Source organism: Lactuca sativa, chromosome 5 (genome assembly GCF_002870075.4).
Source record: "Lactuca sativa cultivar Salinas chromosome 5, Lsat_Salinas_v11, whole genome shotgun sequence".
NCBI lineage: Eukaryota > Viridiplantae > Streptophyta > Magnoliopsida > Asterales > Asteraceae > Lactuca > Lactuca sativa.
The window spans coordinates 22,682,697-22,826,875 of NC_056627.2; positions in this window are offsets into that span (position 1 = coordinate 22,682,697).

Here is a 144,179-nt window from a genome sequence, read left to right on the forward strand (position 1 = left end):
AGCCTTAATTTAAAATTTTGGGTTAATAATTCATGATTAAAAAACAACTAACTTGAATTCTTTTCTCCCTTTACAGATGTCGAGTCAAGACAATTATGGTCTTCCTAGAAATAGTTTTCCTTCTCTTTCTGAAGATGATCTTCCACAAGTTGATTAAGGTGAAAGAATCTTCCTTTCTTCAAATGGTGGAACTAGAAATTGTACTTCTCCAACTTTCCTCCACCACCTCCAGTGATTCTCCCCGAACCACGTTTTTGTTAAATTGAAAAGTTCAAGGTTACTCATGCCCTGTTGACATGCAAACACCCAGATGGAAATTTTGTGTGTGCACATGTTCTAAACATGAAGTCGCACATTGACAGATTGGGAATGTAGGGTGTCGTTTTCCCAAAGGAGTTGGCTGTTGACTTGGTTCTTTACTCACTTCCTGAGTCACATAGTTAGTTTTTTAAGGACTACTATATGACTGAAAACAACGTTGCCCTTATTGATCTGACATATTTGCTAATTGCTGCTAAAGCAGAAATGCTAAAGTGCGCTAGTCAAGAAAATGTGTTTGAAAGATCAATCTCCAAGTTTTCTTGGACAATGACAATGGGAACATTGGTAGTCCAGAAAAGGTTTCTCTTCCCAATGGAAAGGGATCGGCCAAGGTTAAACCGTTTGACCATATGGTAAAGTGAAAGGCCAATTCTGAGATAGTCCCATGTGCCATTCATTAAGAGTCCATATGTTTCTTTTGCCAATTGAAGGGAAATTGGATGTGTTGAGAGAAAAAACTTGAGTAACACACTTGAACAGAAGTTAGAACAAGAAATAATACGGAATGAAGTTTAACTCAGTGGATCATAAAGCTCAACAATAATAATCTAAAGTTAGATAGTTAGATAATTAGGTGCAGAAATAAAAGGAAATGTAAATGACAACAAGTATTATATCAAGAAGACACTATAAGCTGATTCTTAACAAGGATTGTAGAAAATCCAAGTTAGTAAATGAGATCAAGCTTAGTGATTAAGTCAATATGAATTACTCCGAAGAGATAACGATCTTAATATTAGATTCTGAAGATCTTTTAAGATGAGAGAATGAGAGAGAATGCGATATTTCAAGATGGAGATAGAATGATCGATTGAGAGGTATTCAATCAGAATAAAAGAGCTCTATTTATAGAGACTCGGAGATTACAAAGTTAAATCTGTCTAGGGGTTGCCATGCAAGGCACACTGGACAAATAAGTGTAAAGACATAAAAAAGATAAAACTAAAACTAAGGTTGATGACTTCAACTGCGGATGCAATTCTTGATTGCGGTGTGGAGCTTCACTGCGGATCTAGTTGATAGCTTCGGATCTCTTTAAGTTTAAGAGGGTCACTTTTATGTTTCAACAATTTCCCCTAAGTGACCTCTTCAACTTTCGTTTCATTTGTCAAGGCTAAGGAATTTGATGAGAATCCACCAAAATTTCCTAACTTCCCTGAGCCAAACAATTCTCCTTGAGATTTCAAACTTTACTTCAGTAATTTTGTGTTTGGACCTGTTGAATGCAGTTTTTGAGTGATCTCTAATTGCTTCTGGATCATACGTTTCATGGCAGTCATTGGAATGAAATATTTGGTTTCATCATTTAAACGTTTGAAAATGACTCCAAGATCTAGGAAGTTAGTTACTACAAGGGATCTTTCTTGAAAACCTCCGGTCAAGACCGGAGCTGGTTCAAGAGGAGGGAAGTTGAACTTCTGAGCAAGTGATGGGTGGATGTCCGCGTCAATTCTTGCAAAGTCTCTTTTAGAAAGATACAGGCCCTTTCATATGTAATTTTCATCTTTGGATTCTTCTAACACTTGTTCTGGAACACCTTAGTGATCAGGAAGATTTCCTCCGGGTTCATGCAAGGAAAATCAACTTGGGTTCGGATGTAGTCTGAATCTCTTTTGGTGAGAGTATACTGGATGAATTCTGCTTTCATAAATTTTCTGGGATTGTAGCTCTTGACTGCAGTGGGTCTGTCATTCGACCGGATTTTCTCGATTGCAGATCCATGCTTGGCATGGAATCTGGTGAGTCTTTCAAATTCCAATGGCAACCTCTGATCATCTGGAAGGTTGTAGTCAAACGATTCAAAGACGGTAAAGAACTTTGCATCGGGAGAGATAGGAATGTCCCAATAGCCGTCTGATGGAGGTTCCGCAAAGGTGAGATAGGGTTTGTAGTCATCATCGAGTAGTCTTCGGATAGGATTAGCCCAGGAATTGATAAGGGATTCATCCATAGTGATGTCGAAACCATGATCACTCCAAATCATTTCTGCTAGCTTAGCTGCTCTCCAGCCAACATTCTTTTTTTTGGTTTTGGGAATCATAGGATTTTTCAGATGACGTTTCATGGGCTAAAATTTTGAGATGAGGAGGAGTCTCCGGATGCTGGGAAGAAGGGTGTTCAACATCTTGGACTTGTTGAACTGGAGACTGATGAGGATATTGAATTAGACGTTTCTAAGGAGAGGGCGTAATATTTTTACTTTATGGAGATGGATGCGGGGAAGGTTGCGGGGTAGGAACCTTTTGTTGAGTGATGAAATTTTAAAAGATTGGATGCTGACCGAACTGGATGGGAGTTTGTAAGTGTTGATGCAGATGTGAATGTTGAGGTGAGATGTGGTCCGCACCATGGTCTTCACTTCCCTTTCTTGAGGAAGGAACATCGGGTTCCTCCTCAAGCCATTGCTTAAGACCATCATTTTTGGTACAAACTTCAGTGAACTGAGCTTTGATAGCCTCACTAAGTTGCTGATTGGTGGGATTTGCAGTGTTGAAAAGCAATTTGTGAATCTCCTTTGTGAATCTGAGAATCTCCTGGCCATGGAAGTTGGAGGATAAGGAGTGTCTGAGGTTGTTTATGGTTGATTGTAAGACTGAAATAGCGGACTCATAAGCGTTGTGAGTTTCCTCAAAAAGATTCTTTGAATGAGCATCATGACCCGTAATGACAGATTGAAGCTCAACTTTGATTGCGGTCACTTGAGTAATGAGTCGCTCCGCAGTGGTGATAAATTTTTGGTGATCCGCCTTCCGGCTTCTATCCAAGGCTCGGATACCCATTTGAACCTTGAGAGAGATTCTCTCAGGAGCAAGTCATTCTCTTTCTTCCAAACGTTTAATCCTGTCCAATAAGGATTGCGGTCCAGGCATATATTCCGGTTGTGGTTGCCTAGATTTTACTACGGCTAAGATCTGATCAATCTTGTTTTGCAAGTTTAGAAACTCTTTCCTGGAAACAACCATTTTCTTCTTCTTCTTATTTTCCTCTAGCTTTGAAGTAGAGTGTCGGCATCCACTTGATTCTTCTTCTTCGTTGAAGATCATCATCATATCATCTGATCGTTCCAGTTGGGTGACTTCATTCATATCAAAGTCATCAAGGCCAAATGTAGGCCCAGAACAGACTTCGATTGCAGTTCCATCATCTTGAGAGTCATGAACTGCAGTTGTTGGAGGGGCTGGGATGGACCTGCACCATTAGAATAGACTTAACCTTATGGATGGTCTCTGCCATTGCGGTAATCCATTCTTGAACCTTGAGAATATTGATTGTAGTGTTGGTGTTGTTGATTGCATCTGCCCAGTCCTTGGCAACCATTTTAATCTCTTTTTCTTTTTGTTGAAACTGTTGTGTTTGCCTATCTTTTTGAGCCTAAAAAGCCCTGTGAAAAGCTTCATATTTCTTGATACTAGACTCAGTAGTGGGACGGTCCCGAGGAAGGTATCATCAGATTCATAACCATCAAAACCTTGATTTTGCACCGAGGTGTCCCTCTGGTTCACGCATCCTTGCACGTTTGTGCTCACTGTGCCTAAACATCCTGTATGTAAGGTAATCAGAGTAGGATTTCCTGAGCTTCCTCGGTCTCCTTGACCCGTAGTCAAGTTTGGCCTCGACTCAGTTCCAGCAAGGACTGAAGAATTGTCTTGTGGTTGGGACGGTGTATCAAGTGTTTGGAGTACAAAGTCAAGTATGGAGCGCAACTCCTATTCCTGAAAGAAATTAAGTTTGGAAGCCCTGGAAACCTTAGGGTGAGAAGAACCAATTAAATCCTCTTGGGATTTAGCTGGGGGAGAGTCTCCACATTTGGATGAAGTAGACACACTTACTGTGTCTGAGTGGCTAGGAAGGGTTGAAGCAAATGGGTCTACGGGGACCCCAAGGATTAATGGAGTATGTTGAGAGACTTCAGTATTAGTCCGGTCACACATTTGGCTAGAATATTGGTTGGTTTTGCGTTTCGTGAGAATAAGGATGGGGACTGAGTCATCATCAGACTCATCTTTAACATTGACAACATTGGTTTGAACTGGATCAGAGTCTTCATCTGAAGAGACAATGTGTTTGAGTTTACGTTTTTTGGATGGTTCAACTTCTTTGGATGGAGTGTTTTTCTTCGACTTCCCTCGTGAGGTTTTTTCTTGCAGAAAGCTTCTTGAGTCTTTGGGCTAAAGGTAGGTTAGAGAGAGTAGTAGAAGATGGAGCTGCGGTATGTTCAGGATCATGAGGTGCGGTAGAGGCAAGTATATTTTGACTGGGTAGAGGCAGGGTAGAAAGGTATGGGTCAATACCTTCTGTACCCTCAATGTGATTAGTGACTTCTTTTGTCTCAAGTCCAATAGCAGCTAAGATATGTATGGTTGAATGTCTTAAAGGTCGAAATACAGATTGATCTTTAGAGGGCGGGTACATTTTGAGATCAAGAGTGAGAAAAAAGTTGATGTCACTGCCCATGCTGATCTTCGCATCGCGATGAAGTTCTGAAATGCACAAGGACCAAAACCGTGCAAAGGTTAGCTCTGTAGGATTTGCCCTCAATGTCTCCTTAGGGATGTACTGAAGGAAGTCATTCCATAAGATCTAACCATAGTTGACGTTGTGGCCTGTGAAGATACTCCAGACGAGCTCCAGCAGTTTGAGGCTCATATATCAGTTCCTCCGGTTCTTCCTGATAGACTGTGGATCACATAGTGACAGATGAACTGCCAGACCATAGGGAGTTGGTTTTTCATGAACTCGTCTATCCCTTTAATCTTCTTTAGGTAGCCCATTTGATAGAGTGAAGAGATGATGTCTGTCACGCTGGGAGAGATGAACTTGGTAGAGGGATGAACCAGTAGATTGATTGCATTTAGAAACTTGTCTTTGGTCAAGATGACCAGGGAATCATCACTATAGTTGCTTTAGGTAATGGATGGAGATTGGTTCCTTGTGGCGGAATCAGATTCAGTGGGTTGAGCGGAACCTGAAGCTTTGGATTGCTTCTTTGAGATGCCAAACTTCATCATTTTTTAAAAGAGATTGTAGAACTTGCAGAAAACTTGAGTACAAGAAGTTGAAGAAGATGAAGATCGTCTAAGAGGGTTCAGAAAGCGTAAAGCTTTCTTGGATGAGAGAAAAAAGGTTTTATAGGGGCGGATTTCAAAAGTCTATTGTTTTTACCCTATATGTGGCGGTTAAAGATAAAAACGCTTGCATTTTTTATTTTTATGAAAAGGTTAATTTCAGCCACAAAAACAATTGAAAATAGAAAAGGTTAAATATTTTAATTTTCCACAAATGTAGCATTTAATGAAGTGTCAGGCCCATTATCACACGTTTGAGGATCGTGTGGTGAGGGGCTTAAGTCCGTTGAATAAAGGTGGAATTTGAACGGATTTGGCAGCTTGAGGCAAGGTGGATAAGACAATTCAATGAAAAAGATTTCTTAAAGATTTGTTTTATTGGAAAACTGTTTTATTTGGTTTCAAACCCAAAATAGGTCTTACAAAGGATCATTTGAAAAAGGAGAACTAAAAGACCCTCACTTTCGTATTTCTGAAAGACCCAAACTTTCCTACTTGACAATATAGTTACTTCAAAACATGCTACTTGCATATTCATAAAATCAATAGTTTACATTGATAAAGAGATTACAAATGACAGGATACAAACCGTCTATTACCAAGTGTTATACATTACACAACTACACAGGATACTATACATTTATACATACATGATCCCTAAATACAAAAGTAATATTACAACTATTCTAAACCTTCCGACAGTATATGACTATACTGGTTATTTATCACCTGCAAATTTGTTATACATTGAGAGGGTAAGCGGTGACGCTTAGTGAGTTCAATAATAGACACAATATAATGTTATGCCATATATATACTTCAATATAGTAGAAGCAAAGAGGAACAAGGAACAACAAGGGCATATGTGAATCATGTGTCAAAATTTTCATATGAATCATTGATTTGATTCAAAGATATACAATCAATGAGACATAACGATTTCCATACTTGATATACATCAACAAAGCTTCGACCCAAAAGGCATAGAAGACATACAACTTCGGATTAACATTTTGGTAGATTTCAGACTTTCAGCCCTGTCTAACCTACTGCCAATACCATTCAATAGAAATCATTCTCTTACGGAGACATGTTCTATATGGCTAGAGGCTACATACCAATACCAACGTGAATCTAAGTCCTTTCACTGATCACATTGTCAAAGGTATTTCTTTGCTATTAAAAATTGTGAATAAAAATAACACGGGAAAATAATCCGGAATAATAACACTCAAAAGCACATAGCACATATAACACATAACATACAATTTTTACTATATATTAAACTCACCTTGAAATAACCGGGGGTTAAAAAAGTAATGTGAGCAGCATTTCGGCTCCAAATCTGACTTTATTCGTTGAAAACCGGGACATTTATTGAAAATCGGGCTCTGCGAAGGTAGAACTTCAAAACCGAAAAGATAAACTTTTCGGGCTTCCCGGGAACTTGGGGACGTATTTTGGGTGCTAAAATTGATATCGGGGCTTTGGGGGATCTCAAAATAATAAAAATATAGAAAAGGGTTGAAAATGGCTACTTTCCAAAATTACACGGGAAGGCTCGCAGCCTTCTATTTATAGGGGTGAGAGGGTTCAGATCCGAGGGCTGAGAAGGCTACACGCGGTAGTAGATGCGAGGGCCAGGTGGCTCGTGCGAGGCTCGAACACGCGAAGGGGGGCAGCTGGCGCTTCGGACTCCGGACCAAACACATGTGGGATGCGAGACTACATGCGTCGGACGCTCGGACACACACTGTATGTATCAGACATGAGGATCGACGACATCGGAGACAAGGTGGACACGGGTCAGACATGCGCAGATGTAACAAATGAAAATTTTAAACAATTTTTTTCATCCAAAACAAGGCATAATATCCAACGTATCATGTCATAATACAAATCATATGAATCCCAAGATCATAAATCATCCATCAGTGTGTACAGATCACGCCGACGCCTTCCCACGGTCCTCGCTAGTACCTGAAACACATACACGACAACTGTAAGCATAAATGCTTAGTGAGTTCCCCCAAAATACAACTTACGCACATACGCCTTTCCAGGCCCTGACCTTCCGGTCCATGTGTCTTAAGGGACTTCCGTCCCTGCTGGGTAAACCTTCCGGTCCTACCCACGCCAACCCTTCGGTCCACAATACAACGCCTTCCGGCCCATAACATATTCGCCTTCCGGCCCATAACGTAATGCCTTCCGGCCCACATTAAACATATCATACATAGCACATATAACAATTAACTTATCACATATAACACATATGTCTCATATCATATCCGACCTTCCGGTCACACAATCAAACCCTTCCGGGTACAGTATAGTGAGGAGACTCACCTCGTGAATATCGATAGCTAGCAAATCCCGAAATCACTTGTGCACGATCCTCCGAGCTACAATCTCCCTATAACATCATATATCCCTTATTAACACTTTATATCTCTAAGGTTGACTATCCATAAGAAGTCACCACAGGTCAACTCTGGTCAACGGTCAACGGTCAATTTTGACCGGACTCGGCGAGTGCACAAGGGCAACTCGGCGAGTCTAGACGCTTTCACCAAATTTCTAGGATTCCCTTCTTACACGTCGAGTACCCCCCCTGACTCGACGAGTTCCACCTGGAAGAATCGTGGGGCCACCCCGACTCAACTCGCCGAGTCTCAAGAACAACTCGGCGAGTCCCAGCTCGACTCAGACCACTTGACCACCCTTCCCTAACTCGCCCTGACACACTGAGTCAACCCATGACTCGACTGGACCACTCACTGGCCGATCCAAGGCAATCTTCAAGCTACTCGCCGAGTCTGCTCATCGGACTCGGCGAGTCCATGCCATGCAATCACTCAAACTCACTTCTAAGGTCAGATCTGTTCCATCAATTCATAGATCTGGACTTCCTAGACCGATTCACCACGTAAAGCCCCAAACTTGGTGTACATACAACCTCTATATGTCCATATATGAAGAATTATAAACAAATATCACAACTCAAGGTCATAACCTCCATTGTTCTTCATAAAGCTTGATGAATGAGGCTCTCTGGACCTCTATGGATCCAGATCCAAAGCCTCATCACTAGCAAGGGACTATTTGGCCATCAAATCAACCCAACAAAGGCCACAAGAAACCCTAAATCCAAATATACTTCACAAAACAGAAGATGAGCCGAAATCATCCTTTAAGATCGATGATCTATGCTTCAAATCCATAGAATAGCAACCTCCTTTGCTTCCTCTTGGCTAGGACTTCCCTCTTCTTTGCTAAATAACACACAAAGGACAAGAAATGCTTCCTTTCTCTCTCTCAAATCGCTAAAGCACTCAAGGGTTTCTCTCTATGGACTGTTGGGTACAAATGACGTCCCAAACCCGAGAAATTAGGATTTCATTAAACAGCACGGACTCGCCGAGTCCATATCCTGGAGTCGCCGAGTCCAGGCGAATCCCGCGTCCAGAATCGCGTCCCTACTCGGCGAGTCTGAGCTCCGACTCGCCGAGTCTCCTCTCAAAACACCAAAATCATAAGCAATAAAGATACCTGGAGATCCGGGCTGTTACAGCAGATCCAGCGACGTGGCTGAAGCTGAGCCATGCGATTTTCTCAGATTTTGTAATTAATTTCGATTTTTGTGCCCCGAACTTCTAAAATCCATAACCTTCGCATACGGGCTCCGTTTTTGACATTCTTTTTATGCACGCGTAGGTAAAATTATGCTGTACAATTTTCGTTTAGACTTCATCGACTAATTTTGACTTTATTTGTAATATTATTATTTTTAACAGACCGGGTCTGGTAAATCCGTTAAAAACTCATAACATCTTCATCCGACATCCGTTTTCGTCAGACTTTTTACCGTTGTACTACTATTGACGAGATCTTCAATTCTTGTTTAGGTTGTGTCGGCTAAAAATCACTCGATCTAAAATTCGAGTTTTTAGTTGTCTACTGCTAAGCTGAAACTTAGAAAAATCATAACTTCCTCATACGAAGTCAAATTTTGGCGTTCTTTTTATCAAACTTCTTGGTTTAATGAATACTACGACTTTCATTTATATCACTAACGCTAAAAAGTAGTTTATCAAAAACTCACTTTTTAAGTCATTCGGCACCGCGCCAGTTTGTCATGGATCTTCGATTGGTCATAACTCGTTCGTTATGACTCGGATTTCGATGATGTTTTCGCCTACAAGTTTCTAACGAGATTCTTTACAACTTTCAATAATAAAATTTTACTTATTTCAAGTTTTATATTTTCGCTAAATTTCACTATTTGGCTTTGAATTGGAAAACTATCCGTTAGAACTCAACACTCAATTTCACATAATATTTCATAATATTATTCTCTTTTATAATTTACAATACACGATTTCAAAACGTGTATGTTACTAATACCTCCTCCTTTTGAGGATTTCGTCCCCGAAATCATAACGATTAAAATAAATGAGGATATTTCACTCTTATCTCATTCTTATTTTCCCAAATATAATTTGGGCCTCGATGGTGCTTCCACTTGACAAGCACCAACTTCATTTCTTTATTACGTAGATTAGTCGTTCATTCATTTACGATCTTTTCAGGTTTTTCTACATATCTTAACTTATTATCCAATTTCTATTAGGATAATGGAATCGTTTCATCCTATACGCTCAAGCATTTGCACAGATAACTCACATTAAAAACATCATGAATACCTGCCAAATATTCAGGCAATTCCAAGCGGTATGCTTGTTTGCCAATTTTCTGGATGATTTTGAAAAGACCAACAAATCTAGGACTTAGTTTTCCTTTCTTTCTAAATCATACAGTTCCTTTCCATGTGGATACCTTCAGTATTACAAATTCACTCTCCTAGAATTGTATAGGTCATCTTCTATTTTCTGCATAGAACTTTTGTCGATCCTGGGCCACTTTCATTTCTTCTCATACCAATTGAATCTTATCAGTGGTATCTCGAATCATTTCAGGGCCTCCAAGGATCTTTTGTCCTATATATCGCCAACATAATGGCGTACGACATTTATGACCATATAATGCTTCATGGTGGCATTTTGATTGAAGCATGGTAACTTTATTATACAAAAATTCTATAAGATCAAGTACTTGTCCCAGTTACAACCGAATTCCAAGACACATGCACGAAGCATATCTTCTACTGTTTGGATAGTTCTCTCTGTCGGACCATCTATCTAGGGATGATAAACTGTATTGAGAGCAACTCGAGATCCCAATTCACGTTTCATACTCACCCAAAAGTGAGAAGTGAAGCGAGTATCAGGATCAGAAATAATCTTTAGTGGCACACCATGTCTCACAATGATTTCGTCTAAGTAAACTTGTGCATATTTCTCCATTAGAACCGTTGTGCGTATGGTGATAAAATATGCACTCTTAGTCAGCTGGTCGACAATTACCCAAATGCTATTATTCTATATAACAGTCTCTGACAATTAGAGTAGCACCAGGCATAAGGTCAATTCAGAATTCTACTTGCCTATTCGGGTAGTCCAGGCAATTCGTCGGGAAGATCGTCAAGATTTTCATTAATAATGGAAACATCATTTACAATTTTCTTCCCTTCTCTTGAGATATCAACTGCATTAGCCGGATAAGTAGAATATCCCTTCGACATAAATTTACGAGTTTTTTTTTTTTTTGAAAAAGAAGTTTTTATTTTCAATGTATACATAAATAGAATCCTCTTCTTCGATAGGGATGCATACTATCTCTTCGTAGCACAAGAGTTCTACATGGTTCTTAGACAACCAATCCATGCTGAGAATAATATCAAAGTTGAGCAAGGAGATAGGAATTAGCTTAGCAAGAAGATTATGACCTTGAATTCCTATGACACTATCCCTATAGACTTTATCATCAAGTAAAGATATACTTCCTATGTTATCCATATGACATAATTGGACATTTGTGTAACAAGAAATTTGAAAAAGAACATGCGAATTTATAAGGCATGAAAGAATCTGAGGCATCGAAATCAAATAAGATGTGAGTGGATCTAGAGTTTACAAGAAAATTACTAGTCACAACATTCGAGTCCTAACTTACCTCCTTTGTGGTAATCTAAAATATACGATATTTAACTTTTGGTTTGCCAAATGATTGTCAAACTCTTCAAACTTTTTAGTTACTAGCGGTGCTCAAACTTGCACTCACTCATCATTCTCTATTGGACCTTCGATCCTAATCTTTGAGTTAAACTCAATTCTCCTTGCAGAATCCTTCTCCTTCTTGGTTTAGAGACTAAACCCAAGATAAGGTCTTTAATTTTGCTATAAAAACTCGAATGGTCATATTCTATTGACCTTTGATTTTATAACGCACAAGACACATAACGAACCAAGCTCTTGTATTAGAATCAGATCGAACAAATTGAGCTGACAGAATAGAGAAAACAAAAAAGAGTTTGATCAACATGTGGATGCTTCGAAACAGAAAGAATAGCACCACGTATCTCTAATTCATGCTTTCGGACATACACATCAATTTTGTCAAATGACAGGATATTTCGATTAATTACGAAATCACGGATTTCATACTGTAATCCTTCCATGAATAACTAAATTCTTCATCGCCTTCATAACAAGTAACATCTCTAGTTAATGGTTGCTCAATTCTTTAATGAAGATCGTTATATTTCTATCGACCATCTCCTTCTTGAATAAAATTTCGTCATTACTTAATTCATGGCTTTCTAAACTAATCAACTTTATCTTTGTAGATTTATATTAATCGGACTCCACTCTTTATGACATTAAGATTTGAACGATAGTTATCTTCTTAGTCATTACCGAAACGAAGGTAACGACACACATGAATAAAACGAAATCATTTACTAGCTTCTTAATAACCTTGTGACATTCCCTGATCCAAGCGTGAGTCATGTGCTTCCGATAGTATAGGCCTCTACTACCATTCACACCTACTGATACTCGTCCCAAGTATTGTGTCGCAATTTTTTTTTCAAGTCACCATTCGAAATCACAAAACAACTTATCACACATGAATGTGTTCAAACAAATACATACAACAACTTCTCCTAGACTCAAGTAGGGTTTTCGCATTTCTATCAAACATATCTTCGATTACTTATACTCGCCTTCTAAGATTCTTCTCACGCATATGCTTATTCTAGGATATTCTAATACTCTTTCATAGGTCGATAAAATTTTACTTCCAATTCTTCATATAAATTCTTTCTCGGGCAGTGTCTACTCTGCAAGACATTCTTTCTCGGGAAGTGAGCGCTCTTCGTCAACCTATCCACAATCTCCCAAATTGCATCAACTCCTCTGGCAGTCCTCGGCAATTTGGTGATGAAATCCATGATGATCTGTTCCCACTTCCACTCGGGAACCTCCAATGGCTGCAACTTGCCATGCGGTCTCTGGTGTTCGGCCTTGACCCTGCGGCAGGTCAAGCACCTCTCAACAAACCAGGTGACGTCCCTCTTCATACAGGGCCACCAATACTCTTTCCTCAAATCCAAATACATCTTCGTGGCCCCCGGATGGATCGAAAATTTCGACCGATGAGCCTCTTCAATCAAAGTAATACGGGTACCGCCCACAAACGGTACCCAAATCCGAACCTGAAAGGTCATCAGCCCTCGTCCATCCGTAACGAACTCCGAAACCAACCCAACGACCCGCTCCTTCTTCTGCATCTCCGGTTGCACAACCTCGACCTGTGCCCCATGAATGGCATCCATTACCGGAGCTATCATGGTCAATCTCAAACATACATCCCGCAGTGGAGTGCTCTCCGCCCTGCGGCTCAACGCATCGGCTACCACATTAGCCTTGCCTGGGTGGTACAGGATCTCACAATCATAATCCTTGACCACATCCAACCACCTCCTCTGCTGCATATTTAGGTTGGGCTGATCCATCAAGTACTTCAAACTCTTATGGTCCATGTATATCGTACACCGAACCCCATACAAGTAGTGACGCCAAATCTTGAGGGCGAACACTACTACCCCCAACTCTAGATCATGTGTGGGATATCTCATCTCATGAGGCTTCAGCTGCCTCGATGCATATGCTATCACATGACCCCTCTGCATCAACACCACACCCAGCCCCAAAATCGATGCATCACAATATACTACAAAATCCTCCATCCCTTCCGGGAGAGCTAATACCGGGGCTTCGCACAACCTTTGGCGAAGTGTCTCAAAGGAGGTCTGCTGCTTGGGACCCCATGAGAATGCAACACCCTTCCGGGTCAATCTGGTGAGTGGCACTGCGATCTTGGAGAAATCCTTGATAAATCTCCGATAATACCCTGCCAACCCAAGGAAACTCCTGATCTCAGATGGTGACTTCGGCACCTCCCAACTCATCACCGCCTCAACCTTTGCCAGATCGACCAGAATCCCTTCCTGGTTAACAAGATGTCCTAGGAACTGGACCTCCCGCAACCAGAAATCACACTTGGAGAACTTTGCATAAAGCTTCTCCGATCTCAAAACCCCAAGGACCTCCCTCAAATGCTCCTCATGCTGCTCTCTAGATCTCGAATATACCAGAATATCATCGATAAATACAATCACCGACCGATCCAACATCGGCCTGCATACCCTGTTCATGCGATCCATGAACACAGCCGGGGCATTGGTGAGCCCAAAAGGCATCACCACAAACTCATAATGCCCATATCGCGTCCTGAACGCTGTCTTCTGGACGTCCTCATCCCGCACTCTCACCTGATGATATCCCGACCTCAAATCGATCTTGGAAAACCAAGATGCTCCCTGCAACTGATCGAATAAATCGTCGATCCTCGGTAACGGGTAACGGTTCTTGACCGTCAGCTTGTTCAACTCCTGGTAATCAATGCACATCCGGTGTGAACCATCCTTCTTCTTGACGAACAAGATAGGTGCTCCCCATGGCGAGCTGCTCGGCCAAATAAACCCCTTCCCCAGCAACTCCTGGAGCTGCGAGGACAACTCTTGCATCTCTGGAGGTGCAAGGCGATAAGGCACCTTAGCGATAGGCGCGGCCCCCGGAACCAAATCAATACTGAACTCCACTTGCCTCATAGGAGGCACACCCGATAACTCCTCAGGAAAAACATCTGGAAACTCACGCACCACCGGAACCTCCTCAACTGAACTCGGTCTCTCAGAAGCCACCCGCGTATCCATCACATACGCCACAAAACCCTTACAGGTCTGCTGTAGACACAGCCTCGCCCTAGCGGCCGAACAAAAAACTGATCCTGAACGTGTACCCTTGCCGTACACTGAAAGAACTCCCCCACTAGGGTCTCGTATGGTCACCAGCTGACGCTCATAGTCGATGACTGCACCAAATCGGCTCAACCAGTCCATGCCCACAATGACACAAACATCACCCATCGCAATAGGAATCAGATCAATCGGAAACTCAACCCTGAAAATGTCTAACACACATCTCTGGAGAACCTCCGTGGCACAAATCACTCTCTCATCAGCTATAGAAACTCTCAGAGGCCGACTCAACGGCTCACGAATAACACCGATGTTCTGACTAAAGGCCAAAGATACGAAAGACCGACTCGCACCCGAGTCAAATAACACTAAAGCAGGTACAGAGTTCACAAGGAAAGTACCTGCCACAACATCGGGCGCAGCGCGGACCTCCTCCGCAGTCAGCTGAAAGGCTCTCCCACGAGCCCTCGGGGCCTCGGCCTTCACTGTTCGAGTCTCAGTAGCCCTGGCAACAGGTGTAGATCCCTGAAGAAGCTGAGGGCACTCGGCCTTCCGATGGCCGGTCTGGTTGCAATGAAAGCAAACCATAAATCCCTTGGGGCAATTCCTAGCGATGTGCCCCTCCTTACCACACTTGTAGCAAGCACCTGATCGACATGTCCCCTCGTGACCCTTGCCGCACTTTCCGCAAGTGCGGCCCTTCGGACCTCCTGTCCTTGAATCGGCGGACTTAGTCCGCTTGGCTGCCGGCTGAGACTGAGTCGGCCGCCGATCCACCCGTTGAGACTCGGCCTCCTCCCTGGCCTGGGTCTCCAACTCGATCTCGCGCTTCCTGGCATTCGCCTGAAGCTCAGCAAAGGTATGATATGTGGACTTCGACACGAACTCCTGGATATCCCTCCTCAATACACCCAAATACCGGCTCATCCGAGCCTGTTCTGAGGACACCTACTCGGGGCAGAACATCGCCCTCGCATGAAACTTCCGCGTGATCACCGTAACCGAATCAGTACCCTACTTGAGGGTCAAGAACTCCTGAACCAACCGTTCGCTCTCCATCGGGGGAACGTACTCGTCTCTGAACATAGAGGTAAACCTCTCCCACGTCACAGCTGAAATCTCTGCCAAAGTGAAGTTCGCCGTCACGAACTTCCACCAATCCTTCGCTCCCAGACGGAGCTGGTTCAAGGCGAACCGTACCCTCAGATGCTCCGGACATGAAAAAGTGTAGAAGCATCCCTCGATATCAGCAATCCACCTCATCGCAGCGATCGGATCCTGCATCCCATCAAATTCAAGTGGCTTCGTGTTGCTGAACTCCCGAAACAGCAATGAGTCACCTACCTATGGCCTGGCAGCGGCCACAGCTGCGGTAGCTGCAGCGGCTGCAGCCTCAGTCAACGCCGCGTACCGCTCATCAAAGGTCTCAATCAAAGTGGTCTTAATAGACCCAAACATCTCCGGAATCTTGGCCCGGATCGCCGCAGCCACCTCCTCATGAATCATCTGACGAATCTCCTCGTCACTCACATTGCTCGTACTCGGTCTGTGACGTGGTCCAACCATGATGCCTCTGAAATACAACATAGAACTTATCAGAGACTCTATCGAGCATAAACGTACTCAATAACGTATCCCTACTCAGTCTCCGATACCTAGGGATTCTTACTTGGGTTGCCCACTGACCCGGTGTCTTCGGTAGTACGGGCCCAATACTACCGACCACACCGCATCAGCATTCATCCCAAGTCCTCCTCCCCAAACCCCGGATCGTGAGTACTCTACTCTTTTTATGCACTAACTACCCGCTCGCTATCAAAGCATCTCATAGCAATAGACTTCCCTAGACTAAGGCATCACAAATTAGGCCACTCTAGTCCTATCATGAATACCTAGTCTTCTAGCATGCATATCAATTCATATCATATCATATCTCTTAACACAACATTGTAAGGGTATTTTGGGGATCTTTACTGTTCGGGCGCTGGCTGATCGTACACACTGCTTCATTCTTGTTTACCACAAATACTTTATAAAAGTTTTATGCCTTTATTTTAAAAGTTCTCCTCAAATCCTCGGTTTGAGTTCAGTTACGCCCGAAGGTGTACCCGAATCCCTCAAACCAAGGCTCTGATACCAATTTGTAACAAATGAAATTTTTTAACAATTTTTTTCATTTCTAAAAAAAGTATTTTCATCCAAAACAAGGCATAATATCCAACGTATCATGTCATAATACAAATCATATGAATCCCAAGATCATAAATCATCCATCAGTGTGTACAGATCACGCGGGCGCCTTCCCACGGTCCTCGCTAGTACCTGAAACACATACACGACAACTGTAAGCATAAATGCTTAGTGAGTTGCCCCAAAATACAACTTACGCACATACACCTTTCCAGGCCATGACCTTCCGGTCCATGTGTCTCAGGGGACTTCCGTCCCTGCTGGGTAAACCTTCCGGTCCTACCCACGCCAACCCTTCGGTCCACATTACAACGCCTTCCGGCCCATAACATATTCGCCTTCCGGCCCATAACGTAATGCCTTCCGGCCCACATTAAACATATCATACATAGCACATATAACAATTAACTTATCACATATAACACATATGTCTCATATCATATCCGACCTTCCGGTCACAAAATCAAACCCTTCCGGGTACAATATAGTGAGGAGACTCACCTCGTGAATATCGATAGCTAGCAAATCCCGAAATCACTCGTGCTCGATCCTCCGAGCTACAATCTCCCTATAACATCATACATCCCTTATTAACACTTTATATCTCTAAGGTTGACTATCTATAAGAAGTCACCACAGGTCAACTCTGGTCAACGGTCAACGGTCAATTTTGACCGGACTCGGCGAGTGCACAAGGGCAACTCGGCGTGTGTAGACGTTTTCACCAACTTTCTAGGATTCCCTTCTTACATGTCGAGTACCCCCTGGCTCGACGAGTTCCACCTGGAAGAATTGCGGGGCCACCCCGACTCAACTCGCCGAGTCTCAAGAACGACTCGGCGAGTCCCAGCTCGACTCAGACCACTTGACCACCCTTCCCTAACTCGCCCTGACTCACTAAGTCAACCCATGACTCGACTGGACCACTCACTGGCCGATCCAAGGCAATCTTCAAGCTACTCGCCGAGTCTGCTCATCGGACTCGGCGAGTCCATGCCATGCAATCACTCAAACTCACTTCTAATGTCAGATCTGTTCCATCAATTCATAGATCTGGCCTTCCTAGACTGATTCACCACGTAAAGCCCCAAACTTGGTGTACATACAACCTCTATATGTCCATATATGAAGAATTATCAACAAATATCACAACTCAAGGTCATAACCTCCATTGTTCTTCATAAAGCTTGATGAATGAGGCTCTCTGGACCTCTATGGATCCAGATCCAAAGCCTCATCACTAGCAAGGGACTATTTGGCCATCAAATCAACCCAACAAAGGCCACAAGAAACCCTAAATCCAAATATACTTCACAAAACAGAAGATGAGCCGAAATCATACCTTAAGATCGATGATCTAAGCTTCAAATCCACAGAATAGCAACCTCCTTTGCTTCCTCTTGGCTAGGACTTCCCTCTTCTTTGCTAAACAACACACAAAGGTCAAGAAATGCTTCCTTTCTCTCTCTCTCAAATCGCTAAAGCACTCTAGGGTATCTCTCTATGGACTGTTGGGTACAAATGACGGCCATTAGGCCCTTTAAATAGGTCCCAAACCCGAGAAATTAGGATTTCATTAAACAGCGCGGACTCGCCGAGTCTATATCCTGGACTCGCCGAGTCCAGCCGAATCCCGCGTCCAGAATCGCGTCCCTACTCGGCGAGTCTGAGCTCCGACTCGCCGAGTCTCCTCTCAAAACACCAAAATCATAAACAATAAAGATACCTGGAGATCCGGGCTGTTACAGCAGATCCAGCGATGTGGCTGAAGCTGAGCCATGCGATTTTCTCAGATTTTGTAAATAATTTCGATTTTTGTGCCCCGAACTTCTAAAATCCATAACCTTTGCATACGGGCTCCGTTTTTGACATTCTTTTTATGCACGCGTAGGTAAAATTATGCTATACAATTTTCGTTTAGACTTCATCGGCTAATTTTGACTTTATTTGTAATATTATTATTTTTAACAGACCGGGTCTGGTAAATCCGTTAAAAACTCATAACATCTTCATCCGACATCCGTTTTCGTCAGACTTTTTACCGTTGTACTACTATTGACGAGATCTTCAATTCTTCTTTAGGTTGTGTCGGCTAAAAATCACTCGATCTAAAATTCGAGTTTTTAGTTGTCTACTGCTAAGCTGAAACTAAGAAAAATCATAACTTCCTCATACGAAGTCAGATTTCGGCGTTCTTTTTATCTAACTTCTTGGTTTAATGAATACTACGACTTTCATTTATATCACTAACGCTAAAAAGTAGTTTATCAAAAACTCACTTTTTAAGTCATTCGGCACCGCGCCAGTTTGTCATGGATCTTCGATTGGTCATAACTCGTTCGTTATGACTCGGATTTCGATGATGTTTTCGCCTACAAGTTTCTAACGAGATTATTTACAACTTTCAATAATAAAATTTTACTTATTTCAAGTTTTATATTTTCGCTAAATTTCACTATTTGGCTTTGAATTGGAAAACTATCCGTTAGAACTCAACACTCAATTTCACATAATATTTCATAATATTATTCTCTTTTATAATTTACAATACACGATTTCAAAACGTGTATGTTACTAATACCTCCTCCTTTCGAGGATTTCGTCCCCGAAATCATAACGATTAAAATAAATGAGGATATTTCACTCTTATCTCATTCTTATTTTCCCAAATATAATTTGGGCCTCGATGGTGCTTCCACTTGACAAGCACCAACTTCATTTCTTTATTACGTAGATTAGTCGTTCATTCATTTACGATATTTTCAGGTTTTTCTACATATCTTAACTTATTATCCAATTTCTCTTAGGATAATGGAATCGTTTCATCCTATACGCTCAAGCATTTGCACAGATAACTCACATTAAATACATCATGAATACCTGTCAAATATTCAGGCAATTCCAAGCGGTATGCTTGTTTGCCAATTTTCTGGATGATTTTGAAAAGACCAACAAATCTAGGACTTAGTTTTCCTTTCTTTCTAAATCATACAATTCCTTTCCATGTGGATACCTTCAGTATTACAAATTCACTCTCCTAGAATTGTATAGGTCATCTTCTATTTTCTGCATAGAACATTTGTCGATCCTGGGCCACTTTCATTTCTTCTCATACCAATTGAATCTTATCAGTGGTATCTCGAATCATTTCAGGGCCTCCAAGGATCTTTTGTCCTATATATCGCCAACATAATGGCGTACGACATTTATGACCATATAATGCTTCATGGTGGCATTTTGATTGAAGCATTGTAACTTTATTATACAAAAATTCTACAAGATCAAGTACTCGTCCCAGTTACAACCGAATTCCAAGACATATGCACGAAGCATATCTTCTACTGTTTGGATAGTTCTCTCTGTCGGACCATCTATCTAGGAATGATAAACTGTATTGAGAGCAACTCGAGATCCCAATTCACGTTTCATACTCACCCAAAAGTGAGAAGTGAAGCGAGTATCAGGATCAGAAATAATCTTTAGTGGCACACCATGTCTCACAATGATTTCGTCTAAGTAAACTTGTGCATATTTCTCCATTAGAACTGTTGTGCGTATGGTGAGAAAATATGCACTCTTAGTCAGCTGGTCGACAATTACCCAAATGCTATTATTCTATATAACAGTCTCTGACAATTAGAGTAGCACCAGGCATAAGGTCAATTCAGAATTCTACTTGCCTATTCAGGTAGTCCAGGCAATTCGTCGGGAAGATCATCAAGATTTTCATTAATAATGGAAACATCATTTACAATTTTCTTCCCTTCTCTTGAGATATCAACTGCATTAGCCGGATAAGTAGAATATCCCTTCGACATAAATTTACGAGTTTTTTTTTTTGAAAAAGAAGTTTTTATTTTCAATGTATACATCAATAGAATCCTCTTCTTCGATAGGGATGCACACTATCTCTTCGTAGCACAAGAGTTCTACATGGTTCTTAGACAACCAATCCATGCTGAGAATAATATCAATGTTGAGCAAGGAGATAGGAATTAGCTTAGCAAGAAGATTATAACCTTCTATTCCTATGACACTTTCCCTATAGACTTTATCATCAAGTAAATATATACTTCCTATGTTATCCATATGACATGATTGGACATTTGTGTAACAAGCAATTTGAAAAGAACGTGCGAATTTATAAGGCATGAAAGAATCTGAGGCATCGAAATCAAATAAGATGTGAGTGGATCTAGAGTTTACAAGAAAATTACTAGTCACAACATTCGAGTCCTAACTTACCTCCTTTGTGGTAATCTAAAATGTACGATATTTAACTTTTGGTTTGCCAAACGATTATCAAACTCTTAAAACTTTTTAGTTACTAGCGGTGCTCAAACTTACACTCACTCATCAATCTCTATTGGACCTTCGATCCTAATCTTTGAGTTAAACTCAATTCTCCTTGCAGAATCCTTTTCCTTCTTGGTTTAGAGACTAAACCCAAGATAAGGTCTTTAATTTTGCTATAAAAACTCGAATGGTCATATTCTAATGACCTTTGATTTTATAACGCACAAGACACATAACGAACCAAGCTCTTGTATTAGAATCAGATCGAACAAATTGAGCTGACAGAATAGAGAAAACAAAAAAGAGTTTGATCAACATGTGGATGCTTCGGAACAGAAAGAATAGCACCACGTATCTCTAATTCATGCTTTCGGACATACACATCAATTTTGTCAAATGACAGGATATTTCGATTAATTACGTAATCACGGATTTCATACTGTAATCCTTCCATGAATAACTAAATTCTTCATCTCCTTCATAACAAGTAACATCTCTAGTTAATGGTTGCTCAATTCTTTAATGAAGATCGTTATATTTCTATCGACCATCTCCTTCTTGAATAAAATTTCGTCATTACTTAATTCATGGCTTTCTAAACTAATCAACTTTATCTTTGTAGATTTATATTAATCGGACTCCACTCTTTATGACATTAAGATTTGAACGATAGTTATCTTCTTAGTCATTACCGAAACGAAGGTAACGACACACATGAATAAAACGAAATCATTTACTAGCTTCTTAATAACCTTGTGACATTCCCTGATCCAAGCGTGAGTCATGTGCTTCCGATAGTATAGGCCTCTACTACCATTCACACCTACTGATACTCGTCCCAAGTATTGTCTCGCAATTTTTTTTTCAAGTCACCATTCGAAATCACAAAACAACTTATCACACATGAATGTGTTCAAAAAAATACATACAACAACTTCTCCTAGACTCAAGTAGGGTTTTCGCATTTCTATCAAACATATCTTCGATTACTTATACTCGCCTTCTAAGATTCTTCTCACGCATATGCTTGTTCTAGGATATTCTAATACTCTTTCATAGGTCGATAAAATTTTACTTCCAATTCTTCATATAAATTCTTTCTCGGGCAGTGTCTACTCTGCAAGACATACTACACCCAAAATTTACTCTAGCCGTGTAAAGACAAATGGTTTTCAACTACTTGCATCATCTTTTAACTTATGTAATTCACCATGCACCTTTGTTCATTTCATAACCTTCCATGACATCGTTATTCTTGTATCCGAGTAAGTCTTCTTCTTATGATTGTATCTTTTAAGTCTATTTCATAGGAGTCTATCCTAAGAAATTTGCATCTCAGCAAGCTCTACTAGCTTCAACTTGGTTCTCTATCATTCCTAACTACAACATTTCTTCTCATACAATACTTTGGGTGTATTGATTCTTCAACTAAGCATTCTACCTTACTTGAACAAGTAAGTTACTTAACCTTTTATTACTAAATGACTTCATTCACCATCCTAATCATGTATGTTAAAGTCGGCTTAACACACAATGTAACTTCCATAAGGATGTGATAGAAGTTAATCATCACTCAGTATTATTAAATACTAAGTCAGAGCATCCTGTATAAACTTACTAGTTGAACTATGTACTATATCACAAAGTCTTAGCTTATTGAGTCTGAAAAACTTCATTAGCCTTTCCTTTGATCTTCATTTAATTCTTCTAAATCTTGTACCACATTAATTTCAATATTGTTGAAGTATTTATCACCATCTTTGGTTCTTCGGATTCTATAAACAGTCACTTCTTCAATCTGGACGGCGATGGAACAACTTCATGGATTTGTATCAACACATTTATCTCGCCTAAATGTGTTTCAAACGTACATCATTCTTCTAAAGATGTTATTATTTCATCAAATTTATACTTTGAATGTACACCACCAGTCTATTGGTATTAATACACTATTTACGATTACACTTGGTAAATATTATTTTACGATATCACTCGATCGTTTATCTACAGACTTATTGATGTCGACTATCATAAGTCTGTTTATCACTTCGAAAAATTTCATGTAAATTCTAATATAGAAATTCTTAGAATTCTAAACATAAAATTTTCTCTTCTAAATCAAGGTTGGCAACAAATCATAAACTTTCTTAAATAATAGCAATAAGGCAAGCAACACAAGGCATGCTATATTCATTTATCATTTAGCACATATTAGAATATAAGGCATATTTCCTCTTAATATTCTAGTGCTTGTTTCCATTTAGGTATTCAACCTAAGTATACCGGATAAACATCATATCATCTTCAGTGAACAATTTTTGTTTAAGTCTAGAAATTCTCAAAATTCCTAGTTCACTTAAACTAAATCCACAAAAATTTTGAAGTAACTTAATATCTTAGAATACTAGGGTTTATCACTACCCAATACCCCACTTAAGTATCTCATATGGTTTGTATCCATATACTCCTAATGAATCCATTCATATATTGAACTTCCAAGAGTTTAACTCTAAATACCAATATGTGGTATTTAGTTCACTTAAACCATTGCTTTGATACCATGATTGAAAGACCCTCACTTTCGTATTTCTGAAAGACCCAAACTTTCATACTTGACAATATAGTTACTTCAAAACATGCTACTTGCATATTCATAAAAACAATATTTTACATTGATAAAGAGATTACAAATGACTGGATACAAACCGACTATTACAAAGTGTTATATATTACACAACTACCCAGGATACTATACATTTATACATACATGATCCCTAAATACAAAAGTAATATTACAACTATTCTAAACCTTCCAACAGTATATGACTATACTGGTTATTTATCTCCTGCAAATTTGTTAAACAATGAGAGGGTAAGCGGTGACACTTAGTGAGTTCAATAATAGATACAATATAACGTTATGCCATATATATACTTCAATATGGCAGAAGCAAAGAGGAACAAGGAACAACAAGGGCATATGTGAATCATGTGTCAAACTTTTCATATCAATCAATGAGACATAATGATTTCCATACTTGATATACATCAACAAAGCTTCGGCCCAAATGGCACAAAAGACATAGAACTAAAAGACCCTCACTTTCGTATTTCTGAAAGACCCAAACTTTCCTACTTGACAATATAGTTACTTCAAAACATGCTACTTGCATATTCATAAAAACAATAGTTTACATTGATAAAGAGATTACAAATGACAGGATACAAACCGTCTATTACCAAGTGTTATACATTACACAACTACACAGGATACTATACATTTATACATACATGATCCCTAAATACAAAAGTAATATTACAACTATTCTAAACCTTCCGACAGTATATGACTATACTGGTTATTTATCACCTGCAAATTTGTTATACATTGAGAGGGTAAGCGGTGACGCTTAGTGAGTTCAATAATAGACACAATATAATGTTATGCCATATATATACTTCAATATAGTAGAAGTAAAGAGGAACAAGGAACAACAAGGGCATATGTGAATCATGTGTCAAAATTTTCATATGAATCATTGATTTGATTCAAAGATATACAATCAATGAGACATAACGATTTCCATACTTGATATACATCAACAAAGCTTCTACCCAAAAGGCATAGAAGACATACAACTTCGGATTAACATTTTGGTAGATTTCAGGCTTTCAGCCCTGTCTAACCTACTGCCAATACCATTCAATAGAAATCATTCTCTTACGGAGACATGTTCTATATGGCTAGAGGCTACATACCAATACCAACGTGAATCCAGGTCCTTTCACTGATCACATTGTCAAAGGTATTTCTTTGCTATTAAAAATTGTGAATAAAAATAACACGGGAAAATAATCCGGAATAATAACACTGAAAAGAACATAGCACATATAACACATAACATACAATTGTTCCTGTATATTAAACTCACCTTCAAATAACTGGGGTTAAAATAGTAATTTGAACAGCATTTCGGCTCCAAATATGACTTTATTCGTTGAAAACTGGGGGATTTATTGAAAACCGGGCTCTGCGAAGGTAGAGCTTCAAAACTGAAAAGATAATTTTTTCGGGCTTCTCGGGAACTTCGGGACGTATTTTGGCTGCTAAAATTGATATCGGGGCTTCAGGGGATGTCAAAATAATAAAAATATAAAAAAGGGGGTGAAAATGGCTAATTTTCAAAATTACTCGGGAAGGCTCACAACTTTCTATTTATAGGGGTGAGAGGGTTCAGATGCGAGGGCAAGGTGGCTCGTACGACGCTCGGACACGAGAAGGGGGGCAGCTGGCGCTTCGGACTTTGGACCAAACACGCGTCGGATGCGAGACTACACGCGTCGGACGCTCGGACGCACAGCGCATGCATCGGACATGAGGATCGACGACGTCGGAGACGAGGCGGACACAGGTCGGACATGCGCGGATCCGGCAACGTGGCTGAAGCTGAGCCATGCGATTTTCTCGAATTTCGTAATTAATTTCGATTTTTGTGCCCCGAACTTCTAAAATCCATAACTTTCGCATACATTATTTATATGCACACGTAGGTAAAATTATGCTCTACAATTTTCGTTTAGACTTCGTTAGCTAATTTTGACTTTATTTTTAATATTATTATTTTTAACAGACCAGGACTGGTAAATCCAACAAAAATTCATAACTTTTTCATCTGAAATCTATTTTCGTCAGACTTTTTACCGTTGTACTACTGTTGACGAGATCTTCAATTCTCGTTTAGGTTGTGTTGGCTAAAAATCACTTGATCTAAAATTCGAGTTTTTAGTTGTCTACTGCTAAGCTGAAAATTAGAAAAATCATAACTTCGTCATACGAAGTCAGATTTTGACGTTCTTTTTATCGAACTTCTCGATTTAACGAATACTAAGACTTTTATTTAGATCACTAAGGCTAAAACATAGTTTATCAAAAACTGACTTTTTACGTCATTCGGCACTGCGCCGATTTGTCGCGGATCTTCGATTTGTCATAACTCCTTCGTTATAACTCGGATTTCGATGAGGTTTTCGCGTACAAGTTTCTAACGAGATTATTTACAACTTTCAATAATAAAATTTTACTTATTTAAAATTTTATATTTTTAACAGACCGGGACTGGTAAATCCAACAAAAATTCATAACTTTTTCATCTGAAATCTATTTTCGTCAGACTTTTTACCGTTGTACTACTGTTGACGAGATCTTCAATTCTCGTTTAGGTTGTGTTGGCTAAAAATCACTTGATCTAAAATTCGAGTTTTTAGTTGTCTACTGCTAAGCTGAAAATTAGAAAAATCATAACTTCGTCATACGAAGTCAGATTTTGACGTTCTTTTTATCGAACTTCTCGATTTAACGAATACTAAGACTTTTATTTAGATCACTAAGGCTAAAACGTAGTTTATCAAAAGCTCACTTTTTACGTCATTCGGCACTACGCCGATTTGTCGCGGATCTTCGATTTGTCATAACTCCTTTGTTATAACTCGGATTTCGATGAGGTTTTCGCCTACAAGTTTCTAACGAGATTATTTACAACTTTCAATAATAAAATTTTACTTATTTAAAATTTTATATTTTCGCTAAATTTCACTATTTGACTTTTAATTGGAATCTCATAAGACTTCCAATATATTCTGTGTGATTCTAAACATAGTTTTACTTCATTTCTAGTAAAAACTATCCATTATAACTCAACACTTAATTTCGCATAATATTTCCTAATATTATTTCCTATTATAATTTACAATACACGATTTCAAAACGTGTATGTTACAAGAACTTAAACGGTGATGTGCTATACAATAAATGCTTTTGAGAATTTTTTTTCTAATTTAATGAAAAATCATTAAATAACACACAACGTCCTTTGGAATTTATGAAGTAGTTGAAAATTTTATTCAATGTGACCGTGGATTGGTCAGTTATTGCGGATTGATACATCAATGCTGAGAGATTTTTCATTGCGGTGGATGATTATAAGATTGCGGTAGAAGAAACTGAGATAAACACTTCAACAAGGTCAGAAATAACAAACAATAAGGACCTTAGAAATATAGGTATGATATATGGTTGTGGTACACTAGGTATACTGAGGTACACAAAGTTTACTGAAACCATGTATGATAGATATATTTTGTTAGCACCGCATTGGGGACCAGAGATGGTTTGCGATACCTATCAGTTCAAAAAGAACTGCGGGTCCGGATTCAGCATTCCTAACATTTGTTAGAAAGGTATGTATTCTATCTATATTATTACCCAAGTATCTATGATTGTATGCTAGATAGGGTAATACCTTGGAATATTAGCATTTTCATGTATATTAGAGAAAAAATAGATCCAAGGTATTTATGGTTGCACGTACACCATTTGAGTATTAGAATGCTCAAAACCCGACAGTGGTATCAGAGCCTAGGCTTGTTTTTAATTATACTTGATGCAAATTGCTGAAAAATGCTGAAAAAATCAATTTTCTAGCTTTCTGGGCACTGGACTTGCCGAGTCCACTGATGAACTCGCCGAGTCCAAGGCAAAACTCATCCTACTCGTCGAGTATGTTAATACACTCGACGAGTAGGAGCCCCAGGCAACATATTTTTGAGTTTTTTTGGCTAGAAATGGACTAGGAACATCACCCTAAGCTGCTTTTGATCTTATAAACTTGTTTTTGATGTGGTAATGTTCTTACTAATCCAATTCCAAAGATAATTGTCAATAGATTCATGTTCTTTATTAGTTTAAAAGTTATGCTAATTACATGAAAAAGTTTGATGTCTATTGTATTTGTTCATATGAGTTGCTTAGATTAATAGATAAGTTAACTGATTATGTGTTTTCAATCCATTTTAATCTAAGAGATGATTCTAAAATGTGTTTGTGTAACTTGTCCTCAAGTTACATGAAAGGTCACATTTAAGTTTTTTAAAACTCATAAAAGATGGCAAAGGTTACAAAAATGAAGAGACTTGTTGTCATTAAATGGTTTTATGACTCCATAACTTGTCCTCAAGTTATGGAGGTTCAAGAGTCACTTCATTAAGTAAAAAAGAAAAAAGAAAAAAAATGTGTAACCTTAATTAGTTCCATAAGTTACAAAATAAAGAAACGTTACATTCTTTTATTAGTTTAAAGTCTTCTATAACTTGTCCTCAAGTTATGGAACTTGAAGAGTCTTTTAATTAAAACTACTTTAAACACATAATTTATGGAATTAATTAGTTTTGAATACTTTCAAAACTTGCCCTCAAGTTTTGGAATATGAAAAGTTTTCACTTATGAATACTTTAATTCCAAGTTTGCCCTTAGAATTTTAAAAGTTAAAACTCAACCCTTATACTTTATAGTATTATAAGTTAATAATATGTATATATATATATATATATATATATATATATATATATATATATATATATATATATATATATATATATATATATATATATGTATAAGAGTAAAGTTAGTCTTACCGTTAGTAAGCCTCATTCATGAAGTTGGTCTATAAGGGGGGTATAAGTTTACTGCCTATAAAATGGCAGTTTAATGGGTGTCTAGTCTCACCCACCGCTTCCTTGACTGGTGGAGGGTCGTTAGCCGAACGGGTAGAACAAAGACTATAATTCTCCCCTCATTAAAAGTATTAATGATAAATACTAAGTAAATAAACACTTATAAATTCCCAATCTTAGTTACTTAGGAAAATGTGAATAAGGTGCTAATCCATGAAATTACACTTTGCACTTTGTTTAAGCCATTAGTGGAGTGTGTGTGGTTAACTGGCACACTAACCTGGACTTAACAAGGTAGGCAGAGGGTAACTTAATGTTTATCATAGTATCAATGGAGTGTGTGTGGTTAACCGGCACATCGATTGTGGGGTAAACACTTAAGGGTACCAAGTAAGTTGCATGGTTACTTCACACCTTGTTTTGTGATCCTCGGCATCCCAGTCACAAAACCTGAAGGGAACACTCGAGATTGAAACATGTCATTGAAAAGTTCAATGAATCTCAAAAGATCTAGGAGTTTGAAATCCAATTAAAACCTAATAATACATTTCATTTATCTTGGTGGAAATTAGTGAATCGTCATTCGCCTACCTTCAAATATTTTATAGCCTGGATTACGACATCCCTCTTCTAAGTTATAAAATAATTTGTTGGGTCCTAGCCTTAATATATAATATTGGGTGTCATATTAAGGACTTTTGATCAACTATCTTGAATATCTCCCAAAAGATGTCTAAGTTCAAACATCTATGATCTTCCCAAATCTCTTGGAACTTTACTTCTTTCACCTCCTGCAGTTATTCTCCCTAACCCACAAGTTCTTGAAAAGTTTAAGGCCACTCAATCCCTATTGGCAAGCAAGGTCTATGTGTGATCACATCTTGGATATGAAGTTAATTATTCACAAGCCGGGAGAGTTGGGTGTCAAAGTCTAGAGGAAGTGAATGTTGAATCACTTTCTAAGTCACATAGTGAATTCCTTTGGGACTCCTATGAAATAGACTATGACAAGACCCTTAATGATCTTAACTATTTGTTTGGTGTTGCTAAATCAAAAATGATTTGGTGTACTAGTAATGAAAATTTTATTAGGAGATCAACTTCCCAAAACTTTATGGACAGGGACAATAGTGACACAGGAAATCCATAAAAGAATTCTCTTCCCAATGGAAAGGGATTGGCCATAGTCAACTTGGTTGACCAAATGGTAAAGAGAAAGGCTAAGTCTGAGATAGTCCCATGTACTATTAACTAAGGGTCCATATGTTTCTATTGCCAAAGGAAGGGGCTTTGGTTACGAAGCTGCCAAACTTACCTAAGGATGGTAAAGTCAATAAGTTTGACTTTATTTCAGGTAAAGTCCATTGTCTAACTCTATTAAGTTCCTACTTGGAGATTCTTATTGCATGATGTGACTGGATCACATGTTGATGTTTTAAGAATCAAAGAAAAGTAAAGAAACTTAAAGGAAGTATATTTTGATTCTGATTGCGAAGATGGATTTCGATCGCATGGTTCGGTGATCAGAATTTTTGAGCTGATGCTTAAGAGTTATGATATATTTCTTAGGTATAGATAACAATAAGGTTTTCATGTGGATTGTAAGGATAAGGTTTTCTACAAAGTTTTAAAACAAAAGGAAAATTTTTATTTCATTTATTTTAAGTATCGTTACAATGGCATTTGTGGAAAAATTGTTGCTTATAAGATTTCATTGATAGCAATATTGAATATGGATTTGATTCTTTCGTCTGTGGTAGTGTCTAATTTTACCAAATAAGGAAAGATTCTCATCACCCAAGTTTAAATTGCACCGAAACTTGGAATCATGCAAGTTGTATAGTATGATGAATGTGAACTTTCAACTTTGGAAAATTAAGACTAATTCCTTGTTCACATGTATATATTAGTCAAGGGAAGGACAAAGGGATCGGGTACACTTGGGTGTGTGCTGGTTAGGTCCACCACAAAGAATATTCGTCATGATTTACTAAAGCTTAGTAAATATGGTTATACTTACAAGTGTAAGTATAATTCTGAAAACAATGAAAATACTTCAATGTATGGCAGAATGAATGAGAAGAATCAAATTTGGCAGAAAGATAAAAGTTTCTTAAATCTGAAAAGATGGGAGAGTACTTTAGTATCATGCTTATGATCATCTTAATGATTAAGATACCATATCACAATTGATCCTCTATGTTCATCTTAGTGCAGTTTTATGACTCAGAAGAGGAGTCATGAATTGTTGAAATGGTTAAATAAAAAAGATGAGTCATACTTCGTTCCAAAACAATTCTTAGAGTCATACTCCAAGATTGTAACTTGAGTGACATATCTTAAAGAAGGTTTATTAACACTATTCAAATGTAAGAGTAAAAGGTTATCTACTCTTGTACATTTGAAATTGGTAAGTTGTGATGTTTTGGATAAAACAAAGACCAACTTAGACCAATTGGGTGAAGTGTTTCTCTTGATAAAGAATCTGCACTATCTCTTGTATATTTGGCAAGTGAGTCTTATATGTTAAGAGGACAGTGGGAGTCCTAAAGCTCTTGAAAGTTTCAAGACCTAATCAAGAATAAAACCTGGAATTCTTCACTAGCACACAACTTGAGGTGTATAACCTATCGTGTTTACATTTATGTGCCTATTCAAGTTGACTTTGCATAGTAGTTCTGAGAGTTCTCAATTGGTTGCACAGCTACTTGGAAGCTATGGCAGGCCTTTGTGTTGCCAGGTGGCAAGAACTTAAGATTGCACAAGTTCAATCCATATGAGTTTGGATTTGTCACTAACCTTGTATTGTGATTATGGTTTTGACAAATTCATATGGGTAGGAACTCATACACCATAAAAATCTAAGTGTCATAAGGTTTCTCTCCGATTCATGAAAATGATGGTGAGGAAACAGTTTCACTAAGTAGATTTTTAAGTAGATAGTAATCTTTGCATTCTCAAAGTCGTTAGTAGAGCACACTAACATGGACTTATGAGAAATAGCAAAGGTCTAACCAATTGAGACTATGATTATGAAATCCCTTTTCATAGTTCTTAAATTGTTTAGACACACTAGTGAGCTATTTACAATAAGGTGTATGATTTTGATAAAGTCTTATCAAAGCAATCTAGTATCAGAAATTTGAACTTTGGTAAGAAAGTCAATAAAGTATTGATTTCTAGAAGTCCAATAATTTCTGAATACATGTCAAAGTTAGTGGGAGCATAAGTATTATGTTGATAATCATCATGTTAGTGGGAGCATGATAATTATGATAAGTATTTCAAGTTAGCAATGTTAATTATAGAAAACAAAAGTTCAACTCGTGAGGTTGCAAGGGTTGAAAAAGTTGTTTTGCTATAATTAAGGGAGAGGAAATTATACTTCATTTCAATTCTAAAAGGCTTAGATTGAGATTTTAATCATTTTAGTCAAGAATATATATATATATATATATATATATATATATATATATATATATATATATATATATATATATATATATATATATATATATATATGAATTTCATGTTGGATTGGTTCAACTTAAGGAAATTCTATATATTGCATTCTCAAATTTCGGTTATGATTATGGCATCCCTCTTCATAGTCAAATTTTGAAAACATGGAAAACAAAAATTATTGTAGCAAAAGACTAGTCTAGAATCATGACTTTATGTGAGACATCATGAATCGTGTCCCGTTTGTTTTGCGTACAATATCGATTGCATGTGCTATAATATTTATCCTTTCTAAATTTTCCAAATGCCTTGGGGCATTAAAGGGAAAAAAGGTCTAGAATTAGATATGACTAAAGTGATCAAGCAATTGTCGAGGACAATCTAAGGTTTTACCAAAGATTGGTTGCTCAAGGACAGTTGGAAGTATACTTTTAATATTGGAAGGACTATATTGACATTTTCTGGAAAAGAGACAACTCTTGTTCAGAAGTAGTAGTCAAAATAGGAATACGGAGTTGTCTCCATAGGTGGAAGTTATATGTGTAAGATTAGAAAACTTAATGCAATAGGGATATTCAAAGCAATGTGCTTTGAGACTTCGTCTCCATAGGAATTGATCTCCATTGGAATAACCTTTAATGACTCATGACAAGTCTTTGTGACTTTGTACATATTCATTACAAGAGGATCTGTGCATATAAGTTTAAAATCTAAACAAATTTTGGTAAATGTTAGGAATTTGGAATTCTTACATTTTTTGATAAGGATTTGGGAGTGTGAAAAGAGAATCATTGAAAGTACGTTCAATCGATCTATTTCACAAAGTAAGGATCATAGACAAACATAGAGTGCATACTTGATGTATTGCAAAGCTATTGCTTAGAAAACATAGTGTACATGCTTGGAGCATGGGACACCTAGTGTTTTCTAAATTCAATTATAAAGTTGATAAAACCGAAACAATGAATAACGAGTAATCAGTATGGTGATAAATAAAAAGTGTTTTATTTATATTCATAGTTTGATACCATATTAGATTCATTTATTCTTGTGTTTCATTTTGCATGTATTGACTTCCAGAATAAACTACGTTATTCTTCCTGAATGACTAAGTTATTCAAACCATCCACAGTCGGTCATATGTTGGAAGTAGATATGAATCAAGACTGTCATGGGTTGGCTTGTAGAGGCCCAAGTTGGTGGACAAAGTGGTGCTACAATAATCATGAGTGCTCATAAGTTCTGAGTATTGGATTCAACCCGCGCTCATTTGAATCACTTCATGGATTTTATCACGAGTGATCATGAGACAATAATATCGTATATTGTTCAAACCTAGAGATATGAGTTCTTACTTTGAGTTGATAGTACATTGATTGCATGAAAATGCATTGGTAACTCGATGTTATAAAACGTGCCTTTGTGTATGACTCAACAAGTGGTAGAACAAGCCATATGAGTCGAAGTTTATCCATTCCTTTTACCTTCGGGATAAAATAGATATCTGTGGGCCCCTCGATGATTTAGTGATGAAACATGTGAGTGCTTGGCCAAGCCAGGACTGATGTGATTTTTTCAATCAGTCAGTCGTCATAAATCGAAAATCGGGAAAGAACAAATGGACATAAAGAATGATTATTAATCCATGTCTCAGTCCATATGATATCTAGAGTGGAGGAATATATGATCCCTTATCTAATGGACAATTCATTGACAAGGTCAGAGTTCAGTTACAAGGTCAGAGTTCGACAGTGGCTTTTGTGAGCTACGATTGCTAGTTGGGTTTCAAAGTCATACGCAATAATAGTTTTAGACTTATCCAAGTGGGAGACTGTTGGATTAATGTCTAAGTCCATAACTATATTTGGTATGTACTTGACCCGACCAGGCATGGTCCATTTGGGTTGCATGGCATCATGCACTTGGACAGACTAAATGAGAGAAATAAGACACTTATGGTTATTAATATATTATAAGTTCTAATATATTAATAATAAGAATAATAATATTTAATTATTATTGATCAATAATTAATTTAGAATTAATTATGTGATCAAAAGAAGACTAATTAAATATATGGGTTGATTGTGTAAATCATCCATAACTTATATAGTGGGCCAAAGCTCCATGGATAATCTAGTTGGGTTAAACCCATAGGATGCTCCATGGATGCTCCATGGAGGTTACATAACCCATGGGTAATGGAAATGAAAGTTCATGACAATTAGGGTTTACATGGTGTAACCATAATTGTAACATACTATATAAGCATCATATTATTCACGAAAATCGGCCACTAGTGTGTGAAAAAGAAGGGCTAGCCGATTTCTTGAAGTGTGGATTTCTCTCTATGCTATTCCAAGAGCATTTGATGTTGTGTGAGCCATTTGAGGTGTCACATTTGAGGCACTAGTCACTCAAGCCCCATGGAGTCAAGCTAGACTACAAAATGTATGTATTCTATCTATATTATTACCCAAGTATCTATGATTGTATGCTAGATAGGGTAATACCTTGGAATATTAGCATTTGCATGTATATTAGAGAAAACATAGATCCAAGGTATTTAGGTTTGCATGTACACCATAGGAGTGTTAGAATGCTCAAAACCCAACAGATAATGAGACACAGTTTTGTTTCCTTGATGACCAGCTGATGAGTCTTCCACCAAGAAATTGACAGCCACCGGAAGTGCTTTTTCTATCCAATCTACATCTAGCATGATCCGCATAGGTGAAAGCTTGTAGGCTAAAGTCATTCCCTGCTGGATACCAGAAGCCTAGAGCCTTGATGCCCTTTAAGTATCTGAGAATTTGCATAACTGTAGTCATGTGAGATACTTTCGGATCGGTTTGGTATCTTGGGCATATACCTGTTGCGAAGAGAATATATGGTCGGCTTGTGGTGAGGTACATCAAAGATCCAATTATTCCTCTATAAGTTTCGTGGTCTACTGATTCACCGGAAGGATCGGCAGAAATCTTATATCCGAAGGCCATAGGGACCTTGGTAGAGGAATAGTTGTCCATTGAGTATTTCTTTAGTAATTTAGAGGTGTGTTTCTCTTGATGGATGAATATCCCTTGAGGGACTTGTTTCACTTGAAGTCCTAGAAAGAAATTAATCTCTCTATTCAGGCTTGTTTGGAATTTGTTAGTCATGAGCTTTGCAAATTCATCCACCATCCCCTGATCAGTTGATCCGAACATGATATCATCCACATATATTTGTACAAGCATAAGATGATTACCATTAGCCTTTATAAATAAAGTGGGATCAATAACTACTCTTTTGTACCCGGACGAGACAAGAAATTCAGAGAGAGTTTCGTACCACGCTCTTGGTGCTTGCTTTAGACCACAAATTGCTTTCTCAAGTTTGTAACAGTGATCTGGAATTTAAGACACTCGAAGCCCGGAGGTTGCTCAAGATAAACCTCATCTTTCAATTCACCATTTAGGAAGGCACTCTTTACATCCATTTGATGTATATTGATATTCTTGTGAGCAGCATACGCTAAGAAGATGCATATGGCCTCCATCTTGGCTACTGGAATGTATTATTCATCATAGTTAACACCTTCAAGTTGACTATACATCTTAACGACTAGTCTCGCTTTGTTTCGGACTACCGCACTACATTAATCCAACTTATTATTGTACAGCCATCGGGTACCAACAACAGTGTGACCTTTTGGCTTCGGAACAAGTTGCCACACTTTGTTTCTTTAAAACTATTCCAGTTCCTCTTGCATCGCAGTTATCAAGTTGGGCTCCATTAATGTTTATTTGATGGTTATGGGCTCGACCGAAGACATAAATGTTGCATAGTGACAATGATCAGATAAATCTCTTGAGGATCGAGTTTGAATACCTGCGGACGGGTTGCCGATGATTTGACCCAGTGGGTGGTCCTTCATCCAGATCTGAAGACGAGGTTGTAGATGATCAGCAGTTGTTGTGGATGGAATGTCTTCAATATCTGAAGACTCTGCGACAGAAGATGTGACAAACCGAAACCTTTATCTTGTACACTTAGCCAATTCAATCAATGTTAAACTTGTTATGTTGACTTCTCGTGCTGTTTAAGGGTTCATTTGAGAGCTCTAAGCTTGAGTAAGACCAAGGTTGGGTTTAGGAATGAGTCAGCAAGCCATTAGGTGACAAAACCGGTCCATACACACCCTTAAGGGGAGTGTACGGCCGTACACATGGGTGTGCGGCCGCACACTCACCTCTTGGCCGCACACTCACTTCTAGGCAGCACACCCACCCCCATATAAAGGGTAGACCCCTTTCCTTTCATTCCTTTAGCACCTTGGCAGCACACAACACCATTTCTCTCAAGCTTCTTCAACCACAAGCCCTCCAAAGCTTCAAGAACGTAAGTAATTCCTCCTCTAACTTGATATCCATGAAAGAACACTCTATCTAAGCCATAAGTGTGCAATATTCATCATGTCCTTCATGTTTGGAAGTGAGTATGGCCGTACACCCCATAAGGTGGCCAAACACTCTTAAAACAACCTCCAAAGTGTGAGTTTGACTTTCATACTCGAGATAGACATGACCCTAGCCTTATTGCACCTTGGAATGGACATTTCGGACATCGTCATGTGGGGTGTATAACTGCACACACCCTTTTGCAGCAGCACACTTTTGTGTGCGACCTCACACATCCCATAGGACCACAAACCCACTTCTAGAACCCTTAACTTACACTACAATTGAGCATAGACCTAGAACACTTTATGGATACGATTATGGACCTTGAGAACACTTCAGAGGCACCATCTTTCATGAGTGTACGGCCGCACACCCATGGCCGCACACACACTCAAGGTGGCCATACACTCCCCTCATGCAACCCTACAAGGTCCTATCACTTAGTGCAAGTAGTTCCAAGTCTCTAGAGTGGTTTTCCATCACATCTTGTGGTGAAATACCTTCATTTTACTCTTTTATGTGTCATTACGTGTTAATTAGGATCAAATCGTGTTCAAGGCTTCACTTGAACACCCAGCTTTTCGTATCGATCCTTCTATCAAACCACTTACCCGAGGTGAGTTCATACCCCTACATTTTTCGTGTTTTTAATGTTTTCAGGGGGAAATACAAGCAAAACTCAAAGTATTTTATTAAGTTTTAAACTTATTAATATAGCCCAACGATTTCTACATTTAATAACATATTCGGATATTTTATCCATTTTTGGTAATATGTTGAGCAGGAAAACTTTTATTTTGGAAATCTAACTTCATAGCTTTCAGAAAGGTTTTTTCAAAGCATTTTACAAAGCGTCTGATGAGAACCCTATAGGCTACCTTGTTCGTTGAGTAACCAAGGAAAATGCCTGCATCTGACTTCGGTGCAAATTTGTTTAGATGATCCTTGTTGTTCATCACAAAACATCTACATCCACAAATGTTAAAGAATCTGACATTTGGCTTGTGGTTGTTAAGGCCCTCATACGGAGTTTTGTTGAGACGCTTGCAGACAATGCTTCGGTTTTGAACAAAGCATGTTGTGGCCACCGCGTCGGCCCAGAAGTAGAGAATAAGATGTGCGAAGCTGAGCATAGATCTGGCTGCTTCTACCATAGTTCGGTGTCTTCGCTCTACTACTCCATTCTGTTGCGGTATGTAAGTGTAACACCCCGAGTTCAGAATTGCAAGTTCATAGTTCTTAGTGTAAATAAGGAAGGTCGACTTGGCGAGTCGATGAATAGACTCGTCGAGTCGAGTCGCGATTCTGGTCATGTGTTAAGTGACCAACTTGGCGAGTCAGAAGTTGACTCGGTGAGTTGGTGCTGAAGGGAAAAAACCCTAATTCTGGGAGTTGTGCCCTATATAAAGCACATTATAGCCACCCTCATCCTCTTTACTGCCCATTTGAGTTCCAAAAACCCTAATTAGTGTGTGTGAGCCTCCATTGTTAAAGTTTGAGCTTGGAAGAAGAATTTAAGAGGAGAAAGTTAGAAGATCAAGAGGCTAGCATTGGGGGGATCATTGTAGATCCGGAATCTACTCCTTCTTGCGCACAGATCTGAGGTAACAAGTCGTTACCTTGAGTTTTCTCCTTCTTGATCCATTCTTGGTTGTTGTTTTGGGAATTTTAGCTTGATTGGAATCCATTTCGGGTTTAGAGGTTAGATCTGAAGTTGCAAATTCAGATCTAGGTTAATAGTTAGCCATGGAAGCTTAAAGCATCAGTCTTGGGGCTTGATATAGAGTATCTGATGCGCATGAAAGTACCCATTAATATTAATATTTATAACCTAACAAACTTAGACTAGCTATGCACTTATAGGCAGTGTACCTAGTCAGATTACAATATAGCTTAGGTAAGTCGGGTGTCGATCACAGGGAACGGTGGTGAATTAATTTAAAATATTTGATTATAGGTTACAGGACACACGAAAGGAATAAAGAAATGGTTATTGAATCTCGAAAGAACAATTAATTAACAAATCTCGATAAACTAACAGAAAAGCAAATCTCTTCAGGTACTTTGGTTTAGATGAATTACACCTTAAAAACATAGACACTTGCATATACAAATTCATTTATTCATGTTCACCGATTCCTAAAATGATTAGATTCGCGTTCACTATAACTAATCCTTTAGCAAACAAGTCCATTCAAATAGTGATCAGTTGATTAATCTAACATGCTTCCTAGTGTTCAGTTCGTATCAAGCAAGACTTGTAAATCTAGTTAATCAAATTGGTCGTTCAATTAACCACTTGTTGATGGTCATCAAGCAAGGCTCACACATTAACTTACTTATTTCCAAGTTAATCCTAGTTTCACATTCGTTATTCCTAGACTTATAATCTTGATGGTCATCAAAATCATAAGAGACAAGCAATCAAGAAGATTTTCATACCACTCAATTTACTTAATAATTAACAGCAAATAATTATCATTAACACATAAGGATCTTTTAGCAAGCTTGGCAAGATAAATTAAACATAAACAAACAATTCAATATAGCAATTAGTCCAATAATCAAGGTTTCATTCAATCATAAACGCAAAGTAAAAGGTTTTTACACCTAAATCAGAAACTAAACACATAATAGTATCACAATGGAATGCTAAACATGGTCACGTTAACAACCCATATGATTACTGACATGTATTCGCTCTCCAATCCTTCCGATCTACGCTCCCATTAGCTTAACGGCCTTCCGACCGCCTTCTAGACCCTCAAAACGGCTTAATAGAAGTTAATTGTCGACTAAATTAGGTTAGAAGTCGAATCCCCCCCCCCCTCTGGTTAGCTGATAACCGCTTTTTATAACCCCTGGAACCGACTTACGTACGCTGGGCGTAAGTCGGATTACGCTGGGTGTACTCAGAAACTTATCGCGAAGAGGTTATCCGGATGCAACAGTTACGCGGGGCGTACTTATAGATTATGCTAGGTGTAACCCTTGTTTTTGCTATTGCACTTAGCGTACATGTCAATTACGCGGGGCATAATTGACTCTTCCAACATTTTTTCTTTCTTTTAGCTTGTAAGCCCAAATTCCGCTCCAGTCTTTTCTTTTGTGCTCCATCAACAACGAATAGATGCAAATCATAATTCAAAGCATTATAAGTAATTTTTAGTTCTAAAAGAGAATAATAAAGGCTAAAATATTAAGATATAATGTATAAATATATATATATATATATATATATATATATATATATATATATATATATATATATATATATATATAAATACACATATCAAAATACCCCATTATGTCAAAACCGCAATGCATGCATTTGTGTCTAAAATTTTCCTGAAGTACCCCCCATACTTTAAATACTCACAATCTTCATAAACACCCGTCCACTTCTTTCGAACAATGCTCATTTAATGCATCCCTATGAATCCATCTACAGAAAACCTCCTAACCTCAAGGTGTTTTTGGTTGAGCAACCCAAGCATACATAATCTAGAATTACAATTTATGATACCACTATGGAGCTCTTTTGAATTCTTCACTTTCTTGATAATTTAATCTTTGATTTCTTTGAATTCACCACCTTGTTTGACTTTTGATTTTTGGTATCTTCAACTTTTTGAACTCTTGGAATTTTGATCTTTTGATCTTCACTTTAGTTGCTCCAAAATTCTTACACTTTTCTTGCAATTCTCTCTCTTTTTTTACATGTACCTCACTTTTTTTTTCACTCAAAACTCTACATGCTTAAGAAGCGGGCGCTCAACTTCAACCTTTATTGGTTAACGATAATAATTTTCCTGGATACAATTCTGGTACACGATGCTAAACATATTGCATCCCTCAAACTAAGCGAGGTTGTGTTTTTGTTCCATGATTTCACTAAAATAAGGGAGGCCACAAATGCACTATAACGTGTATTGGCTCAACTAAACATTTGAGTTCTCATCGGATCATCTCATACAATATTAGCAAATTTTTTTAAATTATCACTAGATTTTTCTAAATTAAACTATTATTTCAAGTTTTTTAAAATTTTTAAATTTCCCTAAATCTAGCAATTAAACTATTATTTCATTTTTTTTTAATTTACTTTACCAACCCCTACCCCACACTTATTTCATACAATGTCCTCATTGTATGCATAAAACTAATTAAGCACATAAAAAAGGAAAAAAAAAGGAACAAACTCCCCTGGGGTAGTTGTGGTGGGATCAAATGGGGCTGCTACAAGTTGCTCCAAATATTGCTAAAAGACTGAAAACTGGAACTGCTGCTTCTAAATTTGCCGATAAATAAAATCAAGACTACCGACTTCGAAAAATGTGGTGCAAAAGATTGCAAACGAATGCAATGTATAGTAACCATGACGTGGGAAAGTGTCGACCACGTCGTCTCGTCAAGGATGACAGCCTCTTCTCGCGATGAAAACTCCCCCACAACATAGGAAAGTGGCGACCATGTCGTGGCAGCCAGGATGATACTTCTTCCTCGCGTCGAAATAAAACTCTATGGTGTGGGAACAGCTCATACATACCATAAGAGTTAAAAATAAAATGCCACTCTTCAAAATAATCGCTCACAAAATCAATATTCACCCCACACTTATGACAAATCGTGGGTCTTGACTATAATTTCGAACTCTCACACGGCTCTCTCTAGCAACAATCGGACCTAGCTACTGAACTTACTGCCAGCTTTCTAAGGGCGAAAATTCTGCAAAGATCTAAACAACCAAAGAGCATCAACATGGAAAACAAAAGTAAAACACCCTAAATTAAACTTAATTACATACCAAATAAAAAATACTAATACTAAGCAACACAAAAATAAAATAAAAATAACACAAAAATAAAAATAAAAATAAAAATAAAAATAAAAAGGATAACTAAATCTCTCGTCATCCCCGTCATCATGCTGCTGTGTCCCAGATGTACCGGCTCCATCAGGTCATGACTGAAATGGTGGAGGGAAAGGAACCGAGTACTGAAACCCCTGGTGGGCAAAGAATGCGGTCAACGCATCCCCATACCGCTGTTGTTGCCTCTCCACGTGTGCAACGCGCTCACCCAGTCTCCGAAATCCCTCGTCAATGCGGAAAAATCCCTCGTCCATGCGCTTAGCCAGATAACGCATATCAATCTCCGGCTCAGGTCCCTACTGCGCTCCTCGAGGAGCAGGTCTACGCCGCTGGACTTGTCTCGGTTATGGCTCGACTGCACCCTCCTCGTCCGCCATGTCATCTGGTCGTACCCGCAAGACACCATCTCTGCCCCGCTCAAGTACACGCAACGACTCCAATAACTGAAGGCTCATTGGCCTCATATCATGAAACACCATCGATCTCGTAATCTGACGCGTCAACAACTGATATGATCGAGCTAATCACGTGATAAAATGCCCCCCACAAATCGGGCTATCCTCCCAAAGCCCCCTGGCCCTCCTACCCAAATATGCGGCTAAAGCAACTAGAAGGTTCAGGTGCCTCCCTGGAGTAACAAGTGGCCATAAGAAATACAAGTATGTCGAAGGCACTCTCTCATTGTTCTTATGGTGCGTGAGAGATATGGAAATCAAACGGTGTAGCAGTCTGTATATAGTAGACCGAATCATCCTCCCCTGTGGAGTAGATGGCGTGTATAATCCTCCTGTAATCTCGGCCCAAAAAGTGTTTTCATTATAGTCATCTGACCGGCCCGTGAGACAATCAGCAAGGAATGCCGGGAAGTGGGCACTCCTCATCTCATCTGCTGTATATATCCCAACTCGAGTGGCGAGTTCAATCACATTACACTCCCGACTCACACCACCCAGTCTGAAGGAAAAGGCTGTCCTATCATTGGGTGTCTTCCTAGGGTGATAGGAAACTGTAGCATAAAACTACAGCAAAAATTCCAGATACACAGGCTCCTGGATCCTGAACAGTCTTACCCATCCTTGACGTACGAACAAATGCACTCCACTCGCGTCCGAGTACGTGTATTGCAAAAAGTCCTGGATCAGCGTAGCAAGTCCAGTCAGGGTCTCCAACTCCCAGTCAAATTAAGGTGTTGTGTCGATCTCCTTAGTGCGAAACACACTCAGATTGTTGACATATCGTGCCCGGGTTGCATCGTTTAGAGTTTGCGGAAATTGTAAGAAACGGTGATCGGTCACGTCCTCGGGTGGGTTAGTCCTTTGAGTTCTTCAGGCCATAATTTGCACAAATAAATACCAACACAAAACCAAACAAAATATTCACAGCATTAACAATTTTTTAGACTAAAATAGTGGTCCTGGTCATGGTCTGTACGCTGGGCGTACATCCAGCATACGTTGGGCGTACGTCCAGATTCACGAAACTGTCCCTCCCCTGCTTGTTCTAAGGCCATAAACATTCAACATATATTCAAACAAGAATCATGAAGGGTAGTCAAAATATGGGACCAATCAGATAGCATTCATCCAGCGAACGCTAGGCGTGCATCCACAAAGTCGAATCGATGGGTATCGCTCGGGATTAAAGCCAAATTAAGTCCTAGGGTTTAGTCTAATGGTCTGAATCGGTCTATTAAGACATAATCCAACACCAGATTCGTGTGAAATCGACCCCAATTGACGAAGGGTATAAACCCTAGAATTTGATTTAGGCTTAATACCATAAATTTCAGTGATTTAAACACAAATCATCGACATAGAGTAACCGAATAACATACCTTTGTGATGAATTTTACAAGAAAGAAGAAAAATCGAGTCTTTGTGAAGAACTTGGCCGTCACAACATATGTGAAGTAGAAGGGAATTGAAAGAATAACAAAAAAGTCAAAGGGTAAAAAGATATAACCTGTCGCCGATTTACGCTGGGCGTAAAGCGAAGTTACGCTAGGCGTAATACCAACTCCGAGAAGAAGTCATCCGCGATCAAAGGTTGAGTACACTTGGCATAAATACACCTACGTTGGGCGTAATTGAACTGAAATATTTCCTTTTCCTTATTTGAAATTCTTTTTTTTTCAACTAACTAATTTGGGAACTTCTAAATATAAAATTTTTTAATTGCTTCAACAACAGCCATGACTTTCCGATGAGTGACATATTAAAAAAAATGAGACATCATGATCGCTTGTTTTATTCGAGATCAAACAACAACGGTTGATTAAAACCATTGCACGTAAGAAATGGTTTGTGAAAACCACCACTTTCGGGACCCGTTAGAATATTTCCTTTGTTTTCTTCACACATTTAACTAAAATTAGAACAAGAAGTGACCTAACTAGTCAAGAACAGCAAGAGCTCGGTCTTCCACTTAACCACCACAATACGCCTCGCTATACTACGCCTCATGGATTGAGTTGGACAAATCAACAAAGTAGTAGGCTAAGCAGGTCAAGAAATCCTTAATCGCTTGCATTCTCGAAACTCATGCAAAAGGTAAAGTCAAACAATGTGTACGATCCCAAATTCCTGCAAATAACAACAAGAACCTTCCCGACAAGTGAAATGATATCAACGAAAATAAAACTAAAAATAAAAACTACCAAAAAACAAATAACGAATAATCAAATAAACTAAATTAATTACAAGTCGTTCCCCGACAACGGCGCCAAAAACTTGATGTGCACGAAAGTACTCATTAATTTTAATATTTATAACCTAACAAACGTAGACTAACTATGGACTTATAGGCAGTGTACCTAGTCAGATTACAGTATAGCTTAGGTAAGTCGGGTGTCGATCACAGGGAACGGTGGTGAATTAATTTAAAATATTTGATTATAGGTTACAGGACACACGAAAGGAATAAAGAAATGGTTATTGTATCTCGAAAGAACAATTAATTAACAAATCTCGATAAACTAACAGAAAAGCAAATCTCTTCAGGTACTTTGGTTTAGATGAATTACACCTTAAAAACATAGACAATTACATATACAAATTCATTTATTCATGTTCACCGATTCCTAAAATGATTAGATTCGCGTTCACTATAACTAATCCATTAGCAAACAAGTCAATTCAAATAGTGATCAGTTGATTAAACTAACATGCTTCGTAGTGTTCAGTTCGTATCAAGCAAGACTTGTAAATAAAGTTAATCAAATTGGTCATTCAATTAACCTCTTGTTGATGGTCATCAAGCAAGGCTCACACGTTAACTTACTTATTTCCAAGTTAATCCTAGTTTCACATTCGTTATTCCTAGACTTATAATCTTGATGGTCATCAAAATCATAAGAGACAAGCAATCAAGCAGATGTTCATACAACTCAATTTACTTAATAATTAACAGCAAATAATTATCATTAACACATAAGGATCTTTTAACAAGCTTGGCAAGATATATTAAACATAAAAAAACAATTCAATATAGCAATTAGTCCAATAATCAAGGTTTCATTCAATCATAAACGCAAAGTAAAAGGTTTTTACACCTAAATCAGAAACTAAACACATAATAATATCACAATGGAATGCTAAACATGGTCACGTTAACAAGCCATATGATTACCAACATGTATCCGCTCCCCAATCCTTCCGACCTTCGCTCCCGTTAGCTTAACGGCCTTCCGGCCTCCTTCTAGACCCTCAAAACGGCTTAATAGAAGTTAATTGTCGACTAAATTAGGTTAGAAGTCGAATCCCCCCTCTGGTTAGCTGTTAATCGCTTTTTATAACCCTTGGAACCGACTTACGTACGCTGGGCGTAAGTCGGATTACGCTGGGCGTACTCAGAAACTTATCACGAAGAGGTTATCCAGATGCAACAGTTATGCGGGGCGTACTTATAGATTACGCTGGGCGTAACCCTTGTTTTTGCTAATACGCTTAGCGTACATGTCAATTACGCGGGGCGTAATTGACTCTTCCAACATTATTTCTTTCTTTTAGTTTGTAAGCCCTAATTCCACTCTAGTCTTTTCTTTTGTGCTCCATCAACAACGAATAGCTGCAAATCATAATTCAAAGCATTATAAGTACTTTTTAGTTCTAAAAGAGAATAATAATGGCTAAAATATTAAGATATAATGTATAAAAATATATATAAAAATACACATATCAGTATCTTTTTCCTAAAACCTCCTTGTAGCTTGATTGGAGCTTGTCGAGCCTTGCATGCACGTAAAGTTGTAACTTTACGTGTGAATCTGGCCCTAGGAGTCCAGATCTATGTATTGGAAGCAATGAAATGGCTTGAAATCGTCTGAATGAAGATGTCAGGTTTGGACTCGGCGAGTTGGAAGAACCACTCGGCGAGTCTGTTGAAGATTGCCTTGGACTCGCCGAGTCTGGTCGTGGAACCCTAACCTTTTCTGGTTAAGCGTCGAATCAGTGAGTCGAGGGACGAGTCGGTGACTTAATCAGGATGGGACTCTGTGGTTGTTGGACTCGACGAGTCTTGGGGCGACTCGGCGAGTTGAGTTGTATTATGGGAATTTATGAGTAAACGAACTCGACGAGTCAACGGGTTGACTCGGCGAGTAGGGTCAACTAGGAATGTTGACTTTGACTGAGGACTTTAACTTGGATCAAGGGTTGACCAGTTTGACTTCCAAGGGTATTTTGGTAATTTGGTGTTTATTGGTTTTGGTTAATTGGTAATGATCAGTGGTGGAGTTCGTGCTGGTGGTCGGAGCAGCGTGGTCTTATTTCTTCAAGTTGGCAGTTGCAGGTCAGTTATACTCACTATATCAATAGGGTCTAAGGCACCAAGGTCGGCCCTTTAATGGATGGAAATCCGAGTGATTTTTGTTATGTTATTGCTTTGCTATGTCTGCATCTTGGTAGTTAGGATGGTATATGTTAAAGACCTGGTAAAGTTTGCTATCCTGGTATATAGGATGATGCTGTGCTAGTGACCGGTTAGGTCGGTATCTTGGTTAGGATGTTGCTATGTTATGTTATATGCCGGATTGGTTTGATTAGTTGTGTGATGTTATATGATTATATGTTTATGTGCACATGGTTGTTGGACTGTGCTGGGTTGAGGTGGGTCCTGCTTTGTGCTGTAGGCCAACATTCCCAGGGCAGACTGGTTAGACCGAAGGCCCGACGAGCAGTCCAGATAGGCTGAAGGCCCTAAGAGGGTGGACCAGACGTGCTGAGGCTCGTAGAGTGGACCAGACAGACTGAAGGCCCGATGCGGGCAGACCAGTCATATTGTAGACTCAGAGAGTGGACCAGGTGGACTGAAGGCCTGGTGCGGGCGGACCAGTCATACTGTAGACTCGGAGAGAGAGTGGACCAGGTGGACTGAAGGCCTGGTGTAGGCGGACCAGTCACACTGTAGACTCGATATGCATGGTTGTTCTGTTTATGATATGATATGATATATGTATGGTATTGTGGTTGGTATTTTGGGGGTAACTCAATAAGCTTTTGGGCTTACAGTTTCAGTGTATTGTTTCAGGTACTTCTGGAGACGATGGCAAGGCGAAGTTACGCTGGGCGTAATACCAACTCCGAGAAGAAGTCATCTGCGATCAGAGGTTGAGTACGCTTGGCGTAAATACACATACGTTGGGCGTAATTGAACTGAAATATTTCCTTTTCCTTATTTGAAATTCTTTTTTGTTCAACTAACTAATTTGGGAACTTCTAAATATAAAATTTTTTAATTGCTTCAACAACAGCCATGACATTCCGATGAGTGACATATTAAAAAAAATGAGACATCATGATCACTTGTTTTTGTCGAGATCATACAACAACGGTTGATTAAAACCCTTGCACGTAAGAAATGGTTTGTGAAAACAACCACTTTCGGGACCCGTTAGAATATTTCCTTTGTTTTCTTCGCACATTTAACTAAAATTAGAACAAGAAGTGACCTAACTAGTGAAGAACAGCAAGAGCTCGGTCTTCCACTTAACCACCACAATACGCCTCGCTATACTACGCCTCATGCATTGAGTTGGACAAATCAACAAAGTAGTAGGCTAAGCAGGTCAAAAATTCCCTAATCGCTTGCATTCTCGAAACTCATGCAAAAGGTAAAGTCAAACAATGTGTACGATCCCAAATTCCTGCAAATAACAACAAGAACCTTCCCGACAAGTGAAATGATATCAACGAAAATAAAACTAAAAATAAAAACTAACAAAAAAACAAATAACGAATAATCAAATAAACTAAATTAATTACAAGCTGTTCCACGACAATGGCGCCAAAAACTTGATGTGCACGAAAGTACCCATTAATTTTAATATTTATAACCTAACAAACTTAGACTAACTATGCACTTATAGGCAGTGTACCTAGTCAGATTACAGTATAGCTTAGGTAAGTCGGGTGTCGATCACAGGGATCGGTGGTGAATTAATTTAAAATATTTGATTATAGGTTACAGGACACACGAAAGGAATAAAGAAATGGTTATTGAATCTCGAAAGAACAATTAATTAACAAATCTCGATAAAATAACAGAAAAGCAAATCTCTTCAGGTACTTTGGTTTAGATGAATTACACCTTAAAAACATAGACACTTGCATATACAAATTCATTTATTCATGTTCACCGATTCCTAAAATGATTAGATTCGCGTTCACTATAACTAATCCTTTAGCAAACAAGTCAATTCAAACAGTGATCAGTTGATTAAACTAACATGCTTCGTAGTGTTCAGTTCGTATCAAGCAAGACTTGTAAATATAGTTAATCAAATTGGTCATTCAATTAACCTCTTGTTGATGGTCATCAAGCAAGGCTCACACGTTAACTTACTTATTTCCAAGTTAATCCTAGTTTCACATTCGTTATTCGTAGACTTATAATCTTGATGGTCATCAAAATCATAAGAGACAAGCAATCAAGCAAATGTTCATACAACTCAATTTACTTAATAATTAACAGCAAATAATTATCATTAACACATAAGGATCTTTTAACAAGCTTGGCAAGATAAATTAAACATAAACAAACAATTCAATATAGAAATTAGTCATATAATTAAGGTTTCATTCAATCATAAATGCAAAGTAAAAGGTTTTTACACCTAAATCAGAAACTAAACACATAATAATATCACAATGGAATGCTAAACATGGTCACGTTAACAACCCATATGATTACCAACATGTATCCGCTCCCCAATCCTTCCGATCTTCGCTCCCGTTAGCTTAATGTCCTTCCGGCCTCCTTCAAGACCCTCAAAACGGCTTAACAGAAGTTAATTGTCGACTAAATTAGGTTAGAAGTCGAATCCCCCCTCTGGTTAGCTGATAATCGCTTTTTATAACCCTTGGAACCGACTTACGTATGCTGGGCGTAAGTCGAATTACGCTGGGCGTATCAGAAACTTATCGCGAAGAGGTTATCCGGATGCAACAGTTACGCGGGGCGTACTTATATATTATGTTGGGCGTAACCCTTGTTTTTTCTAATACGTTTAGCGTACATGTCAATTACGAGGGGCATAATTGACTCTTCCAACATTTTTTCTTTGTTTTAGCTTGTAAGCCCTAATTCCGCTCCAGTCTTTTCTTTTGTGCTCCATCAACAACGAATAGCTGCAAATCATAATTCAAAGCAGTATAAGTACTTTTTAGTTCTAAAAGAGAATAATAATGGCTAAAATATTAAGATATAATGTATAAATATATATATAAAAATACACATATAAGTATCTTTGTCCTAAAACCTCCTTGTAGCTTGATTGGAGCTTGTTGAGCCTTGCATGCATGTAAAGTAGGAAACTTTACGTGTGAATCTGGCCCTAGGAGCCCAGATCTATGTATTGGAAGCAATGAAATGGCCTGAAATCATCTGAATGAAGATGTCAGGTTTGGACTCGGCGAGTTGGAAGAGCAACTCGGCGAGTCTGTTGAAGATTGCCTTGGACTCAACGAGTCTGGTCGTGGAACCCTAACCTTTTCTGGTTAAGCCTCGAATTGGTGAGTCGATGGATGACTCGGTGACTTAATCAGGATGGGACTCTGAGGTTGTTGGACTCGACGAGTCTTGGGGCGACTTAGCGAGTTGAGTTGTATTATGGGAATTTATGAGTAAAGGAACTCGACGAGACAACGGGTTGACTCGGCGAGTAGGGTCAACTAGGAAGGTTGACTTTGACTGAGGACTTTAACTTGGATCAAGGGTTGACCAGTTTGACTTCCAAGGGTATTTTGGTAATTTGGTGTTTATTGGGTTTGGTTAATTGGTAATGATCAGTGGTGGAGTTCGTGCTGGTGGTCGGAGCAGCGCGGTCTTATTTCTTCAAGTCGGCAGTTGCAGGTGAGTTATACTCACTATATCAATAGGGTCTAAGGCACCAAGGTCGGCCCTTTATCGGATGGAAATCAGGGTGATTTTTGTTATGTTATTGCTTTGCTATGTCTGCATCTTGGTAGTTAGGATGGTATATGTTAAAGACCTGGTAAAGGTCGCTATCCTAGTATATAGGATGATATTGTGCTAGTGACCGGTTAGGTCGGTATATTGGTTAGGATGTTGCTATGTTATGTGATATGCTGGATCGGTTTGATTAGTTGTGTGATGTTATATGATTATATGTTTATGTGCACATGGTTGTTGGACTGTGTTGGGTTGAGGTGGGTCCTGCTTTGTGCTGTAGGTCAACATACCCAGGGCAGACCGGTTAGACCGAAGGCCCGGCAAGCGGTCTGGATAGGCAAGCGGTCTGGATAGGCTGAAGGCCCTAAGAGGGCGGACTAGACGTGCCGAGGCTCGGAGAGTGGACTAGACAGACTGAAGGCCCGGTGCGGGCAGACCAATCATACTGTAGACTCAGAGAGTGGACCAGATGGACTGAAGGCCTGGTGCGGGCGGACCAATCATATTGTAGACTCGGAGAGAGAGTGGACCAGGTGGACTGAAGGGCTAGTGCAAGCGGACCAGTCACACTGTAGAATCGATATGCATGGTTGTTCTGTTTATGATATGATATGATATGTGTATGGTATTGTGGTTGGTATTTTGGGGATAACTCAATAAGCTTTCGGGCTTACAATTTCAGTGTATTGTTTCAGGTACTTCAAGAGACGATGGCAAGACGAAGGCGTGAACTTACCGCTCCTCAATTTTATGTTGATGTCCTGGGATGCTCTGATAATAAATGGATTGAAAACCTTTTTGTAATAACTTAATGGGTATGGGTTGTTTTTGAAAAGTTTAAATTGCTTGTTAATTTTCACGCTGTTAAAAGTTGGTATCAGAGCCTTGGTTTGATTGAATTGGAGGAACATTCGTGTAAATCCAGTCTCAAATCAAAGAGGGATTTTCAAAATGGTTTTCAAAAGGTTTTTCGAAATAAGTAAAGGAGGACACAGAGGGTACGATCATCCGGAGCCAATAAGTAGACCCCAAAATACTAGTACTTCCTAAGTGTACATGCAACCCTAATAACCTTGAATCTATGTTTTCTCTATATACATGCAAATTACTTTTTCAATGTTATTTCCTAACTAGCATGGCATGGGGATTACATAAAACATAAAAACTAGTAGAAATACATACCTTGTTGTTGCTTGGATTCCTTTAAGAATTTGTGAGCCTAGCACCCCAAATGTTGTGCCTCAAATGGTTCACACAACACCACAAAACTTGGAATAACTTGAGAGAATACTTCTTACACTTGAAAATCGGTTATGCCCTCTCTAGAAACACTCTAGTGATGATTTTTCATGCTATAGGGTTTCTTTTATAGTGTGTCATAATTAGGAGTTACAAATGTAAACCCTAATTGTCATGACTCTTCATTTCTCATGACCCATGGGTTTGTAACTCCCATGGACTATCCATGGAGCTCCATATGGTTATAACCAAACCCATAAACCATGGATCATTAATCCACCATAAAAGAATTGATGATTGTCATAATCAACCCTATATATTTAACTAGTCTCACTTTGATCACCAAATTAATACTAGATTAATACTTGATCAATAGTAATTAAATAATAATACTATTAATATATTAGAACTTATAATATATTAATAATCATAAGTGCCTTATTCTCTCATCTAGTCTATCCAAGTATTGCAATGCCATGCAACCCAAATGGACCATGTCGGGTTGGGTCAAGTACATACCAAATAAAGTTATGGACTTAGACACTATATCCAACAGTCTCCCACTTGGATAAGTCTAGTAACTATATTTGAAAATACAACTTTAAAACCCGACTAGCAATCGTAGCTCTTTGAAAGTCTCTCGGAACTGAGATGATGATGATACGTCATTTATGATAAGTGATCATATAATCCTCAGTTCTCATGATATCAGCCGGACAAACACATGGAACATGGTCTTTCCTATTGTCCATCATTTGTTTCTCGATCTCTTATTTTTTTTGACGTAGAACTAAATTCAACACATCAATTAGGTTCTGACTAGGCCCGGTACATAGGTCAAAACCAAATCATCGAGGGGCCCAGATATCGCTTCTATTTCTAGAAGGAACGGATAAACTTCGACTGATATGCTTGTACTAACTACTTGTTGAATTATTCAAAAAGGCACATTTTATAACATCGAGTTACCAATGTGTTTTCGTACAATCAACGAATAACCAACTCATAGTCAACAACTCGTATCTCTAGGTTTGAAGATTTATATGATATTACCGTCTCACGATCACTCGAGATAAATTCCATGAAGTGATGCAAGTGAGCGTGGGTTGAATCCAATACTCACCCCTTATGAGTACTCATGAATGTTGTAGCAACCATTGTATTGTCTAAAGCACTTTATACAAATCATATAAGCCAAATTCATGACAGTCTTGATTCATATCTACTTCCAACATATGACTGACTGTGGATGGTTTGAATAATATGATATACCATAACATAATTATTCTGGAAGTCAAAACATGCACAGTGAAACACAAGAATATTACTAATCTTATATGGCCCCAACACTTTGAGTGTAAATAAAAACGCCTTTTATTTAAGCACCATATTGATTGCTCGTTATTTATGTTTCGATTAATCAACTTTATGCTTGAATTAAAACATTAGTTGTCCCATGCTCCAAGCATGTACACTATGTTTTTCAAACAACAATTATGACATACTCCAAGTATGCATACTATGTTTACATATGGTCCTCTCTTTGTGAAATAAATCAATTGACAATATTCCAATGATGCTAATTTCACAATTCCAATCCTTGTTGTAAGCGCAAGAATACCAAAATCTTGCCATTTACTGTTGTCTGTTAGATTCTAAACTTATATACAATGATCCCCTTGTAATGACTATGCACTGAAGTCACAAAGACTTGGCAACAGACATTACAAAGTATTCTAGTGGAAAACAATTCCATGGAAATGAAGTCTCAAATTCAAAGTACATTCCTTTGAACATCCTTCTTAACATTAAGTTACACAGATTCAAAGAATACCTTCCACCAATGGAGACAATTCCATATTACCATTTTGACCATCACTTCTGAACAAGAGTTGCCTCTTTTCAAAATATGTCAATATGGTCCTTACTCGATACTTCTAATTGTCCATGAGCAACCAATCTTTGGTAAACCTCAGATTGTCCTCGACAATTTTGCTTAATCATCTTAGTCATTTCCAGTTCTATTCATTTTTCCATCTTAATGCCCTAGGCATTTAGCAAATTTAGAATGGATGAATATTATAGCACATGTAATCAAACCTATACCCAAAGCATATGGGACATGATTTATGCTATAAAATTTTTTATTTGCTATGTTTTCATAATTCGAACTATGAAGAGGGATGCCGTAATCATAATCAAATTTTGAGAACGCAACTTATATAGAATTTCCTTATGTTGAACCATTCCAGCATAACATTCATATATATTGTTGACTAAAGTAGATTAAATTCTAAATCTAAGCTTGTAGAATTGGAGTGAAGTATAAAATCCTCTCCCTTAATTATAGCAAAACAACCTTTTCAAGGCGAATTGAAACTTTTGTGTTCTATAATTAATATTGCTGACTTGCAACACTTAACATAATAATCATGCTCCCACTAGCATAATGATTATTAGCTTACTAGCATAACACTTATGCTCCCACTAGCTTTGACATGTATCCAGAGATCAGCTGGACTTTTAGAAACCAACAATTTATTGACTTTTCTACCAAAGTTCAGATTTCTGATACGCAATTTCTTTGATAAGACCTCTTGTCATTCTCACAATTGCTATCTACTCAAAATCTACGTAGTGAAAGAGTTTCCTTACCATCATTTTCATGAATCGAAGAGAAACCTTATGACACTTAGATTTTTATGGCGTATGTGTTCCTATCCATGTGAATTTGTCATAACAATAATTACAAGACAAGGTTAGTGACAAATCCAAACTCATATAGACTGAACTTGTTCAATCTTAATTTCTTGCCACCTGGTAGCACAATGCCCACCATTGCTTCCGGGTTGTTATGCAAACAATTCAGAACTCATAGAACTCACAAGCATAATCAACTTTGAACTGGAATAGGCACAGAAATAAGAATATGTCAACACGATAGGTTACAAACCTCAATTCGTGGGCTAGTGATTAACAAAACTCTTTATTATTTCTTGAAACTATTTAAGAATCTTTTAGACTCCCATTGTCCTCTTGACATATAAGACTTCTCTTTGTCAAGAACCATTCCTTGAAAATACAAATATTCAAGAGCTAGTGCGGATTCTTATCAACTTAAACACTTCACACTGTTGGTCTTAGTTGGTCTTTGTTTTATCCAAAACATCACAACTTACCAATCTCAAATGTACAATAATAGGAAACATCTTACTCTACATTTGACAAGTGTTATGAACTTTCTAAAGACTATGTCACTCAAGTTACAATCTTGGAGTATAACTCCAGGATTTGTTTTTGGAACGAAGTATGAATTATCTTTTGGTTTAATTATTTCAACAATTCACGATTCCTCTCCTCATGCAACAAACACACTAAGGTGTCCTTAGAGGATCACTTGTGATATGGTTCCATAATCACTAAGATGATCATAAAACAAAATACACAAGTACTCTCCCATCTCTTCAGATTGGAGAAACTTTTATCTTTCTGCCTTCTTTGATTCTTCTTATTCATTCTGCCATACATTGAAACTTTTCCAATGTTTCAGAATTACACTTAAACTCGTCAGCATAACCATATTTAATAAACTTTAGTAAAACCTAACGAATAATCTTATCTACCTTTGTGGTGGACCTGACTAGTGCACAACTTAATGTACCCGATCCTTTAGTCCTTCGCTTGACTCACATGCGAATGTGAACAAGGAATTAGTCTTAATTTACCAAAGATGAAAATTCTCATTCATCACACAATACAACTTGCATGATTCCAAGTTTCTATCCAACTGAAACTTGGGTGATGAGAATCTTTCCTTATTTGGTAAATTATGACACTACCACTAATGAAAGAATCAAATCCATTTACCTATATTGCTTATCAATGGAAACATATAAGCAACAACCTTTTTCACAAATGCCATTGTAAGGATACTTCAAATAAATAAAATCAAAACCATTTTCTTTTATCAAATAGTAAGTACCGAGAGTACGATAGTGATTAGCTGTCGAAGGCGATGAAGAAAGGAATTGGCTTGCTAGAGGACTTGCTATATTTTGTTGGCGTTCAGTAGACCGATCCAGTTTTAAAACTTTGTGGAAAACTTATCCTTACAATCCATATGGGAAACTTGTTATTATCTATTCATAAGCAATATATCATAACTTTTAAGTAACAACTCAAAATTCTGATCACCGAACCATGCGATCGAAATCCATCTTCACGATCAGAATCAACATATACTTCCTTTAAGTTTTTCACTCTTCTTTGATTCTTAAAACATCAATATGTGACCCAGCCACATCATGCAATAAGAATCTCAGAATAGAAACTTAATAAAGTTAGATAATGGACTTTACCTAAAGCAGAGTCAAACATTTGACTGTACTATCCTTATGGAGTTTTAGGTTAATTTGGCAGCTTCGCAACCAATGCCCTTCCTTTGGCACTGAAACATATGGACTCTTTGGAAACGGTACATAGATTTAGCCTTTCTCTTTACCATTTGGTCAACGGAGTTGACTATGGCCAATCCCTTTCAATTAGGAAGAGAAAGTTTTTCTGGACTTCCAATGTTACCATTGTCAATGTCCATAGAAGTTTGGGAAGTTGATCTTCCAATTAAATTTTGCTTTATCAATGCTCCAAATCATTGCTGATTCAGCATCATCAAGCAAATAGGTAAGATCATTAAGGGTCATGTCGTGATCTATCATCATGGAGTGACTAGAGAACCAAGTCAACAACCAGCTACCTCGAGACTTTGACACCTGAATCTCCTGGCTTGTCAATATGGGACTTAATCTCCAAGACCTATGAACATATAGACTTTGTTTGCCAATAGGGATTGAGTGACTTAGAATTTATCAGGTCTTGAAACTTGTGGGATAGGGAGATTTATTAGAGGAGGTGGAGGAAGCGAAGTATGATTTCCATGTTGGGTTTTGAGCAATCTAACACTCCTAAGTGTACATGCAACCCTAAATACCTTGGATCTATGTTTTCTCTATTATACATCCAATTATGAACTTTCCAAGGTATTGTTCTATTCTAGCATACAAAACTTTGAATAACACAAGTTAGAATACCATACCTTTTGTTGGTGCTTGTCTTCATGAAGCTTGAGTGCCTAGTGCCCCAAGTGTGACACCTCAAATGGTTCACACAACACCATAAGCACTTGGAATAACTTAGAGAGAAATTAGAACACTTCAAGAATTGGCTTGCCCTCCATGCATATCATAGTCACCAATTTTCCCAAGAAAGAGATCATTATATAGTGTGTTACAATTAGGGTAAACCCTAATTGTCATGGCTATCCATTTCCATGGATCCATGGGTTCAAATACACCATGGAGCATCCAATGGGTTTTAGCCCAACTTGATAATCCATGGAGCATTAGCCCACTATATAAGTATGGATGATTTACACAATCAACCCATATATTTAACTAGTCTTCTTTTGATCACATAATTAATTCTAAATTAATTATTTATCAATACTAATTAAATAATCTTATTAATATATTAGAACTTATAATATATTAATAAACCTTAAGTGTTATTTCTCTCATTTTAGTCTATCCAAGTGCATGATGCCATGCAACCCAAATGGACCATGCCGGGTCGGGTCAAGTCTTACCAACTATAGTTATGGACTTAGACATTAATCCAACAGTCTCCCACTTGGATAAGTCTAAAAATATTATTGCACGTATGACTTCAGAACCCAACTAGCAATCGTAGCTCTCAAAAGCTTCTGTCGATCTCTGACCTTGTCGATGAACTCTGACCTCTGTCGATGACCTGTCCATTAGATAAGTGATCATATATTCCTCCATTCTAGATATCATATGGACTGAGACACGGATTATAATCATTCTCTCTGTCCATTTGTTGTTTCCAAATTTCTGATTTATGACGACTAACTAATTGAACAAATCAAATCAGTCCAGGCCCGACCGAGCACTTACTTTTGTTATCACTAAATCATCGAGGGGCCCACAGATATCGCTTTTATCCCTTTGAGGGTAAAAGGAATGGATAAACTTCGACTCATATGCTTGTACTGAATACTTGTTGAATCATACACGAAGGCACGTTTTATAGCATCGAGTTACCACTGCGTTTTCGTACAATCAATGTATAACCAACTCATAGGGAACAACTCATATCTCTAGGTTTGAAGAATATAAGATATTATCGTCTCATGATTCACTCGTGATAAAATCCATGAAGTGAATCCAAATGAGCGTGGCTTGAATCCAATACTCAGCCCTTATGAGTACTCATGAGCATTGTAGCAACCATTGCATTGTCTAAAGCACTTTAGACAAATCATACAAGCCAAATTCATGACAGTCTTGACTCTTATCTACTTCCAACATATGACCGACTGTGGATGGTTTGAATAACTTGGTCATTCGGGAGAATGACCTAGTTATTCTGGAAGTCAAAACATGCAAAGTGAAACACAAAATAATACTAGTCCTATATGGCCTCAACACTTGCAGCTTAAATAAAACACCTTTTATCTAAGCACCATATTGATCACTCATTATTCATGTTTCGATTAATCAACTTAATACTTGAATTGAAACAGTAGTGATGCCATGCTCCAAGCATGCATAATATGTTTCTCTAAACAATAGCTATGTCATACTTCAAATATGCACACTATGTTTACATATGGTCATCTCTTTGTGAAATGTATATCAATTGAACATGACTTCAATGATTCTCATTTCACAATCCCAATCCTTATTGTAAATGTAAGAATACCAAGTTCTTGTCATTTACCGTAATCTATGCAATGATCCTCTTGTAATGATATTCACACAAGTCACAAAGACTTGGCAACAAACATCACAAAGTATTCCAATGGAAAGCGATTCCATGGGGATGAAGTCTCAAATTCAAAGTACATTCCTTTGAACATCCTTCATTGCATTAAGTTCTTTAATCTTACACAGATTCAAAGAATAACTTCCACCTATGGAAACAATTCCATATTCCCATCTTGACCATCACTTTTGAACAAGAGTTGCCTCTTTCCAAAATATGTCAATACGATCCTTACTCTATACTTCTAATTGTCCATGAGTAACCAAACTTTGGAAAACCCCAAATTGTTCTCGACAATTGCTTAATCATCTTAGTCATATCCAGTTCTAATCCCTTTTCCCTTCTTAACGCCCGAAGCATTAGGAAAATTTAGAACGGATGAATATTATAACACATGCAATCGATCCTATATCCGAAGCATATGGGATACGATTCATGCTATAAAATTTTTATTTGCCATGTTCTCATAATTCGAACTATGAAGAGGGATGCCATAATCATAATCGAATTTTGAGAAAGCAACATATATAGAAATTCCTTATGTTGAACCATTCCAACATAACATTCATATATATATTCTTGACTAAAGTTGATTAAAATCTCAATCTAAGCTTGTAGAATTGGAATGAAGTATAAATTTCTCTCCCTTAATTATAGTAAAACAACTTTTTCAAAGCGAGTTGAAACTTTTGTCTTCTATAATTAACATTGCTAACTTGCAACATAATCATCATGCTCCCACTAGCATAATGATTATTATCTAACTAGCATAACACTTTATGCTCCCACTAGCTTTGACATGTACCTAGAAATCAGTCAGATTTCTGATACTAGATTGCCTTGATAAGACTTTATCAAATCATACACCTGGAGTCTAAACCTTTCCTTAGATAGCTCACATGTGAGTCTAAACCTTTGCCATTCTCATTAGTTAGTGTGCCGGTTAACCACACACGCTCCAATAACGACATGAGAATGCAAACTTCACACTTGCTATCCACTTAAATCTACTTGGTGAAAGAGTTTCCTCACTATCATTTTCATGAATCGGAGAGAAACCTTATGAAACTTAGATTTTGATGGTGTATGTGTTCCTATCCATGTGAATTTGACATTACCATAATCACATGACAAGGTTAATGACAAATCCAAATTCATATGGACTGAACTTGTGCAGTCTTAATTTCTTGCCACCTGGTAGCACAAAGGCCTACCATTGCTTCCAAGTTGTTATGCAACCAGTTGAGAACTCTCAGAACTCCAATGCAAAACCAACTTTAATTTTAATGGGCATAGAATATTGCAACACGATAGGTTACAAACCTCAAGTCGTGGTCTATTGATTAACAAAACTCTTGTTTAGTTCTTGAATCTATCTTAAGATCCTTTTAAGACTCCCACTGACCTCTTGACATATAAGATTCTCTTTGTCAAGAACCATTCCTTGACAAAAACGAATATTCAAGAGTTAGTGCAGATTCTTATCAAGTTAAACACTTCTCACAATTGGTCTTAGTTGGTCTTTGTTTTATCCAAAACAGCACAACTTACCAATTTCAAATGTACAAGAGTAAGAACACATTTTACTCTACATTTAACAAGTGTTTTAAACCTTTCTTAAGATTATGTCACTCAAGGCTTAATCTTGGAGTATGACTCCAAGATTTAATTTTGGAACGAAGTATAATTTATCTTTTGATCTAACCATTTCAACAATTCACGATTCCTCTCCTTAGCCAAACAAAATGAACTAAGGTGTCCTGAGAGTATCAATTGTGACATGGTTTCATAATCACTGAGATAATCATAAAACAAGATACTCAAGTACTTTCCCATCTCTTCAGATTAGAGAAACTTTTATCTTTCTGCCTTATTTGATTCTTCTTACTCATTATGTCTATCATTGAAACTTCTCCAATGATCCATAACTATACTTAAACTTGTAAGTATAACCATATTTACTATACTTTAGTAAATCATAATGCATAATCTTATCAACTTTGTGGTGGACTTGATCAGCGCACACCCAAGTGTATCCGATCCCTTTGTCCTTCACTTGATTCACATATACATGTGAACAAGGAATTAGACATAATTTCCCAAATATATAAAAAATTCTCATGATCATAGAATACAAGTTGCATGATTCCAAGTTTCTATCCAACTGAAACTTGGGTGATGAGAATCTTTCCTTATTTGGTAAATTATGACACTTCCACTAATGAAAGAATCAAATCCATTTACCCATATCGCTTATCAATGAAAACATATAATCAACAATTTTTCACAAATGCCATTGTAAGGATACTTCAAAATAAATAAAATCAAAACCATTTTTCTTTTTATTTTAAAACTTTGCGGAAAAATTTATCCTTACAATCCATATGGAAAACTTGTTTTTATCTATTCCTAATCAATATATCATAACTCTTAAGTAACAACTCAAAATTCTGATCACCGAACCATGCGATCAAAATCCATCTTCGCGATCAGAATCAGCACATACTTCCTTTAAGTTTCTTCACCTTTTCTTTGATTCTTAAAACATCAACATTTGACCTCGTCACATTATGCAATGAGAATCTCATAATAGAAACTTAATAGAGTTAGACAATGGACTTTACCTGAAGTAGAGTCAAACCTATTGACTTTACCATCCTTAAGATGTTTCAGGTAAATTTTAGCAGCTTCGCAACCAATGTCTTTCCTTTGGCAACAGAATCATATGGACTCTTTGGAAACGCTACATGGGATTATCACATACTTAACCTTTCTCTTTACCATTTGGTCAACCGAGTTGACTATGGCCGATCCCTTTCCATTGGGAAGAAAAAAAGTTTCCTGGACCTCAAATGTCACCATTTTCAATGTCCAAGTAGGTTTGGAAAGTAGATCTTCCAATCCAATTTGCTTTACTAATGCTCCAAATCATTGCTGATTTAACATCATCAAGCAAATAGGTAAGATCATTAAGGGTCTTGTCGCGACCTGTCATCTGGGAGTGACTGAAGAACCAAGTCAGCAGCCAGCTGCCTCGAGACTTCGACACCCGAGTCTCCCGACTTGTCAATATGTGGCTTAATCCCCAAGATCTAAGAACATATAGACTTTGCTTGCCAATAGGGATTGAGTGACTTAGAACTTATCAAGTCTTAAAACTTGTGGAATAGGGAGATTTATTAGAGGAGGTGGATGAAGTGAAGTATGATTTCTAGTCCCACAAATGCTCAACAAAGGGATTGATCTTTCACCTTGATTGCCATTTGGGAAATCATTTCATTAGGAAGCTTGTTCCTAAAGATTTGGGAAGACCATAGCTGTCTAAACTAGACATCTATAATGGGAGAAATTCAAGTTAGTTGATTTAAAGTCCTTAATATAACACCCAATATGAAATATTAAGGCTAGGACCCAACAACCTATTTATAACTGGAAGAAGGATGCCGTAATCCAAATTATAAAATAGTTGAAGGTAGGTAAATGACGATTTACCAATTCCCACCATGAAAATGAAATATTTTATTATTAGGTTTTATTGGTTTTGAAACTCTTAGTCTTTTGAGATATATTGAACTTTTTAATGGCAAGTTTGAATCTCGATTGTGCCCTCTCAAATCTGTGACTGGGATGCCAAGGATCACAAACAAGGTGTGAATAACCATACAAATTGACTTGGTACCGTTAATAATATTACCTAATCGATGTGCCGGTTAACCACACACGCTCCACCGATCTATAATAAAGCCAAGTTACCCTTTGCCACTCTTACTAGTCCATGTTAGTGTGCCGGTTAACCACACACGCTCCACTAACGACTTGGTAAGGTACAAAATGTAATTTTATGGGCTAGCACCTTTTCACATTTTCCTAAGTAAGTAAGGTTGGGAATTTATAAGTGTTTAGTTACTTAGTATTTTTCATTATACTTTTAATGAAGGGAGAATTATAGTCCATTCCTACCCGTTCGGCTAACGACCCTCCACCAGTCAAGGAAGTGGTGGGTGAGAGTGGACACCCATTAAACTGCCATTTTATAGGCAGTAACCTTATACCCCCCTTATAGATCGGCTTCGTGAATGAGGTCTACTAATGGTAAGATTGACTTCCTCTTATACATATCTATATAATTAAAATTATAATAATAGTATAAGGGTTGAATTTTAAACTTTTTAAAATTTCAATGTTCAATTTGGAATTAAAGTATACATGAGGAGTAACTTTTCAAATTCCAAAACTTGAGGGCATGTTTTGAAACTATTTCAAGACTCTTTAAATCATAACTTATGAGTTTAATGGTTCATTAAAATGAGGACTCTTCATTTTAATGTAACCCCTTATTCTTTATAAACACTTTAAAGAAGTGTCTCTTCAACATCCATAACTCGAGGACAAGTTATGGAGTCATTAAACTATTTAATGGAAAAAACTCTTACATTTTATGTAACCTACAAAACTTTTATGAGTTTTTAAGATTCATAAATATGACTTTTCACATAACTTGAAGACAAGTTACAAAAACATATTTTATGAACTTCTTTTAGACTAATATGGATTGAAAACAACTAAAACATAATTTTTTCATTATCAATCTAAACTAACTCATAAATCAAGGAAACATAAAATTCTTGAAAATTCGTAACTTGAGGACAAGTTATGAACTCCATACAATTTTCAACAAGATCATGAATTATATCAACAAACAATTTGCACACAATTCCTATGATCTAGCAAAACTCATAAGCATGATCATTCATAATCAACAATTTTCAAGAATAACATGAACACATATAAACTTGAAACTTTTATTATAGCATTGAAATTGGTTTAACATAATCATTACCATATTCAAAACAAGTTTTATAAGCCCAAAACAATCAAAGGTAATGATTCTAGACCAATTTTAGCACCAAAACTCAAAAATATGCTGTCTGGGGGTCCAACTCGTCGAGTGCATGAACAAACTCGGCGAGTTGGATGCCTTTTTCCTTGGACTCGTCGAGTCCCTTCATGGACTCGGCGAGTCTACTAGGCAGACAGCACCAAAAGTTGATTTTTAAGCAGTTTAAGCAAGTACAACAAGATAACAAGCCTAGGCTCTGATATCACTGTTGGGTTTTGAGCAATCTAACACTCCTAAGTATACATGCAACCCTAAATACCTTGGATCTATGTTTTCTCTATTATACATGAAATTATGAACTTTCCAAGGTATTGTTCTATTCTGGCATACAAAACTTTGAATAACACAAGTTAGAATAACATACCTTTTGTTGGTGCTTGTTTTCATGAAGCTTGAGTGCCTAGTGCCCCAAGTGTGACACCTCAAATGGTTCACACAACACCATAAGCACTTGGAATAACTTAGAGAGAAATTAGAACACTTCAAGAATCGGCTTGCCCTCCATGCATATCATAGTCGCCAATTTTCCCAAGAAAGAGATCATTATATAGTGTGTTACAATTAGGGTAAACCCTAATTGTCATGGCTATCCATTTCCATGGATCCAAGGGTTCAAATACACCATGGAGCATCCATGGAGCATCCAATGGGTTTTAGACCAACTTGATAATCCATGGAGCATTAGCCCACTATATAAGTATGGATGATTTACACAATCAATCCATGTATTTAACAAGTCTTCTTTTGATCACATAATTAATTCTAAATTAATTATTGATCAATACTAATTAAATAATATTATTAATATATTAGAACTTATAATATATTAATAAACCTTAACTATTATTTCTCTCATTTTATTCTATCCAAGTGCATGATGTCATGCAACCCAAACGGACCATGCCGGGTCGGGTCAAGTGTTACCAATTATAGTTATGGACTTAGACATTAATCCAACATTCCAGTCCCACTAATGCACAACAAAGGGATTGATCTTTCACCTTGGTTGCCATTTGGGATATCGTCTTCATTAGGAAGCTTGTTCCTAAAGATTTGGGAAGACCATAACTGTCTAAAGTAGACATCTATAACGGGAGAAATTCAAGTTAGTTGATTTAAAGTCGTTAATATAACACCCAATATGAAATATTAAGGATAGGATCCAACAACCTATTTATAACTGGAAGAGGGATTCCGTAATCCAAGTTACAAAATAGTTGAAGGTAGGTAAATGACGATTTACCAATTTCCACCATAAGCACGAAATATTTTATTATTAGATTTTATTGGCTTTGAAACTCCTAGATCTTTTGAGATACATTAAACTTTTCAATGGCATGCTTGAATCTCGATTGTTCCCTCTCAAGTTTGTGACTGGGATGCCGAGGATCACAAACAAGGTGTGAATAACCATACAAATTGACTTGGTACCCTTAACTTTATCACCTAATCGATGTGCCAGTTAGCCACACAGCTCCACCGATCTATAATAAGGTCAAGTTACCCCTTGCCACACTTACTAGTTCTTGTTAGTGTGCCGATTAACCACACACGCCCCACTAACGACTTGGTAACATACAAAGTGTAATTTTATGGGTTAGCACCAAATTCACATTTTCATAAAGTAACTAAGATTGGGAATTATTAAGGTATAGTTACTTTATAATTTCATTATACTTTTAATGAGGATTAAGGTCCTATCCTACCTTTTTCGGCTAACGACCCTCCACCAGTCAACGAAGTGGTGGGTGAGAGTGGACACCCATTAAACACCATTTTATAGGCAGTAACGTTATACCCCCTTATAGATCGGCTTCGTGAATGAGGCCTGCTAATGGTAAGATTGACTTATTTTTATACATATCTATATAATTAAAATTATAATAATAGTATAAGGGTGTATTTTAAACATTTAAAATACTTGGTGGTTTAATCTATTAATTAAACTATACTCTTAATTTAATTAATCTTGAACCATGTCTTTATGGAATTATTAACTCTTTTAATTAAACACTTTAATTAATTTAATGAAGTCCTTAAAGTTTGAATTTTTTTAACTTAAAAAAAAATATTTAATTTGGAATTAAAGTGTAAGACTTTACAAATTCGAAAACTTGAGGGCTGGATTTGAAACTATTCCAAGTCTCTTTAATTTGTAACTTATGAGTTTTAATTGTTCATAAAAATGAAGACTCTTCATTTTATGAAACCTCTTTAGTTCTTTAATCAAAATTTAAAGAAGTGACTTTTGGTTATCCATAACTTGAGGATAAGTTATGGACACCATCATTGCCATTAATATCTTGAATTAATCAAGCATGCAAGTTACAAACAATTCCTATGATCTTCTAAAACTCATAAGAACAAATATTCATATCAACAATTTCAAGAATCATAAATAAACCATATAAAACTTGAAATTTTGATAATAACCATTTATTTGGATGAGAATAAACATTACCATAACATCAAAATCAAGTTTTAAGAACAAAAACACTTTGTGGTAATGATTCTAATCCAAAACAGGCCAAAAAACTATTTTTTTTCACTGAACAGTCACCACCTCGTAGTAAAATTTACCACCTCGTACTAAACTGGCAGATTCCAAAAAAACGATTTTTCTTGAAAATTGCATCAAGTATACAGAAAACAATCCTAGGCTCTGATACCACTAATGGATTTTGAGCATTCTAACACTTCCTAAGTGTACATGCAACCCTAATAACCTTGAATCTTTGTTTTCTATATATACATGCAAATTTCTTTTTCAAGGTTATTTCCTAACTAGCATGGAATGGGGATTACATAAAACATAAAAACTAGTAGAAATACATACCTTGTTGTTGCTTGGATTCCTTCAAGACTTTGTGAGCCTAGCATCCCAAATGTTGTGCCTCAAATGCTTCACACAACACCACAAAACTTGGAATAACTTGAGAGAATACTTCTTACACTTGAAAATCGGTTATACCCTCTTTAGAAACACTCTAGTGCCGATTTTGCATGCTATAGGGTTTCTTTTATAGTGTGTCATAATTAGGAGTTACAAATGTAAACCCTAATTGTCATGACTCTTCATTTCTCATTACCCATGGGTTTGTAACTCCCATGTACTATCCATGGAGCTCCATATGTTTATAACCAAACCCATAAACCATGGATCATTAATCTACCATAAAAGAATTGATGATTGTCATAATCAACCCTATATATTTAATTAGTCTCACTTTGATCACCAAATGAATACTAGATTAATACTTGATCAATAGTAATTAAATAATACTATTATTAATATATTAGAACTTATAATATATTAATAATCATAAGTGTCTGATTCTCTCATCTAGTCTATCCAAGTATTGCAATGCCATGCAACCCAAATGGACCATGTCGGTTCGGGTCAAGTACATACCAAATAAAGTTATGGACTTAAACACTATATCCAACTGTACTAGGCTAGGGATCTTCAGGAATTGCATGATAAAATTGCCTGGTTATATAATGCCTGCTAGCCTAGGTTTTCCTTTGATGAAATTGACATCATTATTGTAGTTTTTTAGTGTATGCATCATGGTTGTACATAATTAAGATCTTATAGCCTAGGAATGTTTGATTTGGCCTTATGTTTTGTTCTTGTATGATTGGGAGCTTAGGGTAGGATTGGATATTCGAAAGTCTATAGGGTCCAGCGTTATGTATGACTAGCATACACTAGTCTTGCAGTGTTGGTGGAAGTTTCATGGATGGGAGGGTTGTGTGGGACCGGCTGGTCAGTTATGGGATAGTGGTGCTCCTCTAGGAGTCGAGTGTTCGTTATGTATATGCTATTGTTAGGGTGTTGTGGTGATACTTGATACAAATATGGGTAGGTGTGGAAGTTAGTATGGGCATGTACTACTGAAAGCATAGGACCCATATGTGTATCAAGGAAGTCACAGCCCCTAGGATTTTGTTTGGAGTCTTAGTTGGTTATCATCCATGGGGATTGTTGGTGGGGATTTAGGATTTTTGGTCGGAATGTCGGGTATAGCTTTTGCAATTTGAGGATTGCTCATCTGAGGGTCGAACTGTTGGATAAGGTGTCTAAGTCCATAACTATTTCTGGTCAGTACTTGACCCGATCCGGCATGCTCCATTTGGGTTGCATGGCACCATGCAATTGGATAGACTAAATGAGAGAAATAACACTTGGAGATTATTAATATATTATAAGTTCTAATATATTAATAATATTATTTAATTAGTTTAATCAAGAATTAATTTAGAATTAATTAAGTGATCAAAAGATAACTAATTAAGTATATGGGTTGTTTATGTAAATCATTCATATCTTGTATAGTGGGCTAAGAGGCTCCATGGATTATCAAGTTGGGTTCCACCCATAGGATTCTCCATGGATGCTCCATGGGAGTTACAAACCCATGGGTCATGGAAATGAAGAGTCATGACACATTAGGGTTTACATGGTGTAACTCTAGATGTGTCAACACTATATAAGAATCCCATTCTCCACCAAAATGGGCTACACATATGAAACAAGAGGGCTAGGCCGATTTCAAGAAGTGTGTATTCTCTCAAAAGTCTTTCCAAGAGCATTTGTTGTTGTGTGAAGCATTTGAGGCATCACACTTGGGGTGCTAGGCTCACATGGTTTCAAGGAACATAAGCAACAACAAGGTAAGTTATTCTATCTTTCATTCTAAGTTTATTAGGTTTGCATGTACACTTAGGAAGTGTTAGAATGCTCAAAACCCATCAGTGGTATCAGAGCCTAGGCTTGTTTGTTTGTTATTTGTGCTTAAAAGTTGAAAAAAGTCGAAAAGATTGTTGTCTACCTGATGAACTCACCGAGTCCATGGGGAGACTCGCGAAGTTCACTTGTATCTTCAACCTACTCGCCGAGTAGGTTCATGCACTCGGCGAGTAGGAGCCACAAAGTGCAGATTTTCGACTTTAGTTGCTGGAAATGGACTAGAAACATTACCCTAAACTGTTTTGGTACTTGAAAACTGATTTTAGATGGAGTAATGTCTTTCTTAATCCATTTACAACAACTAGTTATCAAAGTTACAAAGTTTTAAGTCTAATTTTGATTCATGAAAGTGTTCATGTTCATGTTCTTGATCTTATGATGTTTAGATGATCATAGGAATTATTTGTAACCTATGTGGTAGTTTAATTCTTGCTCATAATGTGTTTTAATGGAGTCCATAACTTGTCCTCAAGTTATGGAAAACCAAAAGTCACTTGAATTAAGACCATTAAAAGAACACAAGAGTTAGAAAAATGAAGAGTCTTCATTTTTATTACTCAAATAAACTCATAAGTTACAAGAAATGAAAAGTTTTGAAAGTTTACAAAACTTGCCCTCAAGTTTTGGAACAAGTAAAGTCTTGATTAAAACTATAGATCCAACCCTTAGAATTTTAAAAGTTAAAATTCAACCCTTATACTTATAGTATTATAAGTTAATAATATATATATATATATATATATATATATATATATATATATATATATATATATATATATATATATATATATATGTATAAGATTAAAGTCGTTTTACCGCTAGTATGCTTCATTCACGAAGCCGGTCTATAAGGTTGTTGCCTATAAAATGGCAACTTAATGGGTGCCCACTCTCACCCACCGCTTGCTTGACTGGTGGAGGGTCGTTAGCTAAACGGGTAGGACAAGGACTTATAAATTCTCATTAAAAGTATTATGAATATTATAAAGTAACTAAATGTATTATTAAATTCCCAATCTTAGTTACTTTAGGAAAAATGTGAATAAGGTGCTAATCCATGAAATTACACTTTACACTTTGTTTAAGTCGTTGGTGGAGCGTGTGTGGTTAACCGGCACACTAACTTGGACTTAACAAGGTAGGTAAAGGGTGACTTAAAATTTATTATAGTATCGGTGGAGCGTGTGTGGTTTACCGGCACATCGATTGAGTGATAAACTTTAAGGGTACCAAGTGATTTGCATGGTTAGTTCACACCTCGTTTTGTTCTTGGAGGGCACACTCGAGATTGAAACATGCCTTGGAAAAGTTCATTGAATCTCAAAGAATCTAGGAATTTCTAAGAACCAATCAAAAAACCTAATATTTAATATTTCGTTTTTCCTGGTGGAAATTGGTGAATCGTCATTCACCTACCTTTCAAATATGTTATAACTTGGATTACGACATACCTCTTCTAAGTTATAATATATTGTGATTGGATCCTAGCCTTAATATTACATTTGGATGTTTTATTAAGGACTCTCTTAATATCTAAACTAATCTTGTCCTCTTCCTTCAGATGTCTTCAAACAATGCTGCTTCTGGCTCTAATCCTAATGGCTCATTTACTCTTATGAACTTGTGTGGGAAAGTCACTTTTGATGGATCCAACTTCAATGAGTGGATCAGAAACATCAGGATGATTACCCGCTACGAGGACAAAGAATATGTCCTTGACAAGGAGCTTAAGGAGATTGATGAGACCACGACAACTCCCCCGGAGATCGTTGACTTTCAGGCACATGAAAGGGATGCTACCAAAGTGGCATGCATCATGATGGCCACGATGACAGCGGAACTCCAAAAGTCCTATGAGGATTTCTACCCTTATGAAATGCACCAAGATCTGATGGAAAGATACCATCAAAGTGCACGACAAGAGAGGTATGAAATCATCTGTTCCATGATAACAACCATGATCAAGGACGGGGAATCCGTCACGAGCCACATGCAGAAAATGCAAAGGTATGTGGATCGATTGCTAAAGGTTAATGTGAACTTCCCTGAGGAGCTTGAAATAGATATCATTTTGCACTCCTTACCATCGTGCTATGATCAATTCCGCATGACATATCACATGAATAAGGAAGAGGTCACACTCAGCAAACTTCAGGGACTTCTCAAGACCGCATAAACAGGTCTTAAGGGGAAGTCGGTTGTTAACACTCCTACTCCAAACTCCACTCCGGTTTTGGCAATCGGGAAAAGTCGAGGGAAGAAGAGAAAGAGCTCTTCAAAGGGTACCAAGGCTCAGACCCTTGATGGCTCTTCTTCAAGTGGAACCAAGAAAGGTTTCGTTACTCCTTCTTCTGACCCAAAAGAGGCTGAATGCTTCTATTGCCATGAAAAATCACATTGGAAGCGGAACTGCCCAAAATACCAGCAAGATGTGAAGGATGGGAAAGTTAAACCCAACCATGCAGGTATTTACACTATCATTTCTAATAACTCACCCCATTCTAAATCTAGGGTCCTTGATACCGGTTGTGGTATTCATATTTGTTGTGACTTGCAGGGACTAAGAAGAAGTGAGAATGTGGAGCAAGGAAGAATAAACCTAATCATGGGGAATAGGAAAGCGTTACCTGTTACCAAGATTGGAGTTTATACTTTATCGCTAAGTAGTGGGTTTAGTTTAGATTTGAATAAGTGTTGTTATTTGCCAGAAATGGCAAGAAATATTTTTTCCTTTCATGCATTGTATAAACAAGGTTTCACCTTTTCATTTGATAATGAAATTGGTTCGATTAATGCTTTCTTTAATAATGTTCTTTATTTTAAAGCATTACCTTGTGATGGCGTGTATGAAACAGTATCTGTGGTTGATAACTTAGGAAATAATGTATTGCGTATTGATTCTGTTAATAATAACTTGGATAAAGCATCATTATGTCATTGTTGTCTTGGACATATAAGCAAGAAACGCATAGGCCAACTCCAAAAGGATGGAGTCTTGGAGTCATTTGACCTAAAGTCAGATGATAGTTGTGAATTATCCTTACTTGGAAAAATGACAAAGTCACTCTTCATAGGCTCGTGTGAGAGGGGTGAAGGTTTGTTGGACCTTGTACACACGGATGTATGTGGACCATTCAAACATGCCACAAGGGATGGTAATCGTTATTATTTGACTTTTACTGACGATTACAGTAGATATGGATATGTATACTTGATCAAGCATAAGTCAGAGACTTTCGAAAAGTTTAAGGAATTTAAACAGGAAGTCGAGAATCAATTGGACAGGAACATTAAGATGCTTCGATCCGATCGTGGTGGTGAGTATCTTAGTTCAGAGTTCCTTGAATATCTAAGGGAATGTGGGATATTCTCATAATTGACACCTCCCAGGACACCACAGTTGAATGGTGTGGCTGAGAGGCGTAATCGAACCTTGTTGGATATGGTTCGTTCCATGATGAGTCGAGCTTCGCTACCAATTTCATTTTGGGGGTATGCCTTAGAGACTGCCGCCCATATCCTTAATCTAGTCCCTACAAAGAAAGTTGCCAAAACTCCTCACGAGATGTGGACTGGTAAAGTACCTAAACTAGACCACATCAATATTTGGGGTTGCGAGGCTTTCGTAAGACGCGAGACTCATGATAAGCTCGAACCTCGAAGCGAGAGGTGTATTTTCATCAGCTACCCACAACAATCCTTTGGTTACCTCTTCTACAGACCTAGTGAAAATGTGGTCTTTGTAGCTAGGAGGGCTTTCTTTAGAAAGAGAGAGTTCATAAGCCAAGGAAACAGTGGGAGGCAAGTTGATCTTGAAGAAATTCAAGAGTCAAGCGGTGAAGGAACTTCAAACCCTAGCACTCAACTTGAGGAGGAAACTCCTGTTGGGAAGTGTTTCTCTATGAAGGACCTAGGAGAAGCTACCTATATTCTAGGGATAAGGATCTTGAGAGATCAGAGTAAAAGACTAATTGGACTTAGTCAGAGTACCTACTTGGATAAGGTGCTGAAGAGATTCAGCATGCAGGACTCCAAGAAAGGAGAGTTACCCATCCAGAGTAACGCCAGATTGAGTAAGACAGAAAGCCCTAGCACTGAGGCTGAGATAGCAGAAATGAGTCGAATACCTTATGCTTCGGCTGTAGGATCGACCATGTATTCAATGACGTGTACTCGACCTGATGTAGCCTTTTCCCTGAGCATGGTTAGCAGGTATCAGGGGAACCCTGACAAGGCACACTGGACTTCGGTAAAGAATATCCTCAAGTACCTACGGAGGACTAAGGACTGGGTCCTTACCCTCGGTGGGAGTGATGACTTGAGAGTTGTAGGGTATAGTGATGCTAGCTTCCAGACTGATAGGGATAATTTCGGCTCTCAGTCGGGCTGGGTCTTTTCCCTAAACGGAGGAGCAATTTCTTGGAAGAGTTCCAAGCAAGAGACAGTGGCTGATTCAACTTCTGAATCAGAGTATATTGCAGCTAGCGAAGCGGCAAAGGAGGCGATATGGCTGAAGAACTTCATTGGAGACCTTGGAGTTGTACCAGCTATTAAAGAGCCAATGGAAATTTTCTTTGATAGTGAAAGCGTTGTTGCCTTAGCCAAGGAACCAAGGGATCACGGGAGATCCAGACACATTGACAGAAAATACCATTTTATCAGACATCGGATAGAAGAAGGACTCCTTGTGGCAAAGAGGGTATCATCGGATGAGAACCCAGCAGATCCCCTCACGAAGGGACTGACTCGAGTTAAGCATCTCCAGCATGCTCAGAGCATAGGGCTGAAGGATGATATTAGATTTGGTAGTTAGATAACCTAGAAATTTGTAATGTGTAATTGACATTAGATGATGAATAAAAGGTGTTTTATTTATGAGTAAAGTGTTGCTATCTCTTCTCGATCGTTTACTATATTTCTTTTGCATGTTTTGACTTCCAGAATAATTTTTGTTTGGTATAACATATTATTCAAACCTCCACGGTCGGTCATATGTCAGAAGTAGGTATGAATCAAGACTGTCATGATTGGTTGTAGAGGTTTACGGTGTTGGACAAGGCTACAACAATCATGAGTGCTCATAAGTTCTGAGCATTGGACTCAACCCACGCTCACTGGAATCACTTCATGGAATTTATCTCGAGTGATCGTGAGACTGTAATATCATATAAGTCTTCAAACCTAGAGATATGATTTGTTACTTACAAGTTGGTTATGCATTGATTGTACGAAAATGCATTGGTAACTCGATGTTATAAAACGTGCTTTTGTATATAATTCAATGAGTGGTAGAACAAACATATGAGTCGAAGTTTATCTGTTCCTACATTGCTTAGAAGCTGATGTCTAGGCCCCTCGATGATTTTGTTTTGACCTATATACCGGGCCCGGTCAGAACTAAGTTGATGTGTACAATTAAGTTCTTTGTCAAACAAATCGGAAATCGGGAAACAAACTGCTGGACAATAAGTAAGACATTGTTCCATGTATTTGTCCGGCTGATATCTAGAACAGAGGATTATATGATCACTTATCTTAAATGGCGTATCAACATCTTCTCAGTTTTGAGAGACCTTGAAAGAGCTACGATTTCCGGTCGGTTCCTGAAGTACTGGAGTTATAGTTATTAGACTTATCCAAGTGGGAGACTGTTGGATAAGGTGTCTAAGTCCATAACTATTTATGGTCAGTACTTGACCCGACCCGGCATGGTCCATTTAGGTTGCATGGCACCATGCAATTGGATAGACTAAATGAGAGAAATAACACTTGGAGATTATTAATATATTATAAGTTCTAATATATTAATAATATTATTTAATTAGTTTGATCAAGAATTAATTTAGAATTAATTAAGTGATCAAAAGATAACTAATTAAGTATATGGGTTGATTATGCAAATCATTCATATCTTGTATAGTGGGCTAAGAGGCTCCATGGATTATCAAGTTGGGTTCCACCCATAGGATGCTCCATGGATGCTCCATGGGAGTTACAAACCCATGGGTCATGGAAACGAAGAGTCATGACACATTAGGGTTTACATGGTGTAACCCTAGATGTGTCAACACTATATAAGAATACCATTCTCCACCAAAACGGGCTACACATATGAAACAACAGGGCTAGGCCGATTTCAAGAAGTGTGTATTCTCTTAAAAGTCTTTCCAAGAGCATTTGGTGTTGTGTGAAGCATTTGAGGCATCACACTTGGGGTGCTAGGCTCACAAGGTTTCAAGGAACATAAGCAACAACAAGGTAAGTTATTCTATCTTTCATTCAAGTTAAAAAAAATTGTTCCCCATGTATGCTAGATAGGAATATAACCTTGGAATTCAACTTTGCATGATAATTAGACAAACATAGATCCAAGGTTATTAGGGTTGCATGTACACTTAGGAAGTGTTAGAATGCTCAAAACCCATCACGAACTCCCTTAGAGTTCGAGATGTGCGATGTCGGGATGTGATTTCGTGAAGGTTGCTTGTTTTAGAGGAAATAATTTCATGTTTAAGGGGAACGTGTTGAGTAGGGTTATTTAAGTGATGTCGGCTGGGTCTCCGGTGGTTGGTAGTCAGTGCTCTAAGTGGGGAGAATCGGAAAATTCTCAGGAGGATCGACAAGAATTAGAGGTTGATTAGCTGTTTAGGATTCAGCAGTGTTTCAGTCAGCCAAGAGTGTGGGCTGGTATGAGTAAGTGACAGACAAATGGGGTGGGGTATAGGCCAAGGTTTTCGTAAAAGGTAATTGGTTGTTGTGAGGCCTAGGATTAGGCCGGGATCTGAGTAGATGGAATTGAGTTAGAGTTCGGAACCCCTAGAGGGCTAGAACAGTATGTACGGGAGAGATTCCCACAAAGGATAGTTCGGGATGATGTAGGATAGTTTGAGCGGTCCGGGGAGACTGAAGGCCGGTGGGCATACCAGTCAGGCCGAAGGCTCGGAGAACGATCCAGACAGGTTGAAGGACCTTGAGGGCGGTCCAGACATGTTGAACGTTCTGAGAGTGGACCAGATTGGCTGAAGGCTTGGTAGGGCGGTCCAGTCATGCTGAAGACTCTGTATGTGTTCATAGATCTATATGAGGAAGTGGCTTGAGTATGTTGTGATGCAATAGCAACCAGTAGGTCTGGCCCCGGGTATTGATTATGTTAGTAAAAGGTGGTGTATGGACTTCGATAGTCCTTGTGATCAGATTCAAAGTATATTCAAAGTATATGCGGTTACTCTACAAGGGTTAATGTAGAGTGGGGTGTGAGCACTGTGGCACTTGTTGTTATGGCAAGGTGTTCAAGTAGACTTCCTTGGATAAGGAAAGGGAAAGGTATGTAACTCCGGGAGGGAGTGTTGGTTCACGGAAGTGAATATAGTAGTGAAAATGGATGATTGAGAGTATTTCAATTATGGTTGATGAGCACTGTGATTGTGCCAGTGGTATGGAAGCACATCCGGATTGGGTGTCTGTTAAGGTTGCGGAAGAATTTCCGGTGGTGTAGAACCAGAGGAGTCTGGAAGGGATGAAAGGATGGAGCCTTGGATTTTCAGTATGGTTGTGATCAGGAGATTATGTATGTAGTGGTAAATCATCTTCGGATGTCTGGAGGTATCGTCAGTGAGTCGGGTTTTTCCATCCCGAGGGTGTTGGATCAGGTCCAATATGAGTATGGAAGTGTAGATGAGAGCTCATTGGAGCTGCTCAAGAGTTGTAGGATGTATTATCTTGACAGCACAGGAAGGAAAGAGTTGGATCAGAAAGGAAGCGAGATGAGTCCCATCGGAGATTCCGAGAGAGGTAACGCCAGTTGAGGAAAGGGATAACAGTTTGGTACCGAGTCGGGACCCGGTGGTACATGGTGATATCCAACTCTATAAGGGGCAAGTGAGTGGGTAAGTTGGAATAATGGAAGTATCATTGGTTGATACTTAGTTGATGTGGACATCATTAAAGAGAGAAACTGGTGGCTAGTTTGAAGCAGTTGTCGTGACTCTGTGGGGGGAGAGTTGGACTTTATAGGGTTTGACAACAATGTTTGGAGGAACATGAGTCGGTTGAGACCAGGAGCTGTGTTGTGGGAGTATCATCTGGGCTGTGTCGCCACAGGCTTCGAGGACGAAGCCTAATTTAAGTGGGGAAAAATTATAACACCCCGAGTTCAGAAGTGCAAGTTCAGGGCTCTTAGTGTAAATAAGGAAGGTCGACTCGGCGAGTCGATGGATAGACTCGGCGAGTCGAGTCGCGATTTTGTTCATATGTTAAGTGACCAACTTGGCGAGTCAGAAATGGACTCGGCGAGTTGGTGTTGAAGGGAGAAAACCCTAATTCCGATAGTTGTGCCCTATATAAAGCACATTATAGTCAACCTCAGCCTCTTTACTGCCCATTTGAGTTCCAGAAACCCTAATTAGTGTGTGTGAGCCTCCATTGTTAAAGTTTGAGCTTAGAAGAAGAATTTAAGAGGAGAAAGTTAGAAGATCAAGAGGCTAGCATTGGGGGATCATTGTAGATCCGAAATCTACTCCTTCTTGGGCACATTTCTAAGGTAACAAGTCGTTACCTTGAGTTTTCTCCTTCTTGATCCATTCTTAGTTGTGGTTTTGGGAATTTTAGCTTGATTGGAATCCATTTCGGGTTTAGAGGTTAGATCTGAAGTTGCAACTTTAGATCTAGGTTAATAGTGAGCCATGTAAGCTTAAAGCATCAGTCTTGAGGCTTGATTTAGAGTATCTTTGTCCCAAAACCTCCTTATAGCTTGGTTGGAGCTTGTTGAGCCTTGCATGCACGTAAAGTTGGAAACTTTACGTGTGAATTTGGCCCTAGGAGTCCAGATCTGAAGTGCAACTGCAAATATACATACAAATACAAGTATAGCCTATCAAAAGCTTAGAAAAGGTAGAAAATAGCCCCAAAACAAGATTTAGGAGATAGATGGTCAAGGTTCAAGCTTTTTACCTTGAATGGACTGAGAATGAAGCAAAACCTCTAGATCGACTAGCTTCCACTTGAACTCCTAAGCTTTCTTCTTCTCTTCCAACTTCAAATGCACATAAAAGTCACCAAAAAGCTCAAGAACACTCAAAAGGGGCTTAGGGTTTCGAGTTAGGGTTTCTCTGGGTTGGGAGGGACGATGGGGGCTGGGTTGACGCAGAATAAGACGTTTAAATATGGTACAAATCCTAACATTAGGGTTTCCTCCAGACAGCTCCTACTTGTCGATTCGGTCCCCTGACTCATTGAGTAAGTCACTAAACCTCCGGGTCCGAAGTCGAGTCTACTCGATGAGTTGGGCCTCCAACTCGCCGAGTCCCAGGGTAAAACATGAAAAATACTTGAATTAAATACGTAGCATGGACTGGGTGTTACAAATCTCCCCCACTTATTTTAGACTTCGTACTCAAAGTCTATTGCTGAATCCAGAAAAAGCTCGGGGTAGTGCTCCCTCATCTCGTCCTCCGGGTCCCAGGTCCATTCCGAGCCCTTGTGGTGCTACCATTGCACCTTAACCATCTCCACCCACTTGTTCCTCAGATCCTTCGACTCCTTGTCGAGGACTGCCACTAGCTGCTCGATGAAGTTCAGGCTATCATCCACATAAATATCCTCTAGAGGCAACACTGCTGAGTCGTCCACCTGGAACTTCCGTAACTGGGAGACATGAAAAGTACTGTGAATCTGACTGACTTCGGCCGGTAGGTCCAACCTATATGCCATATTGCCCACCCGGGATACAACCCTGAAGGGTCCAATGTACCTGGGGCCCAACTTGCCCCGCTTGCTGAGCCGAATGACACCGTTCCAAGGCGACATCTTCAGAAGCACCATATCCCCGACCTTGAATTCCAGGTCAGAACGACGCCTGTCGGCATAACTCTTCTGCCGACTCTAAGCAGTCTTCCTGCTCCGAACCTGCTGGATCCTCTCAGTAGTCTTGAGTACTACTTCGGTACTCCCCATGACCCTCTGTCCAACCTCACCCTAACATATCAAGGTCCTGCACTTCCTCCCGTACAAAATCTCGATGGGAGGACGATCGATACTCGCATGATAACTGTTATTGTAGGAAAACTCCGCCAACGGAAGGTAAGTACCCAAGTACCTATGAAGTCTAAAACGCATGTCCGCAACATATCCACTAAAGTATGGATTGTCCACTCACTCTGACCATTTGTTTACGGGTGAAAAGTGGTGCCTAAGTTTAGACGAGTACCTAGCTCGTCGTGAAACTTCTTCCAGAATCTAGAAGTGAACCGCACGCCTAGGTCAGAAACCACCGAGACTGGCACTCTGTGCCGAGCCACTACCTCTCTGATGTAGATGTCAGACAGCCTTTCAGCCGAAATGCTCTCCTGAATCGGAATGAAATGGGCGCTCTTGATCAATCGATCCACGATGACCCAAATCGAATCCACCCCCCGTGTGGTCCTGGGAAGCTTCGTGATGAAATCCATAGTGATATCTTCCCATTTCCACATCGAGATATCCAATGGTTGGACCTTTTCGTGAGGCCTCTGGAGCTCGGCTTTCACCTTCCTGCACGTCAGGCATCTCTCAACATACCAAGCTATGTCCCGCTTCATGCAGAGCCACCAATAATCAGGATAAAGATCAATATACATCTTCGTCACCCCGGATGGATGGAGAACCTGGATTTGTGAACCTCCTCCATCAATACCTGGCGCACACCCCCATGCTATGGAACCCACACGCAACGTTGTAGTGTCAACAATCCACGATAATCATAATCGAAGGAGGAAAACTGACCCACAGTACACTCACTCTTGTGATATTCCTCCTTCATAGCCTTCTGTTGCGCCTATCGAATCCGCTCCAACAGTGGGGCCACCATCTTCATCCTCAAACAAATATCCCTGATCGATGCTACCTTGCGGCTAAGCACATCGGCCACGACATTGGCCTTCCCCGGGTGGTAGAGGATCTCATAATCGTAATCCTTCACCACATCAAACCATCGATGCTCTCTCATGTTCAGATTCGGCTGATCCATAAGGTACCTAAAACTCCTATGGTCCATGTAAATAGTACAGTGGACCCCCTAGAAGTAATGACACCAAATCTTGAGGGCGAAAACAACTACCCCCAACTCCAAGTATGTATCGTATAGTTCGCCTCATGAGGCTTAAAATGCCTTGAAGCGTAGAAGATAACATGCCCCCTCTGCATCAATACCGCGCCAAAACCCAAGATGGACGCGTCACAATACACCACAAAACCATCCACGCCCTCCGACAGGGCTAAGATTGGCTCCTTGCACAATCTCTGTCTCAACGTCTCGAATGCAGCCTGCTACACTGACCAGTCGTCCGCAATCTCGACCTCTAGAAGCCAATCTAACACGCTCGAAGACTCAAGAAACCTGTTGCTAAGCGCAAGAGTGACAAATGATCGGGTAGAACTAGAATCAAGCAACACCTGAAATGGGATACTGTTCAAATGAAACGATCCTAAACAAAACATATAACATAATACATCAATATTACAAGCGACATGTAATAAAAGTTACAAAAAAGAAACCATACCCGTCACCACATCGAGTGCGGCGCATGCCTCCTCGGCTGTCAATTGGAAAGCTCGACTCCTCGCCACTAGAGCCTCTGTCTTGACCTTTTGGCCATCTGTAACCCGTGTAGTCGCTGGAGTTAGCGCCACCACTGGCGTTGTTGCTGCTGCTGTCAACCTGGGGCAGTTGGCCTTTTTATGGTCCCTCTGATGGCAATGAAAGCAAATCAGTTTTGACAACTGAACAGTGGGGGATGAAGCAGTACAAACCTTGCCAAAGTGCCCCTTGCCGCACCTGTCGCATTTTCTGCAGCGGCTCTGGCCCGGCTACCCTTCGACCAAGTGTCGGATCCCTTGGGTTTCTTCCTCGAAACCCCAGTAACCTGCTCTGCGTCTGCCGTCCTCTTCCTGAGGTGCTCCAAATCAATTTCTCTCTCCCTCGCCTTGGCAATCATGGAATCCAGGGTTGGGCAGGCTGAGTAGCTGACATGCTTGCGAATATCAGCCCTCAACATATCATGATAGCGGGTCTTCCGCATCTCCTCATACCCTGCATACTAAGGTACCAACAAGGCCCTCTCTCGAAACTTAGCGGTGATCTCCGCCACTGACTTCGTAGTCTGTCTCATGTCATGAAACTCCCTGGCCAGCTACTGAAGCTCCATAGAGGGCGCAAACTCAGCGTTGAAGCTGGTTACAAAGTCTGACCAAGTCATAGCCTTGATGGCTGGAGCTCCCAGTGAGTCAACAACTCACTCCTACCAATCCCTAGCTCTATCCCTCAAACAACCTGTAACAAAGAAGACTATCGACCCCTCAGGGCAGAAGCTCATCAACTGTGCATACTCGATGTTTGTGATCCATCTCCTGGCATCAATGGTGTCCATCACCCCATGGAAGGACTGTGTGCGTGCACCCCGACTGGCTAGACGGCGAACACTCCTAAATGTCCGTAGACGATCCTCTATTAGCTAAATAATCTCCTCCTTGATCAACCCAAAAATGACTGGGGTGGCCTCAAGGATACCTCTCGCGATCTCAGACGTGTTGAACTCGCGTAGCGCGTCATCAACCTGCTCAGATCCCGCACCCGAGCCTGATCCTGATCCTGATCCAGACCCTGAACCTCCTGCTCCTTTTCGCGTAATTGCCATACTGAAATAAAACACATAAACATCAAGGTCATACATACTCTCAAGAGCTCCCATACACTCTCCAATTTTCCTGGTTCTATCTCAGTCCTCCTTGATTTGAGTACGGATCCTCTGCTTCCAGTAGTATGGGCCAATACTACCTTCCATATTTATCCGTACTTTCCTCAAGGATTGCTTCGACTACACCAAGTCCCTTCTACTAATACTGCTTTCCAAGCCAATCTCATCCTAGGCTTGTCCTAGGGCACTCTCCGACCTACTCTCCGCCATGAGCTGCACATGGAGTCCCTACCATCTTCCCCTAACTACCATGCGAATACTATTACATATCCGCTTACTAGTTAGTTAAAGCTAGCTGGAACCCCTATCAGCACAAAGCAAGTAGCATTCGTGCAATGAGTTACCATTACCAAGCACAACCTAATCAGGCTACCATATTGTTGACAATCTAGCCCAAGCATATAGCTCAATAAACTCATACAACAGGCATGTAAGGCATCCTTCCTAGATCCTTAGCCCTAATCTAGCGTGCAGTTCTCATAATCATATAACAGGCATACGAGGCATCCTCCCTAGATCCTTAGCCCTAGTCTAGCATGCAATTCTCATAATCATATCATATAACATAACATAACATGTATGGGTATCTTTGGGAAAACTTACTTAAGCTCGGTCGGTCGCACGCATCACACACCTTGTTCTTTCTCAAAACTCCTTATTTTTAAATTTTTAGAAACTATTTTTATCATAAAAATCCTTCAAGCCCTCGGTTTGAGTCCAGACACCCCCGATGGTGTGCCCGAATCCCTCAAACCAAGGCTACGATACCAACTTGTAACATCCCAAATTTCGAGACCAAAAATTTTTGTTTTAATTATATTGCTTATTAAATTTTGTTTGATGAAGACATTACTGATATCATATGAATTCCTAAACCATAGTTACATGTCACCAAACCATATCATCAAATAGTAATATTGTCATAGTACAATCCTAGAAATCTCAAATGCGGAACCATGTGTGTGTGTAATGCGCTGCTACCTGCTGGCTTCTTCCCCTTCGACGAAGAGGTACCTAAAAACAAAACTAAAAACCGTAAGCACAAAGCTTAGTGAGTTCCCTCATCATACCACATACCATACAATCATACATACTGTCGGGCAATTTTGGGGTGCCTGACCTACCCATTTCAAGCCATTATGGGGTGCTGAGATACCCATATCAAGCCATTTTGGGGTGCTAACCTACCCGTGTCAGGCTATTTTGAGGTGCCTGCCTACCCACCAGTCTATCTCAACCGGCCACGGGGTCTGTTTCACCCTACCACTATCACATAATAACATATCATAATCAATCTGTTAGATATATATGGGGTGTCCGACCCACCCTTCGGTCCTAGCAACCGAATCGGGGGACTATTCCCCTCCGACTACCACTATCACATATAACATATCATACTGGCATATAAGACACATCTGGTAGTAGCAAACCTAGACAATTATCACAAAGACAATCATCTAAAGACAACTCTTGCTGGTGGGTCGGCATTGTGGCAGTAGACCCACCTTTATTGGAAGGTAACTCACCTCGATGTCGCATAGTGTCTGCACTGTCCTCGGTGTGAAAATTGACTCGACTCTCCTCGACTCCTCAATCCCTATATGACAAATTTTCTAAGTTATTAATTCATACTCATAACCCTTACAAGGGTCACTCAAGTCCAAGTCAAAGTCAAGGTCAAAACCTTGGTCAAAGTCAACATCTAGTTAACTTGACTCGTCGGGTTGGTCCACCAACTCGCCGAGTCCCCATGTCCACAAAATGCGATAATCCCGTCCCTACTCATCGAGTTTAGCAAGAGCTCGACGATTTCGACTTCAATAACACATCAGACTATCTTCAACTGATTCACCGAGTTCGTCCTTGAACTCGTCGAGCTCATCTTCATCCATATGAAGGTGTTCAGTCTATGACTCGCCAAGTTCATCCTCGATTCCGTCTTCATGTGGTTGGTACATTGCCTTCAACTTGCTGAGTTCCTCCTTGAACTCGTCGAGTCCTTCGATCTTCAAGACCAAAATAAACCCCTAATAGGTTGAGTGTTCCTTCCACTCAACCCAAGACTATTTCCAGAAGGCATTTGGCGAAAATGCGACCCGACTCGTCGAGTCACCCACGTGACTCGCCGAGTCCCTCTTTGGCCAAAACTATTCAGTCGGTTATAATGGGTCTTAATGCATCAAAACCATAGATCTGGCCTCCTAGGGTCCATTTCATTCGTAAAGATACAAACTTGATGTCCATGCATGGGGCCTTTGGCTCAAAATGCCATAAAAAGGGGTTTATATGAGGCATGGGTCTCCCAAGGCCATAATGTGACATCCCGATATTTCGATTCTATGTAATGAATTAAAAAGCCAAGTATTGTAACCACTTTTGAAAATAATGAAATTAAATTTGAAAATAAAAATGTACAAAAGTCTCTATTTTGTTCCCTACTATGTTAAATATCATTAAACCGTGATTGTACATAAAAAGAACGTCCAAATCTGACTTCATATGAGGCAGTTATCATTTTTCCAAGTTTGGCATAGCGATAGACAGCTAAAAAACTCGAAACAGAGATCGAGCGACTTTTGGCCGGAATGACCTGAATGAGAGTCGAAGGTCTCGACAATGGTTTTTCAACAGTAAAAAGTCTGGCAAAAACAGACATCAGATAAAGAAGTTATGGATTTCTAACGAACTTTTCTTACCCCGACCTTTTAATAAATAAATAATAAAAATAATTCCTAATTTGCCGACAGAGTCTAAACGAAAGTTGTAGAGCGTAGTCTCACCTACGCGTGGATATAAAGAACGTCGACAACGGAGTTCGTATGAAGAAGATATGAATTTTTGAAGTTTAGTAAATAATAAAAATATAAATTTAAATCAAATTTCGGTATTATCCGAAGGGGGAGTCACCGGGCCAATCCGAGTTACGCCCAGCGTACTCGAGGACTAGGCCTCGAATCGTCCACGTCGCCCCCTACGCGAGGCAGTGCCCCGTCCCATCCAAGCTCTGAGGCAGTCGAGGATGCAGTCACACATGACGCACGCGTACGCCCAACATACCGAGGCGGTTCCCAGCCCCTATAAAAGGGATGTGAAGGTTCCGGGGAAAATGCTCATTTCCTCTCATCTTTCTTGTGTTTTTTCCATGTTTTTCGTGCACGTGATTTCCCAAAGCCCCTGTTTCCATACTCAAGCCCCGAAGGTCATTTGTGCTACCGAGATTCCCGAGAATCCCGAGAAAATCCGCTTTGTCGAGTCAATGTTCTGCTCGATTTTCATCTCGCCTTCTTCGATCTTTCAAGTGAGTTCATACCCCTATAAACTACGCTTTTAAATGTTTGATAAATGCCTTTTATACAATATTAAGGCGGGGGGGGGGGGGGGGGGGGAATGCAAGTAAAACATGCGGTTATTATCGTGTATAACTTAACGATTCACTATATAAACTTTTTATCTAAGTAATCATATGTGATTCATAAATTACTACATGAGTATTCTCGTATGAAATATATATTTTCAATAACACCTTGTCTTGTGGAAATGAGACGTGTTTATATATATATATATATATATATATATATATATATATATATATATATATATATATATATATATATATATATACAAATCAAATGCTCCATTTTTACATTAGGTATATGTGATCAGTCAAGTCACTTTACGTGTTATACTTTACATAATGAGTGAGCATTACACTAGGGTTTACTATACGAATGAAACACATTATGAAAAACTATAATAGGTATAGTTTACGAGGAAATCATGAACATTTACATACTAAGAACACTACATCAAAGAGATATTCTCATATACAAGAACAAATGGACATTTTCATACGTAATTCTGTTTTATACTAAAATTTGTGAGACATTTCACGTACTTTCGAGTATGCATTTTAAGTCCTGTATTATATACCATAATCCCTTGTAGGGGGAGCGTGATACTTGTGTATAGATATATACGGGATTGACAATCCCGCACCTAATTTGTTAGCTACAACTAGGCCGGTAGGCCTGGGGTGACAAACGTCATAACTTTCCAACGCTTGAAGAACGTTGTTATAGGCATCCTGGCCAAATAGCATGGTTATAGAACTCACATGGAGTATTAAAAGCACATTGATTTATGGTGTTTTTCGAATGCCTTAACGATTTACAAATAAAACTACTATTTTAGTCATGAAAATCACTATTGCAATCACAGTCTTGAAACAATCAAACTACAATCTACTATAGTAGAAAATATGGGATTTTCTTGGAACATTTAACATGAACAAACCATTTTCATTCTTTTTCATATAAACATTGTCACTAAGTACTTATGAACTCAACATTTTAAATGTTGATCTACTCTTTCAAAACTACTTGTATTTCTCAGGGATTCAGTAATATAGGTAAAACTACAGCTTTTGAAGAAGGGACGCTATGGCGTTAGTTTAATTTCATTTTAAACATCATATTGTAATTTTCTTTTGAAACAAGTACCTTTAAACAATGTAAACTTTTAAATTATATATGTGATAGTTGTATTGCTTTCTTTACTATGTATTCAATTGTTACGATACTACATGAAGTCATCTGCCCTCGAACGATTCCGTTGTTCTGGTTTGGGGGTGTGACATATAAAGTAGCCACCTTTATGCCATGGGAACCCTCAATGGTTCTAGATCTGAAGTGTAACTCCAAATATGCATTCAAATCCGAGTATAGTCTTTCAAAAGCTTAGAAAAGGTAGAAAATAACCCCAAAACAAGATCTAGGAGATAGATGGTCAAGGTTCAAGCTTTTTACCTTGAATAAACTGAGAATGATGCAAAACCTCTGGATCTACTAGCTTCCACTTGAACTCCTAATATTTCTTCTTCTCTTCTAACTTCAAATGCACATAAAAGTCACCAAAAAGCTCAAGAACACTAAAAAGACGAATAGGTTTTTGAGTTACAGTTTCTCTGGGTTGGGAGGGACGATGGAGGCTGGGTTGAGGCAGAATAAATCGTTTAAATAGGGTGCAAACCCTAACATTAGTGTTTCCTCCAGACAGCTCCTACTCGTCAAGTCGGTCCCCCGACTCATCGAGTCGGTCACTAAACCTCCGGGTCCAAAGTCAAGTCTACTCAACGAGTTGGGCCTCCAACTCACCAAGTCCCATGGCAAAACATGAAAAATACTTGAATTAAATACGTACCATGGACCGGGTGTTACATAGGAACTCATACACCATAAAATCTAGGCGGCAAAAGGTTTCGCTCTAATTCATGAAAATGATTATGAGGAAAGTATTTCGCTAGTAGATTTCAAATCTCAATTGATATCATTATGGTTAGCAGTTTTGATAACTGTGTTCTCAAATTCATATATGATTACGGCATCCCTTTTCATAGTTCAAATTGTGAGAAATGGCACCAAATAGTTTGAACGTTTAGGAAATATTGTTATAAGTTATGAAAAGGTTTAAACACACATGTATGTTAGCTAATCAAAGATGTTTGATCTTGAGAAGTCTAGATGATGAATTATCAAAGCACCACGTATCAAAAATCTGAAATTTAGTGAGGAAGTCAATAGTATTGATTCCTAAAATTCTAGTTGATTGCTAGATACATGTCAAAGCTAGTAGGAGCATAAGTGTTATGATAATGAGAGCGTAATTTTTATGATAGCAAGAATATAATTATTATTCTAGTGGGAGCATAATAGTTATGGTAAGTATTGCAAGCTGGCAATGATATTTATAGGAAACAAAGTTTTCAAATTGCTATATTTGAGAATTGTTTTGCTTTGCTAAAAGGATTTAGGGAGAGAGCACTTATACTTCATCTCGAATCTAAATGTTTAGATTGAAGGATCAATGGGACTTATTCATGAACATATATGAATATCATGTTGATATGATTCAACATAGGAAATTCTATATATGGAAATATTATAGTGAAAGACTGATCAAGTATCAAGTCTTTATGTAAGACATTACGTATCGAATCCCATATGCCTCGTATATAGGATCGATTACATATGCTATAGTATTCACTTGTTCTAATTTTTCCAAATACCTAGGGCATTAAGAAGGGAAAAGGACTGGAACTGGGTATGACTAGAGTTGTTGAATAACTATTAAAGGACAATCTGAAGTTCAATGAAGATTGGTTACTTATGCATAGTTGGAGGTATAGCATTTTGATGGACCATATTGACATGTTTCAGATTGGAATAATTATTGATAAGAATTGATTGTCATATGGAACTATGGAAATGTTTCCATAATGGGAGTTGGTAATTAGAATCTGAATGTGAGATAGAAACCTAAATGTAAGGAAGATGTTCAAGGAGTTACCTTGAATCTGATACTTCATTAGCATGTAATTGTTTTAAGTAACAAAGTTTCATTGGAGCATTTTGTGACATTGATGGCAAAGTCTTTGTAACTTCTAGGCCACGTCATTATAAAAGGATCATTGCATGAAAGGTTAGATTCTGACACATTTAGTTGTAACAAGAATTTTGGAAATTTTTACGCTTGTAATATGGATTTGGAATTATGATATGAGTATCATTAGAATTTTGTCCAATCTATCTATTCACAAAGGAAGGACCATAGAGAAACATAGTATGTATGTTTATAACATGGCATGACTGACATTTAATTTAAGTGCTTGGTTGATTAATCGAATCATTATACAATTAATAAAGTCTGATTAATATGGTGATTAAATAATAAGTGTTTTATTTATATTCAACAGTTTTGAGACCATAGTTAATTAGGTTATTATTATGTTTCACTTAACATGTTTCACTTCCCAAATAATTAGATTATTTAAAACATCCACAGTTGATCATGATTTGGAAGTAAGTAGTAAATTAAGATTGTCATGTATTGGATTGTAGATTGTCTAACAGTTTCAGCATAACAACGGTTTGTTGCAACATTCACGAGTACTTTTGAAATGGGGATTTGAGTATTGGATTAACCCACGCTCAAAGAATTATTTCATGGATTTTATAACGAGTAATTTTGAGATGATGATATCTTATATTCTTGAAATGGAGACATATGAGTTGTTGTTTACGAGTCAGTTCTGCATTCATAATACGTAAACTCATCAGTAACTTGATGTTATAAAAAATATTGTTGTACATGAATTAATGAGTGAGTTGTGCAAGCATATGATTCGAAGTTTATTCGTTCCATTTGACCTAACTGGAAAATCGATATCTATGGCCCCCTTGACAATTTGATGATGACATCAAAAGCGCTTGGCCAAGCCTGGACTGAATTGATGTGTTCAATTAGTAGTCTGATATCATTCGTCATAAATCAGAACTCGGAAAACAAAATTTAGACAGAGAGTTTGATTATAACCCTTGTCTCATGTACATACGATATCTTGTAGAATGAAGGGATATTTGATCCCTTATCGAAAGACATGTAGCTGACAAGGTCAGAGTTGGACAGTGGCTTTTGAAAGCTACGATTGTTGGTGAAATTTTGAGGTCATACTTGAAATCATAGTTATTAGACTTATCCATGTGGGAGACTGTTGGATTAAGTGTCTAAGCCTATAACTATAATTGGTATGTACTTGATTTGATAGTGGCATGGTCATTTTGGGTTGCCTTCACTCTAGCAACTTGACATGATGACTTTTGGAGAGAGAGGTTGAATTTATTATTTGGAATAATAAATGGATTAATTAATGTATCACGAAAATAATATATTAATTAGAAATCATGTTATTTAATTAGTAATTAATTAGAAATTAATTTGGAATTATTTTTTGGATTAAAGGAACATGGATTGTTTTGTAAATCATTGATAGTTGTGAAACTAGGCTCTTGGACTCCTTAGACAAGAGTGGACAAAAATTCTAGGGTGACCCTTTAAGTTTTCATCCAAGGCCTTCTAATGAGGAGTCCATGGGTTGCTTAAGTCTTAAGCAAGGAATCAGGGTTTCCACTTGCAAACCCTAGCTTTGGGACTAAGCCACCTCATGTATAAAAGGGATCTAACCCCTTAGATTTTAGGTTCTCTGCCTAAGAACCCTAGTGGAGCCAATTTCTAAGAACCATTCCATCCTCCCTCCTCTGATCCTCTTGCTAGTGGTGTTTGTAAGCCATTAGAGGTGCAACGTTTGAGGCACTAAGCTTTCAAGAGTTAAGGATCTACAAGGTGTTCTTGTTATCGCTACATAACAAGTAAGGTAAACATCAAAACCCTTTTAGTATGTAGTTTTCAATTTATATATGCTAGATCTAGGGTTTTACTTTGGTATTCAATTTGCATGTTCAACTAGTGAAAACCTTAGATCCAAAGCAATTAGGCTTGCATGAACACATAGGTTGTATTTATGCTCAAAACCCATCAAAAATGTGATTCATTTTGAGAGGAACCACTAACTTTGGTTCTCTTTTTGGCTTGAACTTTAGACGATGAGCCATTTTTTTAGCTATTTTCTTCTTTCGGCCACCAGTGGAAACTAGTTTGCTGACATCCGAGGGTTTCTCATCCAAGACTAGGGCAGATTGTGTTGGGTTATACACAATCAAAGTCTCTAGATGGTGTTTCAGATAGATACAGTCAGATCGAAGAGTAGTGAATATGTTTTGTGGCAAGCGACGAATAGGTCCGAAAGCGGATTGGTTCGAAAGCCTAGCAGTTCTAATAGACTTATAAGAAAGATTTACCTCTTTAGGATAAGAATTGATGGGGATGGCTTCTCATCTTTCTTCATATAGTTGTTGAAGTGCCAGAGCACAGAATCTCGGACTCGATATCTCGTTTGGATTCCTCTTGATGGAAAATTTCCAAAAGTCTTGCCATAACACTTCTATCAAAGCAACATCATTGCTTCGTCCAGAGTAGATGATGTACACAATATACAACTAGTTCTTACTCATGGTTTCAGTACCACTATGCTTCCCTGATAATCCTCGAAGGATTAGATGCATCAACACAGTCCATAGACCGAGAACAACTGATTTCTTGAACTTCTTGTCTTTGAATTCACCATTATACCCAATTTCATTCAGAGAGGAACACAATTCTTCGGATGTAGGTGTTGGATAAGGTGTCTATGTCCATAACTATTTCTGGTTAGTACTTGACCCGACCCGGCATGGTCCATTTGGGTTGCATGGCACCATGCAATTGGATAGACTAAATGAGAGGAACAACACTTGGAGATTATTAATATATTATAAGTTCTAATATATTAATAATATTATTTGATTAGTTTGATCAAAGAATTAATTTGGAATTAATTATGTGATCAAAAGATAACTAATTAAATATATGGGTTGATTATGTATATCATTCATATCTTGTATAGTGGGCTAAGAGGCTCCATGGATTATCAAGTTGGGTTCTACCCATAGGATGCTCCATGGATGCTCCATGGGAGTTACAAACCCATGGGTCATGGAAATGAAGAGTCATGACACATTAGGGTTTACCTTAGATGTGTCAACACTATATAAGAGTCCCATTCTCCACCAAAATCGGCTACACATAAGAAACTAGAGGGCTAGGCCGATTTCAAGAAGTGTGTATTCTCTCAAAAGTCTTTCCAAGAGCATTTGGTGTTGTATGAAGCATTTGAGGCATCACACTTGGGGTGCTAGGCTCACAAGGTTTCAAGGAACATAAGCAACAACAAGGTAAGTTATTCTATCTTTCATTCAAGTTAGAAATTGTTCCCCATGTATGCTAGATAGGAATATAACCTTGGAATTCAACTTTGCATGATAATTAGACAAACATATATCCAAGGTTATTAGGGTTGCATGTACACTTAGGAAGTGTTAGAATGCTCAAAACCCATCAGTGGTATCAGAGCCTAGGCTTGTTTGTTTGTTATTTGTGCTTAAAAGTTGAAAAAAGTCGAAAAACTTGATGTATGCCTGATGAACTCGTCGAGTCCATGGGGAGACTCGCCGAGTTCACATGTATCTTCAACCTACTCACCGATTAGGTTCATGCACTCGCCGAGTAGGAGCCACAGAGTGCATATTTTCGACTTTAGTTGCTGGAAATGGACTAGAAACATTACCCTAAACTGTTTTGGTACTTGAAAACTTGTTTTAGATGGTGTAATGTCTTTGCTAATCCATTTACAATAACTAGTTATCAAAATTACAAAGTTTTAAGTGTAATTTTGATTCATGAAAGTGTTCATGTCCATGTTCTTGATCTTATGATGTTTAGATGATCATAGGAATTATTTGTAACCTATGTGGTAGTTTAATTCTTGATCATAATGTGTTTTAATGGAGTCCATAACTTGTCCTCAAGTTATGGAAAACCAAAAGTCACTTGAGTTAAAACCATTAAAAGAACACAAGAGTTAGAAAAACGAAGAGTCTTCATTTTATTACTCTAATAAACTCATAAGTTACAAGAAATGAAAAGTTTTGAAAGTTTACAAAACATGCCCTCAAGTTTTGGAACAAGTAAAGTCATGTTAAAAACTTTAGTTCCAATCCTTAGAATTTTAAAAGTTAAAATTCAACCTTTATACTTATATTATTATGATTTAATAATTATATATATATGTATAAGAACAAAGTCGTCTTACCGCTAGTACACCTCATTCACGAAGCCAGTCTATAAGGTGGGTATAAGGTTGTTGCCTATAAAATGGCAACTTAATGGGTGTCCACTCTCACCCACCGCTTGCTTGAGCGGTGGAGGGTCGTTAGCCGAACGGGTAAGACAAGGACTTATAAATTCTCATTAAAATTATGTGAATATTATAAAGTAACTATATGTTTTATTAAATTCCCAATCTTAGTTACTTTAGGAAAAATGTGAATAAGGTGCTAATCCATGAAATTACACTTTACACATTGTTTAAGTCGTTGGTGGAGCGTGTGTGGTTAACCGGCACACTAACTTGGACTTAACAAGGTAGGTAAACGGTGACTTAAAGTTTATTATAGTATCGGTGGAGCGTGTGTGGTTTACCAGCACATCGATTGAGTGATAAACTTTAAGGGTACCAAGTGATTTGCATGGTTACTTCACACCTCGTTTTGTGATCCTCGGTATCCCAGTCACAAACCTTGGAGGGCACACTCGAGATTGAAACATGCCTTTGAAAATTTCATTGAATCTCAAAGAATCTAGGAATTTCTAAGAACCAATAAAAAACCTAATATTTAATATTTCGGTTTTCGTGGTGGAAATTGGTGAATCGTCATTCACCTACCTTTCAAATATGTTATAGCTTGGATTACGGCATACCTCTTCTAAGTTATAATATATTGTGATTGGGTCCTAGCCTTAATATTACATTTGGGTGTTTTATTAAGGACTCTCTTAATATCTAAACTAATCTTGTCCTTTTCCATCAGATGTCTTCAAACAATGCTGCTTCTGGCTCGAACCCTATTGGCTCCTTTACCCTTATGAACTTGTGTGGGAAAGTCACTTTTGATGGATCCAACTTCAATGAGTGGATCAGAAACATCAGGATGATTACCCGCTACGAGGACAAAGAATATGTCCTTGACAAGGAGCTTAAGGAGATTGATGAGACCACTACAACTCCTCAGGAGATCGCTGACTTTCAGGCACATGAAAGGGATGCTATGAAAGTTGCATGCAACATGATGGCCACGATGACAACGGAACTCCAAAAGTCTTATGAGGATTTCTACCCTTATGAAATGCACCAAGATCTGATGGAAAGATACCATCAAAGTGCACAACAAGAGAGGTATGAAATCATCTGCTCCATGATAACAACCATCATGAAGGACGGGGAATCCGTCACGAGCCACATGCAGAAAATGCAAAGGTATGTGGATCGATTGTTGAATCTTAATGTGAACTTCCCTGAGGAGCTTGCAATAGATATCATTTTGCACTCCTTACCATCGTGCTATGATCAATTCCGCATGACATATCACATGAATAAGGAAGAGGTCACACTCAGCAAACTTCATGGACTTTTCAAGACCGCACAAACAGGTCTTAAGGGGAAGTCGGTTGTTAACGCTCCTACTCTAAATTCTACTCCGGTTTTGGCAATCGGGAAAAGTCAAGGGAAGAAGAGAAAGATCTCTTCTAAGGGTACCAAGGCTCGGATCCTTGATGACTCTTCTTCAAGTGGAACCAAGAAAGGTTTCATCACTCCTTCTTCTGACCCAAAAGAGGCAGAATGATTCTATTGCCATGAAAAATCACATTGGAAGCGGAACTGCCCAAAATACCAGCAAGATGTGAAGGATGGGAAAGTTAAACCCAACCATGCAGGTATTTACACTATCATTTCTAATAACTCACCCCATTCTAAATCTTGGGTCCTTGATACCGGTTGTGGTATTCATATTTGTTGTGACTTGCAGGGACTAAGAAGAAGTGAGAATGTGGAGCAAGGAAGAATAAACTTGATCATGGGGAATAGGAAAGCTTTACCTATCACCAAGATTGGAGTTTATACTTTATCGCTAAGTAGTGGGTTTAGTTTAGATTTGAATAAGTGTTGTTATTCGCCAGAAATGGCAAGAAATATTATTTCCTTTCATGCATTTTATAAACAAGGTTTCACCTTTTCATTTGATAATGAAGTTTGTTCTATTAATGCTTTCTTTAATAATGTTCTTTATTTCAAAGCATTACCTTGTGATGGCGGGTATGAAACAGTATCTGTGGTTGATAACATAGGAAATAATGTATTGTGTATTGATTCTGTTAATAATAATAACTTGGATAAAGCATCATTATGGCATTGTCGTCTTGGACATATAAGCAAGAAACGCATAGGCCAACTCCAAAAGGATGGAGTCTTGGAGTCATTTGATCTAAAGTCAGATGATAGTTGCGAATCATGCTTACTTGGAAAAATGACAAAGTCACCCTTCACAGGCTCGTGTGAGAGGGGTGAAGGTTTGTTGGACCTTGTACACACGGATGTGTGTGGACCATTCAAACATGCCACAAGGGATGTTAATCGTTATTATTTGACTTTTACTGATGATTACAGTAGATATGGATATGTATACTTGATCAAGCGTAAGTCAGAGACTTTCAAAAGGTTTAAGGAATTTAAACAGGAAGTCGAGAATCAATTGGGCAGGAACATTAAGATGCTTCGATCCGATCGTGGTGGTGAGTATCTTAGTTTAGAGTTCCTTGACTATCTAAGGGAATGTGGGATAGTCTCACAATTGACACCTCCCGGGACACCACAGTTGAATGGTGTGGCTGAGAGCCGTAATCGAACCTTGTTGGATATGGTTTGTTCCATGATGAGTCGAGCTTCGCTAACAATCTCATTATGGGGGTATGCCTTAGAGACTGCCACCCATATCCTTAATATTGTCCCTACAAAGAAAGTTGCCAAAACTCCTCACGAGATGTGGATTGGTAAAGTGCCTAAACTAGACCACATCAAGATTTGGGGTTGTGAGGCTTTCGTGAGACGCGAGACTCATGATAAGCTTGAACCCCGAAGCGAGAGGTGTATTTTCATCGGCTACTCACAGCAATCCTTTGGTTACCTCTTCTACAGACCTAGTGAAAATATGGTCTTTGTAGCTAGGAGGGCTTTCTTTAGAGAGAGAGAGAGAGAGAGAGAGAGTTCATAAGCCAAGGAAACAGTGGGAGGCAAGTTGATCTTGAAGAAATTCAAGATTCAAGCGGTGAAGGAACTTCAAACCCTAGCACTCAACTTGAGGAGGAAACTCCTGTTGTGCCAATTGACAAGTCTATACCTCTGAGGCGGTCCACAAGGGTTAGGAATGCTCCTGAGCAGTACTATGGATTCCATACTACTACAGAAGGGGGTACACTTATCAGTGATGAGACACTGATAGGTCTGGATGAACCTAGCAGTTACGCGGAAGCCATGGCAGGCCCTGAGTCAGCCAAGTGGCAAGAGGCAATGGACAACGAAATACAGTCCATGTATGACAATCAAGTTTGGAACTTGGTTGAGAATGTACCAGGTCGTAAGACAGTTGGGTGCAAATGGGTCTTCAAGAAGAAGACCGACATGGATGGTAAAGTACACACTTACAAGGCTAGACTGGTTGCAAAGGGCTTCTCTCAAATTCCTGGAGTGGACTATGATGAGACCTTTTCTCCAGTAGCCAAGATTAAGTCTATTCGGGTTCTGTTGGCCATAGCTGCATTTCATGACTATGAAATATGGCAAATGGATGTCAAAACCGCTTTCCTTAATGGAAAGTTGGATGAAGATGTTTACATGAGTCAGCCAAACGGTTTTGTCAGCAACGAGTACCCTAATAGAGTGTGTAAGCTTGAGAAATCCATTTATGGATTGAAGCAAGGACCACGCAGATGGAATCTTTGCTTTGATGAAAAGGTCAAGGAATTTGGCTTTTCTAGGAGTGAAGATGAGTCTTGCGTGTATGTCAAGGCTAGTGGGAGTATAGTTAACTTTTTGGTGTTGTATGTGGATGATATACTACTCATTAGAAATGACATCCCAACCCTGCAGGAAGTTAAGTCCTGGCTTGGGAAGTGTTTCTCTATGAAGGACCTAGGAGAAGCTACCTATATTCTAGGGATAAGGATCTTGAGAGATCGGAGTAAAAGACTAATTGGAGATAGTCAGAGTACCTACTTGGATAAGGTGCTGAAGAGATTCAGCATGTAGGACTCCAAGAAAGGAGAGTTACCCATCCAGAGTAACACCAAATTGAGTAAGACACAAAGCCCTAGCACTGAGGTTGAGATAGCAGAAATGAGTCGAATACCTTATGCTTCGGCAGTAGGATCGATCATGTATGCTATGACGTGTACTCGACCTGATGTAGCCTTTGCCCTGAGCATGGTTAGCAGGTATCAGGCGAACCCTGGCAAGGCACACTGGACTGCGGTAAAGAATATCCTCAAGTACCTACGGAGGACTAAGGACTGGGTCCTTACCCTCGGTGGGAGTGATGACTTGAGAGTTTTAGGGTATAGTGATGCTAGCTTCCAGACTGATAGGGATAATTTCCGCTCTCAGTCGGGCTGGGTCTTTACCCTAAATGGAGGAGCAATTTCTTGGAAGAGTTCCAAGCAAGAGACAGTGGCTGATTCAACTTGTGAATCAGAGTATATTACAGCTAGCGAGGCGGCAAAGGAGGCGATATGGCTGAAGAACTTCATTGGAGACCTTGAATTTGTACCATCTATAAAAGAGCCAATGGAAATTTTTTGTGATAGTGAAAGTGTTGTTGCCTTAGCCAAGGAACCAAGGGATCACGGGAGATCCAGACACATCGACATAAAATACCATTTTATCAGACATCGGATCGAAGAAGGACTCCTCGTGGCAAAGAGGGTATCATTGGATGAGAACCCAGCAGATCCCCTCACGAAGGGACTGACTCGGGTTAAGCATCTCCAGCATGCTCGGAGCATAGGGCTGAAGGATGATATTAGATTTAGTAGTTAGATAACCCAGAAATTTGTAAAGTGTAATTGACATTAGATGATGAATAAAAGGTGTTTTATTTATGAGTAAAGTGTTGCTATCTCTTTTCGATCGTTTACTATATTTCTTTTGCATGTTTACACTTCCAGAATAATTTTGTTACGTATAACATATTATTCAAACCTCCATAGTCGGTCAAATGTCGGAAGTAGGTATGAATCAAGACTGTCATGATTGGTTGCAGAGGTCTAAGGTGTTGGACAAGGCTACAACAATCATGAGTGCTCATAAGTTCTGAGCATTGGACTCAACCCACGCTCACTGGAATCACTTCATGGAATTTATCTCGAGTGATCGTGAGACGGTAATATCATATAAGTCTTCAAACCTAGAGATACGATTTGTTACTCACAAGTTGGTTATGCATTGAGTGTACGAAAACGCATTGGTAACTCAATGTTATAAAACGTGCTTTTGTGTATAATTCAATGAGTGGTAGAACAAACATATGAGTCAAAGTTTATCTGTTCCTTCTTGGATTAGAAGTTGATATCTGGGCCCCTCGATGATTTTGTTTTGACCTATGTACCGGGCCCGGTCAGAACTAAGTTGATGTGTTCAATTAAGTTCTTTGTCAAACTAATCGGAAATCGAGAAACAAACTGCTGGAAAATAAGTAAGACATTGTTCCATGTATTTGTCCAGCTAATATCTAGAACAGAGGATTATATGATCACTTATCTTAAATGGCGTATCAACATCTTCTCAGTTTCGAGAGACCTTGAAAGAGCTACGATTGTTGGTCGGTTCCTGAGGTACTAGAGTTATAGTTATTAGACTTATCCAAGTGGGACACTGTTGGATAAGGTGTCTAAGTCCATATCTATTTCTGGTTAGTACTTGACCCGACCCGGCATGGTCCATTTGGGTTGCATGGCACCATGCAATTGGATAGACTAAATGAGAGGAATAACACTTGGAGATTATTAATACATTATAAGTTCTAATATATTAATAATATTATTTGATTAGTTTGATCAAAGAATTAATTTGGAATTAATTAAGTGATCAAAAGATAACTAATTAAATATATGGGTTGATTATGTATATCATTCATATCTTGTATAGTGGGCTAAGAGGCTCCATGGATTATCAAGTTGGGTTCTACCCATAGGATGCTCCATGGATGCTCCATGGGAGTTACAAACCCATGGGTCATGGAAATGAAGAGTCATGACACATTAAGGTTTACCCTAGATGTGTCAACACTATATAAGAGTCCCATTCTCCACCAAAATCGGCTACACATAAGAAACTAGAGGGCTAAGCCGATTTCAAGAAGTGTGTATTCTCTCAAAAGTCTTTCCAAGAGAATTTGGTGTTGTGTGAAGCATTTGAGGCATCACACTTGGGGTGCTAGGCTCACAAGGTTTCAAGGAACGTAAGCAACAACAAGGTAAGTTATTCTATCTTTCATTCAAGTTAGAAATTGTTCCCCATGTATGCTAGATAGGAATATAACCTTGGAATTCAACTTTGCATGATAATTAGACAAACATAGATCCAAGGTTATTAGGGTTGCATGTACACTTAGGAAGTGTTAGAATGCTCAAAACCCATCAGCAATAACATAACACACATCCTAAACTAGGATGAAATCTAACATGGCAATAACAAAGCAACCATCCTAAACCAGGATGTAAATCATAATGGGCCGGCCTTGGTGCCATAGACCCTATCAATATAGTAAGGGTAACTCACCTTGCAGATGTCGATTCGAAAAGCAAACTCCAACTATCGAATCACTTGACACCGTCTCCACCACCTAAAACCATAGCACCAAATACTCATAAGTTCTCACTCTTATGAGACACCCCATAACGTCTTAGTGATTCCTAATCAAGGTCAAAATCCTTAGTCAAGGTCAACAGTCCATGTTGACCTCAACTTGCCGAGTACACTCGGCCACTCGCCGAGTCCATGGAACACATTCAACCTCGCCGAGTCATTGGAGTGACTCGTCGAGTTCCTTCGAATCCTGATCAATCCTTAAGGCCACCCATCAAGTTTCCTCCTTGCCACTCGACGGGTACACACACATGCATATCCTAGGGAAAAGCCATCCGACTTGCCGAGTTGTTCTTCAACTCGTCGAGCTCTATGGTGATCTTCATCGGACTCGCCGAGTTGTTCATCCAACTCGCCGAGTTCAATGACCATCTTCATGTGACTCGCCGAGTCTATCCAGTCCTTTTTCCATACAGACTTGTTTTGAGCCATGCAGCGGCTCCAAATCACATATCCAAGCTTCTACGGCATACGTACCACGTAAAGTTGCAAACTTTACGTGCATGCATGGTTATAAAGGCTCCAAATGTCTATTTTAAGTTCTTAATAGAGCATCTAGTCCGAGAGGGACTCCAACCACAACCAATACATCAAATTTATGACTCTACCATCCAAGGAGGGTCCAGATCTGAAGTTACAACTTCAAATCTAGCCCATATCTCAACATCCCAACATGCAAATCCATAAAAAGCCCTAAAATCAACCAAAGGAAAGAAATGGAAGTAAGAATGGTACTTTGATACCTTCAAACGATGCTAGTAGAGGCAAAACCCGCTTTCCACTCCTTCCTTGCTTCAATTTCCTTTGCACTCTTAGTTTCCTTCCTCCAAGATCCTATTTTCCATGCTTCAAACCCGCACCAAGGCACACACACACGAATTAGGGTTTCAAAGGCTCTCAAAGACTGTAAGGAGTCCCAAAGGAGGCTGAGGCTCCTTTAAATAGGGGTGCAAACCCCGGGATTTAGGGTTTCATCTTTTAGCTCGTACTCGTCGAGTCCCAATAGTGGACTCTCCGAGTAGGTCACTAACCACGCGTTCTCACCCCGCTGCTACTCGACGAGTAGGTCGACCAACTCGTCGAGTAGAGCTTTATCCATAAATTGGTAATTAATTAATACCTAAGGATCGGGGCGTTACAATTCTCCCCCACTTGAACTAGACTTCATCCTCGAAGTCCGCTGAAGAAAACAATGTCGGGTAATGCTTGTGGATTTCCGCTTCCGGCTGTCACGTCCACTCGGATCCCCTCCGATGTTCCCACTGCACCTTTACTAAAGGTATTTCCTTGTTCTGTAGAATCTTCTTCTTCCTTTCCAAAATAGCTACATGCCTCTCCACATAGTTCAGGCACTCATCGACCTGAATGTCATCCAATGATACGACAGCCTCCTAGTCCATGATGCACTTTCATAATTGCGAAACATGAAATGTGCTATGATTCCGACTAAGTTCCTCCGGAAGCTCTAGTTTATAAGCCACCTTGCCAACCCTGGCAAGAATCCTGAACGGCCCGATGAATCAGGGACCCAATTTTCCCCTCTTCCTGAAACGGATCACACCCTTCCAGGGTGAGACCTTCAGGAGAACCATGTCACCCACCTGAAATTCCAACTCAGATCAATGTCGATCGACATAACTCTTCTGTCGACTCTAAGCGGTCTGCAGCCGCTGTCTAATCTATTGTATCATCTCAGTAATTTGCAGAACTACCTCTGTCCGACCCATCACCCTGTGCCCAACCTCGCCCCAACAGACTGGGGTCCTATACCTTCGCCCATCCAACAGCTCGAAAGGCTGGGCGCCAATACTGGAATGATAGTTATTGTTGTAAGCGAACTATGCAAGCGGTAGGTGGGAATCCCAACTTCCACCGAAATCAATGACACACACCCTCAACATATCTTCGAGGGTCTGAATGGTCCGCTCACTCCGCCCATCCATCTGCGGATGGTACGTTGTTCTGAAATGCAGCCTTGTACCTAGTTCCTCATGGAACTTCTACCAAAAACGGGAAGTAAATCGGACATCCCGATCGGAAACTATGGAAACTGGAACCCCATGGAGAGAGACAATCTCGCGGACGTATAGGTCGGCCAACTTCTCCGCCGACGAACTTTCCCGTATAGCTAGGAAATGGGCACTCTTGGTCAATCGATCCACGATGACCCATATCGCGTCGAATCCCCTTGACGTTCTTGGCAATATCGTGATGAAATCCATCGCGATCTGTTCCCATTTCCACATGGGAATCTCCAAAGGCTGCAGCTTACCATGCGGCCTCTGGTGCTCGGCCTTGACCATCCTGCAGGTCAAGCACCTCTCAACGTACCAAGCGATATCTCGCTTCATACCAAGCCACCAATAACTCAAACTTAAATCTTGGTACATCTTGGTAGCCCCCGGGTGAATAGAAAAATGAGACTTATGAGCCTCCTCCATCACTGTCTGCCTAACTCCTCCGGTCATCAGAACCCAAACACGACCATATCGGGTCAATAGCTCGCGGCTATCCGAAACAAATCAGGCGCTTTCGCCTTAATCCTTTCCAATTTCCCGTTTTTCAGTTTCATACCCTCGATCTGAGCATCCCTGACCAAACCCACCAATGGGGAATCCACCGCTATCCTCATACATCTGGCTGGGGTAGAAGACCCAGCTGACTTGCGGTTCAGAGCGTCCGCAACCACATTCGCTTTACCAGGATGGTAAAGGATCTCACAATCATAGTCCTTGACTACATCCAGCCACCTGCGCTGCCTCATATTCAAGTTCGGCTTATCCATTATGTGCCTCAAACTCTTGTGATCCGTGTATATGGTACAACAAACCCCGTACAAATAGTGCCTCGAAACCTTGCGAGCGAAGACCACCTCTCCCAGCTCAAGATCTTGCATGGGGTATCTCGTCTCATGTGGCTTCAACTGCCGCGATGCATAAGCTATCACTCACCCCCTCTGCATGAGGACTGTCCCTAAGCATGTGATGGACGCATCACAATATACCACGAAATCCTCCACTCTCCCGGGGAGTATCAGCACTGGCGCCTTGCATAACCGCTGCCGGAGGGTCTCAAACGCCCTCTGCTGCTCTGGGCCCCACCGAAAATCCACTCCCTTCCTCGTTAGACGAGTGAGGGGTACGACAACCTTGGAGAAATCATGTATGAATCTCTGATAATACCCTGCTAATCCCAGAAAACTCCTGATTTCTGAGGGAGATCATGGAGTCTCCTACTGCCTAACCGCCTCCACCTTGACTGGATCGACCAAAATCTCATCCTGGTTAACGAGATGTCCAAGGAACTGAATCTCTTGCAACCAAAACTCACACTTCGAGAACTTGCCATAAATCCGTTCTGGTCGCAGCACCTCCAACAGCTCCCTGAGGTGCTCCTCATGCTGCTCTCAAGTCTTGGAATACACGAAGATGTCATCTATAAACACAATGACCGAGCGATCGAGCATCGGTCTGCAGACTCGGTGTAGCACCTGGTTCTTCTTATGTATTCTGTTATTAAATCTTCATTTATTTTTGCATTTTTGGCCTTGGACTCGGCGAGTCGAAGGACTGACTCACCGAGTAGAAGCGGGATGAGGCGCGGGGATTAAGTTGCGGACTCGGCGAGTCGAGTCCCGGACTCGGTGAGTAGCCGTTGTTTGGGCAAAAACCCTAATCCAGGGGTTTTCACCCTATTTAAACAACCTTATGCAGCCTCCTTTCCCCCTTTATGCTCCCAAACACTCCTCATAGCAAACCCTATCCGTTTTTGTGAAGATCTAAGGCCTTTTGAGTGATTCTTGTGAGTTTTGATCTCAAGGAAGAAGGAAGAGCATAGAAGGATCAAGGGTGGGACTGAAGGATTCAAGTTTGGTTCACCTTTTGCAGTGATTGGAAGTTATAAAGTCTAAACCTTGTTCATTCTTTTGTTAGATCCCTCTTTGGGATGATTTAGGGCTTTTATAAGCCATTTTGGTGACCAACCATGTTTGCAAACATGGTTGGGGGTTTGGACTTCTGTATCATGTCATTTTATGAGCCACAAGTCAGATCTAGGTTGCTTTTTGCACCAACAAAGGCCCCATGCAACAAAAGAACCATTTTAGATCCTTTTAAGCTCTAATGTCCCATGCATGCACGTAAAGTTTGTAACTTTACATGCTAGATCAAGTTTGGGGGCATGGATCTACCATTTGGTTAAGTGTTGTACATCAGAAATCGAAGTTCTTAGTAAGGAATGTGATAGACTCAGCAAGTCCATTCCTGGACTCGGCGAGTCTAAGAGTTTTGGTCCTATATCAGTGAGGGTCAAAAGGACTAGTTGAGTGTGGAAGGGTTTTAGGAGTCCCGGGGAGTGACCCAACGTTCTGGACTAAGCAAAGTGTTATGGGAATTCATGGTACTCGGCGAGTGCATGAACGGACTGGGCGAGTCCAAGACAATCTTCATGGAACTCGACGAGTTGTTCATCAACTCGGTGAGTCGAGGACAGAACGTGTTCATAGGATGAAGAGTAACTCGATGTGACAACCCGATATTTCGACTCTATGTAATGACCTAAAAAGTCAAGTATTGTAACTACTTTTGAAATAATGAAATTAACTTCGAAAATAAAATGTGCAAAAGTCTCTATAGGGATATCTATTATGCTAGATAATGTGTCAAGGTTTATAGAAATACTAAGAACACTAAAATCCGAGTTATAACGAAGAAGTTATGACCATTCTAAGATTTCCAATAAAACCGGCAACACCGATTAAACGAAAAACGCGAAGTTTCAATACAATAGTTTTTAGCCTTAAGTATCTAAATGAAAGTTGTAGATAACATTAAACCGTGAGCGTACTTAAAAAGAACGTCCGAATCTGACTTCATATGAGGAAGTTATGATTTTTCCAAGATTTGGGTTAGCAGTAGACAACTAAAAACTCGAAATAGAGCTCAAGAGAATTTTGACCAAAACAACCTAAATGAGAATCGAAGGTCTCAACATTAGTAGCACAACGGCGAAAAGTTTGACGAAAACGTACATCAGATGAAGAAGTTATGGATTTTACAAGGACTTTTCGTGTCTCGGCCCGTTAAAAATAAATAATTAAAAATAAAGTCAAAATTAGCCGATGAAGTCTAAGAGAGAGTTGTAGAGCATTTTTCAGCTACGGGTGCATACAAAGAACGTCGAAAACGGAGCTCGTATGCGAAAGTTACGGATTTTACAAGTTTGAGACCCGAAACCCGAGGCTGTCAGGCTTGCCACGACGTGGCACAGTTTGCCGCGATCCGGCAAGTGACTGAGGGCGTCCAATCAATAGAAGAGGATAGGATTGCTCCCCACGACGTGACACACCCTTTGCCACGACGTGGCACCCAAAAATCCCCCCTATAAATAGAACTCTTGGGGTGCCGGGTTTAGGTGCTCCATTCTTCCATCTCTCGTGCTGAAACTCTGCGGTTAAACTCCCGAAGCCCCGGTTTTCACACTCAAGTTCCAAAGGAAGGTTCTACACTCCCGAGACTCCCGATATTCTTGAGAATCCTGAGAAAATCGATTTTCACAAGCCGAAGTTTTGGACGATTTTCATCTCGCTTTCTCCAATCAATCAAGTGAGTTCATACCCCTATAAACTACACTTTCAAATGTTTATCAATGCTTTTTATACACTTTTAAGGGGGGGGGGGGGGGGAATACAAGTAAACACACGGTTATTATCGTGTGAAACATAAAGTTTCACTATATACTCTTTTCTATCAAGTGAATCATATGTGATTCATAATTACTACATGAGAACTTTTGTATGCAATATATATTCACGATAACATCTTGTCTTTTGGAAATAAAACAAGTTTATATATATATATATATATATATATATATATATATATATATATATATATATATATATATATATATATATATATATATATATTGTGACAACCCGATATTTCAACTCTTTGTAACGACCAAAATGGGTCAAGTATTGTAACCACTTCTGAATAATAAAAAGTTACCTTCATAATAACATGTATAAATAAGTTCTACTTAATTTCCTTCTATGATTAAATGTCTTTGAAACATAATCGTACGTGAAAAGAACGCCCAAATCCGACTTCATATAGCGAAGATGTGATTTTTCCAAGTTCGGCTTAGCAACAAACAGCTAAAAACTCGAATCGGAGATCGAGCGACTTTTGGCCGGAATGACCTAAACGAGAATCGAAGGTCTCGACAATGGTATTCCAGCGGTAAAAAGTCTGGCAAAAACCGACATCAGATAAAGAAGTTATGAATTTTCTAAGAAATTCCTTAAACACGATGGATTTTTAATAAATAATAAAAATATAATTTTGGAATTTGCCGACGGAGTCTAAACGAAAGTTGTAGAGCGTAGTCTCACCTACGCGAGGATATAAAGACCATCGAAAACGGAGTTCGTATGAAGAAGATATGGATTTTTGAAGTTTATTAAATAAATTAATTATTTATTTAATTCAAAATTCGGATATTATCCGAAGGGGAGTCAGCATCCTCCTCCGAAGTACGCGCTGCGTACTCCTGTACGCCCCGCGTAACCGAGAGGATTGGCCTCGGATCGTCCACGTCGCCATATCCGAGGAATCCGATCCATCCGACCCGCCCGACCCGTCCGACCCGACGTCCCATCCGACCCGGCGTCCCATCCGACCCACCTCCCCAGCAACCCGTCCCATCCGACCCGAGAACCCAACAACCCGTCCCATCCGAACCGAGGCAGTCGAGGCTTCGGTCATGCATGACGTACGCGTACGCAGCGCGTACGAGCGTACGCCCCGCGTACCGAGGCAGACCAGCCTTCCTATAAATAGAATGCGAGGGTTTCCAAAGAAAGGGTTCATTTCTCTTCTCTCTCTCAACTTTGCCTCGTTTTCCGTGTCCGTTCAAACCCGAAGCTCTGGTCTTTTTGGCTCAAGTCCCGAAGGTCGATTTTACTCCCGAGATTCCCGAGAATCCCGAGGAAAATCCGTTTCCCGAGACGAAACTCTGCCCGGTTTTCCATCTCGCTATCTTCAAACTTTCAAGTGAGTTTCATACCCCTAAATCAACCTTTTTAATTATTCTAAATACTTTTATATGCTTTCAAGGGGGGGGGGGATTACAAGTAAAACACACGAGTATTATCGTGCGTTACATAAAGAAATTCTTTTATATACTGTCATATATTCAAATCACATGCGATTTATAAACATTTAAAGGAACTTATATATATATATGTATATATGTATATATATAACATATGTCACAATAGCATTTTACCTTTTAAAATGTAATGTTGTTGTAATGCATGTATAAACTAAACTATTGTTAGATTTTTCTTGTCTATCCTAGACTCTACACCCAAAAATCTATACCTTCATAAACAAGCGATTCCTTTTCTCAATGTTTCTAAACAAACAAGACACGCTTTTTGGAAACTATAATAGGTATGGTTTTACGAAACAAATTTCTAACTCTTATGTAGTAGAATCACATATTTCAAGAAGTTCACTTTCGTGTACAAGAACAAACGTAACATTTTAACAAGTAGATCTGTTTTTATACCACGGATTTGTGAGACACTAACTTCATGTATGTTCGAGTACACATTTCAAGTCCTGTATTATATACCAGAATCCCTTGGAGGGGGAGCATGGTGTTTGTGTATAGATCTATACGGGCTTGACAAACCCGCGCCCTGACTGTTAGCTGCAGTCCACCGTTTGGGGTGACAAACGTCATAACATTCCAACGCCTGAAGAACGTTGTGTATAGGCATTCAGAGTCAATAGTATGGTTATAAAACTCACAAGGGGTATTAAAATGCATTGATTTACAAGGTTTTCAAATTCATTGGTTCTTTTACATTTACATACATTTTAGAAACAAACATTGGTCTTGAGTGAAGGCTACTTTTATACTAGTAGAAAATATTGGATTTTCTAACCACAAACAAACGAAGATAAAACATTTCAGTTCATTCAAACATTGTCACTTAAATACTTATGAAATTCACCAGCTTAAATGCTGATCTACTCTTTCAAAATTACTTGTATGTCCCAGGGAATCAGTAATTTCAGGTATTCATTTCGCTTTTGATGAAGGGATGCTGCGGCGCCAGTTTAATCTCGTATTTTGACATCATATTGTAATTGAGTTTTGAACATGTAACTTTTGACAAATGTAAACTTTCAATTATATATATGTTGGCTGTATTGCTTTCTTTACTATGTATTCATTTGTTACGTTACCACATGAAGTCATCCGCCCCCGAACGTTTCCGCCGTTCAGGTTTGGGGGTGTGACAGATTGGTATCAGAGCAATGTTTATAGTGAACTAAGTATATCGAATCACATAAGATATACAAACTATAAATGCTTAAGGGACTAATACTCTCTGACAAAATAAATTTTCTTTTTACACTTAAGCAACATTTCGTTCAACTTAAATTGGTAGTTCATTTAAGTACAAATACATGCATACCACGAACTATTTTCATGTTATACAACTATACAAGTATTTAGACAAGTTGACACTACGATTGGGACTCGATATATGTAATCAGATTTTGGACAAATATAGCGTGATCAACTATATTTGCCCAAGATTGGACCAACGTATATCGAGGAATGATCGTAGTAAGCAACAAGTCAAAACTTACCAAACCATTACAAGAATCAAACACAAGCACTTAAATACTATAGGAGTATTTGCTATCTAAACTAGTTTAACTTACATGTTTTACATGTTCCGGCTTTACTCAATTCTTATAACCCTTTTTCTCGTACAGTCAAATGGCTGGATTTCACCACCCTGGCGACCCCTACTTTCCCAACCAAGGCAACGGAGGATGGATCGAAGATGATCCCGAAGAGGACGAGGAACCCATAGAAGTGGGTGATGACTCCGGTACCGACTCAGAGCCGGAAGTTATCGATCCACCACCCATTCAACCTCCCGTCTTCGTAAGGAACTTTCAAGGACCGACTCCCGTCTGGGGAAGTCACCTCCACCATTGGAGCCAACAGCAAAACCTACGCCCTCCCTATGGCATGTGCCGGGACTTCTATGATGTCCGCGGCGGAGGTTCGGCTGATCGAGCACTCCCGGTAATGGTGGGTAAGTTAGCCAATCAGTCCTATCAGTCTGGAGTACAAGCTAGCCGACTCCGGGATATCAACGTGGAAGTGCAGGTTCACACTTCTGACATCCGTAGGCTGGACAAGATGCAAGACAACGCTCAATTCCAAACCGAAGCGTTTCAAGCGCAAATGATTGCAGCCCTCGCCGAACTAAGGGAACAACAAGCCGCTTTCGATAGGCGTCTAATGGTGTCAAAGCAATCAGATGCGGAGTCAAGCTCCAAGCGCAACCTTCGACGCAAGTAGTGCTTGTCAAGGACTCAAATTTTGTTATAGCTTAGGACCTCGGCTAAAAGTCTTTAAATTTCTCGAACTTTGTAATCGGAGACCCTTATAGGGGTCAAATTTTCATGATCGTTGTAACAACTTTTATATTAATATAAGTGGCACTATCACTACTATGTTGAGTATTTCGTTCGAACATTGAATGGTCTTTGTGAACCCTAATACTCGTTTCATACCTTCAGTCTTACAAATAACTTTCATTTTTCTATTTTAAGACTTATACTTTCATCTGTTGTTGAACTATAGCGATTTAGTTCATGAGACACATACATTTTTTTCCATTCTATGAAATTCTTATCCTTGTCTTTTCAATCTATAGTTGAAGGATGCCTCCGCGTAGGAATCCAAGGCGAAACAACGGTGAGGAAGCACCTATACCACCACCACCTCCACCACCTCAATTTGATGCTGTTATGTTTCAAGCAGCAGTCACCGCGGCAGTGGCAGCTGCCATGTCACAGATCAATAACTCGAGTACTAATGGCTCGGGATCTGGCACACACCTATCCAACCATGGCGAGAGTCATGGACCACCTCGGGAATGCACCTATAAGGACTTCACTAATGCCAAGCCCCGAATGTTTTATGGTACTGGTGGTGTGATGGCCCTGAGGCAGTGGATCGAAAGGACGAAGGCAGTCTTTGAAATATGCTCCTGCCCCGAGCACAGCAAGGTCAAATTTGCAACTTTCACCCTTCTCGATAAAGCTTTAACTTGGTGGAATGGCCACGTTAAAGTACTTACCCTAATCGTGGCAAACTCCATAAGCTGGGAGAGCCTGAAGACCATGATGATGAGAGAATACTGCCCACGGGGGGAGATTCAAAAGCTTGAACACGAGCTATGGACTCTCGGAATGGTTGGTACCGACATCGCTACTTATACCAACAGATTCTGCGAGCTGGCAATCCTTTGTCCAGATATGATTGCTCCCGAGAGCAAGAAGATAGAAAGGTACATCTGGGGACTGACGCCCCAAATGCGATCAAGCGTGTTAGCTTCTAAACCTGACACCTTTGAAAGTGCTAAGGAACTGGCACAATCTCTGATCGACTACGGAGGTCATCAGAACTCAACCACTTCTGCACCAGCCCCACAGAAAGCAAACAACAACTACAACAACTACAACAACAACAATGGCAGGAAGAGGGCATGGATTAAAGGGAAGGGTGGATCTTCCCAAGAATCCGCAAAGAAACAGCTGGTGTCAGTAAATGCTGCCACTGTACCTGCTACAGCCCCTACAAATACCTACCCAACAAAGCCTTATATAGGCAACCTCCCAAAATGCACCAAATGCAATTACCACCACCATGGACTTTGTCGAGCTATGCAGTGCGCCAACTGCAGCCAGAAAGGGCACACGGCCCGTTTCTGCAAGGAACCCGCAAAGCCGATCACTCAAATTCCCGGTGCGGGTGTAGGGCAGGCTTGCTACGGTTGTGGCGAGGTGGGCCACTACCAGAGAAACTGTCCTAAGGCAGCAGGCACCGGAGGTGTGAGACGAGTTTTGGCAATAGGCCACGACGAAGTTGTAGCTGACCCAACTATTGTTGCTGGTACGTTCCTTCTCGATAATTCATACGCATGCATATTATTCGATAGTGGAGCGGAGAGAAGTTTCGTGAGTCAAAACTTTATTCATTTACTTAAACCTAAACCTAGCAAGTTAGAAAAAGCATTCACTATAGAGATGGCCAATGGAAAAACCGAAAACACAAATTGCATATACATGGGCTGTACGTTAACATTAGACGGCCATTCTTTCCCAATCAATCTCATGCCGGTTCAAATTAAAAGTTTCGACGTCATAGTCGGCATGGATTGGTTGAGCCTTCTTCGCGCCGACATCATGTGCTTTGAGAAAGCAGTCCGTCTTAACCTCCCAAACAACGAAACATTAGTTATCTACGACGACCAATCTAGTGCAAACCTTCGCATCATTTCGTGCATCCAAGCTCGAAAGTGCTTGCGGAAGGATTGTCGAGCATTCCTAGCGCACATCGTCGATACAAGTCAAGAACTGAAGGACATCAAGAGCATCTCGGTAGTACGCGACTTTCTTGATATCTTTCCAGAAGAACTGCCAGGATTACCACCACAACGCCAAGTCGAGTTTAGAATCGACTTAATTCCAGGAGCTACCCCAGTAGCGAAGTCGCCTTATCGTCTTGCACCAGCAGAGATGCAGGAACTTTCCAGTCAACTTAATGAACTCCTTCACAAAGGATTCATAAGACCAAGTTTCTCACCTTGGGGAGCACCGGTCTTGTTTGTAAAGAAGAAAGACGGATCGTTCCGTATGTGCATCGACTACAGAGAGCTGAACAAACTTACTGTCAAGAACCGCTATCCTCTACCCCGTATCGACGACCTATTCGATCAACTTCAAAGGGCGAACTACTTCTCCAAAATAGACCTGCGATCCGGATATCACCACTTACGAGTTCTAGAGGGGGACATTCCAAAGACAGCCTTCCGAACTCGTTATGGACACTACGAATTCGTGGTGATGCCGTTCGGATTAACCAATGCACCAGCAGTATTTATGGACCTAATGAATAGGGTATGCCGCCCTTACTTGGATCAGTTCGTCATCGTCTTTATCGATGATATACTTATCTACTCTCGAAGTGAGGAAGAGCATAGTCAACACCTACGAAAAGTCCTAGAAACACTGCGAACGGAGAAACTATATGCGAAGTTCTCTAAATGCGAATTTTGGATTCGAAGAGTCGAATTTTTAGGTCACGTTGTTAGCGAGAAAGGTATACACGTGGACCCTTCCAAAATTAAGGCTATTGAGAACTGGTCGGCACCAAAGACACCTACAGAAATTCGTCAATTTCTAGGTCTAGCTGGCTACTATCGCAGATTCATAAAGAACTTTTCGAGCATTGCGAAACCTCTTACTTCATTAACCCAGAAAGGAGTGGCCTTTGACTGGGAAGCGAAACAAGAGAAGGCATTCCAGACACTAAAACAGGCCTTGTGCACCGCACCGATACTATCCCTCCCGAAGGGATAGAAGACTTCGTAGTGTATTGCGATGCTTCAAATCAAGGACTTGGTTGTGTTCTTATGCAAAGAGGGAAGGTTATCGCTTATGCCTCCCGACAGCTTAAGACACACGAAGTGAACTATACGACACACGACCTCGAGTTAGGAGCAGTGGTATTTGCTCTGAAGATCTGGAGGCACTACTTATACGGAACAAAGAGTACTATATTCACCGATCACAAGAGCCTTCAACACATTTTCGATCAGAAGGAACTCAACATGCGACAACGACGATGGGTTGAGTTACTGAATGACTACGAATGCGAAATTCGTTATCATCCTGGCAAGGCCAATGTAGTAGCCGACGCCCTCAGTCGAAAGGAATACACTGGTCGGAGGGTCAAATCTCTGACCATGACTATCCATTCCCACCTATCCACACAAATTAAAGAAGCACAAATGGAAGCTTTGCAACCTGAAAATGTGGCGGGTGAATCCCTGCGAGGAATGGAGAAGAATTTAGAAGTCAAGGGTGGCGGAGCCTACTATCTCATGGACCGAATCTGGACCCCAAATCATGGTGGTTTCAGAAACGTAGTCATGACCGAGGCTCACAATTCAAGATATTCCGTTCACCCGGGTTCAGATAAAATGTATCTGGATCTTAAGAAACTGTACTGGTGGCCTAACATGAAAGCAGAAATTGCTACCTTCGTGAGTAAATGTCTTACTTGCACTAAGGTTAAGGTCGAGTATCAGAAACCGTCAGGACTACTACAACAACCCGAGATACCGGAATGGAAATGGGAGCGGATTACTATGGACTTCATAACCAAGTTACCCAAGACGACAGGTGGACTCGATACCATATGGGTCATTGTCGACAGATTGACCAAATCCGCACATTTCCTACCCATCAAAGAGACTGACAAAATGGAGAAGCTTACAAGAACTTACTTAAGGGAAGTAGTGCGACTGCATGGTGTTCCAATATCCATTATCTCCGATCGAGATAGTAGATTCACTTCAAGATTCTGGCAGTCACTACAAAGTTCCCTGGGAACTAGGCTAGACATGAGTACAGCCTACCACCCACAGACAGACGGACAAAGTGAGAGAACAATACAAACTTTAGAAGACATGCTGAGAGCCTGCGTGATTGACTTTGGTAAGGCATGGGATATTCATTTACCCCTTGTCGAATTTTCATACAACAATAGTTATCATACAAGCATAAAGGCTGCTCCGTTTGAAGCCCTCTATGGTCGAAAGTGCAGATCCCCTCTGTACTGGACTGAAGTTGGCGATACCCAGTTAGCTAGAGGAAGAGTTCCTGAAAGCACACTCACAGGTCCGGAGATCATACGTGAAACAACAGAGAAGATCGTTCAGATTCGTGAACGATTGAAGGCCTCAAGAGACCGACAGAAAAGCTACGCTGACCAAAGGAGAAAACCTTTAGAATTCCAGGTACGAGACCACGTCTTATTAAAGGTCTCACCGTGGAAGGGTTTAATACGATTTGGAAAGCGTGGGAAACTAAATCCAAGATACATAGGGCCTTTCGAGATTCTTGCCAGAATCGGCCCTGTGGCTTACAAGCTTAACCTACCGCACGAACTTAGTAACATCCATCCAACCTTCCACGTCTCAAACTTGAAAAAGTGTCTGTCCGACGAGACTCTTGTTATTCCACTCGACGAGATCGAGATCAACGAGAGCCTCAACTTTGTGGAAGAACCAGTAGAAATCATGGACCGAGAGGTCAAACAAACAAAACAAAGTCGCATACCCATCGTGAAGGTTCGCTGGAACGCCAAGCGGGGACCTGAATTCACATGGGAACGCGAAGATCAGATGAAACAAAAGTACCCTCATCTCTTTCATGTTCACTAGTATCTTTACTACTTTAAATTTCGGGACGAAATTCTCTCTAACGGGGGGATGATGTGACAACCCGATATTTCAACTCTTTGTAACGACCAAAATGGGTCAAGTATTGTAACCACTTCTGAATAATAAAAAGTTACCTTCATAATAACATGTATAAATAAGTTCTACTTAATTTCCTTCTATGATTAAATGTCTTTGAAACATAATCGTACGTGAAAAGAACGCCCAAATCCGACTTCATATAGCGAAGATGTGATTTTTCCAAGTTCGGCTTAGCAACAAACAGCTAAAAACTCGAATCGGAGATCGAGCGACTTTTGGCCGGAATGACCTAAACGAGAATCAAAGGTCTCGACAATGGTATTCCAGCGGTAAAAAGTCTGGCAAAAACCGACATCAGATAAAGAAGTTATGAATTTTCTAAGAAATTCCTTAAACACGATGGATTTTTAATAAATAATAAAAATATAATTTTGGAATTTGCCGACGGAGACTAAACGAAAGTTGTAGAGCGTAGTCTCACCTACGCGAGGATATAAAGACCCTCGAAAACGGAGTTCGTATGAAGAAGATATGGATTTTTGAAGTTTATTAAATAAATTAATTATTTATTTAATTCAAAATTCGGATATTATCCGAAGGGGAGTCAGCATCCTCCTCCGAAGTACGCGCTGCGTACTCCTGTACGCCCCGCGTAACCGAGAGGATTGGCCTCGGATCGTCCACGTCGCCATATCCGAGGAATCCGATCCATCCGACCCGCCCGACCCGTCCGACCCGACGTCCCATCCGACCCGGCGTCCCATCCGACCCACCTCCCCAGCAACCCGTCCCATCCGACCCGAGAACCCAACAACCCGTCCCATCCGAACCGAGGCAGTCGAGGCTTCGGTCATGCATGACGTACGCGTACGCAGCGCGTACGAGCGTACGCCCCGCGTACCGAGGCAGACCAGCCTTCCTATAAATAGAATGCGAGGGTTTCCAAAGAAAGGGTTCATTTCTCTTCTCTCTCTCTCAACTTTGCCTCGTTTTCCGTGTCCGTTCAAACCCGAAGCTCTGGTCTTTTTGGCTCAAGTCCCGAAGGTCGATTTTACTCCCGAGATTCCCGAGAATCCCGAGGAAAATCCGTTTCCCGAGACGAAACTCTGCCCGGTTTTCCATCTCGCTATCTTCAAACTTTCAAGTGAGTTTCATACCCCTAAATCAACCTTTTTAATTATTCTAAATACTTTTATATGCTTTCAAGGGGGGGGGGGATTACAAGTAAAACACACGAGTATTATCGTGCGTTACATAAAGAAATTCTTTTATATACTGTCATATATTCAAATCACATGCGATTTATAAACATTTAAAGGAACTTATATATATATGTATATATGTATATATATAACATATGTCACAATAGCATTTTACCTTTTAAAATGTAATGTTGTTGTAATGCATGTATAAACTAAACTATTGTTAGATTTTTCTTGTCTATCCTAGACTTTACACCCAAAAATCTATACCTTCATAAACAAGCGATTCCTTTTCTCAATGTTTCTAAACAAACAAGACACGCTTTTTGGAAACTATAATAGGTATGGTTTTACGAAACAAATTTCTAACTCTTATGTAGTAGAATCACATATTTCAAGAAGTTCACTTTCGTGTACAAGAACAAACGTAACATTTTAACAAGTAGATCTGTTTTTATACCACGGATTTGTGAGACACTAACTTCATGTATGTTCGAGTACACATTTCAAGTCCTGTATTATATACCAGAATCCCTTGGAGGGGGAGCATGGTGTTTGTGTATAGATCTATACGGGCTTGACAAACCCGCGCCCTGACTGTTAGCTACAGTCCACCGTTTGGGGTGACAAACGTCATAACATTCCAACGCCTGAAGAACGTTGTGTATAGGCATTCAGAGTCAATAGTATGGTTATACAACTCACAAGGGGTATTAAAATGCATTGATTTACAAGGTTTTCAAATTCATTGGTTCTTTTACATTTACATACATTTTAGAAACAAACATTGGTCTTGAGTGAAGGCTACTTTTATACTAGTAGAAAATATTGGATTTTCTAACCACAAACAAACGAAGATAAAACATTTCAGTTCATTCAAACATTGTCACTTAAATACTTATGAAATTCACCAGCTTAAATGCTGATCTACTCTTTCAAAATTACTTGTATGTCCCAGGGAATCAGTAATTTCAGGTATTCATTTCGCTTTTGATGAAGGGATGCTGCGGCGCCAGTTTAATCTCGTATTTTGACATCATATTGTAATTGAGTTTTGAACATGTAACTTTTGACAAATGTAAACTTTCAATTATATATATGTTGGTTGTATTGCTTTCTTTACTATGTATTCATTTGTTACGTTACCACATGAAGTCATCCGCCCCCGAACGTTTCCGCCGTTCAGGTTTGGGGGTGTGACATATATATATATATATATATATATATATATATATATATATATATATATATATGCGAGTCAAACCCTTTATTTATACTTTAATTATATGTGATCGTTTATGTCACCTCAAATGTTATACTTTACATAACAAATGAGCATTACACTAGGAATTACTATATGAACGAAACGCACACTTTGAAAAACTATAATAGGTATAGTTTACGAGAAAATCATGAACATTTACGTACTAGAAACACTATATCAAAGAAATACTTTCATATACACGAACAAATGGACATTTTCATACGTAAATCTGTTTTATACTAAGTTTTGTGAGACATTTCACGTACTTTCGAGTATGCATTTTAATTCTTGTATCATATACCATAATCCCTTGTAGGGGAGCGTGATACTTGTGTATAGATCTATTTGGGAGTGACAATCCCGCACCTAAGCTGTTAGCTATAGCTAGGCCGGCAGGCCTGGGGTGACAAACGTCATAACATTTCAACGCCTGAAGAACGTTGTTACAGGAAGTCTGGGTCATTAGTATGGTTATAAAACTCACATGGAGTATTAAGAACTTATTGATTTACAGGGTTATCAAATGCCTTAGTGATTTTATACTTACACAAATCTACTACTCTAGGCATGAAAATCACGATTGCATTTCAGTTTTGGAACTTTTCAACTACCATACACTTATGAATGGATATTGGATTTCTGAAGGAAAACCTTCAAAAAAGTCGAGTCTTTGAGGAAGACTACTTTTATACTAGTAGGAAATATTGGATTTTGTAGGAGCTTTTCGAACATCTACAAACCAATTTCATTTGATTTTATCCAAACATTGTCATTAAATACTTATGAACTCACCAGCTTAAATGCTGACCTACTCTTTCAAAACTACTTGTATTTCTCGGGGATTCAGTAATACAGGTAAACTACTACTTTTTGAAGAAAGGACGTTGCGGCGTTAGTTTATTTTCATTTTGACAACATATTGTAATTGATATTTTGGAACATGTAATACCTACAAATGATGTAACTTTTTTCAATTATATATATGTTGGTTGTGTTTGCTCTCTTTACTATGTATTCAACTGTTTCGATGCTACATGAAGTCATCCGCCCTCGAAAGATTCCGCCATTCTGGTTTGGGGGTGTGACAGATTGGTATCAGAGCATTGTTTATAGTGAACTAAGTATATCGAACCACGTAAGCTATACCAACTATAAATGCAAAGGGACTCAAAGTCTCTGACAAAACGTTTTTACACCTAAAACCTTGTTTCATTTAATTTAGATTGTTTTGGGCCGTAAAAGTACAATTACATGCATGCAACAATATATTTTCATGGTTAGAACTATACAAGAAGTATTAAGACAATTTGGACACTACGATTAGACCTCGACATATGTAATCAGATTTGGGACGAATATAACCTGATCAACTATATTTATCCGAGATTGCACTAACGTGTGTCGAGGAATGGTCGTAGTGAGCAACAAGTCAAAACTTACCAAAATAAACATTAGTATCAAACATACAAATTTAAATACTATAGGAGTATTTGGTACGTGCAATAGTTAATCGAGATGCTTAGTTTTACATGTTTCAAGTTTTGTCCAATTCCTTTAACCCTGTTATCGTATAGACAAATGGCTGGATTCATTCCACATAGAGACCCCTACTATCTCAACCAAGGTAACTGGGGATGGGTCGAAGAAGATCCCGAAGAGGATGAAGAACCCATCGAGTTGGATGAAGGGGATGACTCTGGGACTGACTCAGAACCAGAGGTAATCAACCCACCAGCCGCTCAACCTCCTGCTGTTAGGAGAAACTCTCAGGGACCGACTCCTATTTAGGGAAGTCACCTCCACCATTGGAGCCAACAACAAGGGATACGTCCTCCCTACGGCATGTGTCGAGACTTCTACGATGTTCGCGGAGGAGGTCCAGCCGATCGAGCACTCCCAGTCATGGTGGGCAAGCTAGACAACCAGTCCTATCAATCCGGGGTTCAAGCGAGCCGGATTAGTGAGGTCAACGTAGAAGTACAGGTTCACACTTCGGACATCCGCGGACTAGATAGGTTGCAGGATGACACCCATCTCCGCGCCGACGCATTCTAAGCACAAATGATTGTAGCCCTCTCTGAGATGAGGGAGCAACAAGCCGACTTCGATAGGCGTCTTATGGAGGCAAAGCAATCAGACGTGGAGTCAAGCTCCAAGTGCAACCTACGTCGCAAGTAGTGCTTGCTGAATCCCAAAATTTTGATATAGAATAGGACCTTCGGCTAAAAGTCTTACTTTCTTTAACTTCCTGTAATCGGAGACCTTTATAAAGGTCAAAATTTTCTAACTCTGGATGTAACGCAACCATATGTTTAATATATAGGGCATATCTCTTTCGTGTGTTAAATCTGTGCATTTCAGTCGAGTTCATGAGCTTGTTTATTTATTTTTCAAACTCCATTGGTAAATCAAACTCAAAGCCCTGCGTTGGTCAAACCAAATTCTTGAACTATTAAAGATAGTTAACTTATTGACATTCAACTCTCAACCACCAAAACTTATGATCTTTTATTTTAATTCCTTATCAGCATGATGCCGCCCCGTAGATCTACACGCTGTGTCAACAACGCACCACCTCCACCACCACCCTCTCCCACGACGGAAAATGTCGCATTGGTAGCTGCTATAACGACTGCAGTAATAAAGGCAATGGCCCAAACAAGTAACAATGGTTCTGGTGGGGGAGTAAAAGTTCTATGAATGGCCAACGTCAAGGTCGTTCGGGGGATTGTACATACAAGGATTTTATGAATAGTAAACCCATTACTTTTAATGGGACTAGAGGGATAATGGCTTTATCACAGTGGATAGAGAAAATTGAAGCAGTTTTCAAGATTTGTTCTTGTTCAGAAGGGAGCAAAGTGAAGTTCGCTGCCTGTACTTTCTCTGAGAGAGCTCTGACATGGTGGAATGGCCATGTCAATTCACTAACACTAGTAGTAGCTAACTCTATGGGTTGGGAGAATCTAAAACAAATATTACTGCAAGAGTACTGTCCACGGGGCGAATTGCAAAAGCTCGAACAGGAACTTTGGGGCCTTACCATGGTAGGCTCGGACATCACGACCTATACCAATAGGTATAGTGATTTGGCAATCCTTTGCCCAGGGATGGTTGCTCTAGAGAGCAAGAAAATCAAAAGATACATCTAGGGATAGTCACCCTAGATTCGAGGAAGTGTTCTAGCTTCCAAACCAATCACATTCGATAGCGCCAAGTAGTTGGCACAAGCTCTCATGGACCATGGGGTCTGCCAAAACTTCGCAACCACCGCACGAAGCAACCCAGAGGAAGCAACAACAACAACGACAATACCAACAAAAACAACAAGAAGAGGTTCCGGAACAAAAGGAAGAGTAAACCTTCATAAGAACCTTCCAAGAAACAATAGATTGTGGCAGTCCATGCCGCTACTGCCCCCACTGCTACTCCTGTTACCCCCACACCAGTAAAGCGATATGCTGGGAACTTACCGAAGTGCAGCAAGTGCAATTTCCACCACAATGGAAATTGTTAGGAGATGCACTGCAACAACTGCAACCAGAAGGGGCACACTGCCTGTTTCTGTAAGGCACCAGGACGACCAATCACCCAAGTCCCTGGGGTCGGTGTGGGCCAGATGTGTTATAGTTATGGTGAGGTTGGACACTACAAGAGGGACTGTCCTAAGGCAAGGAATGTTGGCAGCACGGGACGAGTGCTGGCAATAGGGCAGAACGAAGCGATAGCTGATCCCACGGTGGTTACGGGTACGTTTCTCCTCAATAACGTTTATGCATGCATACTCTTTGATTGTGGTGCGGAGAGCAGTTTCGTGAGTCATAAATTCAAGCACGTACTGAAACAGAACCCTAAAACACTCAATAAGATATTCACAGTAGAAATGGCAAACGGTAGGACAGAAAGCACGAACAATATGTACATAGACTGCACACTAACTCTAAACGAACACTCATTTCAAATCGATCTAATGTCGATCACTATAAAGAGCTTTGATGTCATCATCGGTATGGATTGGTTAAGCCTACACCATGCCGATATACTTTGTCACGAAAAGGTCGTTCGCCTAAATTTGCCAAACGGCGAAACTCTTGTCATTTATGGTGACAAACCCAACACCAATTTACACATCATCTCTTGCGTCAAAGCCCAAAAATACTTATGTAAAGAGTACCATGCCTTCTTAGCCCACGTGGTAGATAAGGAAAAAGAAACGAAAAGAATCAGAGACATTCCAGAAGTCTGCGATTTTCCCGACGTCTTCCCTGAAGATCTTCCTGGAGCTCCACCAGAACGTCTAGTCGAGTTCAGAATCGACATAATTCCCGGGGCTACACCAGTAGCCAAGTCGCCATACCGTCTAGCACCGGCAGAGATGCAGGAGTTATCCAGCCAACTAAACGAACTACTCAAGGAAGGGTTCATCAGGCCGAGCTTCTCACTTTGGGGAGCACCAGTCCTGTTCGTAAAGAAGAAGGATGGATCTTTCCGCATGTGCATCGATTACCGAGAACTGAACAAGCTCACTATCAAGAACCGATATCCCTTACCACGCATTGACGACTTGTTCGACCAAATCCAAGGAGATAGTTATTTCTCAAAGATCGACTTAAGACCCGGGTACCACCAACTACAAGTCTTGGAAGGAGACGTTCCCAAAACAGCTTTTCGAACTCGTTACTGTCATTACGAGTTTGTAGTGATGCCCTTTGGATTAACAAACGCACCGACGGTGTTCATGGACTTAATGAACCGAGTATTTCGTTCATTCTTGGACAAGTTTGTGATTGTATTCATTGATGATATACTCATTTATTCAAAGACTAAAGAAGATCACAGTCAACACCTCCGACAAATCTTGGAAACGCTAAGAAAAGAGAAGCTATACACAAAATTCTTCAAGTGCGAATTTTGGATTCGGAAGGTAGATTTCTTAGGTCACATGGTTAGCAAAGACGGAATACACGTGGACCCTTCCAAAATCAAAACAATCGAGAACTGGTCAGCTCGAAGAACCCCAACAGAAATTCGACAATTCTTGGGCCTTGTTGGCTAGTACCGAAGGTTCATACAGAACTTCTCGAAGATTGCGAAACCACTTACCTCCCTGACCCAGAAGGGTGTAATTTTGAATGGAACGAAAGACAAGACGATGCATTCCAAACACTGAAGCAAGCACTATGCAGCGCACCTATATTGTCCTTGCCAGAAGGAACAAAAGACTTCGTGGTCTACTGTGATGCATCTAATCAAGGTCTTGCATGCGTCCTAATGCAACGAGGTAAGGTCATCGCTTACGCCTCAAGACAACTCAAGACGCATGAAGTCAACTACACTACACACGATCTTGAACTAGGAGCAGTCGTTTTCGCGCTAAAGATCTGGAGACACTATCTTTATGGCACGAAATGCATGATCTTCACCGATCATAAGAGCCTCCAGCACATTCTCAACCAAAAAGAACTCAACATGAAGCAGAGACGATGGGTTGAACTGCTTAGCGAGTACGATGCGAGATTTGCTATCACCCGGGAAAAGCGAATGTAGTAGCTGATGCTCTTAGTCGAAAAGAATACTCAGGTCGCCGAGTGAAATCCTTAACCATGACGATCCATTCACATCTGTCCACACAAATCATGGAAGCTCAGAGGGAAGCCTTGAAAACAGAGAATGTGGCAGGTGAATCCCTAAGAGGAATGAACAAAAATCTTGAAGTCAAGGGTGACAGAGTTCGTTACTTCATGGATCGGATCTGGACACCGAAGTTTCATGGATTAGAGAAGTGGTCATGAACGAGGCGCATAAGACTCGATACTCCATGCATCTAGGTTCGGACAAGATGTATCTAGACATCAAGAAACTGTATTGGTGGCCGAACATGAAAGCAGAGATCGCTACCTATGTGGGCAAGTGTCTGACTTGCGCCAAAGTCAAGGTAGAATACCAGAAACCATCAATATTACTACAACAACCCGAAATACCCGAGTGGAAGTGGCAACAGATAACCATGGATTTCATAACCAAATTACCCAAGACAACAGGTGGTCTAGACACCATCCGGGTAATTGTCGATAGGTTAACAAAATCCGCACACTTACTACCCATTAAGGAAACCGATAAGATCGAGAAGCTAACTCGAACTTACATTTGAGAGACTGTACGACTGCATGGTTTACCAATATCCATTATCTCCGACAGAGATAGTAGGTTCACCTCGCGATTCTGGCAATCGTTACAAAAATCTCTAGGAACGAGGCTCGACATGAGTACTGCTTACCATCCACAAACTGAAGGTCAAAGTGAGAGGACCATACAAACCCTGGAAGATATGCTAAGAGCTTGTGTAATCGATTTTGGTAAAGCACGGGATACCCATCTACCACTAATTGAATTTTCGTACAACAATAGCTATCACTCCAGCATTAAAGTTGCTCCATTCGAATCCCTCTACGGCCGGAAGTGCAGATCACCACTGTGCTGGACTGAAGTAGGTGACACCCAACTAGCCAAGGGACAAGTACCCGACAACACTCTCATTGGCCCAGAAATCATAAGAGAGACAACCGAGAAGATTGTACAAATTCGGGAATGACTAAAGGCTTCAAGAGACTGACAAAAGAGTTATGCGGACAAAAGACGGAGGCCCTTGGAATTTCAGGTCGGGGACCAAGTACTATTAAAGGTCTCGCCCTGGAAAGGGTTAATACGTTTCGGAAAACATGGGAAACTAAACCCAAGGTATATCGGACCATTCGAGATCCTCGCAAGGATCGGCCCGGTAGCCTACGAACTTTGTCTACCACAGGAACTCAATAACGTACACCCTACCTTTCATGTGTCAAACTTGAAGAAATGTTTGTCCGATGAGACCCTCGTCGTCCCTTTAGACGAGATCGAAATCAATGAGAGTCTCCACTTTATAGAAGAACCAATTGAAATCATGGATAGGGAAATTAAAAGAACAAAACAAAGTCGCATCCCCATCGTGAAGGTCCGTTGGAATGCAAAGTGAGGACCTGAATACACCTGGGAACGCAAAGATCAGATAAAACACAAGTACCCACATCTTTTTCCCTAATCCACAAGTGTTTTTCTTACATTAAATTTCGGGACGAAATTCCCTCTAACGGGGGGATGATGTAACAACCCGATATTTCGACTCTATGTAATGACCTAAAATGTCAAGTATTGTAACTACTTTTGAAATAATGAAATTAACTTCGAAAATAAAATGTGCAAAAGTCTCTATACGGATATCTATTATGCTAGATAATGTGTCAAGATTTATAGAAATACTAAGAACACTAAAATCCGAGTTATAACGAAGAAGTTATGACCATTCTAAGATTTCCGACAAAACCGGCAACACCGATTAAACAAGAAACGCGAAGTTTCAATACAATAGTTTTAGCCTTAAGTATCTAAATTGAAGTTGTAGATAACATTAAACCGTGAGCGTACTTAAAAAGAACGTTCGAATCTGACTTCGTATGAGGAAGTTATGATTTTTCCAAGATTCGGGTTAGCAGTAGACATCTAAAAACTCGAAATAGAGCTCGAGAGACTTTTCACCAAAACAACCTAAATGAGAATCGAAGGTCTCAACATTAGTAGCGCAACGGCGAAAAGTCTAACGAAAACGGACATCAGATGAAGAAGTTATGGATTTTACACGAACTTTTCGGGTCCCGGCACGTTAAAAATAAATAATTAAAAATAAAGTCAAAATTAGCCGATGAAGTCTAAGAGAGAGTTCTAGAGAATTTTTCAGCTACGCGTGCATACAAAGAACGTTGAAAACGGAGCTCGTATGTGAAAGTTACGGATTTTACAAGTTCGAGACACAAAACTTGAGGCTCTCAGGCTTGCCACGATGTGGCACAGTTTGCTGCGACCCGGCAAGTGACTGAGGGAGTCCAATCAATGGAAGAGGATAGGATTACTCCCTACGACGTGGCACACCCTTTGCCACGACGTGATAAATAGAACTCTTGGGGTGCCGGGTTTAGGTGCTCCATTCTTCCATCTCTCGTGATGAAACTCTGCGGTTAAACTCCCGAAGCCCTCCCGAAGCCCCGGTTTTCACACTCAAGTTCCGAAGTAAGGTTCTACGCTCCCGAGAATCCCGAGAAAATCGACTTTCACAAGCCGAAGTTCTGCTCGATTTTCATCTCGCTTTCTCCAATCAATCAAGTGAGTTCATACCCCCATAAACTACACTTTCAAATGTTTACCAATGCTTTTTATACACTTTTAAGGGGGGGGGGGGGGGGAATACAAGTAAACACACGGTTATTATCGTGTGAAACATAAAGTTTCACTATATACTCTTTCCTATCAAGTGAATCATATGTGATTCATAACTACTACCTGAGAACTTTTGTATGCAATATATATTCACGATAACATCTTGTATTTTGGAAATAAAACATGTTTATATATATATATATATATATATATATATATATATATATATATATATATATACACATATATATATATATATATATATATATATATATATATATATATATGTGCGAATCAAACCCTTTATTTATACTTTAAGTATATGTGATCATTTATGCCACCTCAATTGTTATACTTTACATAACTAATGAGCATTACACTAGGAATTACTATATGAACGAAACACACACTTTGAAAAACTATAATAGGTATAGTTTACGAGAAAATCATGAACATTTACATACCAGAAACACAATATCAAAGAAATACTTTCGTATACGCGAACAAATGGACATTTTCATACGTAAATCTGTTTTATACTAAGTTTTGTGAGACATTTCACGTGCTTTCGAGTATGCATTTTAATTCCTGTATCATATACCATAATCCCTTGTAGGGGGAGCGTGATACTTGTGTATAGATCTATACGGGATTTACAATCCCGCACCTAAGCTGTTAGCTACAGCTAGGCCGACAGGCCTGGGGTGACAAACGTCATAACATTTCAACGCCTGAAGAACGTTGTTACAGGCAGTCTGGGTCATTAGTATGGTCATAAAACTCACATGGAGTATTAAGAACTTATTGATTTACAGGGTTATCAAATGCCTTAGTGATTTTATACTTACACAAATCTACTACTCTAGGCATGAAAATCACGATTGCATTTCAGTTTTGGAACTTTTAAACTACCACACACTTATGAATGGATACTAGATTTCTAAAGGCAAACCTTCAAAATAGTCGAGTCTTTGAGGAAGACTACTTTTATACTAGTAGGAAATATTGGATTTTGTAGGAGTTTTTCGAACATCTACAAACAAATTTCATTTGATTTTATCCAAACATTGTCATTAAATACTTATGAACTCACCAGCTTAAATACTGACCTACTCTTTCAAAACTACTTGTATTTCTCAAGGATTCAGTAATACAGGTAAACTACTACTTTTTGAAGAAGGGACGCTACGACGTTAGTTTATTTTCATTTTGACAACATATTGTAATTGATATTTTGGAACATGTAATACCTACAAATGATGTAAATTTTTTCAATTATATATTTGTTGGTTGTGTTTTGCTTTCATTACTATGTATTCAACTGTTTCGATACTACATGAAGTCATCCGCCCTCGAACGATTTTGCCGTTCTGGTTTGGGGGTGTGACACTCGACGAGTTGTTTATACAACTCGGCGAGTCAAGTCGGGACATGAGTATCAGTTGATGATGAACTCGACGAGTTTTTCATACAACTCGGCAAGTCGGATGGGGATTCAGTCGGTTTGCATTTAGAAGGAAAACTCATCGAGTCATCGCCTAACTCGATGAGTAGAGACGGGTACGAGGTCTGATGAAAGGATAGGGATTCGGCGAGTTGACGAGTCAACTCGGCGAGTCAGGTCAACTAGAAGTTGACTTTGACTTTGACCTTGATTTGGTCAAGGGGTAAAATGGTCATTTTACCCTAAGGGTAGATGTCAGTTTCTGACTAAGTGTTTTGTGGGAATTTTAGCTGGTGGATTTCCGGCGCAGCAGTGGAAGCAGTCAGAGGATTCCCGCACAGTTCAGCAGATACAAGGTGAGTTACCTTCCAGTAGGGGTGGGTCTAAGGCCACAATGCCGGCCCACCATTGAGGAGTATTTAGAAGATAATTGTCTTTGTGATCATTTATCTTGGTCTGGTATGCGTTTGGTTATGCGTTATATTTGTATGATATGTTACATGATATGGATAGTTTCCTTGATAGTGGTCCTTAGGACCAAGGGGTAGGTCAGTACCCGGATATGTCTGAATGTGTGCTTTTACCGGTTGAAAGATACCAATGACGATTACCGGTTGAAAGATACCGATGATGATTACCGGTTGAAAGATACCGATGGTATTGTATGGTATGTGGTATGATGGGGAACTCACTAAGCTTTGTGCTTATGGTTTCAGTTTTTGGTTTTAGGTACCTTTTCATCCAAGGGGAAGGTGCTGGAGGCGTAGCATGGCATCACACACACTCACATATGATTTTCGCACGGTGTTTTTCTGGGATTGTACTCTGATATGGCATTTATTCATGGTTGTGGGTTTCAAACATGATACTTGGTTTTGAGATGACGTGTTTATATAATATTTCCTAATGAATGTTTTATGAATTAATTAATCAAAAATGAAATTTTTGGGCTTGAATTTTGGGATGTTACACTCGGTTCATCAGATCCATGAATATTGTTGGCTCGTTGGTGAGTTCAAACGGCATCACCACGAACTCATAATGACCATAATGAGTCAGGAACACAGTCTTCTCTATGTCTTCCTCCCTCACCCTGAGCTGATGGTATCATGATCTCAAATCGATCTTGGAAAACGAAGATGCACCCTGCAACTGGTCGAAAAGATTATCTATCCTCGGGAGCGGATAACGGCTCTTCATCGTTAACTTGTTCAGCTCCCTATAGTCAATGCACATCCTATGCGAACCATCCTTCTTCCTGATGAAGAGCATCGGTGCTCCCCAGGATGAGCTACTCGGTCGAATGAACTGCTTACCCAGCAGTTCCTGCAGCTAAGATGATAACTCTTGCATCTCTGGCGGTGCCAAAAGGTACGGCGCCTTGGCAATTGGGGCCGCACTTGGCACTAGATCAATCCTAAACTCAACCTGCCTCACCTGAGGCACTCCGGGTAACTCCTCCGGAAACACATCAGCAAACTCTCTAACCACAGGGACCTCTGAAACTGAGAGCGGCTCCATAACCCGCGTATCTACCACATATGCCAAATAACCGGCACAACCGTGCTGAATATACTATCGAGCCCTGGCCGCCGAACAAAACCCTGATCCCGACCTGGTGCCCTCGCCATATACTACCCGTTCTCCCCCACTTGGGGTTCGAACCACTACCCGTTTTCCCTCACAGTCGATCATGGCGCCAAAACGGCTAAGCCAATCCATTCCTACAATCACGCATACATCCCCTATGGGGATAGGAATCAAATCTATCGGGAAATACACCCCGAAAATCTCCAACTCGCATCCTCGGTAGACCGAAGAAGCAGAAATCCCGTGCTTGTTGGCGATCGAAACTTGCAATGGACACTCAAGATCATCTATCAGCACACTGAACCCTCTAGAGAAGGTCTGAGATACGAACGACCGACTCGCCCCCGAGTCAAATAAAACCAAAGCAGGCAAAGAATTTACTAAAAACGTACTTGATCATAGGCACAACCAATAAGCATAGTACAAATACAATAACTGAGATAGAGAATAGCAACATACCAGCAACCACATTTGGTGCTGCCTTAGCCTCCTCGGCCGTGAGCTGGAAGGCACGACCCTAAGCCTTCGGAGGCTCAATCTTGACTGGCCTCCCAGCTCCAATCCTCACAGTAGCTGGCACGACACCCTGCGCCGGCTTGGCGGCAAGCTGCGGACAGTGGGTCTTCACATGACCTACCTGATGACAATGGAAGCAAATCTTCATACCATCTAGAGGGGCGGACTGACAACAGTCCCTGGCATAGTGCCCCTCCGTGTCACATTTGTGGCGCCCACCTCCTGCTCGACAAACCCCTGAATGAGCCTTGCCACACTTTCCACAAGCGCGACTCTGATGACCCCCGGACCGTGTACCAGCGGTTTTAGACCTCTTAGGCGCCAACTAAGACTGTTCTGGTGCCTGACGCTTCTCCTTCAACTGCAGCTCTATCTCCAACTCACGTCGTCGTGCGGCTTCCTGAAGATCCAAAGGGGTATCGTAATGCTGTGTAGCCACAAACTATCGTATATCCGTCTTAAGCATACTCAGATAACGGGTCATCTGAGATTGCTCTGACACAAACTATGGGCAAAACATAGCCCTCTCCGTGAACATCCGGGTAATCTCCATCACTGACTCCCCATCTTGTCTCAACGTCAAAAACTCTTGAGCAAGCCGCTCCCGTTCCGTGCGCGGAATGTAGCAGGTGCGAAACATATCCCAGAACTGCTCCCAGGTAATAGCAGCCCACTGATCATCAGTATACAAACCTGTCGTCAGCCTCCACCAGTCCTTCGCCCCAAGCCTCAGCAGGTTCAGGGCACGCCTGACCTTCTGGTCAGCAGGGCATGAACACGTAAAGAAACATCCCTCCACGTCAGATAACCACCTCATAGCCCGAATAGCATCCTATGTACCATCAAATGTCGGGGGCTTCATATTGTCGAAGTCCCGGCACTGTAAAGCCCTGTCGGCTCCTCCTCCTCCAACCCCTGCAGCAGTTACAGCCGAAGTGGCTGCAGCGACAATAGTCTCTGCTGGAGCGACATACTGCTCATCAAAATACTCGACCATCGTGGTCTTAATCGACCCAAACATCTCTGGTAGCTGCGCTCGGAACACAGCAACAATCTCATCGTGCATGATCTCCCGAATCCGGGCATCCAACTCCTCAGTCCCTATCTAAACCACGGGCTCAGGTGCTACCGGCACCTCCAATCCTCCGTCTCCTGACCCTGATCCTGATTCGGATCCCAAAGCAATACGTCTCGTCACCACCATACTGCAAACACACTCAATGACTCAGACAATTCATATAATGACGGAAGACCAATTACCCTAAATCCCTAGGGTTTGTGACTTCCTTGATACGCGTATGGGTCCTATGCTTTCAGTAGTATGGGCCCCTACTACCATCGACAGCTACCCATATTTGTCTCAAGTATCACCACAACGCCCTAAACGGTATTTAACATATTATGCGCTCAACCCCCACTAACAGGGGACATCGCCTAACTAGTAACTAATCCTGCAGTTCCACACCACTCACACATCCATGAAACTTTCATCATCCCCTGCAGTGCTAGTGTACACTAGCTGTACATAGCGCTGGAACCAATAGACTTTCGAATATCCGATCCTACACTTAGTTCGAATTGGACATTCTCAGGCTATAAGATCTTGACTACCCACAACCGTGGTGCACACACTAAACATCTACAGTTATGATGTCAATCATATATACAAGAAACCCTAGGCTAATAGGTATCATACAATCAGTCCAATCTATCATGCGATTCCTGAAAATACCTAGCCTAGCACTAGCATGCTGTTCTAACATATCAGAATATCAAATAACTGTCTGGTATTTTGGGGCTTACTTACAGGCTCCGGCTGATCGTACCCTCTACATCCTCCATCCTTTATTTTGAAAACCATTTTAAAACTTATTTTCCGAAAATCTCCTTGATTTGAGACTGGATTCGCACGAGTGTTCCTCCAATTCACTCAAACCAAGGCTCTGATACCAACTTGTAACATCCATAAAATTTACGTTGAATTTAAACTTTTAATACAAACAAAAGAGTCAAATAGTAATTGTTTTTACAGAACATTTCCAATTCTTTTATCATCAGAGTGTCCCAAAATAGATCATGAGGATGAGGAGCGGTACGGTCACGCCTTTGCCTTCCCTCGCTCTCCTGAAGTACCTGAAACAATAAACTGAAAACTGTAAGCCCGAGGGCTTACTGAGCTACCCCCAAAATACCAAAACCATACTGACAGAAACCATAGCCATAACGATCAATCAAACAGCATACATACTAGGCCATCGGCTGGACTGGTCCGCCCTCCTGGGCCTACAGTCTATCTGAATCTATCCCGAGCCTTCGGCATGACTGGTCCGCCCTCCTGGGCTTGCAGTCTCCCCAGACCGCCCAGAGGGTGTGTTGGCCTTCAGCACAAAGCAGGACCGCCTCAACCCAACCAACAAGCAACTAACCATGTACGCACACTATCATATACTGGCACATACACATAGCAAACATATATATCTCATTTATCATCAATCATAGAGTTTCACTCGTAAATAGAGCATCGACCAAACAGGTAATTATCATACCAATCCTTACGGATCATAAAAGCATAACATACTATCTATCCTGATTTCGATCTAACATATCAGAATCATATGTGGCATACCATGACAACCAATCTAACCGATCTCTAGCATAACAACCTACCCAAACAGGATGAATTCTAACATAGAAATAACATAACACCCATCCTAAACCAGGATGAAATCTAACATGGCAATAACAAAGCAACCATCCTAAACCAGGATGTAAATTAGAAAGGGGTGGCCTTGGTGTCTTAGGCCCTATTGATATAGTGAAGATAACTCACCTTGCAGATGTCGATTCGAAAAGAAAACTCCAACTATCAGATCACTTGACACCGACTCCACCACCTATAACCATAGCACAAAATACTCATAAGTTCTCACTCTTATGAGACACCCCATAACCTCTTAGTGATTCGTTGAAAATTTCTCAAATCCTCAGTTTGAGTTCAGATATGCCCAAAGGTGCATCCGAGTCCCTCAAACCAAGGCTCTGATACCAACTTGTAACAAAATAGTTTTCAAATCAAATTGTTCATTTTTCATCAACCAAATTTATCCAAAAATATTCTCAAAAGTATTCAACAATAGTTATCAAAACATAACATATCCCAAGATCACAAAATCAAATCCCTTCTCTAGTGTGTACGGGTCACGCCGGCGCCTTCCCACGATCCTCGCTAGTACCTGAAACACATAACACAACAACTGTAAGCATAAATGCTTATTGAGTTCCCCAAAATACCGCATACAACACATACGCCACTCGAGGCTATAGCATGACCCTCCGGTCGATGTGTCTTAGCGGGACCCTCTGGTCCCGTAGCTCGTTGGACCCTCTGGTCTGGTCATAGCTCGTTGGACCCTCCGGTCCGGTCTGTAACGTTGGACCCTCCGGTCCGGTTTATAAAATCATACAACAGACATATATCACATAGCACATAATCTCATACATAACACATAAGACCCTCTGGTCAACACATAATACCACTCTAGGTAACGTATAGTGAGAAGACTCACCTCGTGTAACTCGGTAACTCGGAAATCTTGGACTCAGTGAAGTAAGACCTAGCCTCCGCCTAATCATATGAAATAAACACTCGTCAACAACATATTTCCCAAGGCTAGACCATTCCCTCAAATCACTCTCAGGAAAGGTAAAAGACCATTTTACCCCTTACTTGGCTCAAATACACTAAAGTTGACCAAACCCTAAAAGTCAACAAAAGTCAACCCTCCAGGTTACGCTGCGCGTACCAAACATGTACGCTGGGCGTACCCGGAGCCTTCACAGAATCGGGGTATGCGGCCCCTTACGCCGCGTGTACTGGGATTACGCCCAGCGTAATACCCAACTTCCTTATCCATCTCGTTCAGGTCTTAATCGGTTAAGACTTGCATCCAAAATTCAGATCTGACTCCTCTAATATGACTTAATCCATAAAGTTGAAACCTTTAAGCCTTTGCATGGCTGTAAAGGTCACTTTCTTCTCAAAACACCTTTCCTCTTTCCATAATGAGACTATAACTCATGCATAACACAAGATCCACGGCCAAGACTAGATTTTTATGAATCCACAACACCATATACACTAGAAAAGGTTAGATCTAAGCTCATGGAGACTCTTTGCACACAAAGTCTCCAACTTTGAACCAAAAACCCTAAAAATGGTCTAAAAAGCAAAACTTATGAAGAACAAGGAAAGCTTTGAGCGTTTTACCTCAGAAGGGATCTCCAACCACTGTAGAACTCAGATCTACACTTGTTCTTCAACTTCGAGCTCCAACAATGGCTCATTCTTCTCCTTCTTCACCTTGAAAAGATAACTTCAAGCTCAAAAACACACACAAGCTAAAGCATGGATCTTTGCTCTCTAAGGACTCACTAAGGGGGATATGGTGGCTAGGGCAAAGGACTATATGTTCCTTTTATGGTGCACAAGCCAGAAATTAGGGTTTGCATCTGGGCTCACTATGCCCAGCGTAACCCCTGGGTACGCCCGGCGTACCCGGGTGAGTCTGCATTCAATTTAAGCGCGTGAGTACGCACGGCGTACTCCTCAGTACGCCCAACGTACTCACAATCCAACATACAACTTTAAGGGACTAATTTGCCAACTCTCCAAAATAGAAGGGTCATAAAGCTTACTGGATTTCGGGCTGTTACAATTCTACCCCCACTAGAACCAGACTTCGCCCTCGAAGTCTCATGACGCGAACAACTCTTGATGTTGCTCCCGCATCTCCGACTCTGGCTCCCAGGTCAACTCGGACCCTCTCCGATGTTGCCACTGGACCAGAACCAGGGGAAATTCCTTGTTCCTCAGAACCTTGATCCTCCGATCCAAGATTGCGATCGGCTTCTCAGCATAATTCAGACTTGCGTCCACCTGGATATCCTCTAATGCTACCATTGCCGACTCATCGTCAATACACTTCCTCAGCTGCGACACGTGGAAGGTCTCATGAATCTGGTCTAACTCTGCAGGTAGCTCCAAGCGATACGCTACTTTTCCCACCCTCACGATCACTCTAAACGGCCCAATATAACAGGGTCCCAGGTTGCCCCTCTTCCTAAAACGGATCACTCCTTTCCAAGGAGATACCTTTAGGAGCACGAAATCACCGACCTGGAACTCGAGTTCGAATCCTCGCCTATCCGCGTAACTCTTCTAGCGACTCTGAGCGGTCAATAACCTCTGTCTGACCTGCCGTATCTCCTATGTCGTCTAAAGCACTATCTCCGTACTACCCATCACATGCTGCCCTACCTCACCCCAACAAATGGGGGTACGACACCTCCTTCCATACCACAGCTCAAAAGGTGGCATACCAATGCTCGAGTGATGGATGTTGTTATAGGAAAACTCAGCCAAGGGAAAATACGTGTCCCAACTCCCGCCGAAATCCAGTACACATGCCCGGAGCATGTCCTCGAGCGTTTGAATCGTCCGCTCGCTCTGCCCGTCGGTCTGTGGGTGGTATGCGGTAACAAACTCTGATACCTACCCGATCACTCGCTCCCTCTTGCGGTTCTCCGGTCTCACGGCCTCTGCCTGGGCCCCTCGAATGGTGTCCCATACCAGAGTCATCATTATCAATCTCATGCAAACATCTCGTATCGGGGCGCCCTCCGCCCTACAGCTTAGGGCATCGGCTACAACATTAGTCTTCCCTGGGTGGTCAGGATCTCACAGTCGTAATCCTTCACTACATCCAGCCATATCCTCTGGCACATATTCAGGTTGGGCTGATCCATCAAATATTTCAAACTCTTGTGGTCCGTGTATATAGTACACCAAACCCCGTACAGAGAGTGACGCCAGATCTTGAGGGCGAACACCACTGCCCCCAACTCCAGATCGTGGGTGGGATACCTCGACTCATGAGGTTTCAGCTGCCTCGATTCATATGCTATCACATGCCCCCTCTGCATAAGCACCGCTCCCAACTCCGATATCGATGCATCACAGTACACTACAAAGTCCTCTATCCCTTCCGGGAGTGCGAGCACCGGAGCTTCGCACAATCTCTGGCGAAGTGTCTCAAATGAGGTCTGCTGCTCTGGACCCCAAGAAAAAGTAACCCCCTTCCGAGTCAACTTGGTGAGTGGCATGACAATCTTAGAGAAATCCCTGATAAATCTCCTATAATAACCAGCCAACCCAAGGAAACTCCTGATCTCGGTAGGTGACCTCGCCACCACCCAACTCATCACCACCTTGATCTTTGCCGGATCGACCAATATCTCCTTCTGGTTAACAAGGTGCCCTAGGAACTGGACCTCTCTTAACCAAAAATCACACTTGGAGAATTTGGCATAAAGCCTCTCCGATCTCAGAACTCCGAGAATCTCCCTCAGATGCTCATCATGCTGCTCTCTGGATCTTGAATACACAAAGATGTCGTCAATGAATACGATCACCGAACGATCCAACATCATCCTGCACACCCTGTTCATAAGGTCCATGAACGTTGCTGGTGCATTGGTGAGCCCGACAGGCATCACCATGAACTCGTAATGCCCGTAACGAGTCCTAAACGCTGTCTTCTGGATATCTTCATCTCGAAACCTAATCTGGTGATATCCCGACCTCAAGTCTATCTTGGAGAACCAAGACGCTCCTTGCAACTGATCGAACAGATCATCGATCCTCGGTAACAAATAACGGTTCTTGACCGTCAGCTTGTTCAACTCCCGGTAATCAATACACATCCGGTGTGAACCATCCTTCTTCTTGACAAAAAGGATCGGCGCTCGCCAAGGTGAGCTACTCGGTCTAATAAACCCCTTCCCCAGCAGCTCCTGAAGCTGCGAGGATAACTCCTGCATCTCAGGCGGCGCGAGGTGATAAGGCGCCTTGGCGATAGGTGCTGCTCCCGGAACCAAATCGATACGGAACTCCACTTACCTCTCGGGAGGCACACCCAGAAATTCCTCGGGAAAAACATCCGGAAACTTGCACACTATCGGAACCTCATCAATCGAACTTGGCCTCCAAGCGGCCACTCACGTGTCCATCACATAGGCTACGAACCCGCTGTAGCCCTGCTGCAAACTTTGCCTCGCCCTGGCAGCCAAACAAAACGCTGACCCACATCGGGTTCCCTCGCCATACACCGTAAGTAATCCCCCACTAGGGTCTCGTATCGTCACCAAATGACGCTCGCAGTCTATGATAGCTCCAAATCGGCTCAACCAATCCATGCCCACTATAACACACACGTCCCCCATCGCAATCGGGACCAGATCTATCGGGAACTCTACACCGAAGATCTCAAGTATACATCCTCGAATCACATCCGTAGCTAACACCGCTCGCTTGTCATCTATGGAAACTCGTAGAGGTCGACTCCACGCCTCTCGACAGATACTAATGTGTTGACTTAATGCCAAGGAAACAAATGACCGACTCGCATCCGAGTCAAATAATACCAAAGCAGGCACAGAACACACAAGAAAACTACCTGTGTATATCATCATATAAGCACAATATCTCAACTAAAATAAAAGATAAATACAGAATACATACCAGCCACAACATCGGGCGTTGCACGGACCTCCTCCGCAGTCAACTGGAAAGCTCTCCCACGAGCCTTTGGTGCCTCGGCCTTCACTGGCCGAACCTCGGTAGCCCTAGCAGCAGGCGCAGATCCCTGCGCTGATCCCTGAAGTAGCTAAGGGCACTTGGCCTTCCGATGGCCGGTCTGGTTGCAATGGAAGCAAATCAAAAATCCCTTGGGGCAATCATGCACGATATGTCCCTCCTTCCCGCACTTGTAGCATACTCCTGCCCGACACGACCCCTCGTGACTCTTGCCGCACTTCCCACAAGTGCGGCCCTTCGTGCTCCCAGATCTCGAATCAGTGGGTCTAGCCCGCTTGGGTGTCGGCTGAGACTATGTCGGTCGCCGATCCATCCTCTGTGACTCGGCCTCCTCCCTGGCCCGAGTCTCCAACTCAATCTCCCTTTCGGGCATTTGCGTGGAGCTCAGCAAATGTCCGGTAAGTCGAGTTCTCAAAGAATTCACGAATATATCTCCTCAGAACACTCAGATACCGGCTCATGCGGGCCTGCTCATAAGACACCTGCTCATGGCAAAACATCGCCCTCTCATGAAACTTCCTGGTAATAACTGTAACAGAATCAGTACCCTGCTTGAGGGTCAAGAACTCCTGAATCAACCATTCCCTCTCCACCGGGGGAACATACTCGTCTCTGAACATGGCGGTGAATCTCTCCCAGGTCACCTCAGAAATCTCCACCAGAGTGAAGCTCGCCAGCACGTACTTCAACCAATCCTTCGCTCCCAAGCGGAGCTGGTTCAGAGCAAACCGTACCCTCAAGTGCTCTGGACAACAACATGTAAAGAAACATACCTTGATGTCAGAGATCCATCTCATTGCCGCAATCGGGTCCTGCGTCCCATCGAAATCTGGTGGCTTCGTGTTGCTGAACTCCCGAAACAACAATGAGTCACCTCCCTGAGGTATGGCAGCAGCAACAGCAGCAGTAGTTGTAGCAGCCGCAACCTCAGTCACTGTTGCATATCGCTCGTCAAAGGTCTCAATCAATGTGGTCTTGATGTCCCGGAACATCTCTGGAATCTCAACCCGGATGACAGCAGCTACCTCCTCATGAATCAATCGACGGATCTCCTCGTCGCTGACACCACTGCTCTCAGGTGTGTGTCGTGTCCCAACCATGATGCCTCTGAAATACAACATATAAACATCAGAGACTTGATCGAGCATACTCGCACTCGATAACGCAACCGTACTTGTCCTCCAATATCCAAAGGATTCTTACTTGGACTGCTCACTGATCCGGTGTCTTTAGTAGTACGGGCCCTATACTACTGACCACACCGCATCAGCATTCACCCCAAGTCCTCCTCCTTGGATACCAGATCACAAGTACTTTACTCTAGCTATGCATTGGCTACCCCCCGATAGACCTATCATGAGCTCCTAACTGCTACCTACTCGCTCTCAAGGCATCTCAGCAGCAGAAATCTCCTAGGCTAAGGCATCACAAATCAGGCCACTCTAGTCCTAATATGAATACCTAGCCTACTCTAGCATGCATAACATAACATAACATATCTCATAACACATAATGTAAGGGTATTTTCGGGACACCGTTCGGGCGCTGGCTGACTGTACACACTGCTCTACTCTGGTTGTCTCAAAACTCCTTGCTCTTTTAGACAATTTAGTTTTTATCATTGAAAATTTCTCAAATCCTCAGTTTGAGTTCAGATATGCCCAAAGGTGCATCCAAGTCCCTCAAACCAAGGCTCTGATACCAACTTGTAACAACATAGTTTTCAAAACAAATTGTTCATTTTTCATCAACCAAATTTATCTAAAAATATTCTCAAAAGTATTCAACAATAGTTATCGAAACATAACATATCCCAAGATCACAAAATCAAATCCCTTCTCTAGTGTGTACGGGTCACGCCGGCGCCTTCCCACGATCCTCGCTAGTACCTGAAACACATAACACAACAATTGTAAGCATAAATTCTTAGTGAGTTCCCCAAAATACCGCATACAACACATACGCCACTCTAGGCAATAGCATGACCCTCCGGTCGATGTGTCTCAGCGGGACCCTCCAGTCCCGTAGCTCTTTGGACCCTCTGGTCCGGTCATAGCTCGTTGGACCCTCCGGTCCGGTCTGTATCGTTGAACCCTCTGGTCCGGTCTATAAAATCATACAACATACATATATCACATAGCACATAATCTCATACATAACACATAAGACCCTCTGTTCAACACATAATACCACTCTAGGTAACGTATAATGAGAAGACTCACCTCGTGTAACTCGGTAACTCGGAAATCTCGGACTCAGTGAAGTAAGACCTAGCCTCCGCCTAATCATATGAAATAAACACTCGTCAACAACATATTTCCCAAGGCGATACCATTCCCTCTAATCACTCTCGGGAAAGGTAAAAGACTATTTTACCTCTTACTTGCCTCAAATACACTAAAGTTGACCAAACCCTAAAAGTCAACAAAAGTCAACTCTCCAAAATAGAAGGGTCCCAAAGCTTACCTAGATTTTGGGCTGTTACATCGAGTTTCCTCCTTGCCACTCGACGGGTACACACGCAAGCATATCCTGGGGAAAACCCATCCGACTCGTCGAGTTCTATGGTGATTTTCATCGGATAGCACATAATCTCATACATAACACATAAGACCCTCTGTTCAACACATAATACCACTCTAGGTAACGTATAGTGAGAAGACTCACCTCGTGTAACTCGGTAACTCGGAAAACTCGGACTCAGTGAAGTAAGACCTAGCCTCCGCCTAATCATATGAAATAAACACTCGTCAACAACATATTTCCCAAGGCTAGACCATTCCCTCTAATCACTCTCAGGAAAGGTAAAAGACCATTTTACCCCTTACTTGCCTCCAATACACTAAAGTTGAGCAAACCCTAAAAGTCAACAAAAGTCAACCCTCCAGGTTACGTTGCGCGTACCAAACGTGTACGCTAGGCGTACCCGGAGCCTTCACAGAATCGGGGTACGGCCAGTGTAATACCCATCTTCCTTATCCATCTCATTCAGGTCTTAATCGGTTAAGACTTGCATCCAAAATTCATATCTCACTCCTCTAATATGACTTAATCCATAAAGTTGAAACCTTTAAGCCTTTGCGTGGCTGTAAAGGTCACTTTCTTCTCAAAACACCTTTCCTCTTTCCATAATGAGACTATAACTCATGCATGACACAAGGTCCACGGCCAAGACTGGATTTTTATGAATCCACAACACCATATACACTAGAAAAGGTCATATCTAAGCTCATGGAGACTCTTTGCACACAAAGTCTGCAACTTTGAACCAAAAACCCTAAAAATGGTCCAAAAATCAAAAATTTATGAAGAACAAGGAAAGCTTTAAGCTTTTTACCTCAGAAGGGATCTCCAACCACTGTAGAACTCAGATCTACACTTGTTCTTCAACTTCTAGCTCCAACAATGGCTCCTTCTTCTCCTTCTTCATCTTGAAAAGATAACTTCAAGCTCAAAAACACACACACAAGCTAAAGCACGGATCTCATCACTCTAAGGACTCACTCAAGGGGATATGGTGCCTAGGGAAAAGGACTACATGTTCCTTTTAAAGTGCACACTCCAGAAATTAGGGTTTTCATCTGAGCTCACTACGCCCAGCATAACCTCTGGGTACGCCCAACGTACCTGGGCGAGTACGCGTTCAATTTAAGCCAGGTAGTACATGCACTGTACACCTCAGTACGCCCAGCGTACTCACCAATCCAATATACAAATTTAAGGGACTAATTTGCCAACTCTCCAAAATAGAAGGGTCCTAAAGCTTACCTAGATTTCGGGCTATTACATCGAGTTTCCGCCTTGCCACTCGACGGGTACACACGCATGCATATCCTGGGGAAAATCCATCCGACTCGTCGAGTTCTATGGTGATCTTCATCGGATAGCACATAATCTCATACATAACATATAAGACCCTCTGTTCAACACATAATATCACTCTAGGTAACGTATAGTGAGAAGACTCACCTCGTGTAACTCGGTAACTCGGAAATCTCGGACTCAGTGAAGTAAGACCTAGCCTCCGCCTAATCATATGAAATAAACACTCATCAACAACATATTTCCCAAGGCTAGACCATTCCCTCTAATCACTCTCAGGAAAGGTAAAAGACCATTTTACCCCTTACTTGCCTCCAATACACTAAAGTTGAGCAAACCCTAAAAGTCAACAAAAGTCAACCCTCCAGGTTACTTTGCGCATACCAAACGTGTACGCTAGGCGTACCCGGAGCCCTCACAGAATTGGGGTACGCAACCCCTTACGTCGCGCGTACTGGGATTACGGCCAGTGTAATACCCAGCTTCCTTATCCATCTCATTCAGGTCTTAATCGGTTAAGACTTGCATCCAAAATTCAGATCTGACTCCTCTATATGACTTAATCCATAAAGTTGAAACCTTTAAGCCTTTGCATGGCTGTAAAGGTCACTTTCTTCTCAAAACACCTTTCCTCTTTCCATAATGAGACTATAACTCATGCATGACACAAGATCCACGGCCAAGACTGGATTTTTATGAATCCACAACACCATATACATTAGAAAAGGTCATATCTAAGCTCATGGAGACTCTTTGCACACAAAGTCTCTAACTTTGAACCAAAAACCCTAAAAATGGTCCAAAAAGCAAAACTTATGAAGAACAAGGAAAGCTTTGAGCTTTTTATCTTAGAAGGCATCTCCAACCACTGTAGAACTCAGATCTACACTTGTTCTTCAACTTCTAGCTCCAACAATGGCTCCTTCTTCTCCTTCTTCATCTTGAAAAGATAACTTCAAGCTCAAAAACACACACACAAGCTAGAGCACAGATCTCATCTCTCTAAGGACTCTCTCATGGGGATATGGTGGCTAGGGCAAAGGACTACATGTTCCTGGTAAAGTGCACACGCCAGAAATTAGGGTTTTCATCTGGGCTCACTACGCCCAGCGTAACCTCTGGGTACGCCCAACATACCCAGGCGAGTACGCGTTCAATTTAAGCGAGTGAGTACATGCACCGTACACCTCAATACACCCAGCGTACTCACCAATCCAACATACAACTTTAAGGGACAAATTTGCCAACTCTCCAAAATAGAAGGGTCCTAAAGCTTACCTAGATTTCGGGTTGTTACATCGAGTTTCCTCCTTGCCACTCGACGGGTACACAAGCATGCATATCCTGGGGAAAATCCATCCGACTCATCGAGTTCTATGATGATCTTCATCGAATAGCACATAATCTCATACATAACACATAAGACCCTCTGTTCAACACATAATACCACTCTAGGTAACATATAGTGAGAAGACTCACCTTGTGTAACTCGGTAACTCGGAAATCTCGGACTCAGTGAAGTAAGACCTAGCCTCCGCCAAATCATATGAAATAAACACTCGTCAACAACATATTTCCCAAGGCTAGACCATTCCCTCTAATCACTCTCAGGAAAGGTAAAAGACCATTTTACCCCTTACTTGCCTCCAATACACTAAAGTTGAGCAAACCCTAAAAGTCAACAAAAGTCAACCCTCCAGGTTACGTTGCGCGTACCAAACGTGTACGCTAGGCGTACCCGGAGCCTTCACAGAATCGGGGTATGCAGCCCCTTACGCCGCGCGTACTGGGATTACGGCCTGTGTAATACCCACCTTCCTTATCCATCTCATTCAGGTCTTAATCGGTTAAGACTTGCATCCAAAATTCAGATCTGACTCCTCTAATATGACTTAATCCATAAAGTTGAAACCTTTAAGCCTTTGCATGGCTGTAAAGGTCACTTTCTTCTCAAAACACCTTTCCTCTTTCCATAATGAGACTATAACTCATGCATGACACAAGATCCACGGCCAAGACTGGATTTTTATGAATCCACAACACCATATACACTAGAAAAGGTCATATCTAAGCTTATGGAGACTCTTTGCACACAAAGTCTCCAACTTTGAACCAAAAACCCTAAAAATGGTCCAAAAAGCAAAACTTATGAAGAACAAGGAAAGCTTTGAGCTTTTTACCTTAGAAGGGATCTCCTACCACTGTAGAACTCAGATCTACACTTGTTCTTCAACTTCTAGCTCCAACAATGGCTCCTTCTTCACCTTCTTCACCTTGAAAAGATAACTTCAAGCTCAAAAACACACACACAAGCTAAAGCACGGATCTCATCTCTCTAAGGACTCACTCAAGGGAATATGGTGGCTAGGGCAAAGGACTACATGTTCCTTTTAAAGTGCACACGCCAGAAATTAGGGATTTCATCTGGGCTCACTACGCCCAGCGTAACCTCTAGGTACGCCCAACGTACCCGGGCGAGTACGCGTTCAATTTAAGCGAGTGTGTACATGCACCATACACCTCAGTACGCCGAGCGTACTCACCAATCCAACATACAACTTTAAGGGACTAATTTGCCAAAGCTCCAAAATAGAAGGGTCCTAAAGCTTACCTAGATTTCGGGCTGTTACATCGAGTTTCCTCCTTGCCACTCGACGGGTACACACGCATGCATATCCTGGGGAAAATCCATCCGACTCGTCGAGTTCTATGGTGATTTTCATCGGATAGCACAAAATCTCATACATAACACATAAGACCCTCTGTTCAACACATAATACCACTCTAGGTAACGTATAGTGAGAAGACTCGCCTCGTGTAACTCGGTAACTCGGAAAACTCGGACTCAGTGAAGTAAGACCTAGCCTCCGCCTAATCATATGAAATAAACACTCGTCAACAACATATTTCCCAAGGCTAGACCATTCCCTCTAATCACTCTCAGGAAAGGTAAAAGACCATTTTACCCCTTACTTGCCTCCAATACACTAAAGTTGAGCAAACCCTAAAAGTCAACAAAAGTCAACCCTCCATGTTACATTGCGCGTACCAAACGTGTACGCTAGGCGTACCCGGAGCCTTCACAGAATCGGGGTACGCAGCCCCTTACGCCGGGCGTACTGGGATTACGGCCTGTGTAATACCCATCTTCCTTATCCATCTCATTCAGGTCTTAATCGGTTAAGACTTGCATCCAAAATTCAGATCTGACTCCTCTAATATGACTTAATCCATAAAGTTGAAACCTTTAAGCCTTTGCATGGCTGTAAAGGTCACTTTCTTCTCAAAACACCTTTCCTCTTTCCATAATGAGACTATAACTCATGCATGACACAAGATCCACGGCCAAGACTGGATTTTTATGAATCCACAACACCATATACACTAGAAAAGGTCATATCTAAGCTCATGGAGACTCTTTGCACACAAAGTCTCCAACTTTGAACCAAAAACCCTAAAAATGGTCCAAAAAGTAAAATTTATGAAGAACAAGGAAAGCTTTAAGCTTTTTACCTCAGAAGGGATCTCCAACCACTGTAGAACTCAGATCTACACTTGTTCTTCAACTTCTAGCTCCAACAATGGCTCCTTCTTCTCCTCTTCATCTTGAAAAGATAACTTCAAGCTCAAAAACACACACACAAGCTAAAGCACGGATCTCATCTCTCTAAGGACTCACTCAAGGGGATATGGTGCCTAGGGAAAAGGACTACATGTTCCTTTTAAAGTGCACACTCCAGAAATTAGGGTTTTCATCTCGGCTCACTACGCCCAGCATAACCTCTGGGTACGCCCAACGTACCTGGGCGAGTACGCGTTCAATTTAAGCCAGGTAGTACATGCACTGTACACCTCAGTACGCCCAGCGTACTCACCAATCCAACATACAAATTTAAGGGACTAATTTGCCAACTCTCCAAAATAGAAGGGTCCTAAAGCTTACCTAGATTTCGGGCTATTACATCGAGTTTCCGCCTTGCCACTCGACGGGTACACACGCATGCATATCCTGGGGAAAATCCTTCCGACTCGTCGAGTTCTATGGTGATCTTCATCGGATAGCACATAATCTCATACATAACATATAAGACCCTCTGTTCAACACATAATACCACTCTAGGTAACGTATAGTGAGAAGACTCACCTCGTGTAACTCGGTAACTCGGAAATCTCGGACTCAGTGAAGTAAGACCTAGCCTCCGCCTAATCATATGAAATAAACACTCGTCAACAACATATTTCCCAAGGCTAGACCATTCCCTCTAATCACTCTCAGGAAAGGTAAAAGACCATTTTACCCCTTACTTGCCTCCAATACACTAAAGTTGAGCAAACCCTAAAAGTCAACAAAAGTCAACCCTCCAGGTTACGTTGCGCGTACCAAACGTGTACGCTAGGCGTACCCGGAGCCCTCACAGAATCGGGGTACGCAACCCCTTACGTCGCGCGTACTAGGATTACGGCCAGTGTAATACCCAACTTCCTTATCCATCTCATTCAGGTCTTAATCGGTTAAGACTTGCATCCAAAATTCAGATCTGACTCCTCTATATGACTTAATCCATAAAGTTGAAACCTTTAAGCCTTTGCATGGCTGTAAAGGTCACTTTCTTCTCAAAACACCTTTCCTCTTTCCATAATGATGTCACACCCCCGAACCAGACGGCGGAAACGTCCGGGGGCTGTCGTGACTCAATTGAATACCATAACATTGAATATATATGAAACATAACAACATTCGTCACCATGCATTAATATAGTACAACCGGTAGCGTTTACATGTCATACATTGTTTAAACATCACATTCCCAAAAAAAAAAAATTGTTCGATTCGTTCATAATCAAACTGCAAGCCATCACCGAATATGTTTTCCTTTGGTTCACTGGTTCCCTGAGAATACAAGTATTTTGAAAAACGTCAACATATGAAATGTTGGTGAGTTCATAAGTAGTGTTTGAAATCCAATGTTTGTATTGTTTGAAAACTACCAGAAAATCCGACATTTTCTGAAAGAAAAGCTTTTGAAAATGTTGTGAAGATCCATAGGTATGCTTGTTTGTTTCTATGCTTGTAAAAAAAAATTGTTCATTTAAAATTGTATGCATTTCAAACCTGTATGTATTGAAACCCTAGGAAAACCCGATGTTTTCCTAATTCCTTGAATTCCATGAAGTCACATTGAAAACATTGCATAGCGTGTAGTGTCAGTCCCAGGCGACGTTGGATTATTTTTGAGCATGATTATTTGCTACAAACACGCGTTACACAAACGACTAGTCTATAGCTATACTAACGATCCCGTAGGCGTCGTCCGTACTAATCACGTTACCCAATCGCCCTGACTATGTGTAGTCCCACATCCGAAGAGAAAGAGGTCACGAAGACCCCGATGACTCCATTAACCGGTTGGGGATAAAAATGTACGAGGGGTCCCCGACCTGCCTCGCATAAAATGTTGACTTTACTAGCTATACCAAAGGACCCTTGGGGACCAGTAGTATACAAGCCATTGAAAGTCCATTTACGTTGTGTCGGATCGGTAAAACCCAACACTCCGTAAAAAAAATGTCTTCGGGCCTTAAGATCAGGTCATTGGGCTATCTAGGCTCAACGAACAAGATTTTACACTTTTGGGGCCCAAAGATGGTGCGTAGACGTCTGTGCACACTCGCATGTATAATGTATTACCAAACGTTACTTGTATGAATCGTAGTATCGTAGTGTCGTAGTGTTAGTAGTTGCAGATTTCTATTGGTTCGAGACCGAACCAATTCGTTTAACAACGACTTTTGGTATTGGAATGTATTGTATTTCGTCGATAGTCGTGGTACCATTGTTTGCATGTATTGAAATAGCCTTGAAAGTTTTCTGTTTCAGCCCCTCATTGATTGTAAAATTTATCTTTTCGACCCTTTTGTTAAATAATTTCCGGTTTGGTCCTTGAATCGATTTTCTTGACATTTTAACACCAAAAATTATTGAAATTAATATTTTTCTGCATATTTTTCAATGAAAACAGTTTAAGCCCCTGAAATTTCAGTTTTCTCAGTTATAACCCTTCTTTTTCGCAACTTTGACAATTTTGGCCCAAATTCTAATATATTTGCAATTTTGGTCCTTTATAAATTTAAAAAGCATTCTAAACCTTTGAATAGGATTTGGAACACTTATAGTCCACTGTTTTATAGAAAAATACAGTTTTGGCCCTCCAAAACAGAAAATCTCGCATAATGGGCCTCATTGGGCCAAAAATGTCATTTTTAGCCCATTAAGCTTGGAATTTATGTTTTTAATCCCCTAAATAAGTATATTTCCAGAAATTGTTTTATTGAAACTGTTTTGGCACACCTCATCCATCAGAATTCGTGATATGCCAATTTGGACCCTTAATTTTGTATTTTTCACATTTTAGGCCCAAATTTTGTGTTTTAACCCAAAGAAAATTGTTACTAAACCACTTAACCATTTTTCTTGAAACACTTTGTATGTAGAAATATATTTGAAGCTAAAATCATTTAACACAAGATATATCTCGGTTTTGAGGGGTTTTATGGCTAGAT